The sequence below is a fragment of the Aythya fuligula genome, chromosome 19, assembly GCF_009819795.1.
Source record: "Aythya fuligula isolate bAytFul2 chromosome 19, bAytFul2.pri, whole genome shotgun sequence".
Lineage (NCBI taxonomy): Eukaryota > Metazoa > Chordata > Aves > Anseriformes > Anatidae > Aythya > Aythya fuligula.
The window spans coordinates 9,852,541-9,992,673 of NC_045577.1; the positions used below are offsets into that span (position 1 = coordinate 9,852,541).

Consider the following 140,133-nt stretch of genomic DNA (forward strand, 5'->3'; position numbering starts at 1 on the left):
ACAGATTCCCTTCTCTGCCCTTTGGCCTCTCCTCAAGGAACCTGTTTGTAGGAAGTCCTTTGTAATTACATGATTGCTTACCAGAGATTAAACAGAACATGGTGCCCATGTGGAGTAGGCCATGGGCTGGTAACAGATCTGGCTGTGACCTACAGAATCGGATGCTTTGCTGTTGCTCCACTGGCATCGTTTTGTGAGTCACCAATGACACAGGCCCAGTGACCCTGACATCTTGAACGAGCCTTCAAGAGCAATTCGGGGGAATAAACTTCACCTGCCTCTGGCTCCCCCCTTTCTCAAGCACATGCAGAGTTTCCTTCCTGAGCTCAGAGGACATCCAACAGATTTGGAAGCAGAGGGTGAAGTGGAAATACAACTGGACACAGAGCCAGGAAAGAGCAGAACCCAGCCTTCACAAGTGGGTAGGCAACGGGATTTTCAGTTAAAATGAAAAAGAAGCACCGTACAATTTGTCAGCACCTTCCACAGCACTAATCAAAGGCAAAAAATCTGCTCTGAGACAGATTTCTTCTGAGGATTTTTAATTGCTCCTACCTATACATGTGCTTGAAAAATGGGAATACAAAACTTGTGTTCTTAGTCACCAGATTGCTTTGTATGCTAATGACTCATCACCAGGGTTTTATCAACATTTCATCACTTTCTAATTCTGTTAACCCTGATCAGCCAACACAGCTTTGGCGCAGCAACTTGATGCTAGAGGAAAGAAAAACAAAACACAAAACTCCAAAATAATTGGCTCCTGGGTTCTGGACTTTTTTCTCTGACAACACCACAGGAACCAGAAAGTGATTTGTTTGACTCAGGCTGGACGTATGGTTACAGGCATCTTCTTACTTATTTCCTTACCACGGGGCTGACATCCACAGCACGTGGAGAACAAGACAGACACCACTGCTCAGTTCTGGGAAGCTGCTTTTAACACAAGCAGGTGCAGGTGCTGCGGTCCAATGCTGCTGCTTTTCCTCTTTTGAGCACAGGCCAAGTCCTGCTGATCAGGAGAAGCAGCAACACAGCTCCTCTCCGAGTAGCTGTTTATAGGCCCAGGTAAGACACCTTTGCCCATTGTGCAATTGTTTTGCAAGAAAAGGAAGCTGGTTTTGCTGCATCCAGCTGCTTCGAGTCCTTCTCACTGAACCCCCCCCTGCAGGTCCAGCAGGCCAAATCCGCCCACGCAGATTGTTTAGTTGCTTTCTGTGCAGTTATTCTTCAAGTTGGACTGACCTCATTATCTTTAGGAAGGTCTCTAAAAACCAGTGGGCACTCCTCTCCTCACTTGCGGTCCTTCTTGCACTGCAGAAGGTGGCATTAGTCAGGTTTAAAAGCTGATTCCCCTGGGAAGTAAGGAACTTCCCAACCTTACAAAAATCTTTCTAGGTGCTGACCTACAAACCCAGCACAAAAGTAAAGGCAGTTTTTAATAGAACTTGCAGTAAAGAATTAGAAGAGGCAAATACCAGCTGCTCACACCCTTGTGAGTACCCTGAGCTGGGGCATGGGCCCCCCACCCAAACAAGCAACACACAGCAGAACCCCCTGCTGCCCTGGCAGACGATGTGTCCCTTGGGAACCTCTCTGAAGGAAAGGGGGAAAGTTTCTGCCCTCACCTAGATGGGAACGATCCTTGCTATTTACACCACATTTTTTGCTGGGATCACATATGGGAGAGGAGAGAATGGTGCTGAAGGCAACGGACCGACGATGAGTTAGTGAGCACCAGGTGCCCCAGGGCAAGAAGCAGAGGAGAGGAACTGGAGGAGCAGTGAATGCAGGGTGGTAAGAGTGGAGCAGCCATGGAACTGAAACCCTGTCCAAGGTGTCCTCAACACCGTGACCTATATTTGGGTGGAGCCGCCCTTAATCCCTGCCTTACACCCACACAGAGCTCCAGGAAGCTGACTTGCCTCTTGTTTGTGCCACCAAGCCTGGCTCTGGAGGAGGGAGGGTGCTGGTAAGGATGCCCAGAACTTGTTTGTGGGTTCCGAGCTGTGGCAACAGAGCTCGGACGAGTCCATGAGCCCTGCAGGGCTCAGCCCTTACTAACAGCGTGGCCTGATGAGATACAAAGGTAGAAAGCAAGCTGGAGAGCAGACACCTCTTCAGGGTACAGTAGGATCTACCGGAGCTGTGAGGACAACTTTGTGGAAATACTTACTCATCCTGAAAAGCTGCTCCACTGAGACATCTCTCCAGAGACAGCTTATTAATAATGGCATTTCTATTCCATAGCTTTTTACCACTGTATAAAAGAAAACATAGATCAGCGTGTGTGCCATCTGTCAAAAATGCAAGAAAGGCCAGAAACTGCCCAAACCACCCTGTGTCATTCAATCTCCTCCCTGCTGACAGGAGAGCTCTAGAAGGCGCAGGCTGTGGCACGGCTCCTGCCCCACGCAGCTGGTACTGCTGCCGGTTACCTCTCACCACCACTTCCATCGGACCAAGACATAACCCCAGTGTAAGGGGATCTAAAATAGCATTTAGAGCACCCAGAAGTACCTGTTTATACACCTACAGGTAACACCTGTGTCGTTCTCCACCGTGAAATGGATGAATTATTCTGAAAAAGGAATTAACACAATTTTTCATGTCTCTTCGTTTTCTGGACTAGATGCTTTTCCAAAGTCAAAGCAAGACCTCCATCTCCAGGGAAGCTGGATAAGGGGATCCTTGCTTACAGCGGAGGTCTCCCACTTACTACAATTAAACTGTAGGTGACTGTGAAGCCCAAACCATGTAGTAGCTCCACCAGAAGAGTATCTCGGGGAGGAATAATTCAGTTTTCTGTTGTGTGACATCTGCTCCAGACTTTGTGACACTCCTTTTAAATGCCCAGCTTCCTTCCGGCCATCTGCATCGCAACCCATTGTTCCTGACCACTTTTCAAACAGCTCCCTGCCCACAGCAGTAGGGGGGAACAGAGTGTTCTGCCAACAAGCAGATGCTGGGGACTGTTCAGACATGTGAAGATGCACAACAATGCCTTCAAATTGCTGGGTTCCCACCTCTTTTTATCCTTGAAGCTACAGCTTGGTGGAGCCCACCCTTACAACGGTCCCAGCTGTGAATTTTGTGGGACTCTGTGGGAAATACTGTCAACGGGTTGGAAATCCAGAGCTGGCAATCAGCGCTCTCTAGGAGGTTGATTTCGTAACTGTTCTTTTCCACCAGTTTAAGTTTAATCCGGAGAAGTGCAGGAATTGCAGCTGTCAGGATCCAGCCCTCTTTTTGAACAATAAGCTTCCTTCTATGGGAGGAAATTGGTGCAACGGGGTTTCTTGTTGCACCCCTAATGACTCTGTTGAGACACTGTGACCGTAGCATAACTGAAGGTTCTTCTAGAGAAAAAGGCTTCTGAGTACACTGTCACAACAGTAACCATCCCGTCTGTCGAGCTCACCCCTTTCCTTGCTGTCCTTCCACTGCTTCTGAGCAAAGGAGGTGTGAGAGTGCCTCCTGTCTAAATTTTAGAGCTAAAGGCACTGGGTGGACACACGTGGTCCCTCATCAAAAGGTCAGGGTTTAAATCCCTGAACTGGATGGATCTCAGTGGAAAATCAGGAGCCTTAACAGCAAGGACATACTAGAATAAAGTGCTCAGGTTCTTCCTGAGCCCAGCAGGACTTTGCTGCCAAGGCACTGAAACAACATCAGCAAGAACCATGTTTTCTTCCTAACTGCCAGGTCTGCAAACTAGAGTTGGTCAGGGAAAGGGCTTCCCCAAAAGGGAGCAGTAAATCAGACAGAGGTGTTACCCCAGCCCCAGGGAAGCAGGGCACCGGGAGGTGAAGACAAGGCACGTGCAGAAGCAGGGGTACGGGTCCAGCCTAACATCAGGTGCTGCAGGCTGCTCAAGGCAAAGTCAGTAGGAGAAAGCCAGCAAAGGACCACGCTACTCATGCCAAATAAGAAAAACACCACAGGAATTGACACCACCCAAAGACTTGCTGAGAAGGGGAAATTCGGCAACTCGCTGAACTGCAGACAAAGCCAAGATGAGCAGGACCGCCTACAGAGCGCCCAGGATCTGATCTCATACTGCTCCCTGCTGTGACCTTCCACTCCCACCAAAGGAGGATCAAGCTCTGGTACCTCCAGTGCAGTTTTGCACTTCTTCATGGCACAAACCTCATCGGGCTGAGAAGATGCATGTAAAGATGCATATATCTGCTTCAACAACACACACCCCAGCAGCCAATCTTGGAAATCGTAGCAAGAACAATTTGGTGGCTTTCCAAGCACTTCAGCAGTACAGAGAAAGATCCGGAGAGCTCTGTGCTGTCTGGGGCTGACAACCTCTGCTCCTTCCCAGGGAACTACTCGGGACCTCTATTCATCGTCTGCTCCTTCCCAGGGAGCTCTGTGCATTGTCTGGTGATGCATCGGTACAGCAGGAGGTAGCCAAGAGCACATCATGTGAAAACACAACAGATGCTTCCCTGAGGTTCTGTGGCTGCTGAAATTATTAAGGCCAGAAAACCTGATTATTTGGGTTTTGAAGCTTTAAATACTTGAGAAGGGGAACGTGATGTTTATATGTAAGTTTTTTTTACCAGGCTCACTTTGGTGAATTTTCATACCTGTTCCCCAAAGTGATACTGGTAAGGACCGTGCTGGGGCAGTGTTTGGGGAGGCACAGAGCCTCCCCTGCAGGAATCTCCCTGCCACTGTAGAGTCCTGTTGGGACAGAGCAGAGGACCACTTGTAAGCCTGATACCCAGCTCCTTGCTTTGGCCCAAAATCGAGCTTTACCTGAGGCAGCACAGTGGGCTGAGGCACGACATTAGAACAAGAGGAGATTGGTAGCCATGTAGCTTAGTTTAAGGCAGGGGAGATAATGACGGTAGAGCATCGTTTTCCCTGTGAAGGGCCATACACCAAGGCCTGCCCAGCCTTGAAAGATGAAGGCTGGTCCCTGGCAGCATGAGCCTTCTGATCCACACCAGAGCAGCCCCCAGCTGGCTGTTGGCCGACCTGTGTCCTGAGCCAGACAGCCAAGGAGCTCAACAGGGAAGTTCAGGACAGCCTGAGCTTTCCCTCTGCAAGAACAGGCCACATGTGCACTGCACAAGCAGGCCAGCATGTTCTAACTCAGTTCTTCAAAGTTAAACCTATGGCAGGTTTCCTTTACGCTTTTATATAGAGAGTGAGCCAGGAATCACCTAAATCCCACAAAGTTCTGGTAAAACAGAGGAGACTCTCAACAGCTGATGATGGGTACCCGGGGGGGGTTCTTCATGGTCCTTCTGTCCAAGTAGATTTGTTCTGTCTCCTTATAGCTTGGGTCTACAAAGAGCTTTCCGGCATCAAATCAGTATGTCAGGAAGTTATACAGTAACTATCTTTTCCACTAATTTTGTATAAGGTAAACCCAGTTCTGCTAGTTGAGGCCTCATTAACTGAATTTCAGAGCTGCTTTTATCAACTGCAATATCCCAGTTACAGTGCTGTATCAACCTGCTAATGTAGCTCAATCCAAATGACTTGTTTCACAGCTCAACATAAAATTTCAGTTAAATGTTAACCATCCAAAAAGCCTGAAGAACCTTTCTGGGCTATTAGTTACTATGATCTCCCTGGAAAAGCACACAGAGCGGACCAGATTGCTCAAGCTAATTAGAATTCATTGCAAAAACTCATTCCCCAGTCAGGCGCAGCAGGTTTGGAGAGAATACACCGTTTTTCCGTACTGCAGGTATCGCATCCCCGTCGTAAAGACAAACTGCAACATGAGTGCAAACAGGGAGCAGCTCCAGCTCCATGCTCCGTGCCAAGCTGGGAGGGATTTCGGGCGGCAGGGAAGGGCAGCCGGTGGTGCGCTGCCCTCCAGCGAGCATCCACAGCACTGCACGCTGCTTGCACCGCACTGCATCTCGGCATCCATTGCAGAGGGCTACTTGAAGAGGGAAAAAAAAACACAATTCCCATGAACAGCCCAGTGGTACTGCACCTGGCAGTGTGCCGCTGGGCAATCTGACCCAAAAGCATTTGTAATTTCTGGAGCAAAACTATTCTCACCTCAAAGAATGGTAACAGACTTTGACACTCACTTTTGAAAATATTTTCTGAAAATTGTTTCCTCTAACTTATCACATCTTTTTGCAAGAAAGGTGGCCAAGAGAGTACGGACTGGCAGCCATTCCCATTCTCCCCTGCCCACAGATTTCCCCTCCTCAGCTGAAGCAACAACCTGCAGAGTTTGTGCTCTGGGCTTCAATGTCTTTGTGCCATCTGAAAAAAACAGGGGAAAAAATATAATCACCACTGTGGATACAGGCTAAAACACAAGAGGACTTTCTGCCTAGTAATAAGTAGCACCGTCAGACTGGATTAAAAGAAGTTCATGCTTCAGGAGCAGAGCAAGTCACCCTGCTGTACATGGGTAGCCTTTAGTGACAGAAAGAATCCCTAACACAAACCTAAAATAAACTCAGAGCCTGAGAACACGGACTTGAGAAGGTTCGTTGCGAAAGGTTCACCAGCAGTGTGGGATGTTGCTGTGTAAGTTACATGACAGTTTGAACGGTTTAAAAACAAAGCTTTGTAAGAGAGGATTGATTGTAATAACCAGTTCCTGTTTCCAGCAAGTTCGATGCCAAGAACTGCCGAGAGTCTGCCAAAAGCAATACTGACCCCAGGAGTCAGAGTGGAGATGAGGTGCACAAAGGCAGCTTGGACTAGAGGGCAGCACCCTTGTCTGTACACAAACCCAACCTGCATTCCCAGTTTTCCCATGAGATACAGACAAGTCCCTGCATAAATGGAAAAACAAGGAGGCAGGGAGGCAATGGAGATGACGCTCACTTTCCTCATGCAGAACCCAATCTCAGGAGAAAGAAAATGACACAAAGAGGGAGTCAGCAGCTTTGGGGAGGGATTTCCATCTCTGCTTAACAAGCACCTTTTTGTTTTTTTTTGGACACAGCTTCAGGAAATGGAGAAGTCTAATGAATATGACTTGGCATTGGGAGTGCTCAAGTCCCAAGACAAAAAAAAGGGTGATAGGAAAAATAAAAGACTAGCAAGAAAGTAACTGGGCGCAGCCAGCACACGTGGGCAAATCCCAAGGGTTAATTGTGACAAACCTGATAACCTTCTAAGAAGGGATACTTGGCTTGGTAGATGAGGGGAGAGCAGCAGTTTACCTTGACTTTAAAGGGCTTTGGACACAACCGCCTGAAGAACACATACAGCCAAACCCCTTTGCTGTGGTGCAGACTGCCACGTGGAAAACTGGCAAGATACCAGGTCCAGAGGGTTGTGACCAAGAGCACAAAGTCCAACCGGCAGCCAGATACATGTAACATTCCTCAGGGGTCAGTAATGGGGCTAATATTATTTAATGCCTCTATTTGTAACCTGAAGACAGAACACACCCTCAGCAAGTTTGCAAATGGTATCAAGTTGTGAGAATGGCTGACACACTAGGCAGAGCTCCTGTTCAGAGGGAACTCAACAGGCTAGAGAAATGGCCTGACAGATACCTCAAGAAACTAAGAGATAAATACAAAGTCCTGCTCCTGAGCAGCCTCGTCTAGGTTTGGCACTAGTCTGAGGGTGAACTGAAGACCCTTAGAGGTGCCTTTAATACCTGAGTTATTCTGCAATTCAGAACAATTCAGGCAGACAGCTTCCTGCTTAGAGGTCTGGTGAGATTCTTTTCAGATATATTGTACTTGCTGAAATAAATGCAAAGTCACTTGTAAACTCACACAGCTTATTCTTTTCCCATGCTCACCTTCCTGCACACTGCCTGACATTTACACTGAGGCAGCAGTAAAAGAAGAATAGGAATTAACAGTATCAGTACAGACAGCAACACAGATAAGCCATGAAGATACAGGCTATTTTTTCAGTTAGAAAGTCACTCAAAACCTACACTCAAACCCCACTGCCATTTGGGAACACAGTAGTTCTGGTTTTACTTCACCCGCTCCAAGATTCACTTAAAGCTACTCCTTTGCAGAAAAGTGGGGAGAAAAGGCGAGCAAGAGCCAGACTCAATTTGTAGCCTTCTTCACAAGATGGCTGCTCGTTGCTTCTTGGTCTACTGACAGTGGTAGACATCCCTGACTAATGCAGCATGTCTTACCACGTAGCGAAGAGCTAGAACCTCAAACAGGAAATCATATCAGTGGAGGTTATTTCCTCTGACATTTCCATCTGCTGAGCATCAGATCTAAAGACCCAAAGGAGCACGTTAACAGCCAGGGAAAAAGCTACGCTTAGCCTTCAGGAGTTCACACTATCCACTCAACCCCAAGTTAGACACTCATTTATCAGTTCTTGGAATAGAGTTTAAGAATACAAGATGCAAAGCTTAAAAATATGCCTTTTGTTTTTGAAAAAAAAATTGTACAGTCAGTTTTAAGTGATCTACAAGAAGACGCTCAGCTATCTTTAAGAAAAGTAAACCTCTGCAATGCACTGCATACAGAGTTTTAACCAGCAAGAGCCAGTGAGTTGGGTAAACTGCAGTGTTTCCTGAAAGAGCTTCAGTGGCTTTTGTTTGTTTGTTTCCACCCTGTAGGCAGAGACACTTGACAAGGCAGTACAGTGCCTTCACGCTGCTGAGCACTAGGTTAGTTTTTCTCACGTCTCACTCTTGCATTACAGACATAGCTCAGCGTGAGGCTGGTGTGGGCACAGTGGGCAAGGGCAGTTCCATGGAGGGAGTCTCAGTCACTTCGGCTGGACTAGGCTTGCGAAGCTCCAGTTTCTCAGTGAGTTGGTTATAAAGCTCCTTCACAGGTTCCCCACTCTGCAGAAAGAGATTTAGAGAAGGGGACAAACCGGAGAGTCAGACTTCATTCTTGCTACTACTAGCTACAGCACTAAATTTGCAATTACCCTCAATGTTTTAACACAAACCAACACAGAAAGAGGAAGTTACAAGGTAATTAAGACAACTTGGAAAGCTGCTATCTGAGCAGAGCACGTGTTCCATTAAGCAACGTCTGGAAAGGCAGATGCTTTCATTTGCAATTAATTTTCCCTTTCTCATGTTTCCCTTCTTACCTGTTTGTTGGGTTCCAAAGCCTTCTGGAGAGACTCTAATTTGGCAGGCGCCACTTTGTGATGCAGATGAAGCAGCAGTCTCAGCACATGTCTATGTACATTCTCCTTTCTGCAAAAAGCAATTTTAGAACAGAGTAGCTGATATAAACAATCAGTCTCGAAGAATGAGAAGCCTATAGCAGCACTACCAGAAGAATACCTGACACAGCCACAGACTGCCAGCTTTGTTGTAATCTCCCCAAGTAACTGAGAATTGCCTGCATGCCAAAGTGCTAACCCTGCCTTAGACTTTCAAGCAATTCATGGAATTAATTCAACAAGGGTGGACCAACGGTAGCAACCATGGGGAAGGAGAGGTGGATTTTAAGCACAGACTACAACACGTGGCAGATATTTTTGTCTCTCAGCTGCACCGAATAGGCCACATGCACACAGAGGAGGGTATTTGGCCCTCAGTGCACATGGAGGAAATGGTGGTGGCGGCAGCAGCACTGAATACTGCCATGCCTGAACAGCAAGCCTCCCAGATCTGGCCACCAGCTGAACCACACCGACTTAAAAGAAGTAACAAACAGGTTTGCTGTGTGCCGCTGGTACTGCAAAGAGCTACAGTTACTGCTTCCTAGTCACAGCTATCACAAAACACGAAGGATATTATCTTTTGCAACTCCAGCTTAAGAACAATTCCAGTTTAAGCAATAATTTACAATTAACAACTAACAATTTTGCTGTTCAATTTTTTTTAAACAAAACATAAGCCTTTCCTAAAAGAGAAACAGTATCAAGCTAAGATCTCAACTACGCATGAAGAATTTGCTGAAATATTAAACAATAGCTCAAAGAAGTACAGCCTCTCACAGCTATCTCATAAACACATCTGAGCAAAATCAGATTTACCTTGAGCAAGCAGTGAGAAAGAAGCCATCAAAGAGACTGGTGCAGAACTCCTCGAGTGCAAATTCGTCACCCAGAAGTGTGAGGTTACCAGTGAGCAGATGCAGAAATATGTCACCGAAGGCCAGGTCACTGAATGTCTCAACTGTACAACATGAAAAAAGAGAGACTGAGACTTGCACGGATGTGCCAAACCTTGACTACATAAGCAGATGTTCTTGTTGAGAACTTTGCAAAACCTTTTCCTTATTGGCTTTTACAACAGGTAACCCAGGAAGGTGGCTGTGAGCTTCTACATTAGGAGCAGAGGTCTGAGAAATGTATGCAGAAAACCCGTGATATCTTGAAGACTGAGGTCAAACAGAGCAGCTTGCTGCTGCCAAAATCACAGGGTCCCCCTTCTATACTTCTCCATAGTCCTCTGCTTACAGCCACATCCACCTCGTTGCACTTCTCAGACCTCAAAGTGAACAGACGCAAATCACCTACCAGTGGAAAAAGTCACCCATGTAAATGAGCTGGTAGTTAAGCAAAGGGCCCAAAGAACACCAGTGAGAGAGAGAGTGGGAAGTGAGCCCCCCATTATTGGGAGCAGCAATTCCTACGATTGCTTCAGAGCTCTCATGCAACTTAACCCAGAGAAATCAGGTAAGTCAGAGAAGAATTTAGGGCTGTGTTCAGTCCTGTTTTGTTACAGGTTTTTTCACCACACAAAGCCAAGTCCCAAGAATTTTTGGTCATATGCAATTACTGTGAGCAGCAGCAGAATTAAGCCATCTGCTTTTTATCTTTCATTCATTCCAAATAGCTCTCAGCTAATTCCATTGTTAATATAGCCTTTGATGTAAGGAACTACTGACTTTCAGCCACTACCCCTAAATTCTTGGAGCAGGAGAAAAGTATCCTAATTGCAGACAAAAACAACCACGTCATTCTGCAGTGCTTTACAATTAAGTCACCAGAAGAGCCAAAAGCTGAACATCCATCTTTGTCTCTGCAACAAGTTTCATTTCAGATTGTTACTTGCCTCCTGGGTCTCCAAAACAAGGCAAACAGCTACAGAATAGAAGACAAGACCAAAACACACCTAGTGCTGGCAGAAGCCTGAGGAAAGCATTCTTGTTCCTCTGTTTAGTGATGTGAAGGATGTAGTATAGCCCAATCTCACAAGCTATTCTGTTGTCCTGCAAGAATCTGTTACAAGAGAAGCAAAGTTTCTTAATCAATAAAACAGTTTTGTTTTTGTTTTCTTCAAGGGAGTTTAGAATGGTGATGGACAGGAATCAAGCAGTTACAGGAATGACTAACCTCAAACCCACTGAAAGCAGCTGCTCAGTGACTTTGATTTGATTTGATCGTGTGCATTTTAAATAGTATTAATGATAAGTGATCATCCAAAATGGGTTTTAAAACAGGTCCTAGCATTCAAAAATTATACAAAGCACAATAGTGTTTTGTTTTAAGGTTTCCCAAAGGTCAAATGTCAGCACTGTCATAAAACAATTTTAAATATAAGTACTGGGATATAGTACTCTATATTGTAGCATATAAACAAATAATTGTTCTGGAAATTAGCACAAGATCTGAATATGACAGAGCACAATGAGGATTTTTAATTATCTCTTTGAAGCCCCCAGAGTGATAGGTTGTCTTCAGAGAGTGTCTGTGTAACAAAAATGCAAAATTTATGATTTACAATAGCACTCTCCAGGTGGCGAGCATGGCACTTATCCAGCTGCACCCAGATTAAGTTGTATCACTCAAATACTCATCATTCACTGCTTGGGAAGTTACAATCAGCGCATCTGAAAGGAGTAATAACAAGTACTTCGATATTCACCCCGCTGAAAAAATGGTCATAGCAAGAAACAGTACTTTATGTGGATGTATTTTATTTGAGGAATTGTGGTGCAAACCTGTTCTGCAGAAGGTAAAGTTCAAGCTTGATTAACCAGGACTAAATCTTACCCAAAAAAGTATTCACTTTACCACATGCAGTATTTTCTCCTGTCACTGTTGGTTGGCTCCTTGATGTTTTGCTTTATCAATAAGACTGATATGTAAAAGGCTGGTAAGGCAGATTACGTACTTGGTGAAAGCTTCAGGAATGGTGCTGGGGTAGGGAATTGGCCCCTTCTCCTCCGAGGGCAGTTTCTGATCTACATTGAACGTGTGGTCGTCCACCACAAAAGACATCAGCATAGGCAAGAACTTGGTGATCAGCTCAACTTCCTTAGAGGGATTGAAGAGAGGGGAAAAAACAATGTTTTCATCAATCAGTTCATGCCACCTAACAGTCCCACAGCACTGTAACAAATATTAAGGCAATATTAATAGCCCCACCCTACACCTAGGAAAGCAAGCTTTCAGACACCCAGTTCCCTTCAAACTTCTTGAAAAATTCACTTCCACATTATCCACTGGTAATGAGGAAAGCTGTATTTCACCTTATCTATGGAAAGAATTTGAGCACAGCTGTTACCCTGGACAATTACATAGTTTCTCTTCCAAGGGACCTTTTCAAATCTCCAAGTACTGCATGTTAAGGAGGCTACCATCTCTTCTTCAGATATTACAAATAATTTTCTTCATGACCTTAACTGACAGGGATCAATGCATAACTAGAGTAGCAATAGAAAAGAGTTTTAGTGCATCTTCTCTACATGCAAGGCAGAACAACCTGTGTTCTATCAGAAACACAAAATGGAAGGCTACAGATTTTAATAGAGGAACAGTTCAATTAAAAAACAGTAAGGGACAGACATTCAGGTAAATGGAGCTTACAGCGTGTCCATTTAAGCTGCTGCTCGGTGACCACTTGCATGTCTTTTTCTAAATCACTGATGAGAGGAATGCAGGAAGCTGACTTGAAGATTAAATCAGGGACTCATAATGCAAACCATGTAAGAATCAAATCTAAGGAAGCTCACCATTTTTGGTTCCTTGAAGACTTGACTGTCAATCATGTCCCAGGCCCCCTGTCCCAAGGACAGCATCCTAAGGAGCAGTAGTAGATCTGGACTTTCCTCGAATTTTAAGGAGTAGGGAAAAAAAAACAGATAGTTTGATATTCCACAATTTGCACTTACAGATATTTCTCTGGAAGCAGTGGTTTACAGTCAAAGCACTCCTGCACTAACAGTCTTCTCAAATATTGCTAGAGGCATTCAGTTCTCAAATTTAATCGATAGCTGATTCCTCAAATAGGAATCAAACAGCTTAAAGAACAACAGGCACACCTGAGAGCTGTTTTTTTGTAACATTTTAAAATGTGCCAAGAAGTATGCAGCCAGTGTGATCAGGACACTGCTTTTAAATGTGTCCAGCCAAATTAGAATACTGAAATACAATGTGACAGGATGAATCAAGTCATTTCAGCAGAAGTGAGAAATGGGAAGTGTAAGAACAACAACAAATTTTCATTTATATTGTGCCCTAAAACCAAAACAATTTTCCGTCAAACTGCCACAAAGAAGTTATTTCATCCAACAACAAAATTTAACAACTCCAGGATAAATACAGCAAAAGACTCACACAGGGAATAAAGGCTGCTGCTGTTAGGTGAACTGATGGAAGGACAAAGCAGGGATGTATGTATATGCATAGCTGTTAGGACAGAATGAACCATGCAAAGAATTTGTTGTCAGTTCAGAGCTCCAAAATGCCCATCTCCAAACAGTGCTCCTGCAGAGCTCTAAGGCATGTGCTACAAATGGGAAGCCAGTATTACATTTCTCTTATTTCAATTTACACACGCATTAGAGAACTTAATGATACTTCTTCCATATTGCCAGTCTTTTGCTGATAGATGCTATTCAGTTAAGAGAGATTCACTCCAGGTACATGTGCTGCAACACTCACCCTGGGTAAGGTGTCCTGCCCTACCAGGTCTTGCAGGTGCCTTATGGTACTCAAGGCCAAGGTGTTAATGGCAAAGGGATCACACAAGATCATCGATAAGTCCCTGAGAGAAGAAGCAAAAATCAAACACACGTCACACATAACAGCCACCCCTGCAGCCCAGTTCCATATCCCACTGTATGACACCAGCTTCTTAAGAAAATGCATCTCACTGGAGTAAGATGTTTGAGCCTGTTCTTGTAAGCCCATCAACTATCCCATCTAATGTCAAAGCGGTACATGCACTTCTGTACACTTAAAAAAAAAAAAACAAAAAAACAACAAACAACACACATGGAAACCACTGTTAAAGAGAAGGGACACAAGGCAACTACTGCAACAATACCCGTAGAATTATAATGCAAAACCTGAATTTCTGTCACTTATTACCTACAGTTGTCCACCCCATAAAGCTTCTCCTGCCTTTGTAAAAAAGCTGTGAGTGTTTCTTCAGATAACATGCTCCTTCAAGTCAATGAAAATAATTACTGAACATCTTTTGTGATGAAATCAAACAGGAGACCTCACACAGCCCGTTACCAGGCCATAAAGGAGACTGCAACAATCACTCAAGGGTAGTAACTTAAGCAGTACAAGTTTTTTCACCAGAACATGTCTGCAGTAATGCTGATGAATCCACTGCATTTGACCACACAGAAGAACTACTAGCTGCTGTCTAGCTCTGGGGAAGAATTAACACCTAAAAAACAAGCTAGACGTTGTGACTGCTGGGAACCGATTTCCAGTTTCTCAATAAACAGCCTAAGTGGCTTACCCCAAAACTTGTTCTTGTCCCTTCTTCACTCCATCCAAAAATCCTTGCAATTCCCGAGCTCTCTTGTTGTCCACAAACTTCTCCCGAATGCAGGCATCAAGGCACCAGGTGAACTGTTCAAAAAAAAAGAAGAAAGCTTAACAATAATGACAGATCTCATTAACTGGCAATAGAAAACACAGTATCGGAGAAAACAGACTTGGAATGACCTCCAAATCTCTGGAGTTAATAAGCTTTGTTAATACACTTGGGTATGGTAGCAAGCTGATCACAAATACAGAGGAGCTCAAACATACAAACATCCCAAGAAGAGGTCAGAGGTACCAATATAAGTTAAACTGTTGCCACTTTCTCCTGTTCCATGACAGGCATTCCCTGGCAATTGAGGCTCACACTGAAGCTGTATCAATTAGCAGCAATAATGTTGGATATTTTAGCTATGGCACTACAACTCCCACCTTGTAAGAAGGGGTTACCTTCTGGAGCTCTCTGCTTTCATATCAAATGGAAAAGACAGTAAGACATCTTATCTGACCTAAAATTGTTGTTTGTTTGTTTGTTTTTCCCACCCTTAAAGAAAACAACACACTTTTTTCTCAGCATTTCAGCTGTCAAGACAGAAAAAACTTGCTCAATTTTCTGGGATGCTTTCATCGTGGCTTACTTTCCTCACACCATTATATGGTGGCAAAATGCAGTCACCTGAAAACAATCTGTAACTTGAACAAGAATTGCCCTTTTCTATTCAGTCACTGTATACCGATTTTGAGACTCTTGATCTGAAGATGTTAAAGAGCATGCAGTAATATTGATCATCACTCGAGGACATACTCTCTGTAAGCAGAATACACATAAAACTTGGCAGTATTACTTAGAAAAAGAAGTCTTCTTGTAGATCAGAACGATGCCGACCATGGACAAAGGACCAATAACAAAATCCTGATGTGACGCTAACACCAGGCCCACCACACCCCAGTACTCTAATAGTTTTTAAAATTCAGGATCCGAAGTATTTAATGTTACACACACAGTTTACTGACAGATGGAGTGTATCACACCAGCACAACAGGAAGGAAAGCAAGCTTTGATTAAGAACCTGGGGCTAGCTGATGTTTTCGCTTATTTTTTGCAGCATCTACATAGGTCAGATTAGATGCTATTTTTAACGCTCCACGAGTACCATCAATTTGAATGATTTATGGGTTATGAAATGAAGCAAGCTGCTGGTTAACCAAGATGAAATTTTCACCTGAAGTTCCAAGGACTATAAGATGACTTTTGGATTCAAGGTCTGAACTCTCTTCACAGAGAGGACTCATCTTCTCTGGTCTGAAGTCCTGCAGGGCAGCAGGTATGCACAGGAGTGGGCGAAACAGAAAATTCTCCAGTAATACTCCCATCTGTCCCACATGATTAATACCTTATGACAGGGGTCAACGGTGCAGATTTCACTGATTTCCAGGTCATGCAGTGACATCAGGAGCTCTGCCCGTAGCGTGCAGTAATGAACATTCCTTGTCCGAAGGAACAATGTTCTCAGAAACTGCAACACCATATCGTAGAGCTTCACGTTCTTCCCAATCATCTGAGTCAGCTTCTGAACCACCTAAACCCAAAGGGGAAAAACGTGCACTCAGTACCAAGAAGTACCATGACCACACACATGCAAAATGTTATTTCTTCCAAGCTCCTTAAAAGCAATTATTTGGGTGGTTTGGAGGGTGGTTGCACACTGCAACAGGCTCCCCAGTGAAGTAGTCACTGCACCAAGCCTGTCTGAATTTAAGAAGTGTTTGGACTGTGCACTTAGTCACAAATTTTTGGGTAGACCTGTGTGGTGCCAGGAGTTGGACTTGATCCTTATGGGTCCTTTCCACCCTTCCAACTCGGGATATTTTATGATTTCAAATCACGATTTGACAAAGTGCTTCTTCAAGAGATGCTCAGCAAATCTTTCACAGCCATAAGAGAGCCAGTAAGCCAGGCATTTTGAAAACAGGCTCTCTTGGGGGCTGTGTGGAAAGTAGCAGCAGCATTTGCAAAGTTAAGGTGCTCAGTTACCTGGTATCAAATAATGTAATCTACAATTACTGTAACATGGAAAGCAGCTCATTTTTTTTGAAAGACTTGTTGTATTTCCATTTTCAGGCTGTGGACATGAGAATGAAGGTGAAGTCTGCAGTATAAACCTGAAACCAATTGCACCAGAGTACCAGCACTAGAAGCTGGCTTTTGAAAGCAAAACAGATCCAAACCACATCCCCCGCATAACTGTAACAGATGTGGTACTCCTCTGAAATGAAAGCTTTGTACTTCCTTATCCCTGGTATTCCTTTGCATTCTCAGTAGCAAGGTCCTTCCAGAAACTCTGGTATTTCCCTTTTGGAGAAAAAGTCCCCTAAGTGACACATTGCAGCTGATCCAATCTAATAGCTTGCTGTTGCTAAAAAGAGAGAGACCCACTCCTAACATCTACGCCACTGTTCCCTGGCACATAAAGGATGGCTCACGCAGGCAGGCACTTTGCAAAGGGTTTCATCCCAGATGATCTCTTCTTCGAGCAGATTTAACTCACTGCCTTGGAAACCCACTTACTGGTTTTATTTGCTGAAGATTCTGTAGCACTTACGGAGCTGAATCAGCTCATGGAAGGGGCTGATATCACCAGAGCCAGAGGGAGGGAGGGCAGGAGCACCACCTGCCTTTCCAGCAGCAGTGTTAGATCAGCTCTGTCCCCTCATGTAATTCCATCCAAAGAGCAACTTTTCTGAAAGCCAGCTTAGGATAGAAACTTTCTATGTTCCTTTCCAACTAAGAAAAAAAAAAAAAAGTTGGTTTCTCTGTCCTGCTTAAAAAAACAAACAAACAAAAAAACCACTTAAGATAATCAAATTGATTTGGTAAGAAATACTCTGCTTTCAGAACAGCTGAGGGATATTAAAGCCAGACTGAGCAATACAGAAAAACATTTAAAAATTCATAAACAGCTCAGAACATTAATCAATTATTACACTGCCTCAAGCAACTATTAAAGTAATTCCTGCTGCTTTGATCAAGATGTGTAAGACATAATGGAATGTATTTCTTGCAAATACTTTGTCCAGCCTAAGTATTTTGTTGCAAAATACTTTGCAAATTTAGTAGCAAAGTTAGATGGTTGAAACCAACACCTCACTGTTTGATGAGGTAGACTGCAAGGTAACAAACAACATTCACAAGTGTGTCTTAAGAGGTTTCCTTGTCCTTACCTCTCCCTGCCGTCTTGCTTTGGGAGATGGACTGAAGAAATTGTTCAAGACAGAAATTTCATTGCTGAAGAGAATGTTTTCTTTCTCCAGGATATATTGTTTCAGCAGCGGAGATACCTCATCACCAAACAGCGCCTGGTTATCCTGCCAAATCTGGCGCTTCACCTCCACTGCACATGCTTTATACAAATCCTTATCAGCCATTACCAACTTCAGCTTCTTCTCAGGGACCTGTGATCAACAGAGCAGTTACCTAAGTGTAGAGAACCTCACCTGGCTGGCTGTCCAAGCAATAGGTAAGCGACTGCAGAGGACATCTAAATCGCCATCCCAGGCAGTCTAGTAATTTACAAAACGATGCAATTAAATAAGATACCACAGTCTCATCTTTTTCCTTCCCTACTCCAAGGAGCAATAAGCTAGTCCTAAGACACTTAAATTCTTAAGCAAGCAGGTTACACATCAAGTTTTTCCTTATTTCTTCCAAAGAGGACAAAAGACTTTATGTATGTGACAGTATGATTTGGAGTGATGATTTAAAATTCAGTGGCTTATAAAAGTTCTGATAGTGACAGTTCTGTACCCATTACCTTAAGTACAATATGATACTTTTAATAACGCTATTCATAGAGATTTTTGTTTCAGAAATCTGAATTTCAATCCTCCCTGCTTCTAATTGCATTCTTCAAGTTTTACTTTCCATTTGCTATGGATTTTCAGTCAGCTATAGAAAAATTCACATATCAGTGAACTTGACTTCTCTTAGAAAGGTGCATGTATTAAATAAAGTAGGGCAACTGTCCTACCAGATTTTGAAGAAGTAAAATGCTTTTTGAATTAACACCTCAGTACAGAGCTGTTAAAAGCCATGAGAATCAAGTAAGTTTTCCAGTCAGTTCCTAACACTTGCAGAGGGCCTGCAGCCAGAGCTTGCAACCCTGCCCAGCTAAGAGAAACAGTGTAACAGAGATGTAACAGAACAGGCCAAGGGGAGCAGTGGTTTTACCTTGGGCAAGTGCTTCATGACACACATTACCACCGGCTGTATGGAAGGCATCTTGACCAAGGAAAAGCTTTTCTCCAGGAGATCTTCCAGCTTCTTGTACCTAGAAACACAGAAGAGCAAGATGTTCTATTACCATTTAACAGCAAAGGACCAAAGTGGCTCATCTCAAACACTGGAACTTGCACACCCAGAAAAGTCAATGCTCCTTTGCAGAGAGTTTTCTCATCTGTTGTAGCTTTCACATTAAATTCCCAGCTCACTGCGAATAACCAAGAAGCCTGCTGACAAACCTTTCCTCAACTTTCCCTTCCAAAGCGATGGCCGAGACCCGCTCCAGCAGCTTCTCCCTCAGCTCGTCGAACACCGACTGGTGGAACTCCAGCCGGGGGGTGCCGTGCAGGTCCAGGAAGGGCAGCGCCGACTGCAGGGAGGGCAGGAGGACCCCATTTTCTGTCTGCCAACACAAATACGGGACAGGGGGCAGTCAGGGAGCGACAGCGAGGACTGCTGAAGCCGTGCTGGCTTTAAAATAAATAAAAAAGGGAAAAAGAAAAAACAAAAAAAGAAAAAAAAAAAAAAAACAAAAACAAACACACAAAACAAAGCACAGACAGCCCCTCCTCGGGTCTTGTCGCCCCCTCCCCACACACAGCCCCGCTCCCCGGGGGGCTGCTCCCGCCGAGGCCCGGTGCAGGCCGGTGCGTCTCCATGGCGACCCCGCCTCACCTGGAACTGCTCGATGGCCTTGAGCGGCTCGGTGCAGTTGGTCAGCGTCTCCTTCAGGTCCTCGCCGTTGGCCACCCCCAGCTCCTGCAGCCCCGCGTACATGGCGGCCCCGCCGCCCCCCCTCGGCCCGCTCCCGCCACGGCCCCGCCGCGGTCCGCCCCGCTGCCGGGTCCCCCAGCGCAGCGCGGTCCGCCGCCCTTCCCGTCCCGCGGAACGCGCTGCGCCGCACCGAAGGTTCCGGGCCGCCTGCGGCCGAAAGCAGCTTTTCTGCCCCGCTGAAAGTGGCGAAATCGGGAAACGACACCAAAAACGGTGCGCAGCGGGGAAGAGGCCTTTCCCCGTCCGTCGTTTGGCCGCCGCCAGCGCCAAGTTTCGGGATAGTTGCTACAGCTCTGCAGCCGTGCACCAGGGCTGTGCTCTCCCCTTCCTGGCTGGAAGCCAAGGTTTGTGTGAGCTCGTACACACACACCTCATACCTCAAGTGAATTATCCAGCCATGAGGCACAGAAGCAGGTTGCATTACTTTCTCTCTTGGCTGCGTCGGGATATTTACATATCTAGAGTTTGCAATAGTTCAAGTCCTCGCAGAAAGCCCTTTGGCAATTGCCCAGCAGTTAGCAGAACAATCAAAGCAAAACCTACGTGATTTAGAGCCCCCAAAAGGCTAGTAGCAAGGGCAGGACTAAGAGTCCTGTGTCTCAAGGGTGCTTTTATCAGTACCATGAAGTCAGTCTAAACTACCGTGACCAGCCAGTGTCCATAAGCCCTCAGACAGCCACCCTGGTGCAAGCAGCTGCTGCACACACCCCACGTGTGTGCGCAGCATTTCTTTGAGACAGGAGGATGCCTGGGGCACCTATTTTGCTTGCTATGCTGCACAAAGCTGAACTGCGGTAGGAATCTTTCCCAGTGAGCCGTGTGAAAGCTTGCCTGTCCTTCTGGGCAGACATGAAAGCATGGGAACGTCAGCACTCTGGTGATTTAATCCATGTCCCCGTTGCAAAGTGGGGCATTTGTGTAGACAAAACAGCTGCTTATGCCTTCCAGTTATGCACCAGCAAAATCTCAACTGGAGTCTGAACTCTGCAGGAAGATAAAGGCTTAAAACAACTTTCAGACCAAGAGATGTGTCTCCAAATACACCCTGATGGTGTCATTCTTCTAGTCATTCTGCAGGTACAGGCCTGGCTGGTGAAGTCTTCTGCTAGCCATGGGGTCAAGATTGCCTTGCCAAGAAACAGGTCAGTTTGTACAAGCCAAAACATTTATTTTAAAGCAGTTGCAGGTTTATTACTAGACCCAATCACTGGGAAGCAGAGCAGAACAGCCTGAAAGAAACACCTCTCCTGAGGCTAAGAGATTCTTCCTCAGAAACTCTGTTTTCAGGGATGTGTCTTTGTGAGGGAAGGGGCATGCAGGCACTGACGCTGATACTGGCCTTGGGGCCAAACGGTCTGAGCAGCCCTGGCTGCCTCCTACCCACAGCAAGGAGCAAGCCAGCCAGAGCCTCCTGTGCATGGAACCCAAAAATGCAGATGTTTTCCCGTCTCAGCAGCCACCTGAGTGCAGACAAGGCACCACGAGCAGTCTGGAGGCAGCATGCCAGTGCTCTGCCCCATCGCAGATGAAGGCATCCTTGCAGGGAGCGCCTCAGGTCCACACCAGTGCCAAGCACGGCCCTCGGATGAAAAGGAAACCCAGCCACGAGGAGTTTCCCCATTTCTAATTTTGGCAGCTCCTGCTAGCACTGCCAGGCGCAGAATACCAGCGCGATGAGTTTGCCTGCTTCCTGCTTATTAAACAGGAGAGTTCACCCCGCATTTCTGTTTACCCTCAACACCATTGCCCGGGGTGGTTTCGAGGTTCTGGCGATGCCTCTGCCAAGCGAGCACCGGAATCGCACGACGCTGTGGTTGCACTGACTGCGTGCATGGCTGGCGGACGGGTGCTCTGCCCGGCCCGTCGCAGCCTGGCCCACGCACTCCTCATGGTCCCTGTGGCTTGGGGCTGGGCTGAAGCCAGAGCCTGGCCCTGGCCCCGCCTTTCTCCTCTTTTTAAAGCTCGTAGAAAGCAGCCGCTGTCAGATGTGGGCTTGCGTTCGCTGCTCCTCTGCTTCCTCTTTGACTCTCTGACAAAAAGTGCTTCATGTCTTGGCGTGAGCTCCTTCCCCCCTGGCTGGTGATCGTAGCGGGACTGACGGGCATCGTGCTGCTCTGCGTCTCCACCAAAGACGTGCCCGTCACCCCGCTCAGGACCAAGGTAAGGGCGAACGGCTCCGGCAGGGGTGGCAAAGCTGGGGTCAAGAGGGGCAATAAGCAAAGGACACTATCCATGGCTATGGGGCTACTGCTTAAGGAGAGCCTGCCTGTTTCCTTGTGCCTCTCCATGGTGCAAGCCAGGCACTTAAACTACAAACTGGCGTTTTGTTGCTTTTTAGATTCATTGAGCTACTGACTTTCTAGCCTGAAACAACAGAACATGGACCAGAACAAGGCTGTGAGGATGCAAGAGCATCCTTCGGCATAGTATAGCTTTTCCAACCAAAACCAAGCTGAGCCTTTGGGTCCAGGTGCCCAGCTGGTGAGGGGAGGTGCCAGCTGAGCATTGTCTATCAGCCAGCAGAAATGCCCCGTGCGGGCTGGGCAGAGGCAGCCCCCAGCAGGAGCCACCCCACAGCAGCAAGGGGCCGTGATTTCAGGGGAGGGAAAGAGCTGGGTCCCTCTTGGAAGTCGGTAGGGTTTTCTCTCCTACTTCTCCTTTCCCCTCTTGATCTCAGCTGAAGATCCATCCTGCCATACACAGCTGCCAGATCTGCCCGTGCTTCTTGACACAAAGCTGCTGAGGTGTGCTTAGTCACACACTGTGGTTTATTCAGAACTACGCTAACCTACAAGTTTAGAGACACTATCCTCCCCCAGGCTTCTCAAACAAAACTGGATTAAAAAAACCCTGTTACTCCGTGCTTTGCCAGCACCTCTTTCCTTCCCTGATGCTGAGCTGTGGCACTAAAGCAGCAATACTCTCCCCTGCCTTGCGCTCCCAGCAGCACTCTCTCATTTTGTGAGGGAGGAAAAATCCCGGCTTCTCCACCAAGAGCATTTGTTTCCTCCTCTCCTGCGGCAGCTGACATGTCCCTGCCAGAAATACGAGCTGTCACTCGTGTGGGAGGATGCCAGCAGGCTCGGGCAGGGAGCTGCATCCCCTTTCCGCATTCTGCTCGGGCTCCAGCCGCACCAGCTCCAGCCCCAGCACCGAGCCTGGGAGCTCTCAGGAAGGGTGCAGGCGGCTGGCAGCAGGCAGGGCTGAGCCAGGCTCCATCTTCTGCTAAAACCCTTCCGATGCTGCAAGCACCAGCCTCTCTAGAGGCCTCTCCAGAGCTTTCTCCTCCCACTCAGTGACAGCTATGAGTATTTCTGTAGAAGATGCAGCTTAGACCACGCACTACCGCAGATGTCCCAGACTGGAATGGGGAAGCGATACCCTAGGCTAGCACGAGTGCTATTTTAAGGGCATTTTGAGAGCTGCACTGCAGGGTACCCCTGTGGTCTCTCCTTTCCTAACCCTCATGTACCAGCTACAGCACTGTCAAGCTCAATTAGTGGCAAACAGACCAGACCCTGGGCTGCAAAGAGACTAAGAAAACCCTCAGCCTCACTACTAGGCAGTAGGAGAAATATGACAGTGCACAAGGTGTTGAGAAATCTCACGCAGGCTGCTGCTGTCTTTGCCAAGACATCATCTCAGTCTGCATGGAACGGCTGCACTGGACAGTGCGTGCGATGGTTAGTCCGAGTACGCTGTGGCTCAAACAGATCTGGCACACATCAGGGCAAACCCAACCCATGCTGCACTATCTCCAGTAGGGAAGTGAGTCTCGGGTTCCTTAGAAGCAGCAGAAAGCCACAGCCCTCCAAGTTCTGCATGAAAGCCTTCTTTCTCTAACATATTAACCCAGCAGCAATCTGAGTCCCAGATTCAGCTGAGAAACTGTATAGTTCCGTCTCCCACTGCACTAGGGCCTGTTTCTCCCAAGCTCCAGATGGCTCAGCTTGCCATGGAAGCCCTCTGCCTGGTTTCAGGAACAACCACAGAGCATGCCACTACAGAAATTACGTATTTCTGGGTGTTTCTCCACTTCTGCTGCTCCTCGTGTATATATTCAGAAATGCAGATGCTTCACTCTAAATGCACATCATCTCCTGCCTTCACTCTTTCTTTGAACGTAAAAAGCTAAATGAAATACTGCTGTGTAGGCCCATGGGTCACCCAGAGTACCTACAAAACAATGAGCGGCCCTACAATAACAAAGAATTGTGCATTCAGTGTTTATTTAGAATGCTTTCGGGGTTTTCCAGTATGGCGTTGTTCTGGATGCTGGCCCATCCCGCACCGTCCTGTTCATCTACAACTGGACCACTACCAAGACAAACAAGACTGGGGTTATCACAGAGTGCAGTTCCTGTGTCGTGCAAGGTAAGGTGCCCGATCCATGAATTCTGGGCTCTGGGATTAGCACAGGATGGAACAAAATGGAGAGGTCTGTGTGTGGTCCACTGCTGCGATTTCCTCAGCTCCTGTATCATCTAGCTGAAACCTGAAATGTTGGCAACAGCGAAGCGCAGGCTGCTCATTTTCAGCATGGGTCTTCCTCAGCGTGGGCAGATTTATCTATACACAGCTGGGTGTCAGAGCACTTCAGTAGCAGATGACAGCTTCGGTGGCTTGCTGCAGCTAGGGGAGCACACCGAGGGGTGGTTCCAACATCCACGTGGACGAGCCAGGGTTGCTGAGGTCCTCATCCAGGGGAGATGGTGAACAGCAATGGAGACAAGTCTGGCTGCAGGGAGACTCCTGGTAACTTCTTCCTCCTCCCAGCTGTACTCTGGGCAGTGAGTGGTATAGCCCCACAGGAGGCATGACAGCTCCAACCCCTTTGATACCAAAAGTATGAGTTCAGCTTGGCTTTAAGTGTCACATTTTGGAGAATACTGGGGTATTTTTCAATAGTTTGGGTCGCCTAAGCCCCACAGGTGCCAGCTAAAAGAGTTTTGTACTTTAATGCGCTTGGGGTTTTTCTTCCCTATCTCTAAATCTTGCTTTGATGTTGAGGCATGATTACAGCAGAATGCTGGAAGCCCTGAACTCTCAGTAGCAGGGCAGCCTCGCAACAAGCAGGGAAGGGATGCTCTTGCAGGCTGCTAGCAAAACAAACCACATACAGATGGTGCACTAAGGGCTCCCTGACACCTTGTGTTTGTCTTGACTGCTGCCACGGTCACAGGCTGGGTTAAAAAACTAACTGTAGCTCCATGCTTGAACACTTGAAGCTGCAGCAGCAGGGTATCAGCAGCAGCAAGAATTCCTTGTCTGCAGGTCTCTTTCTACATGTGAGCTCAGCTCCATACGGGGCCCAGGAGAGCAAAACCCCTGGGGAGGGAGTCACGCAGCCAGCAAGGCGAGAGGGACAGAGGCTGGGGAAGCCAGGCTTTTTCCGGGTGATTGTTCAAAATCAACATTTCAGACCACATTGAATCTCGCTCGGAAAGATGAGTCAGGGCTTGCACACAGCTTCTGTCTGCACAGCACCAGCTTCCTCTAGACCAGAGGTGTCCTGTTGGTAGATAACTGGTTCACAAGCCACCTCCACCAACACAGAAGGAAGTGGCTGGAGGAAGGAGATGACATCACTTTCGATGCTGCCTGCATGGCAGTGTGCCCTTTGCTTATCTTTTATAGCACTTACATTTTTTCCTCTGAGCTGAGACAGCCTCAGCTGTTGCAGCAGTCATGTGGCTGGCGCATGGTCATTTACAGGGTATCTTAGCAGCACAGCTGGGGTTAGATGAATGTAATTTGGTATTTACATATTGACCATTTTACTCCCAGAAGAGAGCAATGGAAGAAGTGGGAGCTCCTTTGTTCCACCTGTGACAGATCCTGGCTTTGTGTGTGTCCTGAAGGACAGCATGCCCTCTAGTAACACCTCCCACAGCTTCTCCCACATCTTCCCACAGAAAATTCCATTCTTTCCCCTGATCCCCAGGTCCAGGAATCTTCAACTACTCAGATTCACCTCAGAAAGTAGGGAAGAGCTTGGATACATGTTTGAACCAGGCCCAGAAAACGATCCCGACAGAGCAGCACAGCCAAACTCCCCTCTACCTGGGAGCAACCACCAGCACGAGGCAGCTGAAGTGAGTGCATGTTGCAAACCCACACCCAGAGATCAGCACACGTCATGTGGATCAGTCTGTAAATGAGTCTCACCCTGTCTGCTCTGCAGTGTTTCATCCCTAATCTGCTGGTCAGGTAAACCTTCTTCAGCTCCCCATGTACTGGAGGGGAGCACGGCATGGCTGTGTCCATAACCTGTGCCCCAAAGCAGCCATGAAGACGACAGTCTTGCTACTGCCACTGGTCACCTTCACAATCAGGGCTGGGGGAAACATCTGTCAGTCTGGAAGCTGAAGTGTTTTTAGCTTTAATGGCAATCCACGTGAGTGTGCAGTGGTGCTTCTTGGCAGCAGGTTGGGAGCAGTGGTGGGAAGGTCCACCCTACATACTGGACCTGTTCCCAGTCACCTCACTGGGACCTCTGGCTCCTTATGGACATTGGGGAAAAGTAAAGTCTGGAGTCTGGTGGCAAGGCCACAGGATCCCTCAGTGTCAGCGGGTACTAAGCTCCCAGATTCTGGACTGGTGGCACAGCTGCTCAAACCTTCCCTCTGCATTTTCGTTGTGCAGGCTGTTGTTGCCACCAGCGCTGTGCGAGGGGAGAGGGAAGTAGCAGCAGGAGGAGGATTATCGTTGTGCCTCACAGTGCTGCCACCCAAAATAGGGAGCACAGCAGATGTCCTGCAGCTGTGCACTCTGTGGGCTGCTCCTGGCAAAGCCCTGTAACAGCAATTGTGCCTTCTTTTTCTTTTCTGTCTAGCCTCAGCCATCCCACCTTCTCTGACGATCTGCTCGCAGCCCTGACTGTGGCCCTGAAGTCAACGCCCTTTGACTTTCAGGGGGCACAAATCCTGTCCAGTCTAAACAAAGAAGTATTCAATTGGATTGCTGTTAACTACGTCCTGGAGAACTTCTTCAAGGTAAAGGATGATCCTGCCTGGAAAGTACAGAACTGAGCCGAGTAATTCCCATTAACAAACAGCAACAGAGACAAGTGGAGGGACCATTAAAAATCCCTGCACTGTAAACAATGCTTGAGCACTGCTTGCACTGCCTTTTAGAGAAGGCAGGTTATATCTAACACTAGCTGGCTGGGGGGAAGATGATGTGAGATGATTAAAATCAGGCTGAGGGACCAAACCTCTAACACAGCCTTGCCTGGATGTGCTCATATTCTTGTCCTGATGTGAGGCTTTTGGACAACGCATCCACGACGTTCACAAAGACAACCTTACACAGCCTGCTCCCGGGTGTACACAAGAATTCCAGTGCCCTGCTCAGGGACCTTCAGTCCTAGCCCAGAGCCACTGTTGAACAGGCATTGCTGCTATATCTGCAGGGTACTGTGCAGTTGTCACCAGGGTCCAGCTGTCCCAGGGACCAGCCTGTGGACGGAGAAGCAAGAGAAAAGCCTGTAAATGTCCCTCTCATTGAGATGCCAGCACGAGTACAGCTGGGTGTCCCTAGCATAGGTGCCTGGTCTGTATTCAGAAGGCACACACTGAACAACAAAGTGCATTTAATTTTCCGTGCTTCCTCCATGGCTTCTCAATCCAATGACTCCCAAGAAAGACTCAAAGTGCAAAGTGCAAAGCTTTCCTGCCCACACTGCTAACTTCAGCATTGCCAAAATCAGTTCTGTAAGACTGCAGGAGATGAAACCACAGGGTTCTCCTGACAGGAGGAGCACTTCAGCATCAAGGCAGCACCTGAAGCCTGTAACTGCCCACCTGGAAACCTCCCTCTCATTCCCCACCATCTTCTCCCCTGCTCCTACCTTCTGAGACCACTGCCTTGAGCAGCCATCCAAGGCTGTGAGCCCTGTTTGCTCTCGTTGACTGTGGAAAGCTCTGTGCAGATGGCTGTGGTTCCTCTGTTCCCTCGGCACCTCTGTTCCTTCCAAATCCTGCAGTTCAGCATCCTTATGTCCTGGGAGTGGAGGGGGGCAGCTGTATGGCACCAGAAAGCTGCTTTCTCTGTGCAGTAGTGCTTGTATCTGACCATGACGCAGATGTAGAATTCCTAATAACCAACCTCTCTGGTTCTTTTGGGGTCAGTATGACTGGCGAGGACACTTGGTCCCTTCCGGAAAGGGGATGGCAGGAGTCCTGTCCATAGGAGGAGCCTCAACACAGCTCACCTCCAGGGAAGAAGGGAACCAGGCGCCAAAGGAGGGAGTGAGGCTGCAGCTGTACGGGAGGACACACGACGTGTACACCCATCACTGCCCCTGCCATGGCACGGACCAGCTCCGCAGGAGGCTGCTCTCTATGCTCATACAAGTGAGTACCTGCCAGAAGGGCTGCTGTGAGGCTCCCGGATATAATATCAACCCTTTGCACTGGTTTCATAGGGTGTAGCTGCTACGGGGCAAAATGTCAGTCAGTCTTTTGCAGAGTGTGTTCACAATCATCCAAGCAGACACACAGTTCAGGATTTCCTACTTGCAGACTCCCTGTCTCCCTACTTAATGCACACAAGCACAAAGCTGCTCTCCAGAGGTGCTAAGGTCACATTCAGGGTGGAGAGAGGCAAAGACTTCCCTTGGATCCCCATCCTAGAAGGGGAGCACCTGGGAACCACCAGGGACCTTCTGTTCGGGATATTGCCGTCCTGCTGACCAGCTCTGAAGCCCTTTCTAAACGAGCAATATTTCATTTTGAAAACATGCAGGTGTTTTGATTCTTCCAAACTGTTTTCCCCACTTGCAGGGACTGGTGGCACAATCTGATGCAAATTCAGGAATCATTCTTGTCCCCAGCAAAACTGAATTTTTCATAAACAAGCTACTCAGTGCCCAGCCACATCTCCCTCTGGGGAGCAGACCCTGATATGAGACCTGGATGCCCCACAGAGGGCCCCATTTACCACAGATGTACTGGGGAACTCCTAGAGACAAAAAACACTGATTCTCAAGGGGTTTCCACAGCCCTGCATGGTCCCCACTTGCCCACATGGGCAAGCAGCTAACTGGAACTCACATGCCATCCAGGTCACCTTCGCTAATGGGGAGCATGAGGGCTGAAACATCATAAACCAGAGAATTGCCCAGGCCTGGCTGACTGCCTAATGCAAGCAGGATTACCCAGGGTTTCAGCAACCAGACTCGTGAGCATGGACAAAAGAGGAATTGAACGTGTTTGAAGGCAGACCAGAACAGCCTTTCTTTTATCTGGAAAGAATACCTTATTCATTGAAATTGTATTTCTGGCCTGAGAGCAGGTAGGGCCAAGACGCCCACAGGCTGCAGCTCCTCAGCCTCCCACAGCAGACCCAGTCATTGCAGCTTGCCCTGAACTCAGCAGGAGCTGGGACCCTGCAGCATCTGGGTCTTGCAGTAGAATTAACTGAGATAAGGTTTGGCAAACCATTTGCAGCCTGCCTGCTCATTACAACACTGTGGTGCTGGAAAAAGACCCACAACTGTTCCTTACTTTGTTGTATTGTCTTCCTCTATAAAGCCTTGGGATGCCGACCTCCTCTCTTGCTGCCTCTACCCTTGTTTTATTGTCTCTCTAGGATCAGAGAAGTGCTAAAACTGTGTCTAATCCCTGCTGGCCCCTCACCTACTCCCAGGAAGTGCGGTGGCAGTCAGTGCATGCAGGGCCTTGTGCTGCCAGTGACGACGCATCGGACATCCCTGGTCCTGACGAGGTCTTCAACATCACCGGTTCCAGCAACTCGTCTGCCTGCGTGACCCTTGTGCACAGCCTGCTCAACTCCTCCTCCTCCTCCTGCAGCTTCCTCACGCATTCCCTCAGCAGTGCTGTCAAGCCCTCGCAGACCAGGTTTCTGGTGGGTTCTCATTGACACCGGGGAAAGCAATTAGAATTGGGAACCCGTGAAATGGGACCAGTTTGGTCATTAATAAGTACAGTGGGAACAGCCACAATGGCTAGCCAAGAGGGCCAGGGCCACACATGCACTCCTGCCTTCTCCCCCCCGTTGGGGCAAAGGTGTTCAAAAATGGACCACAGGCTTCCCACCACAAACTCTGATGAGGCTTTTCCATCCCATGTCTCAGCAATGTCTGCTTGTGAGATGACCGTGGGGGGCTCCATAGAGCCATAAAGGAGCTCGTGTGATCCCGCAGGGTTAGGGCAGGTAGGGGCTGCATGCTGGGGTCTTCTCACATCAAGACCGTGGTGAAACTAAAGTTCCTCTCCCACTTTGAGGTAACATCCAGGCATGTTCCACCACGAGTGTGCTTATACCTGAGATCTTGGATCTAGTGTCCAAATCATTAGGATGTTAAGCCAGAACCACTGCAAGGTCCTAAGACGTACTGAGTGCATTTCAGAGAAGGCATCCAGAGGGAGGAATTAGAGAAGTCTCCCCAGTTCCCTGCTGCTGCATCTCCCATAGACAGAGTGCCAAGGAGCACAAGGACTAGCCTACGTAGCCAGAGGGCCAGGAGGCTGCTGTGTGCAAGCTAAACTCAGCCCTGTTTCCTTCTCCAGACAGCAACAGATCTTTCTTGTTTTCCTCAGAGGCACTGTAACCAAACACAGGTGCATAGGGAGGGCACCTGGGCAAGATGCCCCATGCCTACTGCCACTTCCTATAGGCACTGCAGGCAAGGATGCACAGTCCAACCTGATGATTATTTTTGTTGCTGTTGTAGGTGATTTCTGAGGCCATGGACTTCCTGAGAAAATCTGTACCCTCTCCTGACTTGGGTCAGGCGGTCGACAAGATTTGTGGGATGTCTGTCAAAGAGGTAACTGTGGAATAATTTAGCATACAGGGATAGTGGGAAGCAAGGGACACTGTTATAAAAGCCCACATGGGTCAGACTAACAGAGCCGTAAGTCATTGGCTTCCTCAGGGAAAATCTTTATTTTTTTTACACGTTGAGGAAACAGGCTCCACTTATTTTCCTTCCTCTCAAATCTCAGCTGCTACTCTTGGCAACACCTGTACTTAATTCCATGAGAAGTCACAAATGCCTTCTACTGCATATTAAGGAGTAAACAGGAAGCCCATCTACTTACTCCTGCACATCACCTTGGTCCTCCTGTTATCCTCCACTCATTCAGTGCAAGGGACACATCTGCTTAGGCTCCGGGGAATATCCCATTTCACCTGGGCTCACACAGCCCAAGCCATGGGGTGTCTGGAAGTTCTCTTCCTCAGTTGGTGTCTTATGATACCACCCTCATTTGAGCATACACCAACCAAGCGTCCCTTCCACAGCAACATCTAAACTGGCCAGTTCCTACAGGGTTTGCAAGTCTCATTAGCAGTTCCCTGAAGTTCTCTCTTCTGGATAGAAGGAAAAGGCCTCGTTAGTGCTTCCACTGAAAGGCTGCAGCATTAGCTCAGCCTAATTAGAGAGCAGAAAATCACACCAAGCAGATGACCTGAGACCTGACTGCCAGTTCTGATGCTCTTTGAACTGCCAGATCTTTTAACGAGGTGGGAACAAAGGCACCGAGAGGTAGCACTGATCCCCAGACCACAGCCCAGTGGGTGCAGGAAGCATGGCTTCAGTCTGCACAGGACACCACCCCTCTCCTCCAGTCCTGCAGTCAGTCCCAGAGCAGGAAGCGGGAGGGTTTAAGCAAGCCTGAAGTTCAGCTACTGAATATTTACTTTTTTTTTTCCTCCATTATTTTTCTGGAAATGACACCAGCTAGTCCAGGAGTCCGAGACAAGCCTGGATGTAGTTGCTGATTACTGCTTTGTAACTGCCTTCATCTTTCATCTCAGTACAAAGGGATACACGCTGGACTTCGATAAGTCTGTTCAGACTGCCTTCCGAGAGGTCAGTTACCAAGGTGTGGTATGTCCAATGACAAGGGAGGGATGCTTTCAGTAAAGCCAGTCTGTTCCCAGTCCTACAAGCCCTAACCAACAAGGTTTCTCCAGCAACATAGTTTTGCAAAATAAATTCAGTTTTTAGAAGCAGGAAAGAATGTCAGAGAGCTAGGGATTCCTCTTGCCCCCACTGAAAACCTGAAAGGCCAAAACCTTATTTGAAGCAGTATCATCTTTAAGAATCCATGTCTAATAAGCAGAAGAAGCTCCATTGCCACTTAATGCTTAGGACAAACTGCTGATAATATTTCCTGAGCCAAACGCTCACCGACAAAGGCGTATCTCCTAGTACCTGAGCAGGGCAACACCAGCGATAGCAGCTCAGTCAGCCACATGGAAGGAGTCAGACAAAGGCAAGGTAATGAGTTAGGGCTGGGATCCATCCAGCAAGCTCAGACTAGAAAGCCAAAGACAAGCTACTGACACCACCAGCCTAAAATCCACCCAGGCAATAGGACCACAAGCAAAGCTGCTTACAGCAGAGGCCTACCTGGGAAATCCAGTCAGCAAGCAGGAGAAAGAACAGCACACAGATGCACCCACAGCATCGCTCAGGGGGGAGCTGGCTGCCCAGGCCAGAGCTTAAATAGGGCTCCAAGGCCAGTGGGTAGGTGAGGCTGGGCAGGGCAGTTAAGGCCTGTCAGTGTTCCCTAGGAGAGGAAGAGCCGCTCACTTCCAGCCTAATCCTTAGGTCAGTCTCAAATAAAGCATGTAAGGCCTTGGGCCTCTGTACAGAAACACAGCTGGGCTCCACAGTGTCTGCTTCTCTTCTGATCTCTCCTCCTTTTTACTTCAATAGATTGGTGATCCATCATCTGGCTGGACTCTCGGGTACCTGCTGAGTCTCACCAACACCATCCCCCAGGACAGCCCAGGAGTCCTCAAGGGGATCGAACCGGGTGTCTGGTCTTTGCTCCTTATCCTCTTCGTTGTGCTGCTCACTGGCTCTTTCATGCGCATCTCATACCGAGTGATGGTCAAGGAAAACAGCTTCAGTAACAGGAACAGCAGTGTTTTTGATGACAACTGACTCTTATTCCAAGACTCTTGCCAGAGGGCAGGGAACAGGGTACATACAGAAATCACATAGGCGTAATTCACTGGAGGATGCAAGCGATTTTCCTTCAGGACTCAAGAGCCTCAGTGCCTTACTTTAGCCTGCTACCATTTGCACTACTGTACATTGAGAAAACAGATCCTGCTCTGCAGGAAGTCTGAGATTCCCAGTGGATATCAAGCTGTATGTTTTCCAAATGAGACCAGCTTGTGCAGATCTTGTTTGGGCTGCAAGTGAGATTACTAATGTCAACCTAATGAAAACATTCCCTTGAGGAGGCAGGCCCTGAGCACTGTTGCAAGGTTAATATTGAACAATCCTACCTAATTAGAAGAGGTGATAACTGGAAAAGGTGCGCTGTCCTCTTCTCTGGCCACAAGAGAGAAGATACCTGCAATGTCTCCACTAACGAAGACTGGAACAGACTTAAAATACAATCAGAATACAACAGCCAACTTGCTTTCATGTTCCAGAGAAGAAGGTTTGTATTCTCTTCCTGCTACTCCTGACATGTCCTTCCACATCAGTGACAGTACCCATGCATCCCTTCCAGTGAATGCTCCAGCTGACTGAGAATCCTTCAAAAGCAATGGGTTTGGTCTTGGTCCACACAAAACATACACGACATCAAAGGAGAAACAAAGAACACAGACATGCAGCTGAGTTCCTGTCTCTCAGCTGAGTCATGGCAACTCAGGGTTAAAATTATCAATTTAAACACTTTAAACAGGATTTAAATTAACACATCTAATCTCACGTGTTAAAATCGGGTGCATGCTGGCCTGAGGTTCCCCAGTTCATTCATTTGCACTGAATTGCTTGTCTCACTGCCTCTAGAGTGTGATGTGTAATACTGTCCTTTAGATGAGAGCAGACCCAGGAACAGAAGCTTTCCCAACTGTCAGTCCAATGACTTTCATGTTAGACTGTGACCAAAATTACTTTAAATCCAGTACTTAGGATTCCTCTGGGACTTGGCAGTCATTCCAGCTCCTCTGGTCTGCTCTGCTCTCCTAACACAAGGCACTATACAAATTCCCCATGTTATCGTGAAAAAGGGGATGGATTTAGACAAATGTCCTTTGACTACAGCATTTAGAGTTCACCTTTCATATTGCTTCAGAGACTTAAACACACAAGCTGTTAAAAGCCTGAGGCACAAGTGCCTCCAACTCATTTCAGACCACTTTAAACAGAAATGTAAATGTTCACAGATGCAATGATGTGCCTTGCAGGATATTTAAAGCTACCACGGCACCCAAGTCCTTTCGAACCCGGTTATTAATCCTTTGTGCTCCTAACTCATATATATCACCCCCCTGATTCTTAATATTGGTGTATTCATAAATTTTCAGGTCAACTAATGAAGGGTTGTAACCTGTCAGTCAAGTTTGGAGGGGTGTGGAAACAGATCGAAACAAGCTTCATATTCATTTCTTTGAGTTACACGTTAGATATTTTTAATTATATCATGTTATTAAAGATGTTTTAATACACTGTCTGTGTTATTCTTGGCAAGAGATCAAAGCGGGGTTTTTATTGTGAATACAAAGTGTTTCAGCGAGAAGGATGGGGGATGCTGGTTTTGCCACTGTTTACTCAAGAGCTGTTGTGCTGTGTACTTTCGGGGTACACAATGAGAACCCCTGAAGGCACTTTCTCCCCAGTGGCAGGCAGGCAGAAAATGACTTTAGATAACCTGGCTTCTGGTATTTAGTTGATGAGAGATGTGTCAACATCTTTGATGTGTTCTTTGCTCAAACCGCCTGAATAAGGCAGGAGGGATTCAGAAAGGCTTGCATAGGAAAAAAAAAAAAAAAAAAAAGAGGTTATGAGGTAGACAGTGACGGGGGGGGAAATTCCTGTGACTTCATTCCTCCTGTTTCTGGAAATGCAATTTTAAAACTGCTCTCCAGCTCTGTGACCTGTCAGCACATAGGACAACCGTGGGATTCCAGGCTGAGATTTGTAAGCTGCTCAGAAAGAATCCCGTGGTAGCCCCATCAGAAATGGAAATAAGGAGGTGAGATGCCAGGAACACCAGCAATGCAGGTGTTCTGGCCTGCTCAGTCATTATGCTCATTCTTGATTTTGAATGCTAGATGACAGGTTCCAAGAGAAAGAACTCTGCAGGGAACTTCCCCAAGCTCTTGTTCAGGCGCTTTGGGACTTCCATGCAGATAACAAGTGAGTAATTAGGTGAGAAGCTCAGCGTGTCCTCCTGACATTTCGATCCTGCCCCACAGATGCCATGTACCTGCACTGAGTGACGGCCCACACAGAGGACCAAACTTTCCACATTAAATCCATGACACCTCAGCCACCAGCTGACATCGAAATAAGACTTTGCAATATGAAGACAACCACAACTGCTCGATTTAGAGCAGATTCTGAAACGCTTGAGCTAAAAGCTGCTGTTCTTAACAAAGGCACAGAAAGAATATTTTGATGGCTGAAGTTCTTTCCCTCAGTGGTCTCCACACCACACATGGCAGCTCCGCTCCCTCCTTTGCCACCACTCCTCTTCCAAACACAGCCACTGCTGTGTCCTGCTGCAGGCCTACTGCTTGCGCGTTGTGGTGCCAGTTGTGGGCAGGCAAATTTGTTCTTATGTAATGGTTATGCCCATTCCAACAGGCAGCCCCCAGCAGCCAGGGTTACCAGGTGAACTGGGCTTCAGATGGGCAGTATTGCAAGCACATAACATTATCTTTCTACCCAGCAGAAAAAATAAAATAAAATTACAGATGTATTTGTTAGACACCGAGCTAGACTGGTATGTTAAAAGCACTAATGTGGGTTTTTAGTCATAAAAAGAATAAATTTATAAAAAAATAAAAATTGGGAACCTACAGGGACAGTGGAAGCTAATAAAAGTAACCTACTCCTTTCCCCCCGCTTCCTACAGAAGCAGCTCCACCATCTCAGCACTACGTAAATTTGCAGAACTAATCCCCAGATTACGTGGACAGCAGAAATCTACTTAAAAGGAGATTCCAGATAAACTCACTTACTTTGAAACAAAGACATTTGCAGCCTTTAGTTACAGCGAGATATTTAACTGTGGAAATGATTAATAATGAGGATTTTCTAACTGTTCATAAATTCTGTATGTTTATGCATAGCTCCCTCCCTTCGCACTCTGGGCTGAGCGATGGGAGAGCTCTTCTGGCAGGTGATATCTGCTCACACGCAATTGCAGTTCTGCTGCTGTCAGCAAGTATCAATAAGCAAGAAATCAAACGTATTAGACACCAGAAAGAGGTTTGTCTACTTTAGCTCCAGAAACACAGTGCGTTAGCTGACCTCCTGATGACTATTAGCCTAAATTTCACTTCAGCATGTTTATAGGAGTATATTAGCTCCTTGTCTTTCTTCCAGTTGGAATTATTTCCAAAGTATCATGCATTCCTAGCCAGTAGATTCCTTCCACTTGGTACCAATGGATTACCCCAGAGATTGAGATGAACAATGGTTTATTGCCTGCAGTGCACTTGTGCAGTACCAAGTCCACCACCACAGGACCAGAGTTGCTCTCTTCTTCCTGTTTTGACGCCCCCACGTTCCCTGGGGTTGTAGGAGAGCAACCTAAACTGAGTCCTAACCTCTCTCTCGGTACCTGACTGTATCCAAGGCTGTAGCTAAGTTCTGCTTTTTGAGATATGTGTATTTTGTAGGGTGCCTATGGATGAACCAACGCATCAGGATTTCACGGAGGCGGACTCTCTACCCATAGGTGATCTTGGCAAGTCATGAGGAGGTCAGGGAGAACGGCAGGCTGCATGAGCTTTGCAAAACTTGTCCTACTGGCTGAGCTCCAGCTTCCCATTATTAAAGTAGCGATCGTAACTCTTCCTCTCTTTCAGATACTGTCCTGCCTGTGAAGATTTCCAGATCAGTGGTTAGGGGAAGGTCTAGAAACAATGTACAGCAGCAAGTACTGCAGTGTTTGCACTCGTCAGTTTTTTTTTGTTTGTTTGTTTGTTTTTTTTTTTTTTTTCTTTTCAGGGGCTTTTTTAATAAACAGAAGTGAAATCACTTGAAAACCAAGACCACTGGTGGAGTGGATCCAGCAGAATGACTTTCATGATGGCTGAATTTGGAGATGGGTCAGTGCCTTGTACATTTTCTTCTTGTACCATGCGTATGATCATGTAGCTGACTATCTTTCAGAGAAGTGGAAAGCCATATGATGTTTATATCCTACCTCACGGACTATCACTCCTACTTCAAGAGCTAATTCAGAACACACCAAAGTAAATGAAAATGCTATTAGCAGAACAAGCCCAAATTAAAATTGGGATAAGCAAAACACCAATTTTTGCCACAGCTATCTTAAAATAAAAGTCTTTTTACAATACCATCAAACCCAGGCTAGTGGATGCTTGAATTAAAGTGTTCTGAGGTTGTTTAAGTGTAGCATAGCCAATTTCTCCAGTGTGTACCAGTACGCACTGGAGACTAGGCAGATGAGAAGTCTTTGACTTGGCTTCCACTGCGCCCTCTATATGAGCTATTAAAGAGTCTTCTTGCAATAGGATGATTTTAGTCAGATAAACACTGGTAGCGTAAGGTCTTGTTCCCCTCGGTTGTAATGACGGGGATTAGTCACAAGAGGGAGGCTGGCAGGACAGCGCCTTAAGCCTCGGGAACCTCCAATGCAGCCAGTAGCTGGTCCCACCACAAATCGAATAAATTAGCAAGCAGGCTTGTCTGGAAACATGCCGAGGAGACTCCTGATGTGGACACAGATGAAAGACTCGTTGCAGTATGGAGGTTCTCTATATGTGGGAGGCGAAAGCAGTTCTAATCAGTGAGTTAAGAAACTGCGGCATCAGTGGGAGAAGGTTTCTGTGCAGGGAGATGGGCACTAGCACGGAGTATGGATGAAGGGTCCTTTGGAAATGAGAAGGAGATTGAATAATCCCTACTAGAAAGAGGACTACAGTGGGAATGAAGTAGAAGAGTTTGGAGAGAGAAAGAGGAATGATAAAATCAACTTCTGTGTGAAGGAAAGTTTATTTTTGTTCACAGCAGGGGGTGTTACCATATGCCTACCTCATGATCAAATTAGTCACCACTTCTCAGTGGAAATTCTCTGGAGCAACAGATCTCCTGAGTGAAAGAAGGTGAGACTTACAGTGCTTATCTCTGGACAACGTACAGCAGTGAAACTGTGGAACTGAATGAGGAAAACATGGGAGCAATGTTCAAAGTTCACTGGTTTTCAACATGTGGGAGATATAAACTGCCAGTTAATACTGATATTTATGTCAAGTAAAAGATGCTTTAGCATTACTTTCGATTTTATGGTAACCACTGACAATGTTTAAGACTCTCAAGTGCAAGCTTTGAAGTAATAAGCCCACAGCATTATTCTGAACTGAGGAGCTCCATAGAAATCACGGAGCAAAATGGAAGGAGCTCTTCTTCCACACAGCTTGCGGTTAAACCATGGGGCTCATCATGATGGGAGGTTGCTTATGCCAAAAGTTTATTTGGCTCCAAAAGGTGATTAGATAAATTCATAAGAAAACAATCCACTGGGGCTATAAAACAAAAAGATGCTTGCTTTATGGCTAAAGAATTGCTGGAACCACCCCGACATCCGAATATGTCTGCCCTGTTCTTCTTTGGCTGCTGATCACTAGAGACAAGATACCGGCCTGAATGGACTTGTGGCTTAATCCCAGCCAACTGTTCCTGGTCCTCTCAGCCAGGAATTCTGCAGCTGCACCTCTCACTTACCAGTCTCTGGAAGTAGTCCCTCACCTTTAACAGCTGCTTCCTTGGAAGATCCATCTGAGGTAGAATCTCTTGGGAGCAATAACTTCTAGAAAGCAAAGTACTGTTTATCCTCAGAAATAACAATCAGAAAGACCAGAATGACAAATGTGCACCCATACCCATGCCATACTTCAGTTCTACTGTAAACCGGGACCACCACTGAAAGCTTTTCAGTTCGGGAAGAGGACTTCCACTCACATTTATTCTGCAGTGCCCCTCTCTTGAACTCAGAGCTCCAGATTTTTACCTACATGGACAGAATTAGTTTTGTGATTTAGGTTTGGGCTCCTGCCAGCCCCACCCCCATCCCCACCCCAGATACTAGGCTCAGTTTAGACAAGAACACTTTTTCAGAGACACAGACTGCTGTCTTGCAGGTTAAGTGTAAAAACAAGAATTACAGCCGTTGCCTGCCGGGTGGCTGAGTGGAGGGGTCATCTCTAAGCACCCCATAACACACACACAACAGTGGTTCAGTAAAACGGGAAGGCAATACTCAAAGATTAACAAAGGTATCTCTCTACTCTACTCAAACCAATTGTATTCACAGCAAAATGTTTCCATGCTGAAAGCAGCAGAAAAAAGTTCATAAGAACAATCAAAGTTAGAAAATAATGAATATATAATTAAATAGAAACACAACTTCCAGCTTTAACTTCACTAACATGTCTTCTTCTGGATTAAACCCAGGGATGTTGGCCTGGTAATAGTGGTCCCTAATGTTTTCTAGTATCCCTGTTACAGCCATTAATTCATACAGCAAACTTACAGATGGGAAATTCAGAAGCATCTAAATGATGTAAGGCCTCCTTTCTTGTCACTTGCAGCAAGGTTTGAGGAGAGCTTCCAAAGAAATCAAATACCATTTAAAGCAGATGTTTTCAATACAAGAAACGACGTAGGAGACATGTTTCTCCCCAGCTTGCTCGAGCTGTTCCCTTCCGTGCTATCCGATTGCTTTTCAACTGCCCCTGCTCCCCTGCCCTGGGAATCCACAGCAGCTCCTCTCTGCAGACTGTCCGCTAAACAGCCGACATTTACAAACATGCTTTATCATTTTGTTCATGCAGGGCCACAGAATTTGCAATATTTTTTTTTTCTCCCAGACCTTGCTGAATTGTCAGTTTTGTGCAGATGGTTTGCCTTTGAAGGAATGCTTTATGTGAGACAAGGTTCTGGCAGCAATGTGCCTTGCTACTTGCCAGCTCACCTTCTGGTAACACAAATTAGGCTGCTGGGCTGCCACAGTACTCGAAGTCACAGGGCTACGATGGTCTGCAGCTCCATAGAGACTCCTGGCAGCTTGGCTGTGCTCCTCCTCACAGAGAGCTTAGAAATAATGGCATTTTACTTTAATTTAAAAAATGCAAAAGTATTTAAAATGGCATTGTCATTTCCTGTGGATCTGCACGTAGCTAACAGAAGTACTGACTGACTGGAATAGAAATAGCAAAAATAAATTTTGCATGTATAATTTGAAATGCCTCCCGATCCACAGATCTTTAGGTAGCTGAATCTCCCAGGGAAACCTCTGAAGTCTCAATCACAGGAGCAAAGTTTTAGCTACCCCACGGGGTATTATCACTGCTCTGCTGGGTATAATCCTGCTACCATTTAGGAGCCAGATATTGGACATCATAATGGAGCAGAGTATTTCCATTTTTTGCTACCACTGGGGATGTTGGGGGTGGCAACCATTTCTCACTCTACACATTACAGAACAGCTTCCCAAACACTAAAGGCAGCAAGGGCTGAACCACAAGCACAAGCTGGCAGAAGCATAGGCTACAAAAGCTCATAATGTCGAACGAAGAAATACATTTGTCACTGATACGCAGTCCTCTGCTTTCTGGCTGGAATTAAGAAAAAAAAAAAAAAAAAAAAAAAAGCCTGTATCTGCATGAAATACAGCAGCACTTGTACCAGCAAACCTCCTGCTGGCCCTGCAGTGTCTCCCCCTGCTCTGCTTTTAGGGAGAGTTTTCTGGGGCTTCATGAGCACAGATGCTTGCTAACGCTGCTCTGAGCAGGCCTTGATAATAATTTAATTTGTGCTGAATGTACTTTCCTAGACAGCAGACCACTGCAAGCAGCAAAACGCAGGCAAGATAAAACTCCCTTCTATCTTCTTAATCAGAAAGAAGACGGCATTTGCTCCTTGTTACTCTGAAGATATGGCATGACATCCTGGAGGAAAAGCAGTCTTTACTGATTATTGCACACTCATAAGAAATCTTGAGCAAATCTGCTCCAGACTGATCCTTGCTGCCTTTGGTTCTTAAATGAGATACAGACATTTTGGATTTGGCTACTACAAACACCCTTATGGACCACAGAGAGGTGTTGTCAGAGGGCTTTGCAGAGCTGGAGCAGGCTGAGCCATCCCCTTCCACCAGCTCTGGTGTGAACGCAGCCGAGAGAAAGCAATTCAATTCAATGCCTGTAATTATGTGGGATGGATCTGGGCCCTAATACCTTTGCATTACTCAGCTATCTTTAAGTAAACTACATAAACCTCCTACCTTCTGGCTTTGAATGTGGAGGATGAGCAGTATCTGTGTCTTCCTAGTCCTGCCCGGGCACCTCTGGGGCTACCTAGAGGGCTCTCACCGGGCTTCTCAGGGCTGCCGGAGCTGCTCTCAGCTTGCCCCAGGTACTCCAGGGTCTCCAGGGGCTGCCCAGGTGCTTCTGGGGCTGCTCCGAGTGCTCCTGGGCTCCTTCCAGCACCTCTGCGGGTGCATGCTGTTTACATGCCAGAAGGATCATTCACACACACCCTTACATTAAGCCAACGACCAGAGGCTATTTTATCTCCTGCAAAAGTCTTCATGATACTCTTCTTCTCCTGCTCACCTCCTCACCTGACCCTGTCACAGGAACAGTTGGGTTATTGTTATCCAAGTGTAGATCATGATATCTATACAAGTCATAATGTAGCTCTTGTAGGAACACCTGAACGACACGCAGGCTGCTGTTTGTGTAGAAAGAATCGAGGTCAACTGCTGCTTTCGCCTCAGTCCACCCCCACATCAAGGCACCAGTTTGCGACTAGCTAGGCTTGGAGCACCCAATTAAGAGCCTCTTTCAAGTTCTAGCTCCATTATGAAACAAGAAGAGATGCTAGGACTTGTAGGCCGCGCTGGCACCCTTAATGAACGTGTATAATCATAAAAAGGCTCTGCGAAAACAACAGCCAAAGTATGCTCGGTAGAAGCCGTGACCAACAGATGAACCGCCTATGCAAGAATGTGCTAACTAAGTTGGGCGGCGGAAGGCGACAGCGCCGCAGAATGAGACAGAGAAAGGGTAAGTGAGGGAGACGTTTATTCGGCTTGGGACGTTGGGCCGCCTAATGACAGGGCTGGGCCGCAAACAGCCAGCTCAGGATGAAGGTGTCGCCGGGCGCAGCTCTCCTCAGACGCCATTTCAGCCCTGCCGTGGGGAAACCCAGACGGTCCTGCACCCATTTCTCCGTCACGCCCACCAGTGCCGCCCGCTGCCCGGCCCCTCCCGCGGCTGCTCGCAGGGCTCGGAGCGGGGCCGCGGCCATGGCGCCCCCTCACGGAGCCCCCCCCTCCTCCCCCCCAGCCCCTTCCCGCCGCCGGGCGTGAGGCGCCGTTGCCGTGGCAACGCCCGCCCGGCCCCCGCCGCCTCAGGCGGCTGCGCGCCAGAAAGTGCTAGAAAGGCGCCGCAGCCCGCGCCTGCGCACTCCGCCTCCCTGCCCCCACAGCGCCGCTGCGGCGCCCCGGGGCCTGCGGAGGGCGGGGGGGCGAGGGAGGCCCGGCCGGGAGGTGCGGGGGGGAGGTTGGGGGGTGCTCGGGGTCCGTGGCGGGAACGGCCCGCGGGGGTTGCCACGGCAACAGCACCCCCCCCCCCTCCCGGTGGTGAGGGGGAGCGGCCGCCCACGCTGCGCAAAGTGCGCGGGGGGCTTCGGGAATAGGCGGCTGCGCCAGCCACCGCCCAGGGCCCGCTGCGGAGTCATTGCGACGGTTACTAGGGCACTTGGTCGCCGTCCAATCAGATGGCGTGAGCTCATCGCTGCGGCCGGCGGCCAATCACGCCCGGCATCAATCATTCAATTCAGCCAATCGGGGCGCGCGCTGGGCGAGCAGGGCGGGCGCTCGTGGCGGCCCGTTGCCTAACAGTAAAATCAACAGACAAACGGGCGGAACGAAGAGGAGCGCGGGTTTGAGTGACAGCGCGCCCGCCAATCAGAGCTCCCTATTCGCAGAGCCTCGCTATCGTCAGCCAATGGGCACCGCGGACGGCCGCTCGGGCGGGGAATAGAATGCTGCGCGCGCACTCCGCTGCTATATAAGGCGGTTGGCTGTCGCCTCACGCAGCCAGTCAGTTGGGGGACGAGTGGCGTTGGTCGAGGGTGCGCTGTGCCGCCGCCATCATGAGGGAGATCGTGCACCTGCAGGCCGGGCAGTGCGGCAACCAGATTGGGGCCAAGGTGCGGGCAGGGGCCGCGGCAGCGCTCGGGGCCGGGGGGGAGGCGGCGGGCGGCAGGGCTGCGGCGGGCGGGCGGGGCCGGCCCTGACGCGCTTGTCCCCGGCAGTTCTGGGAGGTGATCAGCGACGAGCATGGCATCGACCCCACCGGCACCTACCACGGCGACAGCGACCTGCAGCTGGAGCGCATCAACGTGTACTACAACGAGGCCACAGGTAGGGCCCGGCCGCCCCCCTGGCATTAACCCCAACCCCCCCCCCTTCCCCCGGCCGCCCCCCAGGCGCCGCAGTCACGGCCCGTCCCTGTCTTGCAGGTGGCAAGTACGTGCCCCGCGCCGTGCTGGTGGACCTGGAGCCCGGCACCATGGACTCGGTGCGCTCCGGGCCCTTCGGGCAGATCTTCAGGCCGGACAACTTCGTGTTCGGTGAGTGCGCCGGGAGCGGGGGAGGGCCCCGCCGTGTAACCGGCTCGGGGTGGGGTGGGGCGGGCAGGGACGCTGCACTGCGGGCTTCCCCGCCGCACATGCTCCCAAGCATGCGGCCCCGGGAGGGGGGGGGGGGTAATCCTGGCGCTTGGTGACGGGCGTGGAGTCACCGGAGGGCTGCGGATGGTGCACGGTGGTAGCTGCCGAGAAGGTGTAAGAGGTCGTTGATCTTCCGAGTCCCATTATTCCTCGGGAATATCGGGAGAAACGAAAGGGTTGACGCATTGCCAGGCGCTGAATGCTTTCTGTGTAGGTATACCGAGCCATTTTAGAGGTGCTTCTGTGAAACCGCAGCTCATGGCATGATAAAATGAAAGCTTTTGTGGGAGGTTGCCATAGCCTGATGCTCTTAAGCTTTGCTTGCAAGCAGGAAGCAGTGACCGTAATCTAATATGAAAATGGCTCTCTTCCAGGTCAGAGCGGAGCAGGAAACAACTGGGCAAAGGGCCATTATACGGAAGGTGCTGAATTAGTTGATTCTGTATTAGATGTTGTAAGAAAGGAGGCAGAAAGCTGTGATTGCCTCCAGGGCTTTCAGCTGACTCACTCTCTTGGTGGTGGTACTGGCTCTGGTATGGGTACCCTCCTAATCAGCAAAATTCGTGAAGAGTACCCAGACCGAATTATGAATACTTTCAGTGTCGTACCTTCCCCTAAAGTCTCAGATACTGTAGTAGAGCCCTACAATGCCACGCTGTCGGTGCACCAGCTTGTGGAGAACACAGATGAAACATACTGTATTGATAACGAAGCACTCTATGACATATGCTTCAGAACACTGAAGTTAACAACGCCAACATACGGTGATCTGAACCATTTAGTGTCAGCGACCATGAGCGGTGTTACCACCTGCCTGCGTTTCCCAGGCCAGCTTAACGCTGACCTGCGGAAGCTGGCAGTCAACATGGTTCCCTTCCCCCGTTTGCACTTTTTCATGCCTGGTTTTGCCCCACTCACAAGCCGTGGGAGCCAGCAATACCGTGCTCTGACTGTACCAGAGCTAACGCAGCAGATGTTTGATGCAAAGAACATGATGGCTGCGTGTGACCCACGTCACGGCCGTTATCTGACCGTAGCTGCTGTGTTCAGAGGCCGTATGTCAATGAAAGAGGTGGATGAGCAAATGCTGAACGTTCAGAACAAAAATAGCAGCTACTTTGTTGAGTGGATCCCTAATAACGTTAAAACAGCGGTCTGTGACATTCCACCTCGTGGCCTGAAAATGTCTGCCACGTTCATTGGTAACAGCACAGCTATCCAGGAGCTGTTCAAACGCATCTCTGAACAGTTCACTGCTATGTTCCGCCGAAAGGCTTTCCTGCACTGGTACACAGGCGAGGGCATGGATGAGATGGAATTCACAGAGGCTGAGAGCAACATGAACGACCTGGTGTCTGAGTACCAGCAGTACCAGGATGCGACAGCTGAGGAGGAGGGGGAGTTTGAGGAGGAGGCTGAGGAAGAGGCAGAGTAAAAGCTATGCATATGAACACCTGTAAATTTTGTTTAAAGCTGTATGAACTCTTTCATTCAATACTTCCCTGTCTGTGTTGTGTTCCTCTTCCTGTCTTAAAGTCACTTCAGATGCTGTACAGGCACCATTAAAGCATTTTTCACAGTGCACAGGCTCGTCTCCTTTGTTCCTTTCGGTAAGCTTTTCGGGTGCTGTTTCCAAATGTGAGTGCATAGGTGTGGCGGAGGTCTGGAAAAGAAAAAGGGATGGGGTGTGAGCACCAGCCCTCCCGCTGATGGCAGCCACGCTTCTCCGTGCTGGGTTGGGCACCAGTTGCTTGTGTCACCAGAGATGTGGCAGTCCTACTCGCTCCTCTACTGAAGAAATGCTCTGATGCTGCGGTGTAACCAACTGTACTTGCAGAGGGGAATACCCTTAACATGGAGGCTGAAATCCGGCCCCAGTCTGTGTCTAAATTTAGGTACCTGCCCATGGATTCCTATTACAGGTGCGGGGTCAGCTGGCCGGGCTGCAGTCTCAGCAGGAGCTGGGCAGCTCTTCTGGCCAGAAGGAAAGTGCAGGCTCAGAGGGAGGTGGCTGGAAGCTACAGCTTGCTCGGGCTGCCTGGCTAATGAAATGGTGCCTGCGATTTGCCTTTCAGATGCAGGTGGGTGGTTCTGAAGGAAGGGAGCTGCCCTCGCCCAGGCTGCATCCAGGCAGCAGCACCAACCGAGCAGGGAGCTGGAGCTCAGGGCGAGTCACGGCTTCAGCCAGCTGCAGCAAGCTGTGCTGCGTCTGCTGCTGCAGACAAATTATGCTGAAGAGCTCCAGTTTGTGCAGCCAACAGCTTGATGGGCTCTTTTTAAATCAAGAAGTTATAAAAACATTCTGAAGTTAGGATGCCCTTTGGAGGTGACCATGAATACCTACCTGCTACTAAATAGCACTATTGTCTGTCAAGAAAAATGCTAATAGCAAATCTAAGGATTAAAAACTAAGTTTCCCCTTCTGGAGCAGTATTTGGACTGGCCCTGAGCAGTGGTGGGAATCAGCCTGTCAAGAACCAGGTGGCCGGCTTCAGACCTATACAGGAGGCTGCTGTTGTAGGTGAGAAGATGACGAGAGATTTTTAAAGCATGAGGTAACGCCTGCAGCAGTTGGTGCTTATGCATTCCCTGGCCCATGGTTTTCTCCCAAAGCCCTGCAGGGCTGTGGCCGTTCCCCTCATGTCTGATGTTGGCATCAAACCGAGGACAAAGCGCAGGGGCAGTGCTAACGCTGGACTCTGGTTTGCCTGGGGGCTGTAGAAGCCTTGCTCCGGGGCTCTAACCTGAGCGCCTCCAGATGACCGCAGCCCTACCCGCTGCTAGCCCTGTGCAGAGGAAGAGAGGAGCCAGAAACACCAACGCAGTGCCTCAAGGGCCAGGGGGACAGGCCCAGGTGGGTGCCCTGCGCTGGGGACAGCAGCCGCTGTGCTCGACCTCCCCCTTCCCAGAGCAGGGGGTGGAGGCAGAAGCCAAGAGGAGCAGTAAATGTTTTTTCCTCTTTTCCTGTGTACTGCATGCAACGCGAGGTGAGAGCGTGTACACGGCCCTGCCCGCGGCATCCGCTTGTCCCCAGAGCCCTGTTGGAGGGGACAAGAGGCAGCTGTGGGACTCGGTTCCATCGGATGCCTGGGAAGCCCTCACGCTGATCGCGGGATCAGTGGGGCTTCGGCATTGAGTCCTGCTGGAACCCCGTTAGAACACAACTCCTGGTGTTTGTGCCTTGGGCTCTCTGGTTGCTAGCTGAGCAACTGGAGCACCGCTCCTCATGGTTCAGGGCAGACCCCAGACCCCACACCGCCCTTCACACCTCTCCTTTTTGGTACCCCCAAAGCCTGGCGGCCAGAACAGGGCCACCACCACCTGCAATGGCTTACACCAATTCACAGCTTTTGGTGCAGTCTCCACCCCTTTGCATCATCTACCTTTTGCTTTTTTTTTTAATCACCCTTAAAGCTTTTTGGGAACAGAATCCCTTCCTTGATGAAGAAGCTGCCACACAGCCATGGGGGGACAGGTGGGGGCACGGCTCCAGCAGCCCGGCACATTCACTGCCCCTGTGGAACATCGCAGGGCTCTACCATGACACTGCAGCTATCAACAGCACTACTTAATGATGGTAATTAGTGACTTTCATTTTCATTCAACTGATGAACTTACGTGGTACGAAGCCCGTGTAGGCAGGTATCAGTCCAGCACTGGTGTAAATTCTGTTGTTAGGCCAGTAAGTTTGGGGAAATCTCTTGCCGAAGCTGTGAGCCGGGTATCGCTGCAGGAACTGGAAAACAAAACCCAGCAGCAGGAGTGGTAAACCACTGCTACCCAAGCCGTGTGCTTTGACTCCTTAATAAAGGAAATACTTGAGCTGATGAGAAGCAATTCTCTCACCAGTTCCCTTCTAATGTAGAGCTATGTTGCAGCTTCTCTCTCTCCCCTGGTGCTGGCAGGAGCCCCTCTACTGCCCTGGTCCTGCCACCCCATCCCCACCACCCAGAGCAGCTCCTGGTGCTGTGGATTGCTGCAGCCATCACATCTGGGCTTGGGCCACAAGTCCCAAATGCATCCAGCTCACGGAGCTGCTGTAGCAGGATGTGTGCCTCATTTTGGTGTGAGCCCCTGAACTGGTTTTGTTTCTCCATGCATCCCACTGACAGCGATTAGCCCATAATTCCCCGCCTAGGAGGAAGAGGAAGGCTTAGGGCGCGTTAACTGAAGGGAGAGTGAAATCTTCCTCCGTCACCTGCCCCGGAGGTCAGATCCCGCTAACGCCGCGCCGAAGGACAGCGCGGGGCTCACATCCCTGGGGTGGCAAAACCCCAAAAGCCCTCAGTAAAGCCCCACTGCCCTCGTTAGCGTGGCCCCCTGCTCGGTGGTAAAGGGAGGGTTGAGGGAGCCACGCGAGCTGCCGGGGCCATCGAACCCTTGTGTGACCGCACGGGTTGCGGCGGTGCAATCCTCCTGCCTCCCCAGGGCAGCGCTGAAGCGAGAGGATTGCATTATTTTGCCCGATGCAGCCAGTAAGAAACGCTCCATGGCGCATCCTAGCACGTAACCTAGGGCAACAGAGATTTAGGGCAGAAGATTAGTGGCTTGAAGGCAGAAGCCATCTTAGATAGAAATGTGGTGTGATTTATTATTTTTTTTTTAGTGTGCTTACATTCATTCCTTCAGTGCCTCCTGCACTGCAAAAAACCTCTGCAAGCCTGAATTTTTCTGACTCCTGCAATGGAGAAACACCATCCACCTCCTTCACTGGCACATATTTCTTAAAAAATCAGGGCAGAAGTGATTTGCAAGCAGCACTTTTAGTTGTAATATTGTCTGCTTTTTGTTCTCTGTGCTTTATTTCTATTTCTGTTAACCACAGAAGGGAAGGCTAAGGAAGCCACACAAGAAAATCTTCAGACATTTCAGCCAAAGCATCAGGATGCTACCGAGCACCCTGATCCCGGCAGCCCCACCGCAGTCCCCACAGAGCCATTTCTTCCCAGCCAGGGGGTCCTTCGGGCTTGCACCTTTTCCCACGTCTGACCCCCACGCTCTGGGACAAAGGCACCACAGCGAATCCTGCTCACCAGAAAGGGTGAAAAATTTTGCAGCCTGCTTTTAAAATGAGCTGTCACCGAGCCCATCGGTGCTCACTGGCACTCACCCAGCCAGGCTGCAGCATCCCGGGGCTCTCACACCATTCTGGTAGCAGGAAGGACCGTGTGGCTTTGGATGCAATCTGCTAATTGGGGTGGGAGGGGTCTCGTTTTCCCATGTAGGAGGGTCATACGGCTTTGTAGTGGGGGGATCTTACAGCAAGGGGGCAAAATAGAAGATTTTTTTCAATAGGGATATTTCTCTGCTTTTTGGGATGGACACAGAAAATGACAAGATCTAAATCCTTTTAAGACAAGTTACGTTAGTAAAGAAAAAATCTCTACAACACTTGAAAGGGAGGAATATCCATCCAAGAAGCCCAGGAAGCCATCCAGGTACCAGAGGATATATTGCATAAGGGGAGTGCAGATAGCTGGATCCTGCGTTTGTGCACCCAGAGCAGCACTTTTAATAGCCACCCTTAAACCAACCCTCAATAGATTTGCTTAATCCTTTTATGAACTCATTTATCCTCCCTTGTTTCCTTGGGACATTAAGTTACAGAATTTAATTGCTCATGATTTTTTCAACGTGTTACCTAATAGCGTTTTATTTTGCTTGTACTTATAACCCCAGCTCAAACACTGCTGCAGCAAATGCAACTGCCTGTGGTGCTGCAGATGACTCGAGACCAACATTATATCATTGAAATAAGATTTGTGCATGCACTCTACCTGATGTCTGTCAAATTCAGCCATGGCGTCCTTCACGCCCTGCAAGTAGTTAACACCAGTAATCCAGGTGAAGCGGGGTATGTATCCGGTGTACCCTTTGGATGAAGGCAAGAGAGAACATACATAGTTGTATAACACACTGGAAGTGGAAGAAGCTAGGACAAATAAAATCTTGGTAGAGTATAGCAAGGGGAAATTTCACTTAATTCATCCTTTTAAACTGAATGTAAGATTTATTCTAAGACAGTCATTGTTATGACCCCCTGGGAAAACTCAATGGGCTAAATCATATAGGGGTCTCCATGAGGTAGGGAAGAAACATTTCAATTTCTTGCAGTCTTTTCTTTAGAACAGCACCTCTGCCATGTTCTCACCCAGTTTCATCCGCATGCAAAGGCTAACAACCAGGTCTCCAGCCTCTCTTCCTCATTTACCCTTCCCATCCAACAATTTTTCACCAATTGTAAAAGAGAAACAACATAAAGTGTCAAAAGGAGAAAAAGTAGAGAGAGAAGTACAAACTAAAAGAAGCCAGAATTCCCTCTTCTCAAGGGGATGCTTTGGAGAGAGAAATTTGCCTACTGCTTTCTAGACTAGCAGTGCTTGGCCTTCCTCTTTCACCCTGTCTGAAATATTTCGCCATGCATTCATGGCAGTCGCTATGGTCGTTGAGAAGTTAGGGAGCACAACTCCTTGTCAGAAAGAGCTCTGTACCTCTGTGAGGCGCAGTGCAATGCTGTTTGTTGCTTTGGTTATGCAGAAAAGCCTCTTACGTTTTTAGGAGAGAAATACCTCGGGGGTAGCAGACACTGTTCAGGCTGCTGCAGAGAGTGCAGAGCCCACGTCCTGCACGTCCCAAAGAAACTCCTTTGTGCTGAGAGGAGCAGGGGAGTGGGGGCATTTTGCACCCCAAAGTGTTCAGACACATGGGGACAAGTGGCCAACGCAGCTCCTGTTTCCCACAGGGGCAAAAGGGGATGAGATTCCTCCTGACGTGGACTCGTGCTGGACACAGCCATGCGCTCTTTTACCTGAGATGACTTTCTGCTGGATCACGTTCGGTACATCCAGCTTTGGTAGCTGATCATTTCTCTCTACACCCGCAGCTTCAGTCACTCCTGGCAGAGTCACACCTTCGATTTTTACAGGCTCAAAATAAAAGCAGAAATAAAATAAACACCAGTAAAACCTGCTTCCTCCTTTGACTCCACTACTTAAATCGCTGCCAGAACCCAGTAATCACAGCTGCCATTTCCATTTCTCCCTGGCTCTCCACTAAGAGCTACTGCAAGAATTTCTGCTGCTGCCAAATTACCAGGCGCGCTCTGCGTGCGCAGGGTTTGCAAAATACCCACGGGACACCAAGGGGGGCTTTTGGGGCTGAGCTCCTTTGGAAACCTGTTCCTCAGGCTGCCTCTCAGAGCAAGGCGCTGGGAGGAAACTTCTCGGGCTTTATATCCAAGGCAGCTTTTGACTTTGATACGTCAAATCTCTAATCTCTGCCCTCAGGGGATTTGCGCAGCCCTGGCTGACTGCCCCACGACAAATAGCATCTCCTGCTCCAGCAGCAGTAAGGGGACCAAACCCGTTGTCCCAGAGTAATTAAGTCAAATCCTAAAGCCTGTGTTTCAAAGAAAGTAATGAAAGTTGGAAATTTGGGTGAGCTGGGGAAGGCAGGAGATCAGGAAGATGGCACTGGCCAAAGGTGCCCTGAGCATGCGCTGCTCTGCACGAGGAGGTCCTGGTTCAGCAGAGGAGCCCCAAGCCTCAGGAGCGCTGCTTTGCATGGCACAAGGTCTGACAACAGGGATTTGAAGCTAAAACACAACTAAGTGAGAAATTAAGCCTTTGCGATTAGGAGCAATTACCCATTACAACATGATGATGCGATGGATTGGCTGCTGCTAGAAATGCTCTTGCAAATTTGATATTTCCCAACAATTTCAATGTTTGGTCCTCACCATCCCTGCTGTCTGTGCTTCCTGTTGGCTCCCTGTCCTCCCAGCACAGCAAGCCCGAGCTCCCCGGCCCTCCCCACACCTCCCACCCACCCAGAGCTGCTCACCTGCCTGAGTCCTGCTGGCGAGGTGACAAGCCCACGAGATGTGGTCAGCTCAGGTAATCGCCACTCCTGCCCCTCTGATGGCCTCCACGGCACGGCAGGACAGCGTACCACCACCAACGGGTACCCGTATTCCCGCTGCACGCTTCGGGCACGCTCGCCGGGGTCGTGAGAGGGCATGGGGTCCGTGTGCGTCAGCAGCAGCTGCTCCTCCGCCGGCCCTGGCGGGGGAGGCTTTGGTCCAAAAATCGGTTCGGGAAAGTTCGTCATGGCCCCAGCTCTCTCATAGGGAAAGTACCCTGCGGGGCAGAGCCAGAGTGTGGGGAAGGAGAGGCCAGGGCATCGCCATCGTGCCTGCCCTCAGCCCCCACCAGCTCTTCTGGAGCAGGGGAGGGGAACGGGGACCCAAAGCATCCCGGGTTCCATTGCACAAACCCCGTCAGCCCTGGCCAACAAACTGCCGTGCACAGACTGCACAGGGATCGGTTCAGTTGTTTAACGTTTGATCTACACCATGCCCAAGCTGCAAAATATCACCAGCCAAGCTATAAATAGCAAGGAAAAAAGCCCACATCCTTCACTGTGCCCACACACCCCTAACAGCCCCTGTGCCCGACAAGGAATTCCTGCACCGGCATCGGGGCTGCTCGGCCAGGACGGGGCTGCTGACGCCGGCTGGAAAAAATCCCACGGCCAGCGTGTGCTGAGCGTCTGCGCGATGAACCAGGGATGGCCGAGTTGGCAGCTTTTGTCTGGCTTTCCCTTAAAAATATCCCGTGACGTGGCTCCCCCGGACCGTCAGACACCTCCAGCCCCAGCACTGCCTAACGTGCTTTGCTCAGCGCCATGCCTTTGTCCCTCTTTAGTGATGATTGCTCTTACACCCCACAACCACCTCTTCCTAACTGGAAAACCGTTTCTATGCCTGACTTTTGTTTATTTGTTTGTTTTTAAACAAACCGAATTCTTTCAATTTTTGTTCCTATAGGTCATTCCTCTCAGCCCTCTGACCGCCACTGCCCTGTTCTGGGGACATCTGCAGAGCCCGCAGAGACGCGCGGCCAGCACTGGCTGCGGCTGCAGAGGCCCCTGTGGGAAGCCACCGGTCCCAGCTCCCAGCAAGGAGCAGAATTTGCCCCTTTCTGCACAGGTGTAAGGCTTCCGACTGGTGCTTGGGTTTGAAGTTTGCTTCTAATCCTATTATAAAGCACATATACGGTATATAACTTCATAAAGTTTTATAGACATATGCACACCCTCTATATAACAGTACTATCAACTGCTGCCCAGGCTAGCAACAGACTAAAAATAAATCCTCGATATAATTGATTTTTCAATCTGCTGTGCAAATTTTAAAGCAGCTTTGTCTTTGTATTTCCTACATTATTAACGAAAATATTGTACCTACACTTTTTTTCATGCAACAAGCCACTTATTCCATCAAAGGAAAAAAAATGAAGTCATTTTGCACTTGAGAAATCCTTACGAGCTCTTTGTTATCAGCCTGTGCCATAACCCCTCACCATGGCCACAGCCACCCTGCATCTCCATGGTTCACATCCCCATCAGCTGAGTCCAGCATCACTTCCAGGAAAAATCCAACATAGGACTCATCTGACCAGCAACATACTTTGTGTCCACCAACAAGATTTTATCAAAAATAGACCTTGAAACATCCTTCAGGCTCTGAGTTCACTAATGGCAAACCCACAGACGCAGCACTGCTGGGAGCTCTTTGACCTCAGTTGGGTGAAATGTTGTGCTTAGAGAAGCATGCAGTACTCATGGAAGTTTACAATGAAGGATTTGAGGATTGGACAGCCCTACAGCAGCAGGAAGAGGTATCACAGCACAAGGTGCTTCTTGGGGCCAGGTTCTTCAGCATTTCACCAGAGAGCAACAGAGGCAAGCTCCTGGCCACAAACATCTGTGGGTGACGTAAAGGCTGGCGAGGGGAGGACAACAACAAGGACAGGGTAATGATGGAGAGCAACCAGGCCAACTGGTTAGTTGGGTCCATTCAAACTACATTTTAGGCCAGGCAAATGCAAATGGAAACATCCAGGAACAAAGCCTGTGAGCGACACCTGCATGGAGCAGACCTGGATCCTGCAAAACACGGCTGGGAAGAGCAGAAATGCCAAAAGCTTGCAAGCAGCTACATGGCGCGATTCCCAGCATGAAGCAGGAAACGTCGCTGCAGTGGGGCTGCCTCCAGGGAATCCAGGGCCGAGATCCTGCCCGGGCACACGTAGCCCCTGCACGGAGCTGCTCCCACTGAGCAGGGCCCCAAACAGCTATGGCTGAGGATCACAGCACCATACACAACAAACAGGCATGGCCCTGAGAGGGGCTGATATTGGACCAGAGCATGGCTGTCACTTCGGGCCTGTTCAGCTGGCATCAGGCACCCTCTCCCTAGCCCCCCAGGCAGGTTCCAGCAAATTCCTGGTGGTGGGAATCTCTGTGAGCATGTCTCAAAGTGGCTGGTGGAGGAGATGGGGCTGGTTAACAGACGGGAACAAACACAAGTCCTCTTGCAGAGCTGAGGCAGGAGTGCTACGAGCCAATCTTCCCCAGACAGAAAAAGAGGGGACTACAGCCTGTGGAATAAGAAGTTGGGTGGCAAGTTCATAAACACCATAAAATCATTTATCTTCATCTAACTGAAGATAATCAGGGGTCTACGATTCTCCCTGCTCCAAAAGATGCCAACACCAGAAGCCCAGTGATGCCCCTCTGCTGAGGCTGTGCTTCAGATTCATGCCGGTGCTGCTCCCCAGCTGCTCCTACACCAGGACTATGGGGGCTCTGTAGAAAACTTCCCCTTCCCCCAGATCCCATGGAGGACAGGCACGGGGCTCACTGTGACCAAACCTACGTTCATTCTGGCACAGATGAGGGGCCACTCACCTGGGTGCCTGGGGAGGTAGGGCTGGAGGCCGCCCTGCGTCCCGCTGAAGTCCTCGATGAATCTTTGCTTGCACAGCGGCGCCAGCACGGAGCGAGGGCTCTTCCGAACGTGGGGGTCCGTCAGCAGACGGTAAGTAGTTTTGCCATAGGTTTCTCCAAACTGATAGTTGTACTGAGGGACGAAGCCCTCATAGCTGGGGAGGAAACCGAAACAGAGCGGTCACTGCCACGGCCTGTGCCGGAGGATTGGCGTGAGGGCCATCATGCAGCGGGCAGAACAGGGCCAGGCACGCAGCACTGCATCGGTGGGCACAGGGACACCCGAGCCACGTGTTTGTACCTGGGCAATTCCCAGTGCCCCTCATTCAGCACAAACTGCAGAACTGAGAGTTGTGACTGGTAACCTCTGAGCCCTCATAGCGAGGAGCAGGATGGGCTCACGACCCAAAGCAACCCGCACCGCTCCTTCCCTTCCTTTCCCTAGGTGACTTTGCAGTAGCTCTGGGGACAAGGGGCCTGGCGCAACTCTGGCTCCGTCCCCAAGTCCACCACAGGCCACAAACTCCAGCTCTTCCCAGCAGCGACGTTATTCCACCAGCACAGAAGGAAGGTAGAGCTGCCAGTCACAATGTATAGACAGAAATACTTGATCAATGATCCCGCTGTGTATTTGGGGATAAAGGCAGATGATGCATGAGGATCATAAGATGATGAGTAAGTACTTTCCCTTCCAAATACTTTAAACAACAGCCAGCAGAGCCATGCATTTGCACTTGGCATGTTGTCCTATTTTGCATGCAGGATCTTTTACTGGCAGCTCCTGGAGGAGCTCGGTGGCCCCTTCCCATTGATTTTCAATGCGTCTTGCAACACATAGAAACTATGCAGGGACGATAAAGCTGAGCGGGAGCAAAAATGACACAGCCTAAATAATTACAGGCCAGCTGAAGGGATTTTGATCATGAACAAAATAATAGTAGGGCTGAGAAAGGATTCAATTCATAAGCAATTAAAAGCGAGGTAATCCGAGGAGCTCAGGCGAGTCAGTCTGGGTTTACGGGGAATGGATCTGCCACGTAAGTGAATCACAAGAGCTGCTGATAGAAGCTATGGTGCTTTGGGAAGAGATCAGGACTCCTGCAGGCTGCTTGACTTTCTCTTCATGGTATTCTCATTAAGAAACCAGAGAAATCCCTCGTTTCTGTAGTTCACCATTGCAGCCAGTGATCTTAAAACCCCTTCGCAAGCAGCAAGTCTGTGGCTTTCTGGAGGCTGTGCCCAATTTCCCTTTCTCTTGCTCAATCCTACCTTCAGTGCCCGCTCCCAGGGCTGCGTCACGGAACAGGGAGCAGCCCTGGCCCTGTGCCCGGCCCTGCACCGCTCCGCACCGCTCCCAGATCCACCGGGACGGGCAGGGCCGTTCCCAGGACAGGCCCACAACGTAGATCTACACCTTCTCCCCGTGCCAAGTCCTTGCCAAATGTCTCTAACATCGCGTTTCACTTCCCAATGCCTTCAAGCGCTGCGGGGGTGATTGGTGCCTGGTGCTTCCGAGTGGTTTGGGTGCCTGCGTGGTGCTGGGGACTCACCAGCATGGGCAGGCCCCACACGTGGGACAGCTGGAGAGGTGCTGCAACGTGTCAGCCTCCTCCTCCTCCTGCCGGCACCTCCCAGCAGGCAGCAACGTCTGCAGCAGTGGAGCCGGGCTGCAGCGATGCCCAGCAGGCAGCTCCTCCTCGCGTGCAGGCACCCAGCCCAGCGGGACCCTGGGCACAGGAGGAAGGAAGCCTCAAGCAGCAGGAGCTGGTGCCTCCTCCTGCCTTCTGCAGCTGAAGCAGCAGCCTGAGAGGAGCCGTGCAGCTGCAGTGGTGGTATTAGGGCTCAAATCTGCTTCTTGCAAGGGCTCAAATCTGCCTCTTGCAAGGGCTGTTCTTAGGCAGGATGGAGCAAGGGAAGAATTTTGAGGCTTTGGGCTCCAAAACGGAGGCACAAGCCCAGCACAGCTCCCTCCTTGCTGCTGTCAGCACACAGGGTGACAGCTCACAGCAACACGCACACCGTTTGGACAACTGCAGCAATGCAAGAGTAAGGGAAAAACCCAGCCCCAGCGCTTAGGTAAGCTCTGAAGACACAGAGGTCAGGAACGGGAAAATCCTGCACGTTGCTGTAATGGGAAGGACCAATTTCATCTTCGCTACCAGACAATTGCTGAGGAAGGAAACATGCTCCAGCCTTCACCTGCAGCTCAGGCTCAGCCTCCCCTCTTGCCCATGGCCATGCAGGACTCGGGCTGGTTCCCTCTGTGCTGTTTCTCTGCCTCTTCTACCAGCTCCTGCCCAGGGAGGGCTCCCAAGGTTGCTGCAGTTGTCCAAACGGTGTGCGTAAATATTTGCATGAACATAATTATCATCAATGAATTAATTGGGTAGAGCACAGTCCTCTGAAGTCAGTGACTGTGGGTAATGGTGATCTGGCTGATACATAGCTGGATTTCTTTTTTTCTTTTTTTTTTTTTTTTTTTTTTTTTTTTTTTTTTAAAAAAAAAAAAAAAAAGCTTTCTGCAAAGGCCTGTGATGGCCTTTGAAAGGAACAAGGCTGTGGTTGGTGAGAGGTGGTTCCCGATGAATGAGTTAAAATGTTATGTTGAAACATAAACACTGAAGGCAGAAATATGAGGACAAGCTTTGTGGTGAAGCAGAGGTGGTGCGTGGGGTCCTCTGGTGATCTGCCCCGGTGTGTGTGGTGCCCTGCACACACGGGTGACCTGGAAAGGGCTGGATGGCCACTGAGAGAGAGCAGGTGGCTGCTGGTACAAAGTCACTTGGGTCAGTGAAGTCTTGAGGGCACCATTACCCACAGTCACTGACTTCAGAGGACTGTGCTCTACCCACTTAATTCATTGATGACAATTATGTTCATGCAAATATTTATTCAAAGGAGATCTTCAGACATCCTTGGTGCAAAAATTACTTCAGTTTGGAACTAAAACCCAGAAACTCTGGAAACATTTGGCAGCTTAGAATAAAGGGAAAAAAAGGAAAAAAAAAAAGTTTTGAAGTTCCCCTCAATGCCCCGTGTCATGGTCTTTAGTTACACCTGCCATAAGGCGCAGTTTTCCCCCTAGAGCCATGTCTCCTTCACTGCACTGTTAGATGACACTTTTATCAGTGTCTTTAAAAAAATCATGAGCCACGAGACATATCCTATCCCAACCAGAGGTATTTGCGTTGGAAACGACCAGACTTTTTGGATGAACTTCAGGACTTACCCGGGGATATAGTGAGGATCGGGAGGGAAGAGGCTGCTCTCCCTGGGGGCCGTCATGGCACAGTGACAGCGGGAGGGAGGAGATGCAGCAGTCACCCGGGAAACCTCTGTGATGCTGCCGGGTACCGTGGTGCTTCCAGGCGCACCACGCGGCTCTGCAGGTTTTTCTGGACGAGTCTTTCTTTACCCAGAAAGGAAAGCTCTGGAAATCTTGGATGAGCATGGAAATTTCATGGAGTTTGTCAGATTTCCTGCAGGCTCAGCACCCTTGGGACAGCAGCAGATGTTCCCCATAAGCGGCCCCGGCACGTGTCTATGTTCACGCTGCCGTCCATGTCCCGCATGTGCAGACGGGGAGCTCTGTGCTGTGCACACCCAGGTCCCCATGCAGTGCACAGACACCAAGGGCAGCGCTGACACTGGATGCATCAGCCCTGCTCTGCCCACTCCTGGCTGCTGGAGGACGCAAACCTTCGCTGCCTTGCTACAAACACGGCAAAGGAGCTCCTGTCCCCAACACAGCATGGTCACGGTGCCTGCTGTGGGGTGGTTCAGCTCCCCTCTGCCCAGCTCTTCTCTGTGCTGAACTGCTGTTGGGAGCGCTGTGTCCTTACCTTCAAGGTCATCCCACCTGTTGGCATCAGCACCACTTCCACAAACTGTAACACCAGGAGGGAGCCTGGCTCATTGCCAGTTTCCCTCTGTGGTCTCAAAGAACTCCAGCCACGTGGCCAGCACAATCATTTCAAGAGCTCAGAGATACTAACCAGAAATACACTAACCAGAAGTTGGAGTATTCCAGCTTTGTTCTCATTTGTTTAGGTGCCAGCACTCCACCTAAAATTGCACCTGAGAAGACACATGTGCTGCTTTGACTCCTGCTCTTGGTACCGCAACATTTTGGGAGATCTGGAGTTTCCAGACCTTATGAGTTTGCCCCAGTACCTGAACTCTGCAGGGACAGAACTGCACAGCATCCCCAGCTCTGCAGGGTGGATGGGGCGGCCAGGGGTACAATGACTCTACTCAGTGGAAGATGAGGGGCAGGAGGCTCAAGTTACCCCGAGGGGAAGGCTGACTGGACATAAGGAGAAAATTCTTCCCCACAAGAGCAGTGCAGCTCTGGGGTAGGGTCGGAGCACGTGCCCATGTCTCCATCCTTGGGGACCTTCAGAGCCTAGCTGTGCACAGCTCTGAGCAGCCCAACGCAGCTTTGAAGTTAGCTGTTTTTAGAGGCTGACTGGGTTAGAGACCTACAAAGGTCTCTCCCAACCCAGGTCATCCTTTGAATTTAATATGAATATGAAAAAAAAATGCGTAAGGAAACACAGCACCATATTCACAGCACTGAAGAGTGACCCCAGGCCACTCTGTGTCCCACTGGCTGTCTCGGCTCCCTGGGGCTCAGGCCACCCTGTCAGTGCTTTCAGAAAGTTCCTCCAAAGTCTGCTCCTTTTGGAGCAGCAGTTGCATTGCACTGGCTGCTTCTTCCAGACCTGGGTTCACACACTTACCAAAGTTATTGAAATGTCACACCAAAATATCTGTCCTCAGTGCAGACACCTAGACCTAGGCAAAATTAAAAAAAAAAAAAAAAAAAAAAGCAGAAATTCACTTTCGTCAAGGTTATCATTAGAATTTATTGATATGAGAGAAACTTCGTATGTCAGTGGAGGAACAGCACGTCCTGACATAACAGAAGGACAAAGCCCACCCAGGTGACATTACAGCGTTCTGGAACCTCTGAACTCCAAAACACAGGAGGTCACGCACACGGCTGTGTATTACTCGGCTCTGTTTTCCAGGACAGGATGAAAACTCTCCAGCAATAACACCAACGCATGGCTGCATACATGACCACAACAGCTTTGACTCCTGTTGCCCACGCCAGGCACTTACAGCACACACGTGTGGCAGCAGCAGCTCACCCAGAGCCCCTTGGTTGAAGGGGGCAAACACCTGCTTTGTGGTGAGAGCCACCTGAGCCCGTGCAGCCCTCGCAGGGCATGAGATGCCTCGTGCTCCATCACGGGAAGGCTGCTCAGAGGACCAGCCCAGACCCTGATGCCTACACGCAGTCCGGGGACTCCCACAGCGACCTGCAGCAGGACGACTGGGGGCAGCTGGGAAGCTTCAGGACCAGCTTTGTTCTGCCTGGGGAGCAGACACAGCACACTCAGTCCTGGCGTCTGCCAACGCAGGGACAGGTTTTCTCTTTCAACGTAACAGCCATAATTATCCTCTTATTAGAGCTGTTTTGGCATTCCCTCCGTCAGCGGTGTCCGCTTACAGAGCTCGTAGCACAGACACGATGTAGCTCGTAGCACAGTGAACACTATGCTGCTGGCCAAGATAGGAATTATCTTTACAACCTTTACTGGAAATACATGTTATACTGGATGCTGTTTGGAAAAATAAGAAACAAAGAAACAAAAGTGCTGAACTTTAACCTCCCAGCTTATGAAATACTCAGTTTGGTCCGTAATATCTTGCTAAACAGTTACAAAGGGAATAGCAGAGTATTCCCCAGGCACCTGATAAATCCACAATGGATGTACTGTAGAAACAAGCTGAATTCTCTGACCCACTCCAAGGGTATTTCAGAGCCCTATAAAATACTCCAGAGAACGAGCCATTTGTGACACAACAAACAAAAAGACAACCCCGGTTCAAGGAGCAAGTTGTCTCGTGTTGTACAGGAAGCATCCAAAATCAGACGCAAAGCCACCCTGATCAGAACTGGCGGGATGTGGCAGTCCCACCCTGATGCCAGATTTGATCACAGCAGTAACAGAGCCTGGGCCGAAGTGCATCTGCCTGGCTGACAGCGCTAAACCTGCTGCAGACCTGAAGAGGGACTGCAGATGCTAGAAATAAATCCGAGTGTGTGCGCAGGTGCGTGCCGGCAATGGCACGTGCCCTGTTCCTTTTCCTCTCACGTGAGCTATGACAAGTGACATAGCGGGGGCTGCTCTCAGCCGTTCGCTTTCACCAAATCTAAGTTCCCCCTGCACACTTAACAGCATCGACTTAGAGATCTCATATTAATGGGTACTTATACAGGATTAATTGCACATCAGTCCATTGTGGCTACAAGTTCATTAGGCTAATAAATCTACGTAGTGACAGTAGTACAGTATCAGCTACTTTTCAATACAAACTCCCTACCCTAGCCTTAATTTGCAGGTCAAGAGAAGATCTACTGTAGTGACCTTCCTATGACCTTTAACATTCATTTTTTTAATTTTCTTTTTTCTAGAAAAAAAAATCCAGTGTGGGGAAAATGCACATATATAACAAAAGCAGTGCTTAACAACCACAGGAAAAAAGAACATGATCTTGGACTCTATCAGCATCCTCCGTAGACCCTGGTAGCATTACTTCCAAAGGGTTGCTAAATCCAGCTCCGTCAGTTCTCAAGTCTGTTAAACCATTTCCTAGCTCTAGTCAGTTCTAGTTTCTTACTATACATATCATCTCTAGCAAGAGCCTACAGAAACACTTGCTAATGTGCACAAGACTTCCATTTGATTTAATGGAATAGTTTTAGAAGACTGAAGTCTTTACTCCTACAAATCTGTTCTTGAATTGTGGCTCTCACTCAGGCTGGCGCCTTTCTGTTCCAACCAGGAGAGAGCTCCAAGTCCCTTGTAAAGTTTTACTCATTCGTCTTTCCCAAAGGCGTGTGGGTATCTAACAAAACCCCTCTCACAGTATTCCCAGGAAATGATTCAGAAGAGGAGATGATTTTTCAACCAAATGAGATCCTCTGGTCCTGCGCGTCAGACCATGGCCAATAGAACGAGCAGCTGCCATGGACGTCTCAATTAAATACGGTACAGTCAAGGGAGGAGAGCAAGGTGGCCTGACCATCTTCCTGTGAGGTACAGGCAAAGAGACACCAGAGTCACTCTGTTCTCAACAGTTTGTCTCTTTTTCTGGAGTCAAATGTTTGATTCCATTTGTTCTAGCAGGAAGTGGTGAATCATGTCAAAAGTGGGACGATCTTTTATATCCCTGCTCCAGCATTTCAGCATCAGGTCAAACACAGGGTTAGGGCACAGAGGAGTCTGGGAGAGATAGATCTGAAAAGAAGAATACAGCAAGTTCAGTGTTTGTTCCTTAAAAGAATCAAACCTTGACTAAACGAAAACCACAGGACAGCTTCGGTCTAGGCGTTACAAGACACAGCAGTCATGCAATGTTTGAAATCCATTAAGCGTGAATCTGGCAGTGAAGCCTGCATGGAGCTGCGACACCACCTCAGATGGCACTGCAGACACTTTGCCAACTTGTTTGATGAGCCGGTCATAAAACAGTCCTTTGTCCCACAGGAAACATGAATGCTTCAGAGAGACTTGTGTTCCAAGAGACAGAAAAACACAAACCAAAACTAAATTTACCACGATAAAATCCAAATACTTTCACTCACCGTAGACAACCCATGAGGCTTTCTAAGCATCGTGACAGCTTGTTAGCAGAGACAGAAAAAACACCTTTTAGAGCTTATCTACAGCACAGGTTGGCATTTTTTTTTTCTTTCCTCTCATTTCTATACACTGATCTTTTAGACTCTTCACTAGATCATTAGTATCTGGGAGACAATGAATAAAACTTTGCATTTTTTTTTTTTATTTCTCTTAATCCTTTAATTTATTTGATACTAAACGTCAATCTGGGGAGAAGAGCAAACAAATAGATATCCACTCTTGGGGTACAGCAATCATCAGTGGGCTGGATTGTCATGCTCTATTTACCGTCATCACTGATATTTGTGTTAAAGGGTACGAAGGCAAGAACAGTGGACTGTACACTCCTGCCTGGAGCAACAGAGGATAATGAGACAGAAAAGCCTTTCATCAACTAGGGATGGCCAAAAGCTCCTCAGCATAGTTGGAGATATCACAGGGAGTATCTAACCCCTGGGTGCTAATGATTCTTCCTTCCCCACCTCAGTGAGTGCTTCCTTGTCTTTCAGAGGAAACACTAAGGGCAGAAAAAACTGACAAAGCAAAAGGTTTGCGTAGGACAGCCCAGAAAAGCTAAGGAGGACAGTGCAAAGGCAGATTGAAGCAGAAGTGGCTTATAACACGGAAGAAGCACTGGACAGGCCAGGAGGCTCTTCCAGTGGGACTCCAAGAGAGGAAAGCCAGTCCAATGAGCCTGGACGAAGGGCAAGAGAGGTGGGACACATTTGAAAAGAGGAGTAATTGAAGCAGGGACTTTTGTAGATAATGTAAGGCCAGCAGAAGGGTCTCAAGGAGATCAGTTTGGATGCAATCAAGGTCAAGTGAAGGAAGAAGTCACATTTGCTTTCTTACCTGCCTTCCCTGGCTCCGGAAGAACTCTCCCGTGTTCTCGATGACTTGCTCATCTGAGAGGAGGCTGTAAGGTTGCTCCTTACACAGTATGAACATCTCCCAGAGTGTGACCCCAAATGCCCAGACATCACTGGCAGTGGTGAACTTGCCCTGTGAACAGAGAGGATGTTGTAAGCCTGGTTTGCCCACAGTGCATGTTTAGCAAAGGCTGTTTCAGTCTGCTCTCTCTAAACATGAGGATTCACACCTGGGAAAACGCTCTCCATAAAGACAGTAGAGCAGGTGACCTGCTCTGAGCAATGCAAAAAGGGACCAAAGCACAACATTGCTGCTTTGCAGGGCAGGAGCACCATGTCTTTGTGGACCCATGGCACCTAATAAGGTGCAGCTTTCACTGGGGCAAACCTCTTGAAACAGGGGGCAAGTCTCAGAGAAAGTTAGCAACTTACTGTCCCTCTTGAGGAAGTCTGCATTTGCCTCCAGCAGTAGCACAATGCTGTGGAGAGCTGCTGCCTACCTCCACCCAAAGCACAGCAGTGCAGTACAGAAAAACCTTTGAACAAGGAGCAAAGCCCTAGGGGTGAAAGCAGAGCTGAAGCAGGCTCTTAGAGGAAGGCCGGGATAATTTTGATCTTTGTACATGTAAAAGATGGTGACAGTCAGCTCTCTGCCCTGTTTTCTGTCTTTAAAAAAATGTGCCCAAACTGGATGTGTTTGGAACAATATGTTTTTGAAGGAAAAAGAAGCTAAAGATTGCTCACAAAATAACACACAACAATCGGGGGCTGGAGGGCCTGTTTTGTCAGAAAACAGCCCAGACCCGGATTGTCCAGGCTTATCTGGCAACCCTGGTAGGCTGCAAAGGTTTGGAAGATATTCACACAAGAAAGGAGAGGAGTGATTTATAGTCTAGATGAAGCTGTAACCATGAAAAGAGGGTGAACTTAAAAAAAAAAAAAAAGTTTAGGCCCATCAGCCTTTATGACAGCCATAATTACAATACCCCCTCCAAGTACATAGAAAAATTGTAAGGAAGTATAACTACATGACCTAACGACTTGTTTGAGAAAGAAATATTGGGATGAATACTAGGAATCGCCTCTGGATTGGGCGTGTTTGGGTTGCTGAACAGTCTCCTGAGGGGAGCCAGCAGGACCCTTAAACTCAAAACAAAACCTCAACCTCAAGCCCAGACTTGGCACTTGATGCTCGTCAAATTTTGTTCCTGCCCCTCCAGGCTTCACAGCTGGGGAAGCAAGCTCAGAAAGGCGAGTTGCTTATGACTCCAGCAGGAATCCTGAATGTCAGAAACAGAACACAAATTAGGCTCCAGATGTGCCTAATTTGCAAGGGCACCCTCCTTTTCCAGGCTATTAGATTTAGGTATGTCCAACATAACCCAACAGACAACTCACCAGAGGCCATTTGTAGCTGTAAAGGCTGTTACACATATATGTCACAAATTCAGGGGTACACTGAGAACCAGAGGAAGGGAGACAGAATGGTTTTGTGCAGTGCCTACCAGGAGGATGCTTTCCCAGGCCATCCAACGTATTGGCAGTACCGCTCTGCCCTGGATACGGTAGTAATCCCCACTGTAAAGATTCCTGCTCATGCCAAAGTCTGCGATCTTGATGGTGTAGTTGTTTCCCACCAGGCAGTTGCGAGTTGCCAGGTCTCTGTGCACGAAGTTCAGAGATGCTAAATATTTCATTCCAGAGGCAATCTGGGTGGCCATGTACAGCAGGTTAGAGTAGCTGCATTGAAAGATGACAAAACAAAGTCAGTACATTTCTTGGCACTCAACTCTTACTTGGCATTTCTTACTGCTTTACCTTGCATTTGATGTACTACAGTGACCTGACATTTTATTTTTTGCCCTAACAGCAAAACTAAACTGTCTAGGGCACCAACATCCCAACCTGCCAGGCTAGGCCAAGTTCCTGAGCTGCAGAAGCAAGAACAGACAACCTGTCCCTGAAATTCAGGGCCCTTAGGATTTGAAATCCCTTAGGTATTTAATATCAAGCATTACTATCAAGATTTTCAAAGAGATCATGCAACAAAGCACCAACTTTTCATAGAAAGGCAGGAAAAATGAAGCTGTACAATCTCAGAATTTCAAGTCTCAAAAATGGCCGAGTTTAGTATTTCAAACCGTCATTATCACATACTTATATCAGTAAGCATGTGACATAACATTTAAGAGAGCTTACTTTTTATGTTTAATATAACTATGTAAACTGATGTATTACCCACTTGTTAAAATTTCAATTTTCCCATTACCAAAATGAAGATAATTTTAATAAAGTTGCACAATACGCAGACAGAATGTGGACCACCTGACTTTCAGCATTCTTCACACACCATTATTTTGTGATGCCCAGCTTTTCCCACTGTGCATGCTCAAACACTTCATAAACAAGCACTTGTCAAAACAAATCTAATGAGCTGTTCACAGTTAGTGTTTCTCTGTTAAGCTCAGGAAATAAAAAGCCAAACTCAGTGTTCTTGTGGCAATGACAAAAGCTTTATCATTTTATCTAAATTATAACAACCTATCTAATGATAACATACCCAACCTACCTGTTCTAACCAACAGCTAAACTGCTGCTACAAAGCTCCAGAGGCAGCCCCTCTCCCCTGACACAGCACTGGCCGGAGGGTCTGGGCACCACTTCCCTCCCAGCCTTCCAGCACAGTGACCACCACAGCCCACCCAGGTGACACTCAGCCCTGTCCCATCGTCAGCTCAATGCTTCTGATCTGCATGGACCCATCACGTCCCCAGAGAAGGAACTCTGGTGCTCACTTTTACCTTGTTAACCTGGCTGTTGGCTTTCTGCTTCATAGGGGGCTTAACCTCCAGGCCCTACCTTCTCCCTTCCCCCTGATCAGCTGCCGTTTTGTCTCCCTGCTTCGTGATGCTCCTATTCCAATCCAAGATGCCCAGTCCACCCCATCCCCTCTGCATCCTGGCAGGACTTGTCAGCAGCTCTCTTCTGGCTCCCAGTGCCCAGAGCAAGCAGCTCTGCATACAGAGGAGCAGACACTTCTCAGCAGACTCATCTTCATGACTTGCTACATAGCCAGAGAGGCAGTGGGAGATGCATTTCAAACACCGAGGAGCTGTACGGACAGCTGGACCTTGCCACATCAACCAGACACCCATAGGAACTGGCAGAGAGACAAGCTGCACTCTTTGGCATGGGGATTCATTTCAGTATCAGTAACTAACTCCTACATAGACAGACATCTGAGCCAGCCACACAGGCTTCCTTTAACGTGAAACTCTATCTGCTTGGGAGGGACAAAAGGAGAGGATGAAAGAGCAGCTGGAAGAGAAAGGAAAACTTATGGGTAGGGCCAAGTAATGGAAAGCAGGGAAGAACCCCGTGAATATCAGTGCTGAAGTCAGATGAAAGGTGAGGAGGAGAAGAAAAAAGATAGTCTGAAACTATGGCCAGGAAAAAAAAAAAGAGAAACCGAGTCTAGAGGCAAAAGCTCTTTCAACTGTGTGGAAGAGACAGGAGAGAGCTGGAACATGCGTCAACTCAGATGTAAATCCTCTCCCATCCTACAGCAGCTCCTGATGTGTCATGACCCTATATGTTGCCTGTTTAACATTCCCAGACAGGACCACTAACCACTGCCAGCTACTGGCAGAAGCAGGGGTGTTGTCTAGACATGGTAAGACACAGACATCTCCTGTCCAGTCCATCAACAGAACTTGCTCTGCCTAACTGCCTAGCTCTTTAACTGTAAATAAATCTATTTCTTTGTGGGCGTACATGCCAAAGGCTAAGCAATACAGTGATTTCTTGTCAGTTTTCTTTTATGAAGCCAAGTACATGATAGCTGTATGTGCAACTCTCATCTGTGAGGAACAAGTTTCTGCAATAGTAGAGATGTTTTCATGTTAGATTTAATCCTTCCACAGAGGAGGGAGATAAATGTCACTGCGGACAGAAAACGTTTGTCTTTGCCAGTGAAATATTCTCCTTCTGTCAGCTGATGAAATCTTTCCTTCAATGAAGCTCCACACTCAGCTTCCCTTACATAATGTTTTTAGGCATCCAGAGAATGTACAAAACATCTCAGAAGTCTAAGAGAAATTCTTGATTTTCATCCCAAAACTCTAGCTGCAATGCATCTGGTTTGCCACTTAATGAAATATTTGATGTGAGCCCACTAATGTAAACAGATGGGTACATCAGTAAACAACGTATGTCAGATGGTCACTGTGACCAGAACAGCCCCCAGGCAGGGACACTTCACAGGAACATGCATCTCTGGAGGCCTCAAGAACAATGTCCCATGCAAAGTGGGACTAGTGCCCACAGTATGTGCTGTGGCAGTGGCCAGGCTGGAAGGTCGCTGCCTGGAAAGCACGGCACAAGGAACTGGCAGCTCTGTATCACCAATTTGTCCTATGTATGGGCAGCTCCTCTTACCTGACACAGGGAATGTTGTTTGAAATTGCAAATTTACTGTAGATCTCCCTCTGTGACAGGAACTGATTGAGGTCTCCATTCTCCATGTACTCTGTTATCATGCACAGTGGGTCATCTCGCACGCACACCCCCAGAAGCCGGATGATATTTGGGTTCTTCAGCCGTGACATGATTTTGATCTCTTTCAGGAAATCATTTCTTGTAAAACAGAAAACGAAGGTTTGAGTCCTAAACTATTCCTTGGTTTAAAGAAAGCAAAAGCAGCATGTAAGAAAGTCCCTGACCACAGAGACTTTTACACATCTGCATACAGTGAGTTTGAGAGATGGTTCTGGGCTTGTGTGCAGCATCTACCCCTTCCCCAGCAAACAGGATTAATACAGCATTTCAGTTTGACATCATCTGTTCCTACCGTCAGCTCTCTGCTTACATCCTGTTCTTTACACAAACACTCAGCACCCTCTGAGGCTTTTCTCTTACAGAGTCAATAGTGTTAAACCATGTGAAACTGTTGCCTGGGGAGTATTTGCTTTCCTTCTCAGGTGGTTGGCATTGGGGATGTACTTACCTGGCTGTTTTGTTGACATCTGATCTTAGCATCTTCACTGCTACTAGAACCGGCTGGTGAGTGAATTCTGAAGAAGAGACCCCCAGGAACTCCAGCAGGCCATCAGCTTCACAGAGGTGTACCTGCAGAAAGCAACGGCAGCTATGAGAGCAGGCACACGCAGAAAGCCAGAGCAAAACGACACACTGAGGTCATCAATTCGGTCAGCGCTGGTAGAATGACCAAGTGAATGATCTAATGGAAGTGACATCGTTCTGATGACAAATAGCCCACAGATTGGCCAAAAATCCTGAACAAGACTGTGTGTGTACACTATGTAGCCCACAATGTAGAAAGAGACATGGATTGCAGCCTGATGGGTCCCCACGGCATTGAATTTACTCCACACATGTAGATCATCGGCTCAGTACATGACTGGGGGTCCAATTTGCCCAGCAAACACTGGAGATATTCAGGAAGGCCTCTGTGCCTGGAGCTGCCTGCGTTATGATGCATGTGCATGCAGACTACGTGGCTGCAGCACACTTGGCATGTATCACAACACAACAGCTGTACACGTACAGAATTGTCCTGCAGCCTAGCCTGGCTTGAGTCACTGCTCAGACTTAACTGAGGAGTGTCCAGAAATTACAGACAGCTTTCCAAAACCCTTTAATTCCAGAAAAAAGGGGAGTAGTGCATGTGTGTGTGTGGTGTGAACACCTCACCTGTGAATGCACTCAAAGGTGAAGAGGTGAATGCTCTTAGGAAAGCACAGAATCCAAAGTCTTTTCACATCAAAAAAAAAAAAAAAAAACACACATTAAAGACATGAAATTACTGCCAGGGTTGTAGAAAAGAGAAGTTGGGGGAAGGAATGCAATAAAACATTTGCTTAAGAAGTTATCAGAATGCACATTTAAGAGAACTGGACAAGAAATGCTGTAGTAGGTAAAACAGACTGAGTGCACAGGATAGGAAAAAGGACTGAAGGAGGGGAGCAGACCAGATGTGCTAGCAGAAAGGTGAACATAATGAGAGCTTAATTTTATATCACTTATGTATGTTATATTGTTTATATATTTTACAATGCATCAAGAACTTATGCAAGAAACATGTTGAAGAGAAAGAGGAGACAGCACAGAAAATGGATAAAGCTACAATTCAGAAACAGAAGTACAAGAAGGCTGCTGCAGTTACGTGGAGAATGAAATCTGCTGGGGTGAAAGTACAGTCATGAGACTCACTCTCCTTAAATTCTGAAAGTCTAGCAACAACATCAAGTAGAGACCAGCTGTACAAGCCAGGAATAAGAAAGAGCCATGGTAGGTAGTGAGGACCTGTATTTTAAGTGCTCATAGTGCCTCACTGAGTCCAGAAAGTAGATAGTTAGGAGCAGAAAAAAAATGCTGTGAAAGTTATGGAAGCCCCGGGTGAGAAGTGAAAAAAGCATGAATGAGACATGTTGCTAGAAGCAAAATTGCACACTAAGCTGGAGCAGAGGAGCAGAGCATAGGACCAGTTTGGTGAGACTACAAAGGTGAGAAGCAGAGAAGGGAGCACAGTGATGCAGCATATTTGCAAAAATGAGGAAAAGAGCCTGTGATGCAAGGAAAGAAACAGGCCATGAATCAAACTCCAAGAAAAACGGGGATGAAGAGCCTGTCTGCTGCTGTTTAACAACACAAAGGAGGAGGAGGAGAAAGCTTTGACAGTTACAAGAAGAAAAGGAATGAGTAGAAAAGAAAAACCAGAAGCAAAACAGTGAGGAAAAAAAAAACAACAACTCATGTTGGAGTACAAACCAAGACTGCAGGATTCACACCACAAAAGGGGCTGCACTAACAGCCAGGTGAAGAGATTGAGGATGTTAGCACCTCTCCAGTACTCTGATTAATCCAGAAAGAACTGAGGGGGACAAGGAGAGAGGCTGGGGCAGGGAAAGTGCGCTGTCAGTAGGAAGGAACAAAAAACATTGAATGAAAAGTATGGACATCCACAGATGAGAAAGCAGTCAGTAAAGGGCTGTGCTTTGCCAAAATGTAGCTAACAGAAATTTTAAGGTTGTGTTTGAGGAAAAGCTGGGGAGGATAAAAGAGAGGAAGAGAGAGCAAACAAGGGGAAAATCTGGCTCAGTAATGTGTGGATGCAAAGCAGGGAGTGAAGAAAAAGAGAGGGGAAGACATTCACAGCTCAAAAGAGGCCCAAGAAGTAAAGAGAGAGCTTGGCAGGAGACAGATGCATGTATCATGCTGCCTGAGGCTTCTGACACAGACTGGGACTTGAGCAAGCAGTGATGCCAGAAAATATGCAAGGTCACCACAATGCCTGGACAATGTCTGTCTTGGCCAGGGCCAACGTGCAGAGCCCCATCACAACCTCCACCTGTTAATGTGAAAGCTCTTTTTACACCCAGGATGAGTCTGCCTTGGTTGGAATCACTGCTGGAGTTGACGCTAATCACACGTTTGAGGTGTCCATGGAAAAGCATGAAACAGTCTGAACTCTCACTCCCAGGCCTCTTCTGTAGGGCCATAAATAGGGATAAAGGCAGCAAACAGCCACGTGTTTGTAAAGCTCATGTGCTATGAAAGACTCACACATGGCACTGGGCAGCAGCCTCAGAGGTGCAGAACTGGGTTCTCTGAAGCCTACGCTAAAGGACATCAGTGTAACTGAGCCACCTGGTCTAGGGGAAGGTGTCCCTGCCCATGGCAGGATGGTTGGAACTCAACGATCTTTAGAGGTCCCTTCCTACCCAAACCGTTCTACGACTCTAGAGCAAGGACACGTACTAAATACAATACTGGGATGCAGGTCCCCCAGTCCCTGTGTATGCAGCTGTGCCAGAGAGGCAGCTGAGAGGATTCGCTGTGCTACTCAACTCCTTCCTGTTAGAGAAAGCGTGGAAGAGAATGGCTGTACCTCTCCAAACTGTCCTTCTCCCAGCTTCTCCTTGAGTCGTAGCTGCTGCCGTGGGAATTCGCCTACTGAGATGTCCTTCTTGGTAAGTGAATCCACCGTGAGGGCTGGGACTGCATACATGTTGTTGCCTGTCACACCTTGGAGGTGGACAATATCCGTTTCAGCGTAGTGAGGAACATTGTTCTGAAAGCCTTGGTGAGGAGTAGACTTGGTCAGGTCAGGCTCAGCATAGTCCCCGCTGCACACTGAGGACAAAACAGAGACAGGGGGAGTCAGACACTCTCGCTGCCTTAAAACCAGTATAGCCTGGCCTCCACTCCTCTGAACCCTGCAGGCCTCTGGGAGCTAAGCCCAGCTGCACACCTGCTAACCTTACACCAGCGTACATTGAGATGGAAGACTGCACTTTGTTTTAACTAGGGCTTAAACCAGGACGAGCTGCACTTCTTCCAACTCCAGAACAAATGCCTGTGAGTTGTGAGTGAATTTGTGTTAATCAGTTCCCTGATCCATCCAGAGAGCTAAAATTCTTGCCCAGACATGGAGGCATGAGTCTGAAGTGGTTACTCGTTTCTGATTCATCCTAAATTTGATCTGTTCCTCTTACCTGACGTACAGAATGTTGCTTGCAACATCAAACTTGCTCTAGATTCCTCTCTGGAGATTGAAGTCTCCGTTTTCTACGTGCTCTGTTATCATGGTACCCTATACCTCTTACAGCTTATTCACATAAACACCATGGGATAACTCTTTATAATTAACTCCCTGTATGTTCAGTAATACCCAGAACTATCGTTCTGCTTTAAATTCACATCCTGACTCAGTCCAAATCAATCTCCTTCTGTATCATAATGCTGGACCTTAGCATGTTGTTGGTGCTTGAGGAATGCAGCACTGCCCTTACACTCGTTAATCAGCAGTGCCATCACAGAGTACAAAAGCCTCTTGGACGTGTTCCCTTCTATGTGCATCCAAAAGCTCCCCAGGGGCTGGAAGCCAGTGCACCACTGACAACCCCCTGCTGCATTTGCCTCTGCTTTTTCTATGGGAATTTCAAAGACTTTGCTGCAGGGAGAGGTGCTAAAGGCCTTCTCCTCTTCCACCAGCCAGTCTGGGCAGCCTGGGAGTGCTGCAGGCAGTGATTCCTCTGCCAAGGGGCTGAGACAAACGATGACTTGCTGCTGTACTTGCCAAAACCAGCTCCTAGAAGATGACCTGGCTAACGTATAAACAATCTTTAAAGAGAATAATAAAAGGCCACCACCCTCTAGTGGGGCTGGTGCTTCATCTACCAAGGTTATGTACTAAAAAGTTTCAGAACTTCACAATACTGTCTTAGGTTCCTGGGTTAGTACTGCATTGTAGTCAGAGAAGATTAGTCAGACACTGAAAACTGGCACATACTCACAGGTGAGGGAAATAGTAAAAGAATAAATACCTAACTTCTGGTGACTGATGGTTATATTACCTGAATCCTCTGCACTTTGGGAGAGCTCTGGAAGCTTATGGAGCAGTGTAGCTGGTTGATGATATTCCAAATCCAGTGGAAAAGCACGTTCATAGGTGGGATTTGACTGGTGGATCTGTGTCTGGTTGTTGGCAATGGTGTAGCTATAGAAGGAGAGGCGAACTGTGGCATCTTCCTCCAGGATTCGGCGTGGGGCCTTCCAAAAAAGAGAAAAAAACTGCTGAGGTGATGCTCAGTTGTTGAGTAATGTACTGGCTGCAACTGCAGCAATTTCCAGTAATGTCTTGGATAGGACCTGCATCCTCCCCTGCTGTGGGAAGAGATTTAGCTACTAGATGGAGCAGGGAAAACCCTGTACTTCCCACATAATTCAGAGCTCTTTAGGGTTAATACTTAGAACTAAACTTGTGCCTGCAAAGTAGCCCCATTGTATTACCTTTTCCAACCTTTTCTGAACATACTGCTTCCAAAGAATAATGACTATAATCATCAGGAGCAGAAGAATAATAGCCACAAGGCAGCCCACAAGGATGGAGGTATTGGAATCATCTGCCTTCTCTCCTATCCAGGTGCTGGTTACAGAAGACGTGGTTTCTGCAAACACAGAGGAATTAAGAACAATCTGCCATCAACAAAGCACAGGTTGTTACACGTGCTGGCTGACTTCCATGAGACCACGTCCCTTTCCATAGGCTAGTACAGAAGAGGTCTTAGGCAGCTCCCTCAGTATTAACATCAGCTCTGCCCTCATTTTGCTCTAATCACAAATTCTCACTTTGGAGGTTCACAGCTAAGAATTGTGCAGAGGACTTCTGCAGCCACACACTGTTCTTAGCATTGGAACTGATTCCTTGGATGGATCCATGTTAAAGCAGACAGCTCTCAAAGTTTCACTGGCTGCACGTACGCATTCGGCCCACTTGCTCTGAGGCAGCCTGGGCCAGAAGACACAGCTGAGGCTCGGAGGACTGTGAGATGCAGCTCTGTGTGGGCAATAACCAGGCCATACCCAGTTCTCCAGAAAAGGAGACACTACATTAGCTAGGATGTTACTTTGAAATCCCCCAACACTTGAGACCTTAGTGACAGAAGTCCTTACCCCAGGTGCCCTCGGTAACGTTGTGTGCTGTTTCCAGGAGATCTGTTGTGCTTGTGGCTACCGTAACCAAAATAGGATTTACGCTCTCCATGTCTGTGGGAGGGAAGTGGAGGTGTCAGTCCAACAAAATCTCTGCTTCCGCCAGCAATCTGTGCAATCCTGACCATAACCCCCGCCTTCCCAAGTGAGACTGGGCTGAGACCCACATAGCAAATCATGAGCAACGTGAGCAGTTATCTGCTCCCTCCGAGCTTCCCAGTGTGCCTGCAGGAGGCTGCACAGCCTCTCCACTGAGCAGCCCACACCTGCCGACCACAGCAAACCACCAGCACATTCAGCATCCTTCCCTGAGCTCGGCCAGACAGCAGGGACTGAATCAAGAGCTTTTTTTTTTTTTTTTTTTCCTCCAACCTTCCTTCTCATTTAAACATGATTATAAGAATTGTCACCCTGGGCTGGACTGAGAGCTTGCCTAAATCTCACATGTAAAAGGGAGGGCAGCCAGCAGGGGCTGCTATCAGCAAGATAAGCAACAAGATGCAGTCAGAGCTCTCCCTTCCAGCAATGGCTTCTCACAATAGCTGCTGATGGACCTTTGAGTGGAAAGCTAGAGCCACAACATTTATGCATCAGTGATAGCTGTTTTCTGCAAGGGATTTGACAGAGTCTAGAAGAACTTTTCAAAGCACTTCATGATACCTACTTCTGTTTCATAGTTAAGATATAAGCAACAAAAGTTTCAGCCTCTTGTGTTTTTTGTTGTTGGTGGTGGTTTTGTTTGTTTTTCTAAATATATAAATCTGCAATCTGCTAACTTTATTGCTACCTATAGATGTAGTTCAATTATTCATAACAAAATGCTTAGTAAAAACAGGTGAAAATCGACCCCTTGAGCAGCAGGCAACTGCCTTAAATAGAAATGTCCTACAGTCCAATTTTTGGTTGCCCTGGTTGCATTTCTGCTTATGTATATCGGTATCAGCTTGAAAAGCATCCTCTGTAGACTGGACCTTTCTGCCTATGCAACTCTCTCAATGTTTCTGCTACCTTCTCCCCCACTGTGTAGCCCCACAGTGCCCTACTAACTGTCTTACACCAACCCCACAGGTCCTGCACCTCCCCACTGTCATTTCTGCTCTCCACCCTCCCCAGGATCTACTCGACTGGAGGAACACTCACCTGACTGAAAGGAAATCTCGCTCATCATCATCCAGGTGTCAGCAAAGTAGAAGCGGCAAAGTATGGCTTTACCCACATGCTGATTGAGGGGGACAGTCACAAACCTAGCACTGGGGTTTTTGTCATCTAGGACAGTTGCCACTCCAACAGGTTCAGGCTCCCAGTCTGCTATCAGGCGTGGTTTGAACAGACACTCCACCTTCTGGAAGATCTTCACCCCCTTGGAAAACATGTTGTTGCAATGCACCTAGAAAAACAAAACAAAACAAAAAACCCAAACAGGTCAGACTGGAGGAAGATCTATTGAAACCAAAATCAGTCCCCAGGGATTCTGTTAACAAAGAATTCTTTAGTTACAAAAGTTAACAAAGTTAACAGAGGATTCTGTTAACTTTCTAACATCTCCCTCATCACCCTGTACGGATACTCTTAACCCAGAGTAAGTGACTTGTTCAAGCATAGCTCCATCCACCCAGTGTGCAATGAGAACATTTGTGCAAAAAAGTGATTCTGAACAGCTGTTAGCTGTACACATAAAACCAACAATGATGGCATTTTGGCAGGCTCTTCAAAAGGCCAATATAAAAATCAATCAAACAAACCCCGTACTCATCTAAAGCATCAGATCAATTCTCCTTGATCCTAGGAGGGAAGAGAAAACTGTACCTGGACTCAAGCCTCTTTTAGAAAGCCTTCAGCTTCTGCAGTCTAAGAAATTTCTTCCAAAAAATAAACAAGCAATACGTGCAACCTTGAGAAGAAGGTTCCCCTGACATACAGGGCTTCTGCTGTGGTTGCACCTTGAAGACAACTGAGGATCTGTTTTCTTTATACTGTCACGTAAGCCTGCATCCATCAGCCTCTCCTGGTGGCTCAGTACACCGTCAGGTTGTCCTTGCTGCACTGACTCCACTAGTTTAGTCAATGGTGCTGGAATTTAAACCACCTTCACCGTGCTGCCAAGCTAACATCGCACTGAAACAAAGACGTCCTCTCCTGTCTCTGAGTTACGGCTTCACACTCTTGGTTTTCAGACTAAGCAGCTTGCAAACTGCTTTCAAGCTGACTTCACAGATCTGTATTTGGGAGGTTTGCCTTACCCTCTCTGGAGCTGGTAGCACCATCTCCCCTTCCTGCTCCTGGGCTGCACCCAAACCAAGAGGTTCCAGCATAAGTGACATCTCCACCTCCCCGGGGTGCAGCACTGCAGACCACTCAGCAAACACATGGAACCCTGCCAGGTCTCTGGCACTTCCAAGGAAGTGGGCTTTGCAAAGAGACAAGGCTTGTAAGGATCCTTTACACTGTTACACTGCCTAACAGTTATACAAATATTGCCCTGCCCTTTTCAAATACATAAATACAACAGTTTAAGTTCTGCCATGCAATCCTGAAGCCCTGGACCACTGTATTTGGCACTGAAGCCAGTGACCAGGAACCAAAGCTATAAGATGATCCTTAAAGCCGTCAGTGCCCCTCAGCCCGCTCCTCTGTTTTCAGAGCCACGGTGGTCTGAACCTCCCTAGCAACTCCAGAAATTTCCTAATGTCTGTGGAGTATTAGCAACTGCAACAACAACAGTTTCCCAACTGAATGCAGCTCTGAACCCTATTAATTGCTTGGCCTCTGAAATCTTGCAGTGAATAGCAGTGAAGCAGTAATGAGGACAACAGGCCTAGCTAGCAGGGAGAAGACAAAAGAAGGGTATTCGAGCATAATTAAGAACAGATGAAGCTTAGACAACATTATTCAATATGGAGATAGAGTCATCCATAACAAGGCAGGAAAGCCTGACATCTGCAATATACTGTCTGTGCCATATTTGGATAAGAGTTGGATATGTTCACATCTTGGACTGATACAGAGACACTTTCTATTCCAAACACCACCTACTGAAGTCCAATTTTATAATATGCAAGCCTAAGTAGTTTGCAATGCAGTTGCAATATTTGCTAACATTTATTTTTAGTACTTTCTTGGATATTGGGAAAGTCCAGAAGACTGGAATGAAGCTAACAGGTATCAAGGTATAACACAAAGAGAAGTATTTACAGGCCATATAGTCTGTACAAAACAAATGCACAGTTGAACTGCTCACATTCAATAAAGATGGAAGAATAATTTATGCTAATTGATACAGTTTTATAATGAAATACTAAATGAAGTAACTATTTTTATGAGCTTATGCATTTGGTTGATCAGGATCACTGCGTTTACATGAAAGATCTTTATAAGGCATCTAATTTACTCATTAGAATACCTGACTCCAATTAGCATAATATGAACTCATGAATTATATTAATTTGACCAAAATCTGTCAACTAGTAAGTCTTATAATGTAAAAGGCACAAATGACTCTTTTCTAGGTGTTTTGCTAGTAGAAATGTATTCCTCACTCGAGGTTATTCACTACTTTTTTCAATGACCTGAAAGAAAGAGCAGAATCACCAACAATAAAATAAGTAAAATGAGAAAAAGAATTGCAGAAGTCAAACAGCTTCCTCAAACTAAATTGAACAATGGTCTGGGTTTGCTGGACTGGTTCATTTCAAGATAGTGAACTCAAGAACAAAATGTAAGTAATGCTTTCTGCACTGGAAGCCAATAACTTTGAACTGACTTTAAGCACGATACCAAAGTCTTAATGAACATTGGCTCCTTACCCTTTGGCTAAGAGGACTGTTTATGAATCTTGTGATCATATTAAAGAAGAATCGTCCAAGGCCAGGAAATTGGTACAATTCTTTTATGTAGTTTGATGAAAAACCTGCATCCAGTTCCAGTTTCTATACCTCCAAAGGAGTACTGGCAAACAAAGGACTGGAAGATAGCTACCAGAGTGATCTTGGATCTCACAGGACATTGAGAAGTTCAGCCAATTTAGTTTACTGAAGCAAATATTAAGAAAGTGATTTAGTCACAGTATAGAAGCAAAGAAGTTTCTGAGAAGGCAGGATTCCTGCTTTTTGCCAGCAAAAGCAGGCTAAGAGCCAGTGGTTGCAAGTTAAAAATAGACAAAATAAAACCAGGGTAAGTAACCACCAAAACAATTTACTTAAGGATGTGGTGGGTTCTCCTTCATTTGAAATCTTTACAAGAAAAGCCACTGATCCTTTTAAAGAGATTCTGCTGTTTACTACAGACTTTAAAAGTTCAGCTCATCCTTCTCCTCTGTGTGTTTTAAGTAAGTTCTGGCAGCACAAGTGCCGACTGAGGTGCCCGGGGAAGTTTTTGATGAAAATGGAAACACAACCATCTTCCTTTACCTCAAGGGTCAGGCAGGCCTTAGACAGTAAGCAGCTTGCATCCTAAATCCACCTTAATTGCCAACAGGGGCTGCCTAAACACTGCTTCAGGTGTTTGCTTTTTATTCTTTAGTTATTTAAGCCAAATACTGAAAGGAGAGTGACCAAGCTCTGGAGAGGCAAGCGTTCCCCTGCTTCACCTACCTACACCTGCAAATCTGGGATATCTCCTGCACAAATTTTGACTCCGGTAGTTTCTGCTGTCTGTCGGGCACTTTATATCCTCTGGTTTTGGGGACAGAGCCCAGAGGGGCAACCTGGAAGTGCCCAGACCCAAGGCCCATCCCAGGCTGCTGGAGAGGGACAACGCTGAATACCTTCATGGAGGTGAAGTTCCGTGGTCGGTCGAACTGAAACTCCATTTCAACACAGCCCGTGCTGAAGCTCTCGTTCTTCCAGCCGACATAGTCATAGCCTGGCCACACGCGGTACTGGTGGCTCTGCGTGAAGTCATCCAGTCCCAGCACACCGTCTGTCAGCTGGCCCAGGCCGCCGTACAAGTGCCTAGCAGGAAAGAGCCAACAGTTACATAGACCCAGCTGGGAGAGCTCAGAGGGAAAGCACTTGGGTCCTGCAGCTGGCACCAGAACATTCATTTGTTCACTCAACACATCCTGGACAAGAACTGGTTCTCTATTATCAGGCAACATCATATTTATTCTGTTCAGACTGGGCTTTTAAAAGCCTCCCCTGCTCTGGAAGAGGCAGGAGTTTGTGCACTGATATCAAGCACTGACAGCAAAGCCAAGCTACAAACAGAGTTTCTCAAGAAGGAAAACAGAGACCACAGACAGCGATGGCGTATGCTCTCCGAGCAGCAACCTTTACTTGCAGCATTTTATCATGGAGCTGCATGGGAGGAAACCAGTTCCCTACTATGGGGAAACCATTGGGGAAAGGTTTGCAGACAGGCACAGAAAAGCAGAAAACAGAGCAGTGAGACCATGGGAAGCTCACCCAGCCACAGCCAGTTGTAACTGGGATTATTTCTGGCATTGCTGCTTGTACAAAAGGAGAGCATTATTGGCCCCATTTGCAAAGCTATTAAGATTTTTCTTCCAGGACCCTGCCTCGTTTCACTTCCTACCTGAGATTGCAAAGCCCACTGGGACAGTGCTGAAAAGCTGTACAGAGTAAAAGATGCCAGACGTGGAACACTCCTGACCCACCTGCCTTCTGGGAGTCATTCCTGGGATGTCCCTTGTCTTATGGCAGGGCAGTGCTAACAGTTCAGCAGTACTAGTGCCCCAGCTTGCTCCCTGGACTTGTTTCATTCAGCTCCTCTGGGCAGTCTTTGTAACCTGGGCTGCTGCTGCATGTGCTGAAGCTGAATAAGCTGAAGAATACCCCAAGCCCATTCCAGGTGTGCCCTCAAATCAGAGGGATTTGCCTAGGCCTGCATATCTTCCTTGTGAACTCCAAAGCAGGACCAACAGTGGGAAGAGGTGGACTCCTTCCAGACTAGGCAGGCACGCAACCTAGAGTTCAACTACCTCTAAAGACTCCTTGCTTTGTATGCTGGGTTTTGTGCCTGATTTTAGAGCTTCCTGACATTCCCCAGCAAAGCCAGTTCCCTAAGTTAGAGCAGGACACGTGAGTGCAACTGCTACTTCCGTCTGCACCTGTAAGCCCATTTTTCCTTTACATCCAACCTCCCACTATATCAGTGCAGGTTAGTGTCTGATACTTTCAAATGTAGTTCCCTGGTGTCTTGCAACATCCTTCACCCATGAAGAATGTACTTTTTCTGCCCATATTTTAATCGTAAGCATAATAGAACACAAGTAACTTAGAAAACTATCTCTAAGCATAAGGAATTTTAGGCATTAGTAAAAACTTTCATGGAAGTTAATGAAATATGAAATAGGACTTGGAATATAAGCACCTTAAAAAAAATCAGTGGATGACTACAGGTCACTGAAGTCACCTATTAGGCACATTCTTGTACAACCAGGGATATGCTGCCTCAAGAGGAGGCCCCACGCCCAAGTCTGTCAGAGGTTTCAAGCCATCTAAATACATTCAAATCCATTTACAACACATAAAGTGGCCGCATAATGTCTGAAAGTTATTTAATATTTCACATTCAGACTGTTAATGAACTCTCTCCACAGAAGTTAACTGTTGGCTAAACCATAGTCACCTCAAAACTTTATACACCACCCTACCTAATTAATCGCAATCATATGAAAAATTAATGGTCCTTGTAACGAGCTGTCAAAATCCAGTTATTTTAGTCTTTTTGACTCCAAATTGGAAAAGCATCATACCCAAGAAAGCTCTACAGTGATTAATCAGGCACCTTCCTCTCATACCACTTTGGCAGCAGTATCTCTGTTGACTTGAAGCTTCATGCAGGGAGTGATGCAGCTTTCCAAGTTGTTTCAAGTCCATCAGAGCTTTCTTTTCAAAAATAGTGTCTCAAATCTGTCCAGAAGCTCAGAGTTATCAAGTGCAAGCCTAGAGTTCAAGTGCTGAGCATTTTCTCGGATGCCCAGTTTACTCTGAAGACCTCCTGCAACAGTTTAAGATGCAGTCTGCTGGAGAATGCACTTCAGATACCAAACTCCAGAAGCAACAAAGGCAATGGAGAGGGGAAGGACCTTCATCTGCTCCAGGGACACTGAGACTACCCAGGCTGAAGATCCAGCCAGCTCTCCCACTCTGGGGCAACAGAAGAGTAGCAGCACCTTATGATCTGCAGTATCAAAGACAGCTTAAAACTACACCTGACCCAATAAAGAAATCAGTGCATTGAATATGGTCACAATTAGAAGCCAACAATGATGAGGGCTTTAAGGCAATCCCATACATCAGGACTGTCTCATCACATCACACCGCACAAAAACAGAAGCCATGAACAAAGACAGCACCGAGCTGTATAATGACAGACATCCTTTTGAAGAGAAGCACCAACAACTTCCAATAACAAAGGTTTGTTTGCCAGCTGGGGGGAATGAATCTGTCACATCATGAGCCCATGCCCTCCTTTAAAATAGCAACTAACAACATGTCGAAGGACCTGGAACAACAAAGCCACTGAAATAGCAAATGCTTTGGAGAATTAAGAGGCTGGCTTGCAGCCAGAGAGGTCTCACCAAAGAAGAGTTTGGGATACAAGATACTAATGACTAGGTAAGTAAGAAGAGAGAATTTGCACAGTGACCGAGAGAGAACAGGACGACTTCTCCCACCTGCGCTCCTGGTAGCCATCATAGGTCGAGTCATTCAGATAAACGATGGGGAAGCCAGGAGCCGCTATTGTCCCTCCTTCAGGAATGCTATAGGATGCCAAACCATCTAAAAGAGAAGGCCATATACCTCAGAAACACAACAGCAGCAGCCTTCCATCATCTCTGCCCACATGATCCTTTCATTTATGATGTGGACCAACAGAAGCAGTTCGGTGGGCCTGTAACTCCTTCTGCATACTTGGGGACACAGGCGAGCCCCAGTCAGAGTTGTGCAAGGACTACTGTCCAGTGGCAGGCATGGGAATTGCTACTTACCGTACCAGACACAGCCGTACAGCTCCACCCTCATGCAGACGGTCATCGGCAGCTCCGTCACAGGGATCACCCGGATAAAGCGAGCAATGATGGGAGGCCGAAGATCTTTCAGGACCACATCATACGTGTCAATGTTGCCTTGGATCACCTGGAGAAGAGAAGTCCTTATCAGTAACTTCTCCCTGTTGTGCGATTCACGTGTACAGGGTTGTAACTGCACCCCATCGCTTCAGACCGGAGAGATTTCCCACACAGTATCTGCAGAGGGGTGGTGCTGCTGCTCCCCTCTCCTACCCAGGCAGTACTCTGGGGAGAGGAGAAAGGCAGGTGGGAGATAAATGCACGTGTGGACCTTATGCTGCAGAGACCTTCAGAGTTACTAGTACGTAGCCTCTCTTTCCCTTGTCACTAGTTACCTGGTAGAAAAAGGACATCAGCATCCTGTATGAAGCACTGGACAAGCCAGCAAAATTCCAGAGTTGCCGCAGCATCTGGTGGATGGAAGTTCCCACAGCACTGCCATAATCACCCCATCCTGCTGAAGTGTGGTCTGATACGTCAGGAACTTTTACCTCCCCTTCCCCTCAGCCTCACTGCAGTTCTGGGAAGGGTCCTCTGCTCATTCTGATGGTCAGTGAGTGGAAACAGCTGAAGCTGTCATCCTCCCTGCTGGTGGTGGGCACAAAGTGCCCAAGGGACTTGGAAAGGGTCTGGACCTCCAGAGACAGAATAAAAACACTTTTGACATCGAGAGTGAGCAACAAGTGTGGGGGCTCCTGTCCAAAGATACTACTCGTGGGAAGGATGAAGCAGAGGCTGAGGCTGCTCAGAAAACTACATGGATTGCAATTGGTGGTGTATGGGCAACTTAGAAGACAAGGGAGGCCAATAAGGGAGCAGAAAAGGGGCTTCCCTTTCACAGGGATGATCTCCAGAGAATAAGGGTGTCTCGTGAGCACACTGAGAAGCAAGAGAACTTATGGTACCACAAAAGGAAGCTGCTCAGAAGGCTGCATCTCTCTGAAGATGAGCCAAGATAACAGCACAGAAAGGCTGCTGAAATGGAGAGGAGGTCACCTCTGGTGGTCCTCTGGACTGCACCAAGAGAGCTGGGAAAGGTTCCTGCACCTGGTTTCACAGGTCTACTAAACTGCACGGTCCCAGCAGCTGACCAACAAAAACAGAAGCTGACTCTCTTAAGGGACGGGAGGCACCTAGATAGGCTGGAGCATCGTGCAATCATCAGCGACATGGAATTGGGCAAGGGTAAACGCTGGGTTCTGCACCTGGGACTGAGCAATGCCGGACAAAGGACGGGCTGGGAGAGGGGTGGCTGGAGAGCAGCCCTGCAGAAAGGGAGCTGGGTGTGCTGGTGACAGCAGGCTCAATGTGACCCAGCAGCATGCCCAGCAGGCAGCGTGCCAGCAGGCAAACCACATTTTGGGGTGCATTCACCACAGTTTAGCCAGCTGGTCAAATGAGGTGACTCCCACCAGGCCTCGCACTGCTGTGGCCTCAACCTGAACACTGCATGTAGGTCTGCACAATGTGACGTTTTCCACAGTGTGGAATGGATGTTAAGAAACCTGAATGCATCCAGAGGACGGCAACAAAGCTGGGATAAGGGCTGGAAGGTGTGTCCATGAGGAGAGGCTGGGACACTTGGGCTGTCTAGCCCAGAGAAAAGGAGACCAAGAGGAGGCTTCGCTGCTCTCTGCAGCTCCCTGAGGAGGGAAGTGCAGAGGCAGGTGCTGGTCCCTGCTCCCCCGTCACCAATGACAAGACACATGGGAACAGCACAAAGCTGTGCCAGGAGAGAGTCAGACTGGATGCTCGGACAAGTTTAGTTACTGTGAGGGTGGTCAAACACCAGACAGGCTTCCGAGAGAGGCAGTCAATGCTCCATGCCTGTCAGGGCCCAAGAGGCAGCTGGATAATGCCCTCGGTAACACGCTTGTACTTTTGGTCAGTCCTGGAGCGGTCAGGCAGTGGGACTTGGAGATTTTTGTAGGTCCCTTCCAACTGAGATATACTAACTCTTCTTCGGTAAAGAACAGTCAAAAAACAAAGCTAAAGGGGCATTTAGCTGCTTGTGGACGTTGTGACCAATTGAACACTGGTGCTACTTGAGACGCAGACTTCACCTAAAAACATACCAGTGAAGAACAGTGACCCCCACAGAGCCTGAACTTCTCTTTCCAGCCTACAAACAGAGCATTTATAGCACACAAAGTCGGAGGGACAGGCAAGTAATATTAAAAGCCAAAGGTCTTTACTAATACTACTAGGTATTAGTACCTAATACGATCTCTGGCATTAAATACAGACCCTGCTGTGACTTCCAAAGCAACCCCAGTGCTAGAAATATCACTGTACCAGCTACCTTTCTAATCTGGCTTAGGTCTTCAACCTCCTGAGTCAGGGTTTTTCAAGCCGGCTTGAAGCAGGGTGATCTAACTCAGACAAAGCTGATTTCTTCCTAGGAAGTTTAAGGAAAGCTTATGAACATGACCAGAATGCTGCTAGTGCTGCACTGTGTGTTCGAGTCTGCAGATAGCAGGAGACTGCTGCAGAGAAGCCCCTTTGGGTATGTGTGCTGAGCACATTTCCTACCCTCTAAAATTCTTCCTCCCCATAGCTCCCTACATTAAACACTGCTACCAGACACCCAGAACCTTATCTCCTTTCCCTGCCACCTTCCTTTCTTTTTTAATCACAAAACAGAAATCTGCTTTGCAGCTTCCAATTTAAAAGGTGAGTGTCCAGCTGGCAGAGGGACATTCACATAACATTTTGACTATGGACAGAAAGGTAGCAAAGAGCCACAGTTTTTAGTCAAGGCAATGGCAGCAATTTGAGGAAGCAAGTCAGGGGAATAACAGTGCAATATCATAGCAAACACAGGAGTAAAGCAGAAGATGCTGAATGCCTGATGATAAACAGGGAAGAGTCAGAAGAAAGTAGGATGCACCAGGCAAGAAATAGAGCACGTGCCTTCTGCAGTCTAATTCATAGAGACTTGATATGAATTTTGCATGCTCCACGATTCAGTTCCTACTATGCTCACCTTCCTGCCCTGACGATCCTTCCAGGAGATCCAACGCTCTCCGTTGCGGCTGTAGTCAATTCGGTAAGCACGGGCAAATTCTTTGCCTGTGGCACGGGCATGCCGTCCCTGAGTCCCAATCAAGGTGATGAAAAAGAGCTTATGCAGGTCGATCTGGAGGAACTGTACATCTTCTGGCTGCAGCAAGCCAGCTGGGCACCAGGCTCCATCCCCCTCTTCTCTTTGTAACCTGGGGGAAAACACGCACATTGAAAAAACGTCACTTCCAAGCACTCACCCTTCCCAGTAGCTTAGGAGACACCTTGAAACTGTGAGAACTGGGTGAAAGAGGCCTACTTGCAAGTGAAATGACAGCTGGCTACCAAACACCTCTTCCCTTTGGGCTGATTGTCTATTGAGACTTATCCGAATGCTGTAGCCAGATTTGCACTGTTCAGATCAACTCCCTTGGATTTAGTTACAACTCCTTAACTATAAAATCATTTCTTTCCCAGAAGCAATGCTTTAATGCTGATCAGAAACAGACACGTTACTCAGTAGGAAACTGCATATTGCTTGCTTTTTAGCATCGTGCCTGGAAAGTGCATCCCTGCTTCTAAATCTTACATAGTATAGCCTCAACCTCTGCTTGACCTCCTGCTACAGCTCTAACAAGCACAAATAGGAGCCATCAAACATTTTAGAAAGAAAAGCTTTGCCCATCTACAAACTCTTCTGAGTCATCTCAAAACAGCTTTCACATTTCTTTCATTCATCAGACTTGCTAGCAGAGGATGCTGCCAGTGACACGATGTGGAACTGTCTGATTAGGAGTTGAACATTATGGCACCAGATGCAGAGCTTCAGGTTTTTATCCTTGGAGACTGCATGCCAAGAAGGATGCTCTAGCAATCAGTAGGTGGAGCCACTAAAGGAAATGCTGCCTTACCTAGGCTCCTCTAGGCTGAGCTGTGCAAGCCAGGTGATGGTGAAAGATTTAAATGTGGAAAACTTATCTGGAAACAAGACGGCTGTGGTGTCTTCCACAACAGATTTTCTGGCATACGGGAAGCCCTTGAAAGGTCCTTGTCTTTCTGACTGCCATCCCAGCTCTACCTGATGGGATCGCTGAGTGCTATCAGCCCTCACGCATCAAGGAAAGAAGTGCCCAGCAGGAGACACTGGAGGTCAAGGTACAGGCTAGAGCAAAGACTTTTGTCTCAGGTTGGTCAACAATGTGCTTGCTTGTGCAAGACTTTCTTCCAAGATGTGGCAAGTAAATCAAGTTCTAAGAAAGGCATGAAGGTGATTGTGAAATGACAGGGGCAGACATCTGCGTAGGACGGCTACAATCTCTAACAAAATGAAGTCAGCTACAGGATGTCTTCCCGTCTGCACTCCGTGGACGCCCAGCTGCCCTAACAAACCGATGATGGTAGGAGATGGTAAGTGCTGCCTCAGGTCTTTGCAGAGCTAGGGATAAGCCATACATCAGAGAACTAAATGCATCTCCTGGCTTTCAGGCCATTTAAAATCTTTGCTCTACCACAGACTAACAAAAGAAAGCCGGCATTAGGAGAGTTTTATGATTTTTGACGGCCCACATTCTTTATAAAAATAAAAGCATTGTAGTTAACCTGAGATTCCTATCTGACTTGCATAGAAACGAAAGAAATATTTGACATCATCGTAACAAACAAGTCTAAGGAAACTTAGGTTTGTAAACATTTTGAAAATCATCAGTTAGTAGTTCTGAGAGAAATGAAACAAAAATGAAAAGCTGACTTCATGAAAAAGACCATAGTATTTCTTGACCTTGAAAGAAAAATCTGAAGCTGCTTTTTTAACAATTCCCCAACTCTACAGTTTCTAGGGTTTTTTTGGTCGAAGTAGAAACAGTCCATTTCTTCAAGAGGATTCAGCTGAAAAGTGCTATGTGCTGCTTGTACAGCCAAATCCTGCAACTCTCCAAACACCAAGACATCACCACCTCTCTGGGTACCTTTCTGACAGGTCTACCACTTCACTCTCGTGGGGACAATTCTTAATACTGAGTCAGAATGTCATGTATTACAGCAATGCAATACTTTAAGGGTGAAGGTAAGCAAAAGTTTATTTCTCAATCATATTGGATATCTAAAAACTTTTTTCTTTTTTTTTTTTTTTAATTTACACGTTTTGTTAGGGATCAACCTACCGTGCATACTGGGGTCCTGTGGAATCATACCACTGGCTGGAAGCAGTGATGTCTTCATCCCTTATCGTCCCTTCGTGCATTCCCAAAGGGTAACGGCATATAGCTGAAAATGGGAACAAAAGCAAGTAAAAATCAGTACCAACTCTTTTTAGATCACCAGACAAGTTTAATTAAAAGACTATCATGCCTAGGGAATAAACGTGGTAATGATAAAGTTGAGAATGCAAATAAAAAGGATGAAATACTTCATAATTGCTATAAACTAAAATTATGTGTAATGAAATACACTCAGAGCTGGTGTCATTCTGCAGAGTTCTGGCAAGAAAAAACTTTACAAAGAAGCATTTTAAGAACAAGAAATCCAAACCCACGCTAGTGTTACTGGTTGCATGGGCCTATTCTACAATGAAACATTATATAGGAATAATTGTGCAATATAAAAAGGAAGCAACTGTTACAAGTTTTTGCTGTTTCCTCTGGAAGAACCCAGATGCTTGACTTGCAATCAATATAAATGACTGTTATTATTCTCACCAGTCCAATAATAAGTGAGAAGTTAAAGAGCATCTATCACAGGTGACCAAACAACTCCAGCTTATGGAAGCATCTGCACCGTTGTGTCACTGTGGGTTAGAGCTTACATTTGAGTGAAGCCCCCAGTCATCCACACTGCTCCACCCTGGTCTGCCCCTGCCTCTAGCCACGAGTGGAGCAAGCAATTCTCTCCAGGCATGCTTCTCACTCCAACTTGGTGCCTCCAAGGCGCACAGACAACTGCCACAACCCACAGGGCTCTGCAAGCTCAACGCAGCTCAATTCACCAAGGACAGTGCAGACGTAGCTCACAAGTCTATGCGGGCCAAGCCCTCCCCCCTGATGTCATGTTTTAAATATGTTTTGGAATATTAGAGATGCTTCGGAAAACTCAAAGTCTTAATGTATTCATTAAGGCTCAGTATTCAAAACAGGCAAGCAAGATATTTTTGTCAGACTGACATCAACAGTAGATTAAAGAAGTTATATGGGATTAAATCATGAAACAATTAAAGGCAAAAACACAGTCACTGACAAGTCCCAGAAGAGAAGGAAACGCGCTCTCTTATGCATCATTGGTCCTTGTGCCCTGAGCTCGCAGCAGCCCCAGCTCTTCCCCTTGCCTGCAGTGACACAGGCAAGTGACAGCACGTGCTGCAGCCTCTCCAGAGCGGGATGCGTGTCAGCTGCATCCTCAGCACATCCCCACAGCCACGCTGCCTGCTGCCACGTCAGCAGCTCTTCTTGCCCTTCCCTCGGGGAGGGCACGGCCTCGGGTGTCCTCGTTTCTGTTTCTCATGGCTGCTGCCCTCACACCAAGCCTGGGTAGGGCTGTTCACTGGGTTCAGGAGCTACAAGACAAGACAGAAGCCTGAAACCCACCTTTCCGTTACCACCATGCAGAAGAAATGTGGGCTGAATAACTACCTGCCAGATTTCATGCCTGTGCACAGAGGTTATTGCGATAGGGTTGGGCTGCAGCTGTTGTCAGGCACAGCATCAATGCATGTGTGCTGGTATTAAATAATCTTGATAAATTATTAAATAATCTTGTAGAGGAAATGGATGGTGAGTTGACAATGTTTGCTGATGACCTCAGATTATTTAATATAAAAAGATTCCAACTGACAGAAGAAAGCTCCCATGGTACTGTCTGACTGCAGTAAAACAGCACAAGAACTAGGTAAAGAACAAGTTAAACATACAAACACAACTAAAACTCCAAAACAGCTCCTTCAGGATACACAGGTTACCATGCAGAGGAAGGAGACCATTCTATGAGCAGCTGAATGCACATAAAATCAAACAGTGAATGCAAAAACCAGAACACACCATTACACAGCTGTCTGCATTCGTGGTCAGATGCTGGTCAGCTATGGAATACAACTTCCTTTTCCCATCAAAAGGTAGAGAAGGCAATGTAGATGACACACAACGAAGGATCAACAGACTTATTACAGAATAGACTACTGAAGCATGACAAAGATCATTTACATCCTGAACAATTACTTGCTGCTTCTCAAAATCCCAGAACTAGGAGGCATCAAGGCATCAGGCAGCTGGGTTCAATACCAACATACGCATCCTTAACCTGCTAAACACTACAAATGCCAAAGGTTCACATGGCTTCAAAAATCAGCTGAACTCACAGATTCAATGTGCACTAACAGCTACTTAATGGAAAGGCACAAGCGCTCACTCAGAAAGCTCTGAAGCAGCTTGCTACAGTCGGCTGAGAAGGCAGCTGGGGGAAGCACCCTGTGAACTCATCCGGAACCAGCCAGGATGGGATCCTGCTGGAGTCGGGACACCAAGCTGGATGGGCCTCTGGTCTACCCTGAACATTGATCCATCTGAGGTTTCGTAGAAGGCCTGTTTACAGAAGAAATCCCTGGAAGGCAGCTGGTCTCTGGCTGTGGTCAGTGCCTACACTCAGGCATGATGACTGTGGCTGCTGAAAACCAACCCAAGGCTCTGACCCTGCTCTGATGCTGAACAGTAAGTTCAGTAAACCAGCCTGGCCTCACCTGGCTTAATTCTGACCTGTCCCACCATAGACCAGTACAATCCAAACCACTGCAGGAAAGCTAGTAGGCTGCTGACTGGTGAGTACCTAAAGAGGTCCCAAAAGGGCAGAATTGTCACCAGAAAGCAGAAAGGGATTTTGTGATTCTGCAGCGTGAGTCCTGTCTGGTCTCACCTTTGTTAAGGAGAGCAGACCCTACACCAATGCCACGTGGAGAGCCAGGGAGGGACTCTTGGAAACTGGGAGTTATCGCAGTCCTGAACAAAACTCACACGCTCACACATCCTGGGCTGGCAGATGGAAGCCAGAGTGGCTCTGGCATTGAGGGATGTGCTCTACAGGTGGCTGCGATTCACAGCAGCAGAAGGCTCTCACCAAAATGCGCATCCCATCAGACTCCTGCTCAGACTCCTCCAACTCCTTACTATGCACCCAGGGACACACTTGTCTGCCATGCAGATAGATACCCAGAGGGTAAGAAAAACGACACAGCTCACATCTCTTATAGTGAGGTCAAACATCTGATGCTGGGCAAAAGAACCACACAGGATCCTTCCCAAACAGGTCTGGCATCGTCCACAAAGCAGCCCCTTCAGTTTAGAAGGCATCTGCATTGCTTACAGGTCTACAGCCAGTCTGGAGGGGCTTCAGACAACTCCTGGAGCAGATCAGGGCAACACAACCCAGGGCCATCAGCTGGGGCTGTGTGTCTGGGTGCGAACAGCAGGGCACAGCCCCTGGGACAGAGGCAGCTGAACAACTGCGGAGCTGAGAAAGCAAAGCTGCTGGAGGAAGCCACGGCCAGAACACAGAAGTACTAGCAAAGCCACACGCTCATTTCTCAGTGAAAGAAATTACTGCAAGAGGGTGGTACCACAGCCTGGTGCTCAGAGCCCATTCGACCAGCTAGGGTCCTGCAGGGGGAGAGCTATTCCTGCACCTTCGGGTGCGCTGACTTCTGCGCTCACTGCCACCAAAGGGGATCTGCACGTGATTGACCCTCTGGCTACTGTCTTCCCTGTCCTGTTCTTCCACTAGTTTTAACCATCAGAACCAGCTGGCAACCACTGCTCCGAGCTGGGCATTAGAGGGAGGCACAGCAACGGCTGCCGAGCTTCCTCACGGGCTTCACATCACTTCTGTTCAGTGGCAGTGACCTCAAGCTGCCGGGAACATCTACAGGGCAGAGCAGTCAGAGCCAGACACAGTCACAGGACTTCAAGCAGAGCCAGACCCAGCAGGGTGAACCAAGCCCCTCAGGGTAGCACTGCTGTCTCGCCACACCTTGGGACAAGCTGGAAAAGGACTACACTCATTATTTCAGACTGTCTCTGGCTGAAACCACCTCATTATGGTGTTTTTCGCAATATATTGCAGACTTATCTTACTCATCTCTGTCAGACTTGCAGCTTGCTCCATGCAGTAGGATACAAGGCATTCCCTCCCCGGGGGCTCGCAGGCTTGTATCACTGTCGCTAGCCTAGAGCTTTGAGCCAGGTAAGGTTTTTAAACCTTTCCTTCCACTTCTCTCTCCCCCCAAAACCCTGCTTGCTGGCTGGAGAGCTGTGGTTTATGGTTTGCTAACTGGTAATTTGTTTTCCACAGCAAGCAAAGTCTCTCTGAGCCAGTCTAGAGCCAGTTTTTTTTCTGCAGGCCACATGGCCAAAGTTATGAAGAGAGAACCAGAGCTCCAAAAGCAGGCTTGCTGAGGGCACAGACCCTGTGGGTGGGTGCAGAAAGGAATAAATCCATGTGCCTGAGCCCTCCAGGGACTGTCAGGTGTTCCACTCCAGCACAGCCATCAGGGAAGACAACCCATCTCGGGCACCCAGGGACTATGTTAGTGAGTGTATGTGTTCATTACAGTTATGTGCATTCACCATGAGAAGCAAAAAAAAAAAAAAAAAGAAAAGGCTGCAGATGAAGATGTGAAAAGCGGGAGAGCACGGTCCTCTCCCAGCCTGGCAGCTCCCTACCAGGGTTGACTTCGGTGCCAGAGGGCTCAGGCAGTGAGGCCAACAGCAGCATGCAGAAGATCATGGTAGCAGTCGGAGGCGCTGCACAGGGTCGGATGGATGCGAGTCCTTCACAGGTGGCAGCTGCCGTCTACATTTCTGAAAGACAAAGCAGAGAGAGATGAGAGTCCTCCCAAGGCAGGGCTTGCTATACTGTCATTGCCTCATGATGGGCTGGGCAATTTTTCATGCCTTCAGAAGCATCCTGACCCTGCTCTGATCCTTCTTCTGATCAGAGGCTCGCCTGATCACGCGCATCCCCTCTGGTGCTGTTAACATCGCCCAGCTCAGCTGCCGCATCGACAGTGTGGACACACTCAATGACTGCTCTTAAACAAGTCCAATGAAAAGTCATCTCTCCCCTGTTTATTGATCGCTTTCCTTGTTATATTCACAAGTCCAGCAGCTGTTTCTAGAGCAAACCTGCATGGCCCAGCCCGGCTCCCCAAGTGGTGCTGATCCATCCAGACACTTCCACCTGCTCCAAGCACTCCGAAACTTGTCACTCGATCTCAAGATAAACGTCTAAAACAGGGTGAAAATAATCTCTCCCTTCACATCTACGTGACTGCCAAAAAAGCATGTGCACTCACACATGCAAGTACACTTAATTTCCTGTTTGGAAATGAGGAAAACTGCAAAGGGCTCAAACTCTGGCAATTCCAGTGGAAAGCCACGATACGACCCATGTTCCTGGAGGTGTTATCAGTGAAGCTACACAAATTCTTTGCATCCACATTCACTACAAACTGCTTTGGGAGGTTCCCAACCTGGAAGATTGCTTTACAGAAGGCAGGCTAGAGGGCCTGTCTCCTACTGAAATGGTAGAAGAAAACAGAACAAGTCAATAAACAAAAAATTCCCAGAGCCAGAGGGCATTTGCTTAGAAATCCTCAGAGTGGCATTAAAAAGGCAAAAATGGACATTAGGATTGGTCAGCAGAGAAAGAGACCATCACCATGCCAGTGCAAACACACATCTAAGAATGACAGAGCATCAGATGCCCTTAGCTCAGAGTTGTAACAAAAGGCTGTATTTTTTCCACTCAACATAATTAAACTGTACAAGGCTCAGCCTTCAGTTGCTGTGGATACCACAACAATTGGCTTTACTCACTACAAAGATGCACTATGGGTTCTTAAAGCCGAAGGTAAAACCTTTGGCTCCAGAAATCCCCCAGCTGGACACCCAGGAGCTAAATCAGGGCTAGAATCACTGAGGCTTGCCCTGGTTTTATGCTCTTTCCTAAGGATTTGCTCCCGGACATTGTCCCTGCTGGATTCCATCAGAGAAGAAGGCTCCGAGCCCGACAGCCGACCTAAGGGCCTTCTTGGGAAAAGCCAAAGGGGAGGAGGGGAACCAACAAGGGGCGGGTGCTGCCCCGAGGCACTGTGCCCAGCACTGTGGCACTACAAACAAGTGGCAGGAGACCTTACGATTGCCAGGGCACCTCCTGCTTCAGCCACCTCTTGCGCTCCCTGTGAGCACCTTGGCCACGGCCATAACAAGGGTCTGTGATCCTGAGACCTCATGCAACCTGAGGTGGGGGCTGTGTAAAAGCAAACCAGCGGCAAGGGAAGGCAGCTCACGTCTCAGCAGTGGGGTCTGGCAACCAGGGGAGAGGCTCTGGGCAAGCCCTTGCGAGCTGCCTGTGCATCTGTGATGGTCTTCCCCCCAGAAAACAGAGGGGACCCCAAAACTGATAGTGCAGCTGTGGATGCCATGGAGCAGAGACTGGCCGTAGCTCACTGGAGGGGGATTTTTTGAGGACGTTTTTGCAGCAGAGTTTGAAGACAGAGCTGGATGTTTGTTGGTGCGGGCAGTTGGCTAGGGTGCCTAGGGTGCCCCAGCTGACCAAGCAGGGCTGCCAGTGGGAACTGGTGAGAGCTGGGTGCAAGAGGACACTGTGCCCACACAGGGCCTTAGGAAGGAGAAGATCATAGGTCTTAAGGCTTTCATTTTATCCATCTTCCTGACATAAGTGTTAGCAAACCCAGCAGAGAGTACCAGGTGCCCTGACCACAGCCCTGGGGCTCTGTGGGCACAGCCTGGGCTGGAGATAATCCTGCCCTGGGGCCCTGGGCTGGAACAGCCGTGAAACAGAGCTGTGAGCTCCTGAGGGGGTCCCTGCAGGAGGACAGGGCCCTGGAGACATCTCCCCATCAGTGACTTCCCAGCTGGAGGCTGTGCAGCTGGCAGCCATATGGGGCAGCCCTCAGATGGCAGAGGACGAGCACCCCACTGCCCCATGCCCTCAGCACCTAGGAAGGGCCCGGCCAGCAGGAGGGCAGCAGGTACTGTATAGACACAGGCAGCTCCCAGCAAAACCCTCTGGGAATGTGCCCTGTAGGTCAACCAGGGTTAAGAGAAAACATTGCCAAAGAGCAGCAAAAGCACCAAAATCGTATGTTGCCAGGTGAGGACAAGAGACAGCTGCTGATGCAGAAAAGGAATCAGAGCAACCCCAGATGTGATTTAAGTGCTCAGATGCCGTGCCCTCCTGTCTGATCCAAAAGCCCAGCAAAGGGCTCGGCAGCAGGGAGGCAGCTGCCCAGGGGAGCTGTACAGATTGGGGATGAAGCAGCACCCACCCTGTGGCTTGGCACCCGCAGCCCCACTGGGACAGGCTATCACCACCACAGGGCTCCAGCAGCTGCAGGAGAGGTGCTGGGTCTTAGCATAAGGATTTGGCCTTTTAAGAGGATGACAAACTTAGCACAACTCTTGTCGGGTTATGAGGACATCCACCATTATTCCTGCAATGTAACAGATGCGACATGCAAAACAAGCAGCAACATTATCTCATTTGACCAGGTACTGAACAAGCACTAATTTAGTGCCCATCTCTGCAAAGATCACGTTAAATCACACCCATTGTATTGCCATCATGTTGACATTTAGCCGCCTGAATACAGCGATCAGAATGTAAAAAATAACGGGAGGGAAGAGGGAACTGGGGGGAGCAAGGTAGGTCACACAAGTGTCCAAGCACCACGCCAGCTCCTGCCACTGAGCCAGCAGCCGGCAGGAGCAGCAGCGGTGCCAGCTCCATCCCGGCCCCATCCTGCCCTGGTGGCTGTGCCCAGCACCCTGTGGGCCTAGGGCTTCCCCAGGAGGTGACAGGCATGGGGAGCTCAGCAGGTCACACACAACTGGTGTGGCCTAGGAGAGCTGCAAGCTGAAACTGGAAGATGCAGCGAGGCCAGCCTGGTCTCCAGGAGAGATGAGGAAAGCTTCAGAGCTGGCTCCAGAGCTCACCTGTGCAGTTCTGTGCCCATGAATGCTGGCTTTGGATTTGGCCCTGAGACCTCTGCTTCCACTCCCGTGCCTAAGGGTGTCCACGGCAAGCAAGATGAACCCTCTCAGGAGCCAGCTTTCTCCAGCGATGGCAGAGGGAACCCAAAGGGCTGGCTCAGACCAGCCTCAAACTCCCCAGGGTGCCACAGTTATGTGAGACGAATCCTCCCCTTTGTACACAGCCGTGAAGAAATGCTCCCAGCAGGTCAGCCCGACGCAGGGACCCAGCAGCTGGGCATTGCTGGCTGGTCCTGGCCCACTACCGAGGCCGTGGGGGAGTCCCGGGAGAGGAGCCGCATGCAGGGAGCAAACTGCGTCACTTCTCATCTGCTCATGCCCTGCAGCTGTCCCTGCCTCGAGCAAGGACACCGAGAACGTTTTTTGATCCTGTCCTGTACTTAGAGGAGCCTCAGCCCCACTCTGGAGCTCTTCCTGTTGGAAACTGTTTGAACAACTGCTGATGTTGAATTTTTGCTAAGTCCTCATCCCAGCTGGTAGTAGATTTGGTTTCCCAACTGCACGCTTCCATGTGCTAGAACAGACAGGAATACACCAACTACCAGCCTCTGCACGAACGGCTCTGAAGTCTTCTTCCTAATGATTTTTTCTGCCTAGACAGCTCACTTTTCTTCATAGCTCCTTCAGCTGCACTGGAGTCCCCTGCTTTGCTTTATGACCTGCCCACGTACACGGGAAGTGCCAACACTACAGCACAAGCCTGAAACCAGCACAAACAGGATTAGCAACATCCTCACAGAGGCAAGAAAGTGTTAAACTCCGTTCCCGGACTGAATGGATCAAGTTGCTAATTGCTAACAGCTGGCTGCAGGAGAATAAAATCCTGTTACAATCATTGTGAGAGTGGAAAAAAAAAATCTTGCTGAAAAACTCCCTAAGAAACGTAAGGGAGGGCAGTTTATTCCCAACGTACCCAGCAGATACCATGTCTAAACCCTGAGCCATCCTCCCCAGAGGAGCTCGCTGTGACCCCGCGCTGTCCCCAGCGCAGCGTGGGGCTTACAGCAAGGCCTTGGCGCAGCGGGCGCAGGAGGGAGCTGTTCTTTAGTGATCCACATGAAGAAGGTGGGACTTGGAGCTCCTCCAGGTACTGTTCTCCCTCCAGAGATCCATTACGGAGGTCTGGCATGTTTGCAAGCCTCTCTAGATCCCAGCTGAAGCAGGCATTTGTTTTAACTGGTTCCTTCGCAGATCGTTACCTCGGAGCGGGACCTTCGGGTTCGTTGCAGGAATCCCATTAGAGATGCCCAGCACCGTGCCAAGACACTCTGTGGTCACGACCAAAACCCATAGGTGTGCGTGAGAGGTGTGCTGTACAGCAAGAGCATCTATCCAAAAATCGGAATATCCCCAGAGGAGGTTCAGGAATGGCCAGACCCATCCAAGGTACCTGGATGTTACAGCCACAAGTCCTAAAGGCGTGTAAGAGGAAACAGTGAAGCTACTAATTGGGGCAATATCTGAAGCCTGAAGGCCAACAGGTGTGATTTCCAGCTTTGTGGCTCCAGAACAACAGTGGAGCTTTTCTCTTGGCCTCAGAACTAATCTGAGGCACCCCAAACCCAGCAGTCTGCCCCCGGAGCACACACCTGAAGCCCATACAGCTCCGGTTTGACCAAGCAAAACGTGCTGAGGAAAGCACTCAGCAGAAAGCATTCTGACCACCTCTTGAAACATTTCACTTGATTTACAATTCTAATACTTCTCCTTGCTCCTCGTATTGATTTTTTTTTTTTTTAAGAGGACTTAAAGCTCCAGTCACCATCTCCCTGCACACCCCCACCCACCCGTAACAAAGACCGCTTGGCTGGCGGCAGCCAGGAGCGTGTGGGGACAACTGGCCCAAGGCAAAGCGGCACCTTCTGGGTAACACAACCACCACGAGGCCGGGGAAGGCAGAGCTGCTCTCAGGACCCTGGCCTGAGAAAATGGCTGCCCAGCAAGCAAGCAACGAGCTTTCCCTTCAGCAAAGTCACAGCACGGCCCTGGCAGCCGGCCCTGGCTGGGGTGAGGCAGGCAGCGCGAGGAGAGGCCTGTGTGTGACACTGGGTGACACCGGGGGGGACCGGGCCAGGCTGAGCACAACAGGGACACTAACAGGGGAACCAGGCAAGGTCCTCGTATGAGGCACCAAGGGGAGATCTCAGATGCAGGCACCAGAGATGGTCAGGAAGGTGAAAACCCTGCGGCAGGGTTGGGAGTGCAGCGGGGAACACAGGGCAGGAGCAGAGACCCCACAAAGCAGTGTCCAGAGGGGGGACATGGCCGGACAGGTGACAGCAGCCAGACTTTAGGTGAAAGGGTTGGGTTAACAAGGTGCATGAGAGAAATAAGAGGCAGTAATGGAAAAAGGGAGGAGTAACAAGCCCCAGTGTGACCCTGGAGGTGGTGTTAGGAGATGTCCCCAGAAGGAACCCCATAGCCAGGTCTGTGGCAGGGGCAGAGCAGGACGTGGAGGTCTTCATGTACCTCCAGGTGGGTGAGACAGGGCTGCCCCCAGGCTGAGGAGGCTCTGAACATCACTTTCCACGCTGTAGCCAAGGATCTGATGAGGCCGTTACAGAAAAGGAAAGCGACACCTCACTCTCGCAAGATTTTGAGAGAAAAAAACGTATTCCAGTCACCCACACGTGATGGTTACTTAGCACTAGGAGAAGGCTCAGCCCGCGGACCCAAGCCCACCAGTGCCACAGCTGGAGCCAGGAGAGAGGTGTTCTGGCACACATTGGATCCCCACCAGTCCTCCCATTGCCCATGGGCTGGTTCCAGGGACAGAAGCTGCTCTGTTCCTGTGACTGCTTTGTCACAAACCAGATTTAAGGATAACGGAACAAATGTAATTTAACATTAACACTGCACTAACACCCCGACTGTTGGTTGTCCCCTTCCCAGCTGTGCCTGCCCCCGGGACACAAGCACACCCCGTGTCCCCAGTGAGCCCATCCACCTGCAGGCGCCCAAGACGCTGGAGCCCCCTCCAGGCTCTGGTCTCTGCATGTCGGCCAGTGCTGGGAGGGGAGAAGCAGCAGGAGAGCAGAGGATGGGCACAAACACGAAGCTCTGATCATCTCCTCCCCCTTGGCCAAGCAAAATGATCGCTTGGTCCCCATCAGAGCTTCCTTCCCACGCAGAACAGGCACGGGAGAGCACGTGGCATGCACATTTCTACTCTATGCCTTACACTGGCATCTCTCTCCAGTTCTTTTCCTCCTCCTCTCTTTTTTTTTTTTTGAGGTTGTTTACTTTTTCTTTTAAACAATCCTTAAAACATGGCAACTACAAGCTCGCAGTATTCCTCCCCAGACCCACCATCTCCCACTCCGAGTCTCACGTAGCAGCCCTTTATATGACACGTTAACCACACAGATGACAGATGGAGTATTAAGAGCACTCAATCTAAACCACCTTCCTCCCTCCCCATTCTCAAGGGGCTCCACCATAACCTTTTATTTAACTGCGCTCAAACTCGCACTCAGAAGGAGATCAGGTTACCGAGGCACAGAATTATTCGGGCTGGAGGAGATCCTCGGGAGAGCATCTAATCCCCCTCCTGCTCAGAGCAGGGTTAGCACTAATTTCAGAGCAGCCTGCACGGGGCTTTGGCTGGCTGGGTCTTAAAATCCTCCAAGGACAGAGGCTTCCCTGCCTCGCTGGGCAACTTCCTCCAGTGCTTGGCTGTCCCCAGAGGCAAAGCTTTCTGCTCCTTATGCCAAGCCAGACCTTCCTGTTATTTCCACCTGTGAGCACTGCCAGCCCTCCTGCCACGTGCCTCTATCAAGAAGAGGATCAGGCTCTTTATGACCTCTTCTTGGTACCCCAAAGCCTTCTCTTGCCCCAGCTAAGCCACCCTCACTCCCCCAGCCTCCCAAGTGAGGCCATTTTCAGGGTGAAGCTCGTTAATATTTTCTCCCCAATGACCACAGGAGAGGTCAGCCCTGGGACTGCCCTGGTTTGATTTTCCTCTATCTCCCCATGGTTTCCTCACGGGCAAGGCAAGGACCAGCAGAGCGCATCCCACATGGAGCTGGGGTACTGCAGGAGCCTGGGCTACGGCCAGCATGGATATACTCCCTGCTACTTCTGAGAGCTCCCAGGAGGCACCAAAACTCAGCCCACCCAACGCAGTACTGACCGGCAACACGGGAACTGGGACACGGCCACCTTTGTGCACCTTATCGGCAGACACAGAGCAGACACCATCCCCCCAGGAGGGGCTCTCAGCCTGGAGCCCACCAGCTGTGTGAGCCCCACAGCCCCGAGCTCAGCGGGGGAGCAGTCCCGCTGCCATCCCAAAGCTGCTGCCTCCCGGGAGCGGCACCGTGGGGTCGGCAGCAGGGAGCTTGGTCGGGTCCAGGTACGTGATGTCAGCCCGGCTACTTCTGGCAACGGGGACAGGAATCTCATTAAAAACCACAATCTGAGCACTTTCAGACGGGATCTGTTTTCTATCAGAGCACGTGGATCACCGAGTGGGTTCCTTCTTTAATTTGACAACAATTTACTAACCCATCAGCTTCCCCAGACCTCGCTCTGGCCTGGAGTCAGTCCCAGCTGCCTGCTGGTCACCTGCTCCCCCTATCTTTTAAAGCATCGCTCCAACATTAATGTTTTCTCAAACTCTGGAAGCCCTGCAGTCTTCCCAGCCTTGTTCTCCAGCAGCCGGGATTCAGAAAGTTGTTTTGGCAATTTGCTTCAAGCAGGCTCCAGTCGTGCCCAAGTTTCGAAGATTGTGAAGTGTTATCTGGTGTTTAACAGCCTCCCCCGTTGCCAGTGCAACAGAAGGTATTTCAACAGCCTTACAAAGGAGAGAGAGGGAAGGCTTTGTTAATAACAACACAGAAGTAATCAGTGCGTATTTGTCTTTTTTGTTTTTCAAATCTTTGCCAGCAGTTCTACATAAACACCACTGATGAAATTTGTTGTTACACACATATCAAAGTATTTCTCACTGCCCTGAGCTACCCTTGTACTTTCTCAGTTATCTTCAGCTCTCATTAACTGCTGCCTTCCCAAACACCCAGCTCACAGCAGTGGCTGCCTACCTGCACTTTTTACAAGAATCCAGGCAGAGCGCTTTGCATTAAAAGATGAAACGATCACCAGGCTGGGCTCTTTGCAAAACCAGAAGGGAAGCAAACGAATGCACATAGCAGTGCACAGTATCCAACACCAAGCTGAGAATCTGCTGGGTTTTACAGGGGTGGAAGCCAAACACATAAGGGATGGTTCAGTGAAAATGAAAACAGAAACTCCGCGTTGGAACCTCGACGAGTTTAGCTGGCAACCTACTTCCCATCAAACCGCCGCAGAAATGCTAATACCACCAAGAGCTATGTTTTATGAGCTTTGTAGAGTGTCCCTTATTCAGGAGGAGGAAATCCCACGCACCTGTCACTGCCCTCATCCCGAGCTCCAGGAGCACCACCAGCTCTGCCGTAACCTTACCACACAACATCTATAAGTGTGCTAAGCCGTGCATTTACAACGAGAGGCCAAACTGGAGGAAGCTCTTCCAGTGTCAGAAAGAAGCGAGCGTTACCACCGCCGACAGCACCCCGCAGAGCAGAACCTCTCCGAGGTGCAGGCAGCAGTGGTCAGGGTCTGGCCCCTGCCACCCAATGCTCCAGGGGCCAGACTGCCGGCAGTCCTGAGGACCAGAAGCCTGGGTGCACGTGGCTGTTCTGTGCTCTTCGAGCTTTGTTTACTACGCAAAGTGCTTTTAAAGTGTCATTTACGGAGTGCCTGGCAAAGAGGGGAGCAGCGAGTGGCAGCCCTTACCGATCAGCTGAACCCCGGCCACAAGCCCGCGGAGCCCCAGGAGGATTTTCAGGCAGGTCGAACCGTGTCCTGCTGGGTTTACTATTTACTAGCACAACCCTAAAAGATAAAGTTTAACTTCTTGTGGAATTTTAATGAGCTCAGCGTTCCAACAAAATACCTAGCATGACCAGAGACAGCTCAGGGAAGATCTCTGCTCACCACAGTGTAATGCAAGCAATCAAACCAAACGTTTTGTTTATAAACAAAGGAAAATACAAGAACACTGGAAAAGCTCTCCTAGTGTTTCACAGCCATGGAAAGGCAGAAAGGCAAAGTCTGATCTAATTTCCTCAAGATGGACCAGAAACAGGAGCTCACGGACAAGTAACGAGATTTCACAGTTACCCAGAGAAGGCAGGTAGCTGTGGGGAAACCTGAAAATCCTGGGATTGTTTAAGGCAATGAGGAGAGAAATACGAGAGCACACAAGGAAAATAAAACATGTAGAATAATGATGTCTAGACCAAAGAAAGGATCCCATTTACCTCTTTTCCATATTGAAAATGAACTGAAATTAAAAAACAACAAATTAAAGTTGAGGAAATGAAATTCCATGGCAGACCATGCACATTAAGCCTCCGGGACATGCTCCCGCACTGCTTTGTGGCAGTAACTCTGTAAAATATTGGAAGTGGATCTCTGTAATGAGAACATCTGCAGTTACGTTAGCAGAGTAAAAGGAAAGGTGTGCAGGATGCAAGTTTTCATCCAGGCAGGCAGCAGCAGACCCGTAATTAACACAGCCAGGAAGCTCTCCTCCAGGGGCAGGTTACTCCCGGTGGCCGCAGCCGAGCTCTCGAGGAGCCGGGCGTCAGGCAGGCACTGCCGGGGATGAGATGGGTGCGAGGAGGGGGGCTGCGATCCCACCCAGCTCAGAAAGCTTCGTGTCTGGGCACAGAGATCACACCGAGGGCCTGGGCAGCTGGTTGTGCGGCCTCTCAAAAGACAACAACACCGTCCGCTTTTTTTTTTTTTTTTTTTTTTTAAAAACAGATTATCCTCCATGACCCAAAAAGAGGTGGATGAAATTTCAGCTAAAGCTATTAAACAAACACCCACGGAGCTGAGAGCGACCCTGGAATGCCCCAGTGGGAATGGGGATATTTTGGAAAGTGCTCAGCACCTGAAAAAAGGGGGTTTACCAGGGAAATAATCAGACTTACCAGGGGCGGCTGCTACTGGAAAGCCCCATGGTTAACCCTAACAAGGATTCGTAGGAGCAGCTTCCTGCATGCTTCCACTTCTGTGTTTCAGGCTAAACGTGAGCCTGAGAAGTTTTACACTGAGAAAAAAAAATAAAAAATGCAGTGGGTGAATCAGGAGGGGACAGGGAGGTCTGCGCCTCCTTGGGAACAGAGCATGGGGCTGGAGCCGCGGGGCTCGGGCGAGCTGCTGCCGGCCTCGGCTTTTGTGCATCCCCCTCGCCGCCCGCCCCGCAGCACTGCACGCAGGCACGACTGACAAAGCTCAAACACCACGGGCTCGCCTGGAGAGCCCCAGCCCCAGAAAGTGCTTTTGTCCCGGGGAAATGGCACCGGCCAGCTCCCCGTTTCGATCAAACACAGGAGCGCCCAGATGCCGGAGGGCCCTGGGCACGCAGCGCTGCGGCAACACCCGCAGGGCCGCGAATCCCCCCACAGCCATGGGAAGCGAAACAGGGCACGGAGAGCCACCGCCTCCCTCCCAGCAGGGCCAAAAGCCTTCAGCTCCCAGCTCTGCCACCCCTACAGCCCCCAGAAGCTGGCTGTTTCGCCAGTTTGGGACAGAAAGGCGCCGGGGCGAGCTGGCTGGAGCGAGCTCAGAGCCGAGCCCCGCTGGAAGGACCCTACCTGCCTCGCTCGGGGGCTGCTGAGCGCGGGGAAGGACGGCAGCGTGGCTGCTGGGCTCCACAGACCCAGCCAGGCTGTAGTTTCGACATTCCTTGCAACTTTCCACCAGCACACATGATATGTTCAAACTTGAGCAACTCCTCCCTCCTCCCTCCCTCCGCGAGACGCAGACAGGCCCAAGAGATGGCCCTGCCTCTATCATCGCAGTTCCTATAGCAACTCCCGGCCGAGCAGATGGAAACAGAGCTGTTTGCTCGGCAAACCGGCCTCCTTGGATTCCTCCGCTCTTCCCCGCTCTGCTGGCCCCTCCTCGCTCCAGCGCTCTCCCCAGGGGCTGCTCTGCTGGCACTTGGCCCAGGCTTTGCCTGGAGAGAGGCCAAGCTTTGAATTCATTTAGTAAAACCACAACATAAAGCAGCTCTCCTGCTCAGGAAGCAGGGCCCATGTAGTCCCAGGGGCAAGCCAGGCCCCGGCACGGCACGGCAGAGCCAGCCTGCACCTTCTTGTTTTAACGCGGCCGCTTGCACTCGCTGGAAAAACCCCGGGCAGATGTCAGCACAGCCTGCTGCCCGCTCAAAACCCTTCGCCGGGGGGAAAGGGGGAAAGGTAAAAAGCAAAGGCACAGCTAGTCACTCATTAAGCCTGGCCGACAGGATTATTGCAGGCAAAGAGCAGGGCAGGGGGCTTCTCCGCCACCTGGGCTTCTGCTGCCAAAGCCTGCCCCCAAAGGAGGGAGAGCCCAGCACCCACACCGGCGTTGGGGCAGCTTTGGCACAGTTGCATCTCTCCTCCACCTCGTGCTGCTGTCCCACAGCTCCAGGGCTTCGGGGAGCTGTGAGGAAGCACGGAGAGCTGCACCCATCTCCTGATCCTGCCCCCTGGCATGGCCAGCGGGAGGCTTAAACCCCACCAGTGATGTGGGGCCACCCAGACCCCTCCTCTCCTTCCAAGGGGAGGACAACCTCGCCAGCACAGCCTGCTCTCCTGGAAGTCATGGGTCCCTGCCCGCTCAAAGGCTGTAAGGTGGCTGCTGTGTTTGGTGCCCTCGCGGTCTGTTTGGTGCCCACAGCACCAGCATCGCCACTCCTGTGCTCCGCCACAAGAGGCAACAGGACAGGGGTCAGGGTCTGCAGCAGCAGCACAGCCCCAAGGACAGGGGCGCACTGAGATAGGTGACACAGCACAAGGGCACCGCTATGATTTCATGTTTTGGGGCACCAAGCGTGCTGCTGTTGCTATATGAACAGACACCTCTAAATGCAGAGGCTGAAAAGCAGGAGGGACAGAGGGGACTGCACTAAAGAGAGCCCAGGGCAGAGACACCAAGGAGAACTGGCATTGCTGGGACTCAAAGCAAGGGACAAAACGAGGGAACTACACAAAGGCTGACCAGGCAGGTGGCACCCTGCCATGGCATCACTGCAATACCACGTCCTTTGGGACGAGGGCATCAGCGCAGTGACCATGGGAGCAAGTGGGTGCATGGGTTTGATTCGGGAGCTGCAGCAAGAAGTGGAGGAGCCGGTGCCTCCACAGCAAGGGGCAGAGCAACAGCAGAGGGGTCCCACAGCAAGACATGTAACCACTCAAGTGGTCAGAAACCCACTCCAGATGCAATCGATTCTGGGGGCTGAGGGTACAAGGTGTGAAGCTGCAAAGCCACTGCTGCAGCCACCGGACAGCCCCGCAGCATGGCAGCCCCCAGCAGGCTGGGCCCAAGCTCACCTGGGTGATGGAGGCTGCTGGGATTTGAGAGGAACATTACCTGGGGTCACCGGTACGATCCCACTGTCAGGGGGCCAGCAGCAGGGAAACAACAGCAGAGGGAGGTGGAAGAGAAGTGCTTGGCTGGCTCGTCGGCTGGGAAATGCGAGTGCTGGCCTCCCTCCAGCGAGGAAGCCACAAGGCAGGGACAGGGACAGGGCCACGATGTCCTGCTCAGACCCCCAGCAGAGGGACGTGTCCTTCTGGGCAAGGGGCAGCTGGGCAGGGGTGGGAAGCAGATGCTGGTGTTGTGTGCGGTGACACTCACAGGAATTCCACAGCGGGAGGCTGAGAAGCACAGATGGCAGCAGAGCGATTCAGCCCATTCTTCCAAGATTTATACGCTACGTTAGGCTTCAATGAGGAATCACAGCGAAGCATGAACAAAAGTAGCAGGTATTTGGGGAATTCAGAGAGAAGAGAAGCAGCAGCCTTGAGCCAGACTGTGCCCACACCAAATCTGAGCAGGAAAATGCAGCTGTGAGATGAAAGACATGGTCATATGGGCAAGTCAGATGCTTCCTGGCTCCATCTTCCTCCTGTCTCCATGCCCCCACTCAGCCACACAATCCACCTCTGTGCTGAGAACAGAAAATTATTTACTCTTCTTCTTGTGTTTTAGCGTGCTGATCTTTTCGGATGAGGGGACAACCCCTAGGGCTCATCTGCAGCTTGGGATGGAGCACATGATGGGCAGCAGGCTGGAGATGAACAGGCACGAGGCCTCACCAGGCCTGGGAAGCCCCACCCCAAGAGGGTGGTACCGATTCAGATAAAACACTTTGGATGTGCTTTTTGCCAAAATACGGATGCCTGCCCTGTCGGCATGACTGCACGTGGCCCAAGCTGGGCACAGGCCTCTGGGGTACGCCGGGACCACCAGGACCCCCGCTGGCCACGAGCAGTCAGCAGCAGAGGGCACCTTGGGGCACCCAGCACAGGGAACCCAAGGGGGGCACCAGTTACAGCACAGGAGCCCAAGCCCACCCCAAAACCAGCATCGAGGGGCTGGCGAAAGCTTCCCACGCCCCCACAGCCCCGGGAAGAGCAGGGGCCTGACTTGCCCGTGGGTTTGAGGAGCTCCTTTCCCAGGGGCAGGACGGCGCCGCGGAGGCACGGAGAAATCCGCTGATCTTGCAGTTGGCCTCGCCTGCCTTCAGCGCCTCGACGCAGCAACAGGCTCCCTGCTGGATGCCCTCTGAAATGTAACTTTATCCCGCCGCGCGCGCTCCCTAATCAATCCTAGGCATAAAGCAAAGCAGAAAACAGCCCTTTTTTCTTCGCTGGAACAGACCCAAGTATGCACGATAACAGATCCCACTCAAAGCTATTACAAACCGGAGCACTGCAGCGCGTTTCGCATCTCACATCGCAGAGGGAGCATACTTCTGCAATGGCATCATCGCTTCTCAAGTTGTGTGTTTGAGAGACTTCCTAATGACCTCATAGCAGCACATGTGACCAGTAAGTCATCTTCTCAAAGGACTAGAAATAACATCAACAGACCCTGTTTTGGTTTTGCACAGAACAGCTTTCTGCAGCATGAGCAGGTTTCCAGGCTGTGAGGAAGCGGAGCCAGCTCAGGCCAGGGCTGGCATTTTCAGCTCCCTCTCATTGTGCTTGGCTTCAGCAAAGATCAGAGCAATTAGCGGAGGAAGACCGATCAGCAGATACTTCAATTCCATACACAGATTTAGACACAAGAGCTTGTTTATCCTGATACGGGACAATTTGGCTACTTTCGTGGCGCCCATGTGGTATCCTGCAACCCAGAAATATTTCAAGAGCATTGTCAGAAGAGATAAAAGGTGGTCTCACAACACGGAAAAAAAATGCCTTGAAAGTGCCGTTAATTATTTACAAGCCAGACATGTTTCAGCAGGCTTAAAACCAGCTTTCTTCCAGTGCTTAAAAATAACAGCTGCACTCAGGTGAGTCTGAGCAACAAAGCAAGAAATCTGAAATTCGTGGCTGACCAACAAGTGAGCAGTTTGCACCAAAACCGGGAAGTTTTTATCCCAGGTAGTGCTGGAAGTAAATGGATGAACACTGATGAGCATTTTGGTGCTAAGTGAAGGCAACTTAAACAGCTAAAGACACACTGACGGTCTTGACTATCTGACTGTACTGAGCCCAAAGCGCCCCGGGAAGAGGAGCTGCACATTCACGCTGCAGAAACGAATGCCAGGAGAGATGCCCCAAACCTTAATGGCTGTGGCCAGAAGGCAGCCACAGTTACCAGCTGTGGGCCAGGAGCATGTGTCCGAGTGAGAATAAGGAAAAAACCAACTGGAGTAGAGCCTGAAATCCTTTTGTGCCAGGCACAAACCAGCACCCTCCTGCAGTGGCTCTGCTTCGGGCCCCGTGTGTCCCTTGTCTCTGAGTCACCCCCGGCCCAGCTCTGGCAGGACGGCTGCCTGCCCTTCCCAAAAAGGCCACGGCAAGCACCACCACCTCCTGTCAGGTGGGACCAGGGCCTCAGCTGAGCCATTGCAGGCTGAGCAGGGACAAGGGAATTGAGCAAGGGACAGCCCCACTGACGGGTCAGGCCTGCATGCAGCTGCGCTGCTTATTCTTTCAGCAAGGGGTGGTGAAAGCCAGCCCCTGTCCCCACCTGTCACAGCATCCCAGAACGGCTGAGGTTGCAGGGACCTCTGGAGATCTTTTGGTGCAACCCCCTGCTGAGTAGGATCACCTGGAGCACATGGCACAGGATGGTACCTTCAAATATCTCCAGATACTCTCGCCATCGCTAGAGCACGTCCAGCCCCAGGGAAAGGGCCGCTCAGCTCAGCCCAGCTCTGCCAGCATCAGCCTGCTGCTGCGAGGAGAGCCACCGCCTGCCTCCCACCTGGGAAGAGAGGGAGGAGGAGCAGAACCTGGCACAGAGAAGCATGGGAGGCAACCTCCAAAAAAATACCTCCAAAAGAACCAAGCCACTGCAGCACACAGCATGCCACTGAGAGCTGTGCTGCAGGACAATGGAAGGTGGCTCAGACAGGACAAGGCAGCACACGTGGTGACATGTGGACACCTGATGGGGGACAGACCCTCCCCAGGCACACCTGGAGCTTTAACACTACCATGAAAGATTTGAACAGCAGCACCCAGCAGCCTCCCGTGTGCCCTGTCTTTAAGCACACGCCCCAGCTGCTGCATTTGGGGCTGCCTCAAAGACAGGGGTGAGGGCAGAGATGGAAAGTTGTGCGTACTTACACCTGCAGGTCAGAACACGCAGAGCGAGATCGGCTTGCTGCAGTTGTAGGGACAGAGCCCCAGCGAAGACGTCATCCAGACGAAGAGTAAACTCCCGGCGTAGAGCAGCGCTCAGCACAGACACACTTGTAAACACTCTCCCTGTCCCTCTTTGCCAACTGAGCCGTCAGAGAGGGGCAGAGAAAAACACTGTCTGCAAACAGACCCCACTCCCTATCCCTGGACACCGGGACCTGCCCAAGCAGGCTCCAGCCTCTTCGCTCTCGTCTGCGGGACGAGCCAAGTGCCTTCCAGCGTCCTGCGAGAGCTGCAGAGAATCGCTGCTGCTGCAGGGAAGGGCTCAGCTCGCTCGTACGCACGGTAACCTTCTGCTCCGGGCTTCTGACACCTAATCCCTGGAACCAGCGGATATATTCAGCAGGCACCAGGCCTCTTTCAAAGCTGACCTTTCTGCTTTAAGCACTAGATAGTATCCGATGTTCCCAGCATTGTCCTCACGCGTTCCTCCCCCGCACAGCATGCCAGCTCCTCCTGCCCTCCAGCTCCGCAGTGAGGTTGGAGCAGGGAAGGTGCAGGGAGCGCTGGCAGCAGAGGGGTTGCACAGCTCACGGGACCGCTGGGGACAAGCCCTGCTGTCACCTGCAGCACTGCTCCTCCGCCCCCACTGCTCTCACCCAGAAGTTTCCCGTGTTCCCTGTGCTGGGCAGGTCTCACCAGGAAGGGAGATGTTTGAGCACGTATCTCAGGTCTGGCTCCAGATCAGCCACCGTCACTGGAGCTTTTCTCCCAGAGACACGGAGACAACAAGCAGAAGTCACCACAAACCGTAAGCACCAGCTCTAAGCTCCAGCCAGGAGGCACAGGGACAGAGCCCTGCAAGAGTTACCGGTGTACAGATGAGCCGGTCCCACATGAGCTGTCAGCTGAAGCCTCTTGCTGATGTCCTGCAGAGCTGCTGCTCCTGCCCCTGCGGCCAAAGCCTGACCTCTGCACTTCTGGCCCAGGGCTGTGCGGAGCAGCTGTCAGCAGCAGTCGCCCGCCGCATTTCTGCGATTCCTCAGCAAGGACCATCTCCTTCAGACAACCGGAGGACAGCAGACGCCAGCGCTCCCAGCCCTTTCCACAGCCCCTGGTATGCAAGACAAGGCCCTGGCAGGCTCTCGGCGAGCAGGACTCCCCTTGGCCTCTCTGCTGGCAGGAGCAGAGCTTCAAACCCACCCAAGCTCACCGCCGCTCTCCGCACAGCACCGCAGTGCTCCCTTGAGAGCAGGAGCACCACACCGAGCCCAGGTGAGCACAGAGCAGAGGACAGTGAGATGATTGTAGCCACCGAGATCGATCAGCTCATGGGGCCCACCTGCATGCCGTGAGCACGCACACTGCCCCACAACCACCCTGTTCCACATGGGGACAGCAGGGACACGGCCACATTTCAGCCCCGCAGCACAGCCCCAGCAAGGGAAGCTTTCACCTCCCCAGCAGCTCCAGCGTTTCTGCCGCCCTCCTCCCAAGCGAGGCCTGCCAGCCCCAGCCAGCACGGGGATGTTGCAATCCCCAGCTCCGTCTGAAGAAACCAGCCCAGCCCAGATGACACAGGAGGCCGCTGGGCTGGCCTCGCTACATGCCATTCATTGACTTCCAGAAGCTTGTGGCATTGCTGGAGGCAAGTTTACTTCTCAGATGTTGAGAGCCGTTCTGCTCTCATTAGCGCCCGGGAGCATGGCAGGCGGCTCCGACGCGCGCTCCAGCAGGCACGCTCAACCCATGACCTGGTGTTTTTCTGAAAGAAATGCAAACCCGGGGGAAAACGCTCCCCTCCCAGCACGAGGGGCTGAGGAGGGCAGATGAAAGGCAACCACAAGCCTTGTGTATGTGTGGCCTCGGCCTGGGCTCACAGCTGGCCCGCACCCGATCCCATGTGCAGCTCGGGGCTGGGGATGTGCCCCACGCTCAGCCCGTGCCTCCTACAAGCCCAGCGCCCCTCTGGTGCTGAGGGCCGAGCACCCTTCTGCTCCTGTCAACGATGGGACACATCCTGCACGCACTGCCTCACCTGTAGGAGCCCGTGCAAACATGAGAAAACCACCGCACGCAGGGCCCTGGCTGCTTCTCTGTGGAAGCAGCACGAGGATGGGCTCACATTTCCCGTACTAGCACGGAAAAGGCAGAAGGATTCAGGTTCATTACACGCCGTGCTGCGAGCCCTGCTGGGACATTTCCCAACAGCTCACTTCAAGGCCCTGAAACCTGCAGGATGAGGTAATTCAAAGCTAAATGCATAACCCACGCGGCGGGGCGGTTCAGTAGGTATGGCTCCGGAGCTAAAGCAAATAAAAGCTGAGCCGTGCAGTACCCAGCTCCATCCCCGTACGTCTCCAAGACTTGGCCAGACAAAGCCACGGCTGAGTCAATCACACGCTGGAGACGGTCCCACCTCGAGCGGGAGGTCAGGCTGAAGGCCTCCAGATGTCCTCTCCAACCAGCATTTCCACAGCTCTGTGATAGCGGCGGTGAAGAGGCAGAGGAATTACTGCCAGCAGCTTTATGAAAGACTCGCATCGAGTTTCTCCAGAGAGATCTCTCTAGATTCAATTAAAGGCCCGCTTAACGAAGATGTCGGCACTGACACAATCCGGGCTGACCGTGTCCTGGCAGGGATACTGCAGTACCAGTGCCCGTGCCTCGATGCGCCGCGCAGGTCTCAGACGGGGTCAGCACACTGCGTCAGCCTGTCCCAGCACTAATTAGCACCCGCCATAAGAGATTTCTTTCTGGCATTTAACTTCAGCCATGTATTCAAGGGCAAGAGCTCACAAGACTTCACAAACACAAGCTAAAAGCGAGGCGGCCATGAGCGCTCAAGAAGTTTGCAGCAACTTAGCAAAGTGATTTCCCACTAAGTCCGTGCTCTGGGGAGGTCTCCGAGGCACTGCTGCTATTCCGTGTCCTTCCAGTGCTGGGAGGAGGCCAAAAATGCCACACTGGAGCCCAAGCCACCGCTAAAGGCGGGGGGCTCAGCCCTCGGGACGACACTTTGTGGAGTGGGGTTGCTGGAATAGTATCCGTCACAATCCAGACCAACACAACACCCCACCAAAAAACAAAGCGCACGGGATGAATTCACAGCGTTGGGACCCCCGTGGGAGGGCAGCGAGGAAGCTCACTGCGAGGCTGGCTCTGCGAGCCTGGGACCTGTTCTCACCTGCTGGGTCACAGCACATGGCCCACGCCTCAGCCCCAGCAATATCACAGCTCCCAACACACCTGTGCTCACAGGCACCCCCAGCTCAGCTCCTCTACAAACAAACAAAAAAAACAAACCTTCCTGGCCGATCGCCTTCCCCAGCACGAAGGTGGGACTGCCCCGAGTGCAGGGAAAGGCGCCCACCACAAGCTGACATTTTCGTCCTAGTACCCCAGCTATTTCTGCCCGTCAGTGTGCTTTGACAGGCAGAAACAAACGAGCACAAGTGAAATAACATAACAGCACTACGGGTGGGTGATGAAACCTGAAGCTTGGCTAGCGTTAGCTCTCAGCAAGAACACAGCACGAGTGACCGAGACCAGCACCAAACAAAAACGCGCAGCAGAACGTGCCCAGATTCTCATCCTTCAAGGAAAAAGAGGCTGAGAAGACAGCGTGCTCTGCAGCTCTGCCTCTGCTCACCCCTCAGCAGCTCCCCGTTACTGATGGGTGGGACGTTTTTACACCTTAAATGCTATTCCCACAGAAACTCGCTTTTCATTTGCGCTGCATAAATTCATCTGGTTGGAAGAGAATACCCCGCCCTCTTCTCCTGGCTCCCAAATTGCAGCTGGCAGGCTCAGGGCGTACGACAATCCTTGGGAAGAAGCACGACTGTTTGCTTTGTCCCTCCCTCCTCTCGCCCTCTCCTCCATCCCCGTGGCACATCCAAAGCCACCACCTCCTGCCACCTCGTGTCGGGCTCTCCCGACCCCGCAGCTCTGCAGGCAGCTTTGGGCTTGGTACCCAGGCATCACGAAGGAAAAGTCAAACCAGGTCAGGAGAGCATCATCCACGCTGGGAGCCCGTCCAAGCAAACACCCAGAGAGCTGCTGCCTTAGGAGCAGACAGGCCCCAAACCCAGATTTTGGGACAACTCCACCCAGTTAATTCCTCGCTCACGCGTTCTGCGAGCACCAGATCTGAGCAGGCGGGCGTTTTAATGCTCCACGGGCAAACCAAGGCTTGGGCAGCACCTCCCGGGTACAGACCCTCACCTCCCACACGTGTGCAGGGTCTCCAGGTGGGCAGCCAGCCCGCCACCAGGCCAGCAGGATCCCATCCAGCAGCAGCGTGAAGGAAGATATGGTCGAGCTGCTCTGAAAAATAAACAACCTCAGTGCAACCAGCCAGAGCATCAAGTGCTTTACCAGTTGTCTTCGTTAGAAGGAAAAAATGTATGATCTTGGGATTATTAGGCAGTACGTAAGGAAATGGAACTGAAACAAGTCATGTTCGCATCGATTTTATCTAGAAAATAAAACACAATGGCACAGAAAGTGGATATTTTAACCTGCATTGTACTACAGGCTCACGAGAACCCTAAGCAGCTCTATGAAATATCCGTGTGCAGGTAGGCCCTGGGGACAACGTCTGTGATGCTCCGGGGGAGCAGATGTGCAGAAGTGACAGGAGAGCAGTGCCACCACGTCTGCACCCACCTGGAGGGCCGACTTTTTCCCACTTGTTTCAGCAAAAGCTCACAGAGGGGACCCACAGAACAGCGCCGTGCAGTGTCAGCTGGTTTAATGCATCTTGCTTTCTACATGCCTGCCTTCAAGTTACATAAAACACCGTCAGATTTCAGGTTTTGATTTGAAGTTAACCCTGCCTAGTCTGACTTTATTTTATTTTTTTAAGGGACTGGAAACAAGGGGCTCCTCAGCTCCCGTTTCCATAATCAGTACCAGTGAAACTCCCCCCAAATCGAGCAGTTTTGTGTGATACTTCCTGGACTTGGAAGAGGGAATCACTCCGGGCACAGGGAGGCCTTCGATCAGAAGGGTTACCTTCCTACCTGGCCTGTGAGAACAGGTTGTGCTTAAAGCTACTGGCAACAAACTCAGCTCGTTCCGCTCGCTGGGAGCAGCCACCCACCACCACCCCACAAAAGCTCTGTGTAACTCTCGACATCCTTAAACCATGCCCGGGATGGATCTGGAAGCACAGGCCTTCCCAGTAAGGACACCTTCAGCCTGGCTGCTATTGAGAGAGGTGGAAAACATCCCTTGGGAGAGGGCCCGGAGGTCTGCGGGATCCCCCGCAGCACAACGCTGGCATTAAGGCTTCGCTGCTCACTAAATTCTGATGCATTAAGAGCAAAAATATCATCAATCCTACACAAATTCCTCTGCTGACGCCAGCAGAAAGAGGGCCGTGGAATTAAGGCAGATGAGAGCTTTCCCTTGCTTGGGCTTAGCCCAGCGCCACACACACTAAAGAGAGAAACAGAGCTGAGGACAGATGAAATACTTCCTCGCTCTCCTGCTGCTGTCCAGGCAACAGGACCCAGCGCTCAGGAGCATCCCCTGGCATGCTTCGTATTCAGAAAGCTCTTTTTGGAGCACAAAGCCGTCCTGAAGACGGCTCCTTTCACTGCCTCTAGTGTTTTGTGTGTGCCATGAGCCCACTGGGCATGTGACTGGCGTGTTAAAGCTCCCTGGCTCCCCAGCCCGAGCTCAGATTCTTTCCCTACAAAATACACTGCGTGAGCTCATCTGCAAGCAATCAGCCTGAGAAATCAGCTTGTTAAAGGAAGCTTCTAGGAAAGCAGAGATGTCTCCTGAGAATTTGGGGGCCTATACGGTTTTAACCAGTTTGTTAAACCCCAGCTGCTCTTCTCCCCATTGGGGTCACGCAGCCCAGAAGCCATCTCTCCTCCCACACAGCTCCAGGCACCGGGAGGGTTTGCCAGCACCGCGCTGCAGCATCACGTTTTGAACCTCCGCAGCCTGCGAGCACTCACGTCTCTGTGCAAACTCCTTCACTTTAAGCAGGCACTTAAGAGTGTAAGAAAAAGCTCTGAGCTGCAAGCTGAGCACCATCCGGACAAGGAATCCATTAAAGAGGTGAGAGCAGTAACCTGGATGTAAGACAGCATTTTCTTCACTCCTGGATTCTGGATGTGTATCAACACTTCCCCACAGCCAGCTCACAGATCCCAGGCGCTCCCACAGAGAGGAGCCACCAGCAGAGCAGGAGCTCTGAAAAGAAGGGAACGGGCTCCCAGAGAGCCACCTTTACTCCGAAGCTGATTCAAGTGATGCAGAAGAACGTTCCCCAGGCTTGCAGTGAAGCTCCAGGAGCATCCCCAAGCCCTACGCTCCGCCCTGTGCTACATCCCCACAGGGACCCACGCTTTCCTTCCTGGTGAAAGCCTTGGGGAAGCACGAGCAGAGCAAAGAGCAAGAAAGCAGTGCAGCAGCAGCTTCCCAGACTCCCCTATCCGCCCGGCTTTGTGGGGCCAGCCGTGCCTTGTTCCTTGAGGAGGAGCAGCGTGGCGGTGGCAGAACAGGCAGCACCGCTCTCGTGCCAGCACATGCAGAGCTGCAGCCCCTGAGCTTTCAGATGAAAAGCTTTTCAGACCTCCTTGCTTTTCACTTCTTTCCATGGAAGCTCACACCCTGCCCTGCTCTCGGCCCCGACACCCAGGCAGCCCTTTCCTACCTGCCCCCAGCCGGTCATTCAAGTACTTGGAAATTCTTTCCTTGAAGTTCTTGGATAGAAATCGCTGTTCAATGTTCTACACAGCATACAGGAAGGGAAAAAAAAAAAAAAAAAAAAAAAAAAAAAAAAAAAAAAAAGTTTGCCTGTTTCTAACAAGAGATCATGAGGACTGAATCCTTGGCTCTTCCCAGCCCGGGATTATTCCAAGGGAAGTGATTATTCACCACTTCCAGCGCCTATTTTCAGTTCAATTTGCAAAAGTAACTGTTATGAAACAAGCCGAAGGAAGCAAAAATCAGAATGGCAAGGTAAAATGCATTAATCACCACGAGAGCAGAGCATTAAGTTCACCACACTGGGATCTCCCTCAATTTGTCTCCTCACTAAAGCCACTCGCTAAGCTCTAAAAAGATCAGCTCTGGCACGACCACTAGTTCATGAAGTCAGAGTCATTTAGGGTGGAAAAGACCGCTGAGATCATCCAGTCCAACCAGTAACCCAGCCCTGCTGCCCACCACTAAGCCATGTCCCCAGGCACCACGGCTACAGGACTTCTAAACACCTCCAGGGATGGCAACTCAGCCCCTCCATGAACAATGAGGGTCACTGCGAGGGGCTTTGTTCTGTACAGGACGGGGTGACAGTCACGGTGCAGCCATCCTGGTCAACAACGGCACCTTCTAGGTCCAAATGCGACTCAGCCTCACGCTAATTTGAAACGCTGCCCTAAAGAAACTGGTTCTTTAAGAAAAAAAAAAAAAAAAAAAAAAAGGCCTTTAGCTCTGCTTGACTGCAAACATTCAGGCTATACAAAGCGCTGTGGGAAAAAAAAAAAAAAAAAAGTCTCCAAGTTCCTAATTTTGTAAGATTAAGAGCAGACACCCCCAAAAGTACGCCAGCTACTAAAAGCAAAGTGTCCTGCCCAGCAGAGGAGCACTGTCTCTGGGCACGCACCTTGCGGTAAGGAGGGACAGGGGGGCAACACCACCAGGCTTCAGCTGCTGCACCCCATAGTGCAGCTTCTCAAACAAATCATGGAGGAAAAGGAGAAGGCTTTCCGGCTCAAGTTCCAACTCCTTTTTAAAAATCAGCTTATAGCCACTAAAACACAGTAAGAACAACTGTGCAGTAACTGGGAACCTGCAAAAGCAGCTGCGGCGTAAGAGCAGTGCAGGCGGTGTTTGGCAAACACGAGCAGAGACAAACGGCCCAAGGGGGTGGCAGAACATTTAGGGAATAAGGGAACCAAGCAGCAAGTCCCACCCCTGGGCCCACAGAGAACCTGCCTTGAGCCCATCCAGCCAGGGCACGCCTGGCAGAGGCAGCCACCCCGTGCTGGCTCCACGTGAGATCTGCCTCTCTCAATTCCTCCCCTGTGCTGCATGCCCAAGCCTCTCCCATGCCTGTGACTTCTTTGGATGGTCTCGGGCCAGCCAAGAGCATCCACAGGGAGAGCACAGCACCTGGGTGTGTCACTCCCTGCCCCAGTCACCCACTCAAAGGGGTCACCTACTCGAAAGCACTCATACAGGACATCCTTGACCCCACCAGGGCCCCCACTGCAGGCAAACTCCCCAGCAAAGAGGACACCTGCAGCAACAGCAACCGCATCAGTTGTCACGGAGCTGCAGCAGCAGGCAGCACCGCTACAGAAAAATCACCCCGGCCAGGTCCTGTCACACCTCTGCTCCAGCTGAGGCAGCTCCAGGGTATTTGGAGAAAAAAAGCAACTTTTTGCCACCATCTCCGCAGTGGCGGTTCAGGGCTGGAGGATCCAATCTCCACCCGGTTCCACCCATGGAACTGCCCCAAGCCCCAGCTGACAGCCGCGTGCTTTGAACATCCTCCTCCATCACAAGCTGACAGCTTTCAGTGACACCCAGATCTTGTTCTTGGCTCTCCCTCCCTCACCACAGACCTGTGCTCACAGCCTCACCACGGCCAGGGCTGTCACTGTGTACAAACCAAACTCAGGGAAGACGTGCCAAAAAATAAAAAATAAAATAAGAAGTCTTCTTGGACAGCAAAGTGAATGAGAAAGAAGAACGCTCCTGGGAAAGGCACGGAGCCCATACCAGGGGAGGAGGAGGAGGTCACCTGGGCAATTCCCAGGGCAGGAAAAGGAAGCCGAGCCTCAGGGTCTCACATGGACGGCTCCTGGAAGCTGAGGACAGGGCAGAGATCTGACTGCAGCCATCGGAAGGCCACAGAGCGCTCGCTAGCAGCAGAAAGCTCACACACCCTGACATCTCCCGGGGGACAAGCACAAACCTGACTAATGGAATTAGGTCTCGTCAAAATGCAATTGCTTTCCTCGATTAGACAACAGAGGCCAGGACCCACGGGCAGAACAAGCCACGAGCGGCACCGCAGCCACTTCCCGGGGAGCTCCTCATTGACCCCCACGGCTGGGGGCACTCGGCCAGGCAGCGGCACCCTAACGGGGCCAGGGGCTGGTGGAGGGGAGCGGGGCCCTGCCCGCACACCGCTGCTTCTGGCTCCTACAGGGAATCACTGCTACGCTTCTCACAATGTTTTTTGTGTTTTGTGTTTGTTTTTTTTTTTTTTTCTTTTTCCAAAGGAGTCCATTAAAGACAGAAGAGCTCAGCATTTGAGACCGAAGTGTTGAGTTATCAAAGCGCTGAGTTATCCTTCAATCTCCGAGCACAAAAAGCAGTGAGACGGGAGTCTCGGTGCCGTTCCCTTGTAACATTTTTCCCCTTTCTGCCCCAACAAAGCCAGGCACACAGAGTTCCACTTTATCACTTTTTCTTTTCTTTCCTCTTTCCTTTTGCGCTTAAAAATTCCACCAGAGGAGCCGACAAAACACAGGGTCACACTCTCGTATTTTATCTTTGCCCCTTCCTCCCTCTGCCCCAAATCCGCCCCCTGGGAAGCCCGAGACACAAAACCACACCAGGGGCCGGGAGCAGAAAGGAGGAGGGGAACGCACCGAGCTCCCCAAAAACCCGAACACCGAGCGGCAACCAGAAAAAAAGCCCAAACTAAAGTTTAAAAGCGATGTTTCCCCACAGAACCCTACTTAAAAATGAAAAATAAAAAAGGAATGCTTTCAGAAAGGGGCAAAACCCCACAAGACCCCCGAGGAGCACAGGCAGCCAGCCCCGTGCGTGCCCCCCCCAGCCCCACGGGTAACGCGGCTCCGGGGGCGGGAGGCGACCGAGGGCCCGGGGCCGCTCCGAGGGGCTCCGAGGGGCCCCGGCCATGCCCCGGAGCCCGGCCCGGCCGCCAGCAGCCGCCGCCGGCCCCGGGAGGGCGCAGCGGGGCCTACGGCGAGCAACGAGAAGCCCCCGGCTCGGCCGCCGCTCCCCGCCCCGGGCCCCGCACCGAGCGCCGCGGAGCCGCCGGCGGGGGGGGGCGGAGCGGAGCCGCCCCGGGCAGCGCCTCCCCCGCTGGTGGCGGCGCGGGGCCGGGCGCCGCCGCTTACCTGAGGGCCCGGCCGGCGGCTGCGGGCGGCCGCGCTGCGTCCCGGCCCCTTTCGGCCGCCGGGAGGGCGAGGGCGGGGGCGGCCGCGGCTTCGCCGCTCTTAAAGCGACAGCCCGGGGCGGAGGGGGGCTGCCGGGGCCGCGGCGCTGAGGGAGGGAGCGGGGGGGAGCGGCCGCTGCTGGGGCGCGGAGCGGGGCTCTCGGGAGCGCCGTGCCTCGGGGCCAAGATGAGGCAGGGCTGAGCCTTGTGCCTGTGCCTGCCGCCTGCCTCGGGGCGCTGCTGTGTGCCTCAGGGCTCCTCAGGGCTGAGCCTCGTGTACCTTAATGCACCTCAGGGCTGAGCTCCGTGTCCCCATGGCCCTCAGTGCACCTCAGGGCTGAGCCCTGTGTCCCTCAGCACACCTCAGGGCTGAACCCATGTCCCTCAGTGCACCTCAGAGATGAGCACCGTGTCCCCATGGCCCTCAGCACACCTCAGAGCTGAGCACCGTGTCCCCATGTCCTTCATCACACCTCAGTGCTGAGCCCTGCGTCCCTCAGCACACCTCAGGGCTCAACCCATGTCCCTCAGTGCACCTCAGGGCTGAGCACCATGTCCTCATGGCCCTCAGCTCTCCTCAGTGCTGAGCCCCATGTCCCCCATATGCCTCAGGGCAGCTCAGGGCTGAGCCCCATGTCCCTCGTGTGCCTCACCGCCTTGTTGTGTCCTTGTGTGCCTCAGGGTGTGCCATGTCCCCGTCACATGCCTCAGGGCCCCACAGTGTTCCCTGGTGACCCCTCGCACCTCAGGGTCTAGCTGTGTATCCCCGGTGCACCTCACATGCCTGCCATGGCCCAAGCTACCTCGTGTATCCCATGGCACTGCTGGGTCACCCCTGTACCTCAGGGCCCTGCCATGTCCCCGGGTTACCACTTCACACCCCACACTACCCCTGGTCACTGCTGTGTCCCCAAGGGCTCCCATCACTGCCCTGGTGCCAGCATGTCCCCCACCACCCCCAGCACACTCCTTCCTCAGCCAGGCTGGAAGAGGAGACACCGCACTAGGGTAACCCCGTGGTCCTCATCACCTAGTGCTCTTGGTCTCCTGGAAATGATTTCCACTCTTTTTTTTTTTTTTTTTTCTTTTTTTTTTTCTGAGTGAACAGCAAACCCAACTTCAACCCATTTTCGATTTCATGGCTCTTAGCTGTAGAATGTCTCTTTAACAATGAAGCAATTAGAGGCATGGGCTTGGGTGTGGTTTTACTAGGTCCTTCATTTGTTTATTGATTCCACATCATTTTCCTCCACTTTTGTCTTCTCCAGTTGTACTTGCAGTAATCTTTTCAGGCTCCCCTTTTCTAGACATCCAGCTGTGCAACACAGTGCGTAGGATCACGGTGAGGCCATGCAACCCAGCTACAAAAACTCATTTTAATATTTTCTCCATTACACTCCTGAGACACCATCAGTGTGACAGGCGGGATTAGAGGGAGCCAGAGGGTGAATGATGTGTCTAATGAAAGCAGCTGTGTTTACAGTTCCCATGGCACGCCTCCGCACAGAGCGGCATTGCTGCCCCTCGCGCCCAGGGAGGAGAGCAGCTCCTGCCTTGGGCAGAGACGAAAGCCTGACGCAGATCTCTCTGTTACAGTGCTTGAGACTGGGTCCCCACTAGCAAGGCTGCGAACAATCTGTGTGTCCATCAGAGAAAAAAATATTGAGTCACTGTGGGATGAGCCACTGTGCCCACTCTGGGATGGCCTTGTGGACTGGGGGTCACAGGGGTGCTGTAGGATCAGGGACACAGGGCAGGCAAAGCCCTTTTGGAGTGTCTTTGCTGCATCATGCAGCGTGCCTGGTCCTGAAGGATGTATCCATAGCACTAATTAAACAGCACCTGGGGACACTGCTGGGCACAGGAGCGTTATTATGTGTAATGTCAAACTGAGCTGGGATAGCACATCCACTGCTCTCCCCAGGGACATTCCCAGGCACAGCACAGGGCAGGAATGCCCAGAGACTGCCCTCAGTACACATCTGGCTGCTGCTTGCTTTAAAGGGCAAGAGATTTTACCAGCATGGACATGTGCTGGAGCAAAGGTCCCTGTGCCAGCGGGACTGGGGGGCTCCAGGGCAGCAGGAAGGGAGCTGAGGTGGCCCAAAGAGCCTTGGATAAGGAGAGATGTTGGAGGAAGGAGAGGTTCAAGGATAGAGGGGCTGGGGATGTTGTGTGGGTTGGAAAGGCTCTGGAGGGGGCAGAGCGGGGAACTGGGAGCTGTGGGAAGGGATGGAGCGCAACACAGGCTGAGAGACTTCAGGGGGAGGTGGAGACCTCCAGGGTGACAGAGCTGGGGTGCAGGGGGCTGCCCTGCAAAAAAGGCAGCTACCAGGAGCCGTGACCCCTGAACGGGGCTGGGAGTGAAAGTGCAGTGCTTTTTTTATATTTAAGGGCTCTCTGTATTCACTTTGCTGGTTTACATCCCAGCACACTCATTTATTTTGACAGATTCTGCTTTCCCACCAAATCAGCTCTCAGCAAGGCAGTGATAGCATCTTCAGCATTTCTTGCAGATGCAGCATTGCAGTTTCATATTCGTGCGTCTAAAACACCACAGGCCACTCGTGTGGGTCCTGCTCAGGTTCTGTCTCTGCTGCCCTCTCGTGATGCCTTTGGGATGCGCTGCAGGAAAGTCCTTGCTCACTAAATTTGCAGTCAGCTCGGAAAGAGTTCAACCCGCCCGCCATTGCTGAACGACATTTACATTTTCAACAGCCTTTACTATGTCATGAGTTTACAAAACTCCACATTTTGTCATTCCCCGTGATCTCACCGTCTTCCCCAGCACCTCACAAGGGATGTGGAGCCCCGCTGCAGGACTGATCCTGGACCACCACTCACAGACATTATGTCCCAGCAGCTCCTCAGCTCCTTCCTCCAGACAGTTCCCTAGCTGCACATTGACCAATTGCTCTTTTTTATTATTATTTTTTTATGTTTGTTTGTTTGTTTTGTTTTGTTTTTTTGTTTTTTTTTTTTTTTTTGAAATTAAGCTACGTTCTGTTGGTGATTCAGCTTTTTCATTTTTTTTTTGTTTTTTTTTTTTTTTTTTTGTTATTTTTTTTTTTTTTTTTTTTTTTTTTTAATAAGCAGGTCTCTTTGTAATTGCCATGAGCTGCAGCACCCTACAGTTCTGTGTTTTGGCCTGCAGTGCTGTTCTTGGCTTTTCCACACCTCTTCCGCAATCACTGCATGTGCAATCCAGCTTCCTTCCATTCATGGGTCACATACGGCTGCTCTAGGTCATTACAAAACATTTGAGTTCTGCTCTTATCAGGACCTGAGGAACTAATTGCTATTTCCATGAAAAGACCTGCTTTCTGAGACAAGTGAGTCACGCCAGCTGGCTGTCATGGAAATGATCTGAATTAAGCTCCAGGTGATGGGGTGAGGTTGGCCAAGGAGGTGGTGGGATCTCCATGCCTGGAGATTTTGGAAGTCTGTCTAGACACAGCTCTGAGTAGATCAGCAAAACTTGGAAGTTGCCCTGCAGAGTGAGAGGTTGGGGTGGAGGTCTGAAGGGCAAGGCTGGGGCTACAAAACCAGAGCGTGGTCTTATGGACTGACCCTCACGGGGCGAGCCCTGCCACACAAGATACACATGGCTGGAGCTTGGGCCATGGCTTGGGGAAGGTTTTCCAGGTGGCATTTCCCAGGTCTGAGCTCCGGGGCAGACTCTTCTCAGGGTGCTGGGCTGGGGAAATCCCAACCGTGACTTATGCGGACTTCTTTGAGATGCATAATTAGAGGAGCTGAATCCCAGCCTCAGGGAATGAGTGATAAAACAACCCAGGATACTCGGAACAGCTTCCACTGAAAGTCCTGGGCTTTTTGTTTCCAGCAAGGAGATATGAGTGTCTCTTTGCTACAAACCCTATGGCCAGACAAGGCCAAGCAGGTCCTGAGCCTGGAATTTCTTCATTCCTAACACAAGGAGCCTGTCTGTGTCTGGGAAGCAGCAGCTCCTCTCTGAGCTGCACCTCACTATGTGGACCCCAGATGCAATCACATTTACTCTGTTCAGAAAAATCTGGGGTCATGTTGCCTTGGACCAGTCACTAACCCCCTCCTTCCCTCAGAACTACAAAGCACTGCTAAATTCCAAAAAACCCTTTGATAAACACATGGTGGAAGTGTTGGCTAGAAGAGACCTGATGGTTTCTGGATCATCCTCCCCCTTGAGCAGCCCTCTTTCCCAGCCGCTCCCATGGTTTCCTTTAGGGATCTTCCATTTTTTTCCCAAGATAATATTTCACCCCAGTGCTGTGGTTCTCATTGTCACCTGGGTCTGTGAACCCTCTCCTGGTGCTGGGCACCAGCAAGTCGGCTCCCAAGCCCTGCTGTGGTGCTGACCCCACTGTTCTTGCTGGTTTGGCAGTTTTATTTCCCCAGGATGGTCAGCAGATTTGAGGGTGCAGCAAGGAGACAACATTAAATTTTAAAGTTTTAGTTGACACGTTGTGAAAGTCTGATCTTAACAGTTTTAATTCTACAGCATTACAGAGGGAGAAAATCATACAGGATTTTTGCACTCTCTTAGGTTTCTTCTAATACGTGAGAGCTGACACCACATTACAACATGCAAACAGAGGCACTGAAGGAAGTTATACAACAGTCACAGAAAGGTTAGCACAGTACAAACCCGATGTAGGCGTACAAATGTAATGCCTGCAGCCTTTTGTTACAGCTTGTGGAAATCCCGTCCATAATTGCAGTCACAAATGGATCAGCATTAAAAACTGCATGGCTCTTGCTGCAGCCCCAGGCTTTCTTCGATGCCTCCTCTGGTTACTGCTGGTCCCGTGTCACCGTCCAGAGTCCTCGTGTCCCCTTGAGGGGTGCAGAAGTTCACAAGGGAACCTATGCTGCTGATGGTGCTCCAGCAGCCGGTGTCCAAGAGCAGGAGCAGGACAGCTTCTCGCACACAGCTCAGTGCTCTGCACGGGAGAAACCAGTCAAGCATTGCCTGCAGAAGGCGTGCGGCTGTCTCCTGGCTTGTTGTGGCACATCTGCTGTGGTCTGCCTGAGAGGCTGGTGCTTGTAAGCCGATGAGAAAGTGATTGCCAGGGCCTCTGAAACAGCTCTGTCTTCTCTGGATCTGTTTGCTGCTGCCCCAAGCCGTGCAGCTGGCGGTGCTGCTGGTGCGCAGAGCGGCTGCTGCCCAGGACCTTTTCCCCCAGCCAGTCTCTCTTGCTCAGGCTCCTCGGTTAGGACCTGCATGAGGACGATGCCAACAAAGAAGAACAGCCAACGTTTGACTAGGTCTTTCTCCGGGCGTGGCAAATATTTTCTCACCCGGGCTGGGTATAGCACCTTCCGGGCTTTCCTGCTTCGCTTTGTTGGAAGGCCTGGAGGTCTTCCGACAGCTCGGACAGCAAGCATCGGCCTAGACAGGTTTTCTGAATTGTTTTTCAGCAGATATGTGCTGGAGAAAATATTTTCTCCCGTGTAAGGCAGCATGTCCATAGCAGCCTGTCAGGGTAGCTCAGAAAGCTGGGAGAATTGTATGGAAATCTCTCTCTGCTTAAAGATTGTTTAATTGAAAAAGCAGACCAATGAAATAATATTGAGAAATATTACTAATAACAACAGCGCTTTTATTCGTTCTCGTTAACGCAAATAATGCAGAACCCCAGAGCTGAACTCTTGGAGTGATTTACGCGTTTTTATGGGGAGCTTTTCTTTGATTTCTCTCCCTACTCCTACCCGTGCTATAAATACCAACTTTGATGAGTGAAGTTGTCATGGGAGGAGCTCGGCTGACTCACAAACCGCCCAGGAATGTCTGCCCCCAGCACCCCGTACCTGCCCATGGGCACGCGCTGCTAACGGAAGGCTGAGAGCATGCTCCAAATTTTCTCCTCCCCAGTTCTGCTCCCCTGTGTTACAGCTGTCTATCAAGGCTTCGCCTCAAGACATTTCAGTGCTTTTGAGAGCACAGCCTTCATTAAAATCCACAAATCTGCTATAAAGAACAGAAACAGAGTCTGAGGACAGGTAAACTCTCAGCTGCCTTCCCAACCCATCTGCCAGCATGGCTGGAGGGGTGCATTTGACCCCAGTTTCTGTTATGAACCTGTGCAATCTCAGCGCTATGCCCCAGAAGATGAGCACCTCAGCACTTGCTCTGGCAAGCTCAATCCCAGATATGCCCAGAAAAGGAAAAAATAACACTCATGTTCAAATTCTTTGTGCCTTATGATGACTAAACAGAGCCTGAAAGGGCTGGGTGCCCACAAGACCTGCTGGAGAGGTCTCCACAGCTCTCCATGGGATCTTTGTCATGAAGTTAGAAGATTTAGCTGCTAACTTCATGTATGTTTGTTGTCGTGGGGTACTTCACATGCTCATATCTACCAGGGCAGGTGGGAGTGAAAAGTGGCCTCCTGCAAAATGTCTTTGGCAATCAGCTATTGGATAGCCAATGTAAAACCCAATATTGCTTGATCTCTGTGAGGTCTTCTCAGGCAGCCTGTAGTCACCACGAAGAAGCATGTCCAAAGGGCACAAATTCACTTTTAAACTGTTTTGGGCTGTACAGCATAGCCTGCTTGATCCTTCTTGGTGGAACAAAATGGTGGTTGGCTTTAAGTTGCAAGGCATCCAACTTCTGCCTTGTAAAGCACCATCATGTTGCTGCTGTGGTGATGTGAACACTCCCATGGGGATGATCCCAGTGGAAACCAGGTCTCAGAGAGAAAAAAAAAATAGCTACCAAGGCAGAGACACCAACCTGTGGAGCCCCATTCCCAGGTCTCTGTGCCAGCCAGGTACAGGAGGTGGGTCAGGAGCTCCATGAGGCAATACCACCTGTGGCTTTTGCCATCAACCCTAACACCATTTAAACCAAATGCCAGAGCCAGTGATTTGCCTCAAGACACTTGCAAAATGCCTTCCTGAGGGCAGTCACTTACACTGCCCAGGAATGTGTTTAAACCTGAGACACAACTGGGGCATAAAGACAGACTTTGATGGCTTTTGGTGGTCATTTTTCCCCTATAAGACAAAGAACAGAGGGTTGGGAAACAGAAATTGCTGCTTCCACAGTCACCTAATCATTGTCAGTTCACAGGAGGACAACTCCTAAGAGGTAAGCAATCCATTCAAGCAGCCTCTTTAGCCATTACCTCTCATGGACGCTGGTCAGAGTGGGGTGAAATGGGTCTTCCTACCCCTGATGGCTAAATGGCTCAGGGGAGCTCTGCCAAGGATCTACCTCCCACGGCTGGTGCAAATCCCTGCAAAATCATCAGGAAGCACCTAAATCGTGCAAGTGGTTTAGAAGAAGCACGCGATAAGAGTATTTTTCATGTGGGGTTGTTGCTGCTTTGCCCTGTGGTGCCTGAGCCCTTGGACCCGCCCTGGTCCCCGCACGCGAATGAGTCAGGCTGGGGATTAGTAAGGAATCCTCCCGCTGCCGGGACATGGGCTTCAGGCCTGCTTGACTCAGCTCAGAGGGCAACATGGTGCAGGCAGCTGCCCAAACCAGGCACCAAATGCACCTGGGCATTGGCTGAATGGTGGATGTCAAAAGCCCAAATCAAACATTTGGTGGTACAGTCAATCCCTCTTGTTTCAGCCAGGGTCATCCCCACACAGAGAGGCAGATCAATGTAGTTTCTTCCAGTCCTGTCCCACCATGAGCTGTGTTTATCTTGGTGCAGGTAATGGGCAGCTCCCGGTGGCCAGGAATGTAGCCTGTCCAGAAGTTGTCCCCAGTTCTGTCACCAGCGGCATCACTTTGTATTAATCACCCAGAGGTTTCTCAGTGAGGTTCCACATCCTGCACCTCTCGTGCACCATCTCACCAGCACTGCCCAGCACCCAGCTGTAGGAACGTGAGTAATAACCCAACCTCAAAATGAGCCCCAGAAATTGGGGTCTCAACCTGTAGGGACAAATCCTCTCCTTATTGGCAATCATCATTACCCATTAGCTTATCATGTGAGTATGATTACACAAGGATGTATTTATAACTCCCAGGTGAGCTTGTCCAAGCAGGTCACTGGATCCTCCTCAAATGAGAAGAACTAAGATGAATCAGCACTGCACGAAGCAGATCTTCTGCCCACCAGGTGCAAGGAGATGAAAAAACAATTTTTGTTGAACTGGATCCAAAGAATTGAACATTATCCATCCCGTCTAATCCAGAGATATCAGTGCATTTCACCAATGGACCACCAAAGCCAAAAACATGAGCCTTGGATGCATCAGGATCAGCATTCAGAGGTGGAGATGATGGATCCTTGGCATAAGCATGCAACCCATAAGGCCTTGGCATGGGTCATGGGATTGGCAGAACTGGTGTGGAGCATTGTTTGCAGCTGAAGATGGAGCCCACAGCACTGAACGAGCTGAGGACACTGGGTCGCGTCAGGCCAAGGCGTTCCGCAGTGTTCAGTTCTGTGTTCTGACCTCAAGACATCCGAGAATCACGGTGCTGTTTGTGCTAGGCAAGTTTGCAGGGAGGGGCAGAAACTCTCATTACATCATCTGAAATAGTTGGGACAAACCCAAGGTCTGAGGCACACGAGCCTTTTTTTGCATCGGAGAGATAAGCAACAACCTTGAAGCCAAGGACCAGCTCACGCTCAAAGCAAAAGCTCAGCACTGACTTTCCAAGGCCCCAGCAGCACCCGGAGAGATGGCAGGACCCCGATGAAGGCAAAGCAAGCCCATGACTCAGAAACCTTCATCCCACAGGGAAGAAATATATGAAGTCATCTCAGGAAGAACTAGGTGGTTTGCTGAGATATATCAGAAACAGCACGCCAAATTGTAGTAGTGCCAAACTGCGCCAGATAACAGGGGTACACAGGGTACATGCCATGCCTTTGGTTGCAGCCTCAGAAAAGTTACCGGGAAATTAAGAATTAGGAAAACACAGAAGCTGAGGGAACATGGCACCAAGCACCCTCTGATTTCAGACAGTCATGTCAGCAACTCTTTTTGTAGTTGCACACAGCTGTTGCTATTTAAGAAGTTTAAGAGGAAAACCATTCAGATCTGAGTATCTTCCTCCAGGTTTGTGTTTTTGTTTGTTTGTTCGTTTGTTTTTTCTTAGAAGACCAGGTAAGACCCCACCACATGGGGCTGATTTGAGTGAGAGCATTTGGCTGGCATGGCAAGTTACAGGAGCAGGAGAGGGGCAAAACAGGTTTGCAGCTGCGGTTAATGATTTACCTTTCCTTTTACATACCAGTTGCTGACCACAAAAATGCCCACTGCACACGTCTCTCAGGGGTCAGGTGCTGGGATCCAGCGCAGGATGGGCTTCTGAGGACTCTTCCTTCTGGTAAAGCTGGGGCTAATGCCAAAAGTTAGAAGAAAACAAAAACTGTGGAGAACTGGTGAGGTGCCCCACTCTGGAGCACATGGGTGGGAGGAAGACTATGGTCCCTGCAGGCTTGTCCCCAGGGTTAAGTCCCTGTAGGGCAATGCACGATTAACAATAAAAGCTGAATGCGGGGCAAGATGGCCTGGTGGAACTCACGCCGTCCTAGGCAGATGATATTGGGTGAGGATGGCTGGGTACCATGGCAGGGCACCCGGGGGTGGGATGTGGTGCTGGTGGCTTCCATCAGCAGCATGCTGAGGCTGCTGCATCAAGGATTGCAGAGCTGCACTGGGCTGGCATAACCTGGGCGCTGCATGGGCATCGCATGGCCCCAGGGGCCTGACCCTGCCTGGGGAGCACAGAGCAGGAGCCATGGCTCAGGGAAGGGTTTCCAGGTGGCACTTCCCAGGTCTGGGCTCTGGGACAGGCTCTTCCCAGGGTGCTGGGCTGGGGAAGTCCCAGCTCAGGGACTTCCTACTCACTGCTTTCTCAGGATGCATAATTAAGAGAGCTGAATCCCAGCCTCAGGGATCAGCTGATAAAAAGCTACCCAAGAAGCTCAATGTCAATAAACTCAGAACAGCATCCACTGAAAACCCCAGACTGCACGGATCCAGCACATGGCCAGGAGCAGCTCTTTTCAGCGATCCCCACGGAGGAGGAGGAGGAGCAGGAGCTGATGTTAAGCCCCATGGCAGAGCTCTGCATCTGCCCAGTGACCCGGGGAGCAAGAGGGTCTGGAACCACGCAGCAGAGAGCTGCCACTTCTGCAGCATTGCTGCCAGTCCTCTGAGGTGGCTCCACATGTACACCCTGAAATCATATCCAATAACTATTAATAAACTGAAAGGTTAAGGAAAAGTGGAGGGAAAGTAAATGGAGTTCTAGCCTGGTTTAGTTAAATGATTAACTCTGCATACTCTGCTCTTAGTGCCAGAGCATGAATCCTTTAATTCACCCCACTTGGGAAATCAGTCCCTTTGGGAAGGTTGCTGATCTCACCACACTTCCCCAGCCTGGCCCTTTTCAGATATAGGTGCCTGAAACTTTGCACCTAAACCCAGGTATTTTAGAAACCCAAATGCACCCAACTAAAGAGGTGTAACAATAAACTGGTGCAATCTCTGCAAAGAGATCACCTGTCTGCTGGGCAGGACAAAGCTACAGCTGAGCCATTGGCAGGCACCAAGGGGTGACAGAAGACAAGCAAAACAGGAGCCTGTGAGCCCACCAAGGCCAAGCCCTGCTCAAGCATCCTCCTCCATCCCCCGGCTCAATGACACCAATTCTGTGGCTGCTCTCATCAACCCATTTTTGTGCTCTGCTGCCGCAGCAATTTTCCTGCACTTTAACCTAACCCACGTTCTCCAGAGCTGACTCCACGCCCTGCATGAGGAGAGCCTGGCAAACCGAGCCCCGTTGTCTCCTTCCCATCTTTTGCATATTTGAAAGCTCTTATCATGTTTCACCTGAAACTTTTCCCCTGCCACAGTTCATGTCTGTGGGCACGATGGCTCGCGCGGCACAGCCCCAGGCTCCCTCCTGCTAGGGTGCCCAAATAAGGCCCCCGCACACCAGCCGCAGCCCCGCATTACTTCATCCCTTGTATATGCAACACACCTATTTATACATTTTAATGGGATGCTTGCCTTTCCCGCAGCCCCATGGTGTTATTGCTGGCGTGGCGATGCCCCAGGGCTGTTCTCCTTCCAGCCCTTCACTCTCCCATCCCGCGACATGCACTCGCTCGCTCCTGCCCTCCCCTGCTGCTTCTTCTGCCAGACCTCACTCCAGGTTGCCCGTCCAAAGAGCATCCCACAGGGACCCAGCTCTGGAAAGCTCCTTCCAGTTCATCCCAATAACAACTACTAACAGATATTCTCCAAAATACCCCAATAAAGGAGAAAATTAAACACTGGGGTCATAACTTGGAAGATGTTGGGTGTTACTTCTCCCTTATTTGCTATGTGCTTGCTGCTAATGTATTTGCTCCTGTATTTCCCTGGGCCTTCCCACCCTTCCTAAGGGGGTGCTCCTTCCCCCTCAGCCTCTTGGCATCCCACCCCACTTCCGTGCAGTCTCACAAGCTGTTGCAGTTTCCTCTGCATTAATTTCCTCGTATGAATTTCATCACCCACAGCTGCTGGGAAACCCCAGCTGAGCTGTTCTCAATTTCTTTCCCCCTACTGCAGCCCAGCACATGAGCAAAGTTTGCTTTCCTGGCTGCAGCTACAGTTTTTAGTCAAGACTACTGGGAGCACTTCACCTTGGAGCATTGAACCTTCTAGGGTTCATCATTAGCTTTCCCTTCCCCTTTGCAGGACATACCATTAGCATATGTGGGAACTGCCTCACTGTTGCCCTTACACCCCCTACAAGTAGTGCCCCAGTTTGCATCCGTCTGCAAGCACTGCTCAGGTGCTCCAGGCCGATGTCACACCTTATCTGCAGCTCTTGGTGGAGCCATCACAGCCACAGGCACCAGCCAGCAAGGACAAGATCCCTCTGGGTGGCACCGAGGGTGTGCACACTGCAGGAGGAGCAGCTCTGGTGGCACTGGTGGTACTTGAGAACTGGTACGGCTGGCACATTTCTGTGGTGCAGCACCACCACTGGATCATTGTGAAAAAAACACAACGGGGGGGCTCAGCCTCATCAGCCAGCACCCACCTCTTGAGGCAGCCTTAGGCAGGCTCTGATGGATGGAGCCAGCTTGAATTAGCTCCTTTTTAGGAACACTTGAACACAAACCCCTTCTCCTGGAGGCAGCTGAAGTTATTCAGAGCCCACACAGAACGTGTGCGTGCACCCGCTTCCTCGGGCTGGAGCTGGGCCACGTTCATGGAGAAATGCAGGGAAAACCCCAACCACACACCCAGAGCCCAGACTGCATGGAGGGGGCCGGGGACACCCCTGGGACAGGGGTGCCCTGCACAGCTTGGCAGGGACATCTCCTGCACCTGGAGGGAAATGAGATGACTTTGGGATGGGGCATGGAGCCCAGCCAGGCTGCCCACAACCTGCATTGGGATTTGTCCCAGGGATTTGCCCCACAACCCAAAGCCAAGCTGCTTTGACAGGGAAGGAGGTGAAAGTATCTGAGGCAAGGCATCCCCCACCTTGGGGGGTTCCTCTGGGGAAATGGGAGGGGTTCTGCCAACACGGGTCACACCCCAGACACAGCTGACCCCAAAGGGAGGGATGTCTCCGTCCACTTTAGCTTTAGGCACCCATGGGGAGAAAGCTGTTGGTGCCTTGACCACTTCCTTCCCTTCCATGCTCCCCACCAGCTGCGTGCTTGGCCTGATGGCCTGCCCGCCTTCCCTGGCCCCCACAGTACCTGCATGGGCCACCAGGGCAGGCCCGAGATGGTGGCTGGGTCCAGCTGAGAGCCCAGAGTGAACCAAGAGCCCAGATCCAGCAGCACCATGGTGCCGAGCTGGGGCCGGGCTGAGGCTGGGAAGTCAGCCCAGGGCTCAAGGTCGTGCTGGGCTGGTCCATGGCGATGAGCTGAGGATATCGGGCTGCAAGCTGAGCCAGGCACGGTGCTGAGGTGGGCCCCAGTGGTCCTCCGACACAGCTCCCGCAGGGACTGATGTCTCAGCTGCGCTTTTATAGTATTTGGGGGTGACTTGGCATGGGGTGTGGCTGGTCAGGGCAGGCCCTGCTGGTGATCTAATAGCTTCCAATTAATTAGGTGTGTCTGTGATATTGGAAGATGCTCCTGGAGCTGCCATGGCTGTGGTCTGACAGTGCCATGCGTGGTGGTGAAGCAGCCTGTGCCCAGGGGCCGTGGGGATCCCCATCCCTGATCTGAGCCCAAAACTGACCAGGCCAACGTGGTCATACCTTCAGTGCTGGGCAAGACGGATGAACCATTTCATGTTTACTTTTACCCTCCTTTATCCTTTGCCTCTTCCACAGGCAGCAACAGCAGCGGTTTCCACATCCTCACAATCACATACCTGGTATCACTCTGCCCTCTCCCCATGGTAAATGCTAAAAGAGAATTCAGCCCCAAAACAGCTCTGGTTTCAGGGTGCAGAGTCCCCACGAGCACCCATCAGCCTGTGATGGGGAGTAGTTCTCCTAGAGCTGCCTTAATTACTGAGCCAGCGATGCCTTGCTTCGGGGCCAAACGTGGTGCTGTGCCCACAGCAAAACACAGCTCCAAATTCAACAAGGAGGTGTTTCTGGCTGAACAACAGCTCTTGTCTCCTTTTGCCAACACAGGATGCCATCCCAGCCACACCTACACCAAATATATACGGTGGCTCCCACGTTTAGAGCAGCCACCTTTCACCTGTGGAGCTGATGAAAGCACAGGACAGAGGTGCAGCTGTCATCAGTGTCTTTATCCCTAGTGGGATCTCCTACAGAGCCATATTTCCACAACTTTTGACTATAACAAAGATATTAAGAGGAACAGGGGCCAGCATTACGTGGCTGCACTGAGCTGTGCGGCTCATTTAGGAGGAGAAAAAGGGTCAGGGGAGAAAAGTGGAGAACAGGTCCCTGGCAATGCAGAGGTTCATCTACATGAAACCAATAAATAAATAAACACAGCACCTCAGCCACAGCCATGGAGAGAAATCTCTCTGGGAGCACCCTGGGTCCTGTTTCAGGAGTATTCGAGACAGAAGAGGACTAAAGACAAGCCACCGCTCTTTGGTCATCGCATTCAAGCTTCACCAGAGGAGATTTTTACTGCTAGATCCAGACCTGTCACCCAGCATTTTGGTGCCAGGTGGGTGTAGGAGCAGCTCTGGTGATTCAGAGGAGCAGCTCTTGGGACAACCTTGGGACAACCAGCTCTTGGGACTTGGGACAACCTGGAGAAGTTGTCTGAGTTGGGATCCCAGTCCTGGGAACAGCCTGGAGAGTCATCCAGCAGGGAAAGTCATCTCTCTAGCCTGGAGGTGCCCATGCTTTCCAACAAAGGCCTCCAGAGGTGGAGGCTGCCAGGAGTGCTGGGAGCAGGGGGAGGGCCAGCACATGTCCAGCACTGGCTCTTCAGCACTGAGGTGGTCCCCAAGCCACCCTTCATGCAGCAGAAAGCTGTGCCTCCTTCTCAGAGGAGCTTCACAAGAAGCAAAAGCCTTGGCAGTTCATTAAATGCACGAGTGTACCTCATGCCTTGTGCTCAGCAGAGCCAGGACTGCTTTGCACTCAGTGAAGGCAGCACTGCTGTTTGTCCTGACACCACCACAGGAGCCATCTGCAATCCAATGCCCATTGGTGCCTGCTTCAGCAGCGCCCTGGAGCACGACACGATAGCCACTGGTCACATTTTCCGCTCCCAAGTGTAGGCAGTGTGGGTGATGCTGACCCCTCACATCATACCCTTCAGCTTTGAGTTCCTCCCAGAAGAGGGAGACTGTGGCAGAAGAAAACAGAAATAACCTCTGTCCCTCTCCCAGCTGGATGGGGAGGGAATCTGGTCCTTGTGTTGTTTCTGTTTCTTATCCAGGATAAAAACACATTAACTGTGCTGGTGGTAAAATCTTACTAAGCTATGGAAACCAGCTCACACACGTCACTTTTTGTGGAGATCAGCCCTCTTGCACTTGTATCTAGAGGGTGGCTCAGCTTCATTCAGAGCCCTTCCCCTAAGCCATGCAACCAGCCCTGTGGACTCCCTGCCCAGCTGCTCTCACAGGCAATTCTGCAGGAGAAAAATGCTTCTCCACTGGGCAGCTGCAAGAGGAGAAGCCACACACAGGCTTCCCAGCCTCGCATTGTCTCAGCCAAGGGCCCATGTGCACGGTCTCCGACCTCATCCTCCCCCAGGCAGCTCCATAGGGTGGAGGAGCTGTGCAGCACCCAGCTTTCAGTGCTGCTGCACTGTGTGTTTTGGGGCATTTGGCTTACCACAGGCAAACCCCAGGAGCTGCGCACGCTGCGTCGAGGTGGTCTGCAAAAAGCACTCAGCAAAGCTGCAGCCTTTGCTCCCAATCTGAGTCAGCTGCATTGATGCAGAAGAGAAAATTCAGAGGAAAACCACATTTCAGTGAAATAGAGGAAAAGTACTTTGAGTGATTTTATTCAGGACAGTTTGGATTTATTCCTGACAATAGCTCTGGAAGCAGGAGTTTGTGATGGACGTCTTTGAATACCAACAGTTAGAAAGAGGCAAATCAACCAACCAGTGCAAACATCCACAGGATTATGTATACGATAATTCACAGCAAACTGTAGAAGGGGATCTGGGCACAAAACCAAAACCTGAAAAAGCAATGCCATAAATACCTGCTCCGTTTGCCTGCTCAAAACAAGGACCTGTGCTCTTCCTGAGGAGCTTCTAGGCCACATGCTCTCCACCAGGTCTCAGTGGCACAGAACCTCTTTTTGGCCTTGAAGCACTAGGAACGGGCCCAGGATCTCGCCGCCCTTGGCCCAGACAGCCCAAATTGTCTTTTCCAGTGTGTGTTGCTTAATATCTGTCAGTTGCTATTTTGGGCTTTCTAGATAATGAGCACGGTGAAGTGTACCCAGGAGCAAAAAGCAGAAGAGCTCTCAGGACACGTTGCCTGCACCAGACCCCAACCACTCCAGCAGTGCTTTCTGCCCTGGCTGGCACAGCCAAGCAGTCTTCAAGGCGAGCCCAGACAGACTCGCAGGGCAGAAACCTCACTGGAGGTGCCAAAGGTGAGCTCAGGTATGAGCTCAGCCGAGCAACAGCTCAGGAACCAGTCCAAGAACACAAAGGAACCTCAGGAGCATGCGGTCACGTAGGAGATGGAGAAGGCAGAGCTCTGACTGCCCAGGCATTTAGGGCTGAGGGGCCACAAATTCTCCATTCTCAAGGCATCCCCAATGCTGGCAGCATTGCCTCTGTTCTGCAGAGCCACCTGGCTTGCACAACACCAGCCAGGATCAAGAAGAGCGAAGGGGTGAAGACTGAGCCTGGAGAAGGAGCGAGATACAGCTCTCTGTGCTACCGAGACAGCAAACCCAAATGGGTCATGGTTCCTTCCCTTTGGCTTGTTCCCCACAACATCTGTTCTCATCTCACAACTCCTTAATGACCAGTATCCTGAATGAGCACGTGAGGAACAAACAAGGCATCTCCAAATTACTGGGAGGATGCTTGGGCTTTGTTGACTGTGCCTTGTTCACAGCACAGCAGGAATGAGTGAGGCATCTGAAGAAGAGCGATCGTGCTGCAGAGGAGCTCAGGCTGCCATCCCACTGCCTCAACCAGGGCAGCCTCTGAGCAGGTGGCAGGAGGCCACCTGGACCACAGTCTGCCGTAACACTCCTCTGTAAGCCCAGAATTTCATAAATCCTGAGCACAGGGTTCAGTCTCCGCAGTGAGTCACTACAGCAGGTTGACTTTGGCCACGACCTGCTTGCAGCCCATCCTGGAGTACTGCTTGTCGCCTGTAGTGTAGTAACTGAGCTGGCTGGCTAAATTCTCAACGTGGTCCTGGTCAGGATACAGCCCTTCCCTCCTCATCTCCTCTAGGAAGCAGTTGATGACGTGGCTCTTCTCCAGGAGAATGAAGGGGATGACGTCTGCAGACTTCCAGAGAGGGTGGGTATGGATCAGCACAGGCTGGACAACTCTCAGCAGCTCTTCAGCTCCCCTCTGCTGACGCAGAAGCTCAGCAGATGCATTCTGGATAACAAACTGGGTTATTTCGCCACCTCCTATGTTGCTTATTAAGATGTAGATGGCATTCAGGAACTCGTTGGTTTGATTGGGTTCAAAGAATCGGCTGAGAGTATCCAGCAGGACTGGGGACATGAGCTCAACCTCATCCAGAATAAACAATGGTATTTTCTCTTCTATTTCTGCTCTTGTAACCATGTCAGAAATTTTCTTAGACAAATCTATTTCGCAAGTAAGAGGAGCCACACCGTTTGGGCAGTGATGCATAACAAAGTACTGAAGCACGAAGTCATTGTCCATGACAGAACGAAAATGTTTGGCCAGCAGCCAGCCAACGTGACTCTTCCCAACCCCTGTTGGGCCATTTAAAGAAATTACTAGAGGCTTGTTGTGTATGTGGGTAGCCAGATAGTCTTTCAGCAGTTCCATAATACTTTCCACAGCAACCTTCTGCCCAAATACTTCCCGGTGCATTGTTTTCTCTAAACCATCGAGGTCGTATTTTTGGAGATTGTCATCCAGGTTCTCTATAGCATTGAGAATCTGGAAGAAGATAATGACAATGAGCAAGAGGAGGCAGCGTTTCGCATTGCTCTTCTCCTCTGTTGGAAGGTATCTTTTTGTTTTATCTGGATACAGGACTATCCGCGATTTCCTTCGTTTCTTTTTCCGCCTGGATTTGTTCATTGAACGCTGCTCCACAGATGTGTCAAAGGTGAAGTACTGTGACGTTTCAAAGCCACTCTGATTAAAGAAGGACATGGAGGAGCCGTACAGGCTGGATCGGGTCAGGGAAAACTGCCTCTGGAGCAGCCGCGTGTGGACATGCTCTGACGATTTTTCTCGGGGGAGCTCTAAATGCAGACGGCTTTTCTTTTGCACCCGGTATTGCCGTCGAAGGCGGACAATTGCCCGCAAGGGAGAAGAAATAAAAGAGATTTTCTTTGAAGAGTCAGGGTTTTCAGCATCAGGCCCTTCTTCCTCATCACTTTCATAGTTCATTGCCTCTCCTCTTGCATCAGTCTCAGCACAGGGCATCTCTCTCTCCCCGTCACTGTCTGTGCAGGGCATCACTCCTTCCACACTGCCCTCAGCACAAGGGGCCTCTTCTTCTGCATTGCTTTCAGCACTTGGCATCTCTACTTTCGAATTGTTCTCAGTGCTGGACATCTCTCCTTTTGCATCACTGTTGGCACAGGACCTCTCTCCTTTCACATCGCTCTCAGTGCTGGACATCTCTCCTTTCGCATCACTCTCAGCACTGGACATCTCTCCTTTTGCAGTGCTCTCGGCACTGGACATCTCTCCTTTTGTATCACTCTCAGCACTTGGCATCTCTCCTCCCACATCCCCCATGTCAGCCGGCATTTCTCCATCCACCTTCTCACAGGACAGCTCTCCATCCATCTCACTTGGTTCTTACAGCACATTCACATCATCTTTTTTGCTAAAAGAAAAAAAAAAAAAGGACAATATAAAATCAATCTATGTAAGATCAGAAAGTGGCTAATAGCAGCCAAACGAGGAAGCTATCGCACTGTCTTACAAGCAGAGCAATTATGTGTAGCCATCAGCCACAGGAGGGTGGCAGAGGGAGACTTTCAGACCTCAGCTAACTTTCTGGAAGACCTCCCAGACACACAAGGCTACAGGTGAACTTCAGTGTAAATAAATGCAAATCAATGCCTCTCCCAGAAGATAACCCTGGCCTCACACACAGAAGGAAAGCTCGGAGCTGGCTGGGTCAGAATCCATGACGTGTGCTGCCAGGAGTGCATCAGCTCAGTCCTTGACAGAGACCAAAAAAAAACCAAAAGCTACAGTAAGCACGACTAGGAAAGGAACAGAGAATTAATCATTATGCCACCAAAATGTCATTATGCCACCATACAACCCCCCAGTGTGCCCAGATGTCGACTCCTGGAGGGCAGACAGGTGCTGGTGGATGGAGCCTGGGCCCAACTGATGAAGCAGCAGGACCACAGGCAGGCAGACCCTGCCCTGAACCAGAGCTGTCCCCTCTGATTTCCCTAACATCTGCCAGGCAGGAGCAGCACACAAAAACCACACCTCCACCCCAGTGTATGCACACACGCACGTACACACACCCCCATAAGGAAACGTTTCCCTGTCCACCACGGAGATCTTTCAGGGTGTGGAAGTGTGCATGGGACAACTCGCTGCCAAAAAGCCCAGGCACGGGTTGTGGCACGGCAACTGCCCTGGGGGTGATCATTCTCAGCTGTGCTGAGGCTTTGCAGGCTGCCACGGGGAGCTGAGTGGGGTTGTCCCACAGCCCCATCACCCCCCTGTCCCCCATCCTTCGCTGCCCCACTTCCCACATGAAACCCCAGGGGAGCACAGGGCCGTGAGCATCCCCCCAAAATTACAGCTGCATGGGGAATGCACAGACAAACCTCGGTCGGTGAGCAGGGAGGAAGAGGATGCGCTCTGGCAGCGGGACACGACGGGGGGAGCACAGAACTGCCGGGGAAACCCCGGGGTATGAAGCAGGACTTCGGGTCTGGACACAGCCACCTCCACGTGCAGCAGCGCCAGTGCCAGCTCGCTCCCTGCCCTGCACGAAGATGCTGCCGGCAGAGCTGTGTCACGGTGGGAGGGCATTTCCCCGCCGCCTCCAGACCGCACCAGCACTGACGCAAGGGGACAGTTGGCTGCGGTGACATCGCCAAGCCCACGAGCAGGAAGCGGGGACGGGCAAGGCGAGCAGAGCTGCTTCCATCGGCCACCTGGAAAATCAGCCCCAGCCCCTGGCAAAAGCCTCGCGCCTGCGGGGAAGAGGTGGCCGCCGTAGGGCTCGGTGCTCGCTCGCCACAGCGCAGCAGGAAAATGCCAACCTGCAACATGTCATGCTCGGGCGAGGGTTTTTACATCAGGGAAGCTGTGCCCGAACCCGGCACTCGGCTCCTTGTGGGAACTGGGCCAGGGCAGGCAGCTTGCCGTGCGCTAATGGCTGTGCGAGCTGCTGCCGTGCAGCAATTAGCCCTGAGCGCTAATTGCTGACCCTGCGCAGGATTTGGCTGTGCCCTGCAATAAAACCAGCCAGGCAAGATTCCTGCAAGGAAGTGCAGTGGCGGTGGGGCCAGCAGGGCTGGGGGCCACTGCTGGGGTTCCCGAGCTGTCCCCACACCACCCCGGGGCCACACGCTTGCTTCTCCCCAACTCATTTGGTCTTTGCCCATGCGCTGCCCACAAGGCTCCTTGGCGTGGCCATCCCAAAAGCTGCTGGGAGCAGCCCTGCACCATGGAGCTTTGCCTGGGGGCAGACCCCCCTCCATGCTACCACACACACACAAAGTTTTCTCATCCCTGTGGGTACAGAGAGATGTGGAAATGCGAGGGTTCAGGGAGCAGAGCGATAATGTGAGGAGCAGTGCCACATCCCAAACACACCCCAGTGGGTGCTGCAGGGTCGCAATGTGCTGCCCCACTGCTGCCTGCAGCCCTGGCCAAAGTGCTGTGTGGCTCCACGACTGCCACCACCGTGCCCACGACTGGAGCCCAGGGGTCCCCAAGCCCCTTTCCCAGCAGCCGACAGCCCGAGCAGCCATCCGTCCCCCAGCATGGGATGGCAAGGCCTCCGTACTGAGCTGAAGGAGGCTGGGTGGAGGCACCAAGCCCCATCTCCAGCAACGACTACGTCCAGTCATGCATAAAATAATCCTGCTAATACCGTGAGTCAGGGCCTAATACCTGCTGTTATTGAGGACTTGAATTTTGTAAGAGTGGCCCCTGCTTGCTCAACAGGGACGGGGAAGGCAGCATGTGGAGACGTGCCTTCAGCACCCTACTAGGATGTCTGGTGAAAATAATAAGCAAAAGCATCAGAAATGGGATCTGCGGCATCCCCAGTGCTCGTGCAAACACCGCTAGTCGCTTCCCCACAACTGCTCCAGTCCTACGGAAGGGATTGAGTTTGGAAACATTCTGGAGGAAGCTCCAAATCTCCTCCACCAGCTTTCCCTCAGTCCTTGCAGCCATCTCTCGCCCTGCTCCAGCTCAGCCTGACCCAGCCTGTGGGGCCACGTCCCTGCGGCTCTGAGCACCCAGGGAGCAGCACCCCGAGCCCGGCAGTTTGGGCAGCAGAAGGGGAGAAGTGGGGCCGGTGAAGCTGCTGGGAAATAGGGAACAGCTGGAAAACCCCAAGGGATGATTGCCCACCCCCATCGTGCTGAAATCAACCACCTCCATCTGCTACCAAACATTTCCGGGGGAAATGTGAGCAAAAGGGCCCCATGCAGAGAGTCAAGGACGAAAGGGCCAGGAGCGGAAACCCTGGCTCTTTGGGAAGTCTGAGATGCCCAAAACTCTGTGCTGCCCAAACTGCTATGCCGCCCAACTCACTGTGCCACCCAAATCACCATGCCACCCAAATCGCCGTGCCACCCAAATCACCATGCCACCCAAATCGCCGTGCCACCCAAATCGCCATGCCACCCAAAGCGCCGTGCCACCCAAAGCGCCGTGCCACCCACATCACTGCACTGTGCAGCCAGCCTGGGAGCGTACCCCAAAACCTCTTTGTGTCTCAGGGCACGCACGTGCTCGCTGTCTCCCAAAACACCGCACGAAGGTGGCAGCAATGCAAAACCCACCTGTGACACCCCAAAACCCAGCTGTCCACCCTACCCCAGGCTTTCACCAACCGGAGCTCGGTGCGTGCGAGGCTGCAGGGCATGCAGGGGACGGGGCCGGATGGAGCGCAGGGACCCGCAGCCTCTCCTCGGGGCCGGCTGCCGGCGCTCCCCTTCGGTCACCCCAGCCCAGGCAGAGGCCTCGGACGGGCCGGCCGCCCGCGCTGCCCCTTGCATCCGTATAAAAACCCAGGCGCAGGGAGGAAATGGCGCGGAGGAGTGGCCCCGGCGGCACTTCCTTCTGCTCTGCCGGCCGCTCCGTTTTCGCCCTTCTCTTGCTCAGCGCCCGGTGCAGCCGCTTCGTGCGAAGGAGTGCGAAGGCTGCCGAGCGTGGATGGGGTTCCAAGGTGAGCTCATCAGCCTCGAGAGCCCTGAGTTTGGGCAAAACATCCCCACCCTGTGGGGTGTGATTAACCCCAGCCCAGCACCGGAGAGGTTACAGCGGTTGCGGTGTGCTCGGGGGTTATCGGTGCAGCTTGGGGCAAAGCCAGAGGGTGAAACCAGGAAGGAGTGAGTCCATAAAAAAATAGTGAGTCTGCCAAAAACAGTGAGCTGGGAGGCATTGGTTTGTGTCTTCTGGGTCTTGCAGTACAGGAGCTTTGCCCCCCCATCACTGCTGATGCCTTTATCCCCTTTATAGCACCCATGCCCACTGCAGAGGGGACTTGATTGAGCTCAGCCCCATGCAAAAACTCCCCCCCAAATGGCTTATTCCACTGACAGCATTAAGGGAGAGACAAAAAGCAGTGGGGTTTTGCAGCCCTGGTTGTGCAGAGGCTGCTGCACCTGCAGCTCGTCCCCCCCAGCCCCACACTCTCACCTGTGCTTGCATGGCCCCGCTGGGCTTTTCCCAAAAGCCAGCACCAACTGCCCAGCAATGCCTGCCCAGCCCCAAAGCCATCCCTGGGCACTCTTTCAAAATCTTTTTTTTTTTTTTTTTTTCTGGATGAATCCCCAGGGGAAAGTGGACAGAAGGAGTTGAAACCTGGTCCCGCAAGAGCAGCTGCCCAGGACCGAAAATAGGTGGGAAAAAAATAATCATAAAACTTTTACAAGCCTGCATGGGGCTGCTGAACGCACCTCTGCTGCAGCCAGGGGGATTTGCCTAACAAATCCTTGTCAATGTGGGGATTTCAGCATCATGAAGGCACAGGGGCTCGGTGCCTGGGGTGGCAGCCACAGCAACGTCCCCTCTGGAGGAGCTGGGGTGGGCATTTCAGGAGTTGCCACGCTCACAGATGGAAAAAGAGGCATTTTCTGGTTAATTCAGAGGTTTGCAATGGGGGAGCTTCTCCTCAGCAGAGCTCAGCATGGCTGAACACGATCAAAAAAAAAAAAAAAAAAGGCAATATTTC

General features: G+C 50.1%; 6 protein-coding genes across 11 annotated transcripts in view; 2 read left to right on the plus strand and 4 right to left on the minus strand.

The window, feature by feature from the left end:
- Nucleotides 1-7,724: 7,724 nt before the first annotated feature.
- NELFB (negative elongation factor complex member B) lies at nucleotides 7,725-19,690 on the minus strand. The gene is made up of 13 exons (XM_032200068.1): nucleotides 19,589-19,690; nucleotides 19,153-19,316; nucleotides 18,863-18,962; nucleotides 17,857-18,087; nucleotides 16,029-16,214; nucleotides 14,609-14,721; nucleotides 13,795-13,897; nucleotides 12,864-12,959; nucleotides 12,023-12,165; nucleotides 11,021-11,127; nucleotides 9,937-10,078; nucleotides 9,040-9,148; nucleotides 7,725-8,782 (listed from the first exon to the last, which is right to left on the minus strand). The coding sequence occupies exons 1-13, from the start codon at nucleotides 19,688-19,690 to the stop codon at nucleotides 8,645-8,647; spliced, it is 1,734 nt and encodes a 577-aa protein (XP_032055959.1). The 3' UTR covers nucleotides 7,725-8,644.
- Nucleotides 19,691-21,733: 2,043 nt separating this feature from the next.
- Nucleotides 21,734-34,136, plus strand: LOC116496893 (ectonucleoside triphosphate diphosphohydrolase 2-like). The gene is made up of 9 exons (XM_032200300.1): nucleotides 21,734-21,847; nucleotides 23,944-24,061; nucleotides 25,632-25,782; nucleotides 26,523-26,682; nucleotides 27,820-28,044; nucleotides 29,282-29,557; nucleotides 30,387-30,482; nucleotides 31,398-31,529; nucleotides 32,382-34,136. Exons 1-9 carry the CDS (start codon nucleotides 21,734-21,736, stop codon nucleotides 32,610-32,612), a joined length of 1,503 nt encoding a protein of 500 aa, XP_032056191.1. The 3' UTR covers nucleotides 32,613-34,136.
- Nucleotides 34,137-42,755: 8,619 nt separating this feature from the next.
- Nucleotides 42,756-44,987, plus strand: TUBB4B (tubulin beta 4B class IVb). Its single transcript, XM_032200226.1, has 4 exons — nucleotides 42,756-42,881; nucleotides 42,987-43,095; nucleotides 43,194-43,304; nucleotides 43,778-44,987. Exons 1-4 carry the CDS (start codon nucleotides 42,825-42,827, stop codon nucleotides 44,836-44,838), a joined length of 1,338 nt encoding a protein of 445 aa, XP_032056117.1. The 5' UTR covers nucleotides 42,756-42,824; the 3' UTR covers nucleotides 44,839-44,987.
- FAM166A (family with sequence similarity 166 member A) lies at nucleotides 44,974-57,479 on the minus strand. The gene is made up of 7 exons (XM_032200227.1): nucleotides 57,424-57,479; nucleotides 54,156-54,349; nucleotides 51,246-51,541; nucleotides 50,212-50,329; nucleotides 49,181-49,275; nucleotides 47,022-47,139; nucleotides 44,974-45,066 (listed from the first exon to the last, which is right to left on the minus strand). Exons 1-7 carry the CDS (start codon nucleotides 57,477-57,479, stop codon nucleotides 44,978-44,980), a joined length of 966 nt encoding a protein of 321 aa, XP_032056118.1. The 3' UTR covers nucleotides 44,974-44,977.
- Nucleotides 57,480-59,032: 1,553 nt separating this feature from the next.
- On the minus strand, nucleotides 59,033-117,186 carry LOC116496791 (discoidin domain-containing receptor 2-like). 3 transcript variants are annotated; one of them, XM_032200081.1, is made up of 18 exons: nucleotides 102,012-102,179; nucleotides 91,009-91,146; nucleotides 86,473-86,575; nucleotides 84,297-84,525; nucleotides 81,230-81,377; nucleotides 80,915-81,020; nucleotides 78,038-78,224; nucleotides 74,416-74,662; nucleotides 73,237-73,329; nucleotides 72,574-72,731; nucleotides 72,138-72,333; nucleotides 70,670-70,914; nucleotides 67,766-67,887; nucleotides 67,198-67,395; nucleotides 64,266-64,500; nucleotides 62,744-62,893; nucleotides 61,855-61,892; nucleotides 61,391-61,507 (listed from the first exon to the last, which is right to left on the minus strand). In XM_032200081.1, exons 2-18 carry the CDS (start codon nucleotides 91,070-91,072, stop codon nucleotides 61,459-61,461), a joined length of 2,568 nt encoding a protein of 855 aa, XP_032055972.1. In that variant the 5' UTR covers nucleotides 91,073-91,146; nucleotides 102,012-102,179; the 3' UTR covers nucleotides 61,391-61,458. The 3 variants fall into 3 exon arrangements, with proteins under 3 accessions (XP_032055971.1, XP_032055970.1, XP_032055972.1); XM_032200080.1 differs by lacking the exons at nucleotides 61,855-61,892; nucleotides 102,012-102,179 and adding an exon at nucleotides 117,131-117,186 and having other exon boundaries at nucleotides 59,033-61,507; XM_032200079.1 differs by lacking the exon at nucleotides 61,855-61,892 and having other exon boundaries at nucleotides 59,033-61,507; nucleotides 102,012-102,177.
- Nucleotides 117,187-132,524: 15,338 nt separating this feature from the next.
- Nucleotides 132,525-140,133, minus strand: part of TOR4A (torsin family 4 member A) — a 9,802-nt gene continuing 2,193 nt past the window's right edge. The window contains exons 1-2 of one of the 4 annotated variants that reach the window (XM_032200611.1): nucleotides 138,791-138,963; nucleotides 132,525-135,570 (exon numbers count right to left, since the gene is read on the minus strand). In XM_032200611.1, the coding sequence (XP_032056502.1) occupies nucleotides 133,830-135,530 (1,701 nt within the window). In that variant the 5' untranslated portion in view covers nucleotides 135,531-135,570; nucleotides 138,791-138,963 and the 3' untranslated portion in view covers nucleotides 132,525-133,829. Of the gene's footprint in view, nucleotides 135,571-136,540; nucleotides 136,589-138,739; nucleotides 138,964-140,133 lie in introns of those variants that run through there. The other 3 variants (XM_032200612.1, XM_032200614.1, XM_032200613.1) reach the window with 3 other exon arrangements.

Excerpts from the sequence above, each read along its gene's own strand:
- NELFB (XM_032200068.1), bottom strand. The coding sequence starts at position 19,690 with ATGTACGCGGGGCTGCAGGAGCTGGGGGTGGCCAACGGCGAGGACCTG. Across the intron at positions 16,215-17,856 it reads AAGCAAGACGGCAGGGAGAG|GTGGTTCAGAAGCTGACTCA; the intron begins GTAAGGACAAGG and ends CTTTGGGTTTAG. Across the intron at positions 12,960-13,794 it reads GGCAGGACACCTTACCCAGG|GAAAGTCCAGATCTACTACT; the intron begins GTGAGTGTTGCA and ends TTAAAATTCGAG.
- LOC116496893 (XM_032200300.1), top strand. The coding sequence starts at position 21,734 with ATGTCTTGGCGTGAGCTCCTTCCCCCCTGGCTGGTGATCGTAGCGGGA. Across the intron at positions 24,062-25,631 it reads CAGTTCCTGTGTCGTGCAAG|GTCCAGGAATCTTCAACTAC; the intron begins GTAAGGTGCCCG and ends CCTGATCCCCAG. Across the intron at positions 29,558-30,386 it reads CCTCGCAGACCAGGTTTCTG|GTGATTTCTGAGGCCATGGA; the intron begins GTGGGTTCTCAT and ends TTGCTGTTGTAG.
- TUBB4B (XM_032200226.1), top strand. The coding sequence starts at position 42,825 with ATGAGGGAGATCGTGCACCTGCAGGCCGGGCAGTGCGGCAACCAGATT. Across the intron at positions 42,882-42,986 it reads GCAACCAGATTGGGGCCAAG|TTCTGGGAGGTGATCAGCGA; the intron begins GTGCGGGCAGGG and ends TGTCCCCGGCAG. Across the intron at positions 43,096-43,193 it reads GTACTACAACGAGGCCACAG|GTGGCAAGTACGTGCCCCGC; the intron begins GTAGGGCCCGGC and ends CCTGTCTTGCAG.
- FAM166A (XM_032200227.1), bottom strand. The coding sequence starts at position 57,479 with ATGACGGCCCCCAGGGAGAGCAGCCTCTTCCCTCCCGATCCTCACTAT. Across the intron at positions 51,542-54,155 it reads CTACCTCCCCAGGCACCCAG|GGTACTTTCCCTATGAGAGA; the intron begins GTGAGTGGCCCC and ends TCTGCCCCGCAG. Across the intron at positions 49,276-50,211 it reads CCAGCAGAAAGTCATCTCAG|GGTACACCGGATACATACCC; the intron begins GTAAAAGAGCGC and ends CTTCATCCAAAG.
- LOC116496791 (XM_032200080.1), bottom strand. The coding sequence starts at position 91,072 with ATGATCTTCTGCATGCTGCTGTTGGCCTCACTGCCTGAGCCCTCTGGC. Across the intron at positions 72,334-72,573 it reads TTCAGAAAAGGTTGGAAAAG|GCCCCACGCCGAATCCTGGA; the intron begins GTAATACAATGG and ends CTTTTTTGGAAG. Across the intron at positions 67,888-70,669 it reads GAGAAGGACAGTTTGGAGAG|GTACACCTCTGTGAAGCTGA; the intron begins GTACAGCCATTC and ends TGCTTTCTGCAG.